Here is a 144,179-nt window from a genome sequence, read left to right on the forward strand (position 1 = left end):
TCGTTAGCTTGAAGGTCAAGTTTCACCAAGGACCCATCCCTGTCTACCCAGAAATTTGTCTGTCTCCTGCCACTATCAATTCCACCCCAAAACAACAAAACATACACACTTCTCATCAACACCTGGCACATACTCCAAAACTGACTACAAAATTGAACATAAGATAATGCTCAACAAATTCAAAAAGAATCATACTAACCACATTCTTGGACCACAGCACAATAAAAATAGAAATCAATACTAAGAACATCACTCAAAACCATACAATTTCGTGGAACTTAAACAATCTGCTCCTGAATTGCTTTTGAGTAAATACTGAAATTAGGCAGTAATCAAGAAATGCTTTCAAATTAATGAGAACAATGATACAATATGCCAGAATCTCTGGGACACAACTAAGGCAGTGTTAACAGGGAAGTTCACTGCAAACTTTTACCAAACCTTCTTTGCCAAAATTGAGCTTCCTGTTTTGATTCTTCATCTATGCCAAAACTTACTAATTGTTAGCAGCTGGTTTATTCTTCTCTCAAATTGTGTCTCATAATTGCTCTATGAGTCAATAAGTGATGCCAATGAGGATGTCAGTTATCTCAATAGATCCTTATACTCTACAGATGGTATTTACATAGCATAGATGAAGCCAACTAATGGGGGCTATGTTAAGAAGGTGGTGAGAAATCAATGGTGGTATAAATTAATAGAACTTCTTTGGTTTCAAGAGTGAGTAAGCTTCATTTGCCACAAAATTGGACATTTGCATAATTACATATGCTAGAATAATACTTTAATGATTTTTCACATGAAGGAGTTTTTAGCTTTTCATCTGTTTTAACCAAGAGGATACTTTAATGATTTTTCACATGAAGGAGTTTTTACCTTTTCATCTGTTTTAACCATGAGAATAAAAGTACCAAATACTTTTTTAAAAACTCCCTCAATTTTCTGTAGTCTCTTAGAATGTTTCAGCCATTTTTATCTAGCTTTTATTTTGATGAAAAGGGCTCTACTGTTACAAAAATAACCTTGCATTTATGCTTAATTTTGTATTTTCCAATACTTTGAATATTTACTTATCCTTGCTTCTTTTTTTCATCTCCAAACTCTCTTCATTCCTTCCTCCTTTGTATCTGCTAATTAAATACATCACTGCATCACCTCCAAAAACAAACAAATACCCCTCTCATTATGTTTCTTAATCCTGAAATATATAGTTTTCAATATCTTCTTTCTTCTATCAACAGATATATCAAAAGCCTAAGTTATATATGTTTATTTGAATATTAGAAGTAATATTCATCCATGGGATTCTGAATTCTTCTTTTATCACAGTTGTTGGAATTGCTGCCTCAGAAGTAATGGAGAACTTCCTAAATACAAATTCAAAAGCCTATTCTCAGTACTCAACAAAATTTAAAACTGGAATATCTTATCCTGATGATCACCCACTTTTTGAAAATGTTTTCTTCCTTTTCTTTATTGTCAGTGCACTGTTCTGCGTTTTGTTCTACCTCAATCTTACTCATGCATTGACTCATCTCATTGACGGATATATCACAAGCCTAAGTTATAGATGTTTATTTAAATATTAGAAGTAATATTCATCCGTGGGATTCTGAATTCTTCTTTTATCACAGTTGTTGAAATTGCTGCCTCAGAAGTAATGGAGAATATCCTAAATACAAATTCAAAAGCCTATTCTCAGTACTCAACAAAATTTAAAACTGGAACATCTTATCCTGATGATCACCCACGTTTTGAAATTTTTTTCTTCCTTTTCTTTAGTGTCAGTACACTGTTCTGCATTTTGTTCTACCTCAATCTTATTCACGCATTGACTCATCTGTATTCATTCTCACCTTAAATAAAGATGGTTCTTAAAATTCAGCCCCTATATTTTATTTTGGCTTTTACTACAAACCAGAGCAATTTAAACTACTATTGACATTTCAACTGTCACAATTCTTTGTATGTGAAACCACATTTCTAATTCTGACCCCTTTGCTGAGATCCCATCATGCATTTTCAATTGCATGTGGATACTTTCATATTGTTGTCTAAATTCCAACATGTCCAAATCCAAATATATACTACTTCTCCCAAATTCACAATTTTTACATGTGTGTGTCTATAAAACTGAAATTCTCAGAGAAGATGTATTTCATGGTTTTCACACTGTGGATAAATACATACCCAAGACTGGGCAATTTATAAAGAAAAAGAGGTTTAATGGACTCAGAGTTCCATGTGGCTTGGGAGGCCTCACAGTCATGGTAGAAGGTGAAAGGCACATCTTAAATGGTGGCAGGCATGAGAGAATGAGAAACAAGTGAAAGGGGGAACACCTTATAAAAACATCAGCTCTCATGAGACTTATTCAATACCATGAGAATAGTATGGGGGAACCGCCCCCATGATTCAATTATTCCTACCAGGTTACTTCCACAATTCGTGCAAATTATGGGAACTACAATTCAAGATGATATTTAGGTGGGGACGCAGTAAAACCACATCATTCCACCTCTGGCTCCTCCAAAATTGTATGTCCTTACATTTCAAAATCAATTATGCCTTCCTAACAATCCTCCAAAGTCTTAACTCATTTCAGTATTAACTCAAAAGTCCACAGTCCAAAGTCTGTTCTGAGACAAGGCAAGTCCCTTCCACCTATGAGCCTGTAAAATCAAAAGCAAGTTAGTTACTTCCCAAATACAGTGGGAGTACAGGCATTGGACAAATACACCCATTCCAAATGGGAGAAATTGGCCAAAACGAAGGGACTAAAAGCCCCATGCAAGTTTGAAATCCAGTGGCTCATTCAAATTTGAAAGCTCCAAAATCATCCTTTTGACTCCATGTCTCACATCCAAGTCACACTGATGCAAGAGGGGGGTTCCTATGGTCTTAGACAGCTCCATTCCTGTAGCTTTGTAGGGCGCATCCCCCCTCCTGGCTGCCTTCAAAGGCTGGGGTTGAGTGTCTCTGGCTTTTTCAGGTGCACAGTGCAAGCTGTCGGTGGATCCACTATTCTGGGATTCGGGGATAGTGGCCCTCTTCTTACAGTTCCACGAGGCAGTGTCCTAGTAGAGACTCTGTGTCGGGGCTTCAACCCCACATTTTCCTTACCTACTACCCTAGCAGAGGTTTTCCATAAGGGCCCTGCCCCTGTGACAAACATCTGCCTGGACATCTAAGCATTTTCCTAAATTCTCTGAAATTTAGGTGGAGGTTCCCAAACCTCAATTCTTGACTCCTGTGTACCCACAGGGTCAACACCATGTGGTAGCTACCAAGGGATGCAGTTTGCACTCTCTGAAGCCATGGCCCAAGCTGTATCATTGCCCCTTTTAGCCATGGCTAGAGTGGCTGGTACTCAAGGCACCAAGTTCCTAGGCTGCACAAAGCAGGGGAACTTTGGATCTGGTCCACAAAGCCATTTTTCCCCTAAGCCTCTGGGCCTGTGACAGGTGGAGGTGCCACAATGTTTTCTGACATGCCCTGGAGACATTTTCCCAATTGTCTTGGTGATTAACATTTGGCTCCTCGTTACTTGTGGAAATTCCTGCAGCCAGCTTGAATTTCTCCACAAAAAAAAAAAAAAAAATTGTTTTTTCTTTTCTAGCACATCATCTGGCTGCAAATTTTCCAAATTGTATGCTTTGTTTCAATTTTGAAACTGAATACTTTTAACAGCACCCAAGTCACCTCTTGATTGCTTTGCTGGTTGGAAATTTCCTCTGCCTACCTTTACTACAATTCCCAGCAAGGTCCTGATGTCCATCTGAGAACACCTTAGTCTGGATTTTATTGTCCATATTATCATCAGTATTTTGGCCAAAGCCATTCAACAAGTCTCTAAGAAGTACTAAACTTATCCACTTTTTCCTGTCTTCCTCTGAGCCCTCCAAACTGTTTCAACCTCTGCATGTTACCTAGTTTCAAATTTGCTTCCACATTTTTGGGTATCTTCACAGCAGCACCTCACTCCTGGTACCATTTACTGTATTAGTCTGCTATCATGTTGCTGATAAAGACCTACCCAAGACTAGGTAAATTATAAAGAAAAATAGATTCAATGGACTCACAGTTCCACGTGGCTGGGATGGCCTCACAATCATGGTGGAGGGTAAAAAACTCATCTTACATGGTGGCAGGCAAGAGAGAATGAGGACCAAATAAAAGGGGGGAAATCACTTATAAAAACATCAGCTCTCATGAGACTTATTCACTACCGCAAGAATGGTATGGGGGAAACTGCCCCAGTGATTCAATTATCTCCCACCGGTTCCTCCCCACAACACATGGGACTTATGGGAGCTACAATTGAAGATGAGATTTGGGGGGAGACACAGCCAAACTATATCAGAAGGTTACAATAAGGTATTAAGGGTCTAACTGATATCACACTTATGGTATTTCAATTTTCCCTAGGGAAAAAAATTATGCAATAGATAATATTAGTCTCATTTTACAAATAAGGGATTTGAGGCTTAGAGAGATTTTGTAACCTGCTTTATTTCATAAGACATTAGGCAGCAGATTCAGAGTTTGAAGTCAATTGTGCCCAACTCCAATCACACTCAAAATCCTAGATTTTTTTTTTGAGGTTTTTCTTTTTTAGATTCATCTCATAAATTGACATTCAACAAATCTTAGGAAATCTAGCTCAAAATAGCTTCTATATTTATACCTCTGTCCCTATTTTCATTATGAGCTACTGCCAATTGCATATTCTAGGCCCTCATTATTTCTTACCTTCATTACAACAATGCCCTGCCAACTCCTTTTTCTTTTGTAGTCTCTTTACATTTCCAATCACACTTTTTATGATAACTAACATATTATAGAACACTCCACTATATATGTAAATGCACTGCTACAAGTTGCTAGAAAAGGAAAAGCAGAAGATAGCATCCCATTTAGGGTTATTCATGAGCTTTTTATCAAACTAACTGTCTAAATTATATATTTTTATTTGTGCTTTTGTTCAACCCATATCAGGCTACTTGTATGACTCCAAATGTGATTTTCCCCTTTTCACTAATATACATTTGCTCACATATTTTTATATTTTTAATGCCATTCTCTGTGTTAAAAACTGATACAATTCTAAAAATAGACTCACATATATATTGCCAGTTAATTTTATACAAAGTTACAGAGCAATTTCATGAAGAATGGACAGTCTTTTCACTAAGTTATGCTTGAAAAATTGGACAATCATATTCAATAAAAATAAAACAATACAAAACGCAGCATGTACAAAAGCTGACTCATAATGTTTTATAGAGCTGTATATAACACTGCAAACTATACAACTTCAAGAACAAAATATAAGAGAAAGTCTGTGCCACATTGGGTTACACATATTTATAAATATACACACACACACACATATATATATATATATATGTGTGTGTGTGTATATATACAGTATTAAACCAAAAGCACACTCACGGAAGAATGAAACTAGATAAATTGGACATTACGTAAATTAAGAATTTCTGCTCTTCAAAATACACTGTTAAGGTAATGGAAAGAAAAATCACACTTTTTCTGGGAGAAAATATTTTTAGATCATATATCTGATGAGACATATAACCAGAATGTATAACAGACATTCAAATCTCAATAATGTATAAATAGCAATCCTTCAAAAAAGGACAAAACATATTTTATTAGTCTGTTCTCACACCACGAATAAAGACATACCAGTGACAGGGTAATTTATAAAGGACAGAGGTTTAATGGACTCAGTTCCAAATGGCTGGGGAGGCCTCATAATCATGGCGGAAGGCAAATAAGAAGCAAAGGCACATCATTCATGGTGGCAGACAAGAGAATGTGTGCAGGAGAACTGCCCTTTATCAAACCATCAGAGCTCATGAAAATTATTCACTATCATGAAAACAGCATGGGAAAAATCTGCCCCCATGATTACCTCCCAACCAGTTCTTCCCACAATATATGGGGATTATGGGAGCTACAATTCAAAATGAGATTTGGATAAGGACATAGCAAAACCATATCATCCCACCCTTGGCTTCCCCCAAATCTCATGTTCTCACATTTCAAAACCAATCAAGCCTTCCCACAGTCTCCCAAAGTCTTAACTCATTTCAACATTAACTCAAAAGTCCACAGTCCAAAGTCTCATCTGAGAAAAGGCAAGTCCCTTCCACTTATAAGCCTGTAAAATCAAAAGCAAGATAGTTACTTCCTGGACACAATGGGGGTACAGGCATTTGGTAAATGCACCTATTCCAAATGGAAGAAAGTGGCCAAAACAAAGGATCCACAGTCCCCATGCGAGTCCAAAATCCAATAGGGCAGACATTAAACTGTAAAGGTCCAAAATGATCCCTTTGACTGCATGTCTCACATCCAGGGCAAGCTGATGCAAGAGATAGGCTCCATGGCTTTCGGCAGTTACACCCCTGTAACTTTGCAGGCTACAGTGCTCCTCCCAGCTTCTTTCATGTGCTGGCACTGAGTTTCTGCAGTGTTTCCAGGCACACAGTGCAAATCGTTGATAGATCTATCATTCTGGGGTCTGGAGGATGGTAGCCCTCTTCTCATAGCTCCACTAGGCAGTGCCCCAGTGGAGACTCTGTGTGGGGCCTTCAAACTCACAGTTTTCATCTGCACTGCCCTAGCAGATGTTCTCCACGAGGGACCCATTTCTGCACCAAACTTCTGCCTGGAGAGCCAAGTGTTTCCATACATCCTCTCAAATCTAGGTAGAGGTTCCCAAAGCTCAAATTTTTATGTACCTGAATGCTCAACACCATGTGGAACTGCCAAATTTTGGGGCTTGCATCCTCTGAAGCCACAGCCCAAGTGATACCTTGACCCCTTTTAGCCACAGTTGGAGCAACTGGGATGTAACACAACAGGCCCCTATGATGCACACAGCAGGGTGGCCCTGGGCCTGGCCTTCAAAACAATTTTTCCCTCTTAGGCCTCCAGGCCTGTGATGGGTGGGATTGTCCTGAAGGTCTCTGACATGCCCTTGAGACATTTTCTCCATTGTCTTGGTGATCAAATTTTTATGCTCCGCTTTCTCTTCAATGCTTTGCTGCTTAGAAATTTCTTGCGCCAGATGCCCTAAGTCATCTCTCTCAAGTTCAAAGGTCCACAGATCTGTAGGGTGGGGGCCAAATACCACCAGTCTCTTTGCATAGCAAAAGTGATCTTTACTCCAGTTTTGAACAAGTTCCTCATCTCCATCTGAGACCACCTCAGTCTGGACCTTATTGTGCATATCACTATCAGCATTTTGGTCAAAGCCATTCAGCAAGTCTCTAGGAAGTTTCAAACTTTCCCACATCTTCCTGTCTTCTGAACTCTCCAAGTTTCTGGAAGTTCCAAACTTTCCTAAATCTTCCTATCTTCTTCTGAGACCTCCAAATGGTTTCAAACTCTGCCTGTTACCCAGTTCCAAAGTCACTTTCACATTTTAGGGTATCTTTATAGCAGTGTCCCACTCTCTGCTGTACCAATTTACTGTATTAGTCTGTTCTCATGCTGTTAATAAAGACATACCCAAGACTGGGTAATTTATTAAGGAAAGAGGTTTAATGTACTCACAGTTCCACATGGCTGGGGAGGCCTCACAATCATGGCAGAACACAAAAGGAGAAGCAAAGGTATGTCTTACATGGTGGCAGGCAAGAGAGCATGTGCAGGGGAACTTCCCTTTATAAAAACATCAGATCTCATGAGACTTAGTCACTATCATAAGAACAGCACAGGAAAAATCCACCCCCGTGATTCAATTACCTTTCACTGGATCCCTCCCATGACAGGTGGGGATTATGTGGACTACAATTCAAGATGAGATTTGGGTAGGGACAGAGCCAAACTGTATCACATATGAATGGACACATAACTAAATTAAATATACACTTGGCTAATAAGAATGTGAAAATATTAACCCCATTATTCATTAGGGAATGAAATGGGGAAAAATATGAAATTTCTCCATACATGTACTATAATGGCAAAAACATTTTTTTTTTTTTTTTTTTTTTTTTGAGACAGAGTCTCGCTGTCGCCCAGGCTGGAGTGCAGTGGCCGGATCTCAGCTCACTGCAAGCTCCGCCTCCCGGGTTTACGCCATTCTCCTGCCTCAGCCTCCCGAGTAGCTGGGACTACAGGCGCCCGCCACCTCGCATTTTTTTAAATGACATACTAAGTATTGATGAAGAGATAGAACAACTGGTGCTATCACATATTGTTGGTAGGAAAGCAAGATTATATATCTACTTGAAAAACTGTTAAGTACTTAGAATGTTAATCATACAATTAAAATGTTACATAGTAATCTTACTGCTAGGTCTTTTCCTATGTGAAATAAGATTTTAAATACACACATGCACACACACACACAAACTGTAAAATAATTTTTACAGCTGCTATATTTACAATTGCCAGAAAACAGAAAGAACAAATTTCCTTGTAATGGGTTAATAAATAAGCAGGCTACAGTACAACTATCTATATAACAGAATGCTACTTGGCAATTACAAAGGAATGAACTACGAATATACTCAAAAACATGGATGAATCTCAAATGTATTCTGTTAAGAAAAAATACATATAAGGGGTATATTAGAAATAATTCCATTAATATGACTCTTAAATAGACAAAACAATAGGGAGAAAAACCTGATGGGTGGTTGTCAGGGACTGGGAATAAGAATTGATGACAAATCGCATAATGAAATGTTTTAGAGTAATGGAACAAATGTATAGCTTGATTTTCCTGATGGTTATGTAATTGACTATATTTGTCAATCACAGAACTCCATACTGAAATTTTCATGTTTGTAAATTGCAATGCCTCTTCAACACCCACAGCCTCCAAAAAATACAAAATGAAAGAAAACTCAAAACTTTACCTAATAATCAGGCCAAGTTAAAGAAAAAACAGATCCTTCATACATCATTTTCCAATACCAGTAATTAAGTTTTTTTTTTTTTTTAATTTTTTAATGTTTGTGGGTAAATAGTATATGTTTATAGGGTTCATGAGATATTTTGATACAGACATGCAATGTGAAATAAGCACATTATGGAGAATGGGGGAGATATCCCCTCAAGCATTTATGAGTTACATACAATCCAATTACGTTCTTTAAGTTATTCTAAAATATACAATTAGCATTGACTATAGTCATGCAAATGTACTATCAAATAGTGGGTCTTATTTATTCTACATTTTTGTACTCATTAACCATCCTCATCTCCCTCTCAAACCACTGCTACTCTTGCCAGCCTATGGTAACTATCCTTTTACTTTCTATAACCATGACCTCAATCCTTTTGATTTTTAGATCCCATAAATAAGTGAAAACATGCAATGTTTGCCTCTCTGTACCTGGCTTATTTCAATTAATGTAATGATCTGCATTTCCATTCATGTCATTGCAAATGACTGGATTTTATCCTTTTTTATGGCTGAAGAGTACTCCATTATGTATATGTACCACATTTTTTTTACTCATTCATCTGTTGATGGACACTTAGGTTGCTTCCAAGTCTTAGCTATTGTAAACATTGCTGCAACAAATTTGGAGTGTGGATATCTCTGATATATTGATTTCCAATTTTGGGGCATATACTAAGCAGTTCAACTACTGGATCATAAGGTAGCTCAATTTTCTCTTTTCTGAGAAACCTCCAAACTGTTCTCCATAATGGGTGTAATAATTTAAATTTCCACCAACATTGTAGATGCCCTTTTCTCCACATCATTGACAGCATTTGTTATTAACGGTCTTTTGCATATAAGCCATTTTAAATGGGGTGAGATGATAACTCATTGTAGTTTTGATTAGCATTCATTTGATGTTCAGTAATGTTGAACACCTTTTCATATGCCTGTTTGCCACTTGTATGTCTTTCTCTCAGAAAAGACTATTAAAATCTGTTGCCTATTTTTAAATCAGTTTATTAGATTTTTTTCCTGTAGAGTTGTTTGAGTTCCTTATATATTCTGGTTATTAATCCCTTGTCAGGTGTGTAGTTAGCAAATATTTTCTCCTATTCTGTGGATTGTCTCTTCACTTTGTTAATTGTTTTCTTTGATGTGCAGAAGCTTTTCAATTTGATGTGATCCCATTTGACCATGTTTGATTTGCTTAACTGTGCTTGTAGAATATTACTCAAGAAATCTTTGCTCAGAACAATGTCCTGGAGATTTTCCACAATATTTCCTTATAGGAGTTTCATAGTTTGAGATCTTATATTATAGTATTTAATCTATTTTGATTTAATTTTTATATAGTGAAAAATGAAGGTCCAGTTTTATTCTTTTATCTATGAATATCCAGTTTTCCCAGCACCATTTATTGATGAGATTATCTTTTCCCCTATGTATATTCTTGGCATCTTTGTCAAAAATGAGTTCGCTGTAGGTGTATAAATTTGTTTCTGTGTCTCTATTCTGTTCCATTGGTCTATGTGTCTGTTTTTATATCAGTACCATGCTGTTTTGGTTACTATAGCTCTGCAGTACAATTTGAAGTCAGGTAATGTAATTACTCCAGCTTTGTCCTTTTTGCTTAGGATAGCTTTGGCTATCTTTCGTGATTCCATATAAATTTTAACATTTTTTTTCTATTTCTGTGAAGAATGTCATTGGTATTTTGATAGGCATTGCATTGAATCTGCAGATTGCTTTGGTAATATGCACATTTTAATGAAATTGGTTTTTTCAGTTCATTAGTATAGATTTTTTTTCTTTTTTTTTTTACTTTTTTGTTTCCTCTTCAAAGTCTTTCATCACTATTTTACATTTTTTTTTTTTTTGTTAAAAAGACCTTTCATTCCTTTTGTTAATTTCTAGGTATGTAATTTTATCTGTGGCTACTGCAAATGAAATTACCTTTTTATTCCTTTTTCACATTGTTCACTGTTGACATATAGGAATGGTACTGATTTTTGTATGTTGATTCTGTGTCCTGCAACTTGGCTGAATTTGTTTATCAGTTCTAACAGTTTTCTTGTGGAGCTGTTCAGTTTTTTTCAAATATAAGATCCTGTCATTATCAAGCAGGGATAATGTGACTTCTTCTTTTCCAGTGTTGATGCCCTTTATTTCTTTCTCTTTTCTGATTGCTCTAGTTAGGAATTTCAGCACTATGTTGAATAACAGTGTTGACAATGGGTATCTTTGTCATGTTCCACATCTTACAGGAAAGGATTTCATTTTTTCCTTATTCAGTATGATACTAGCTGTGGGTCTGTCATATATCGCATTTATTATGTTGAGATATGTCCCTTCTACACAGTTTTCTAGGGTTTTTAATCATGAAGAAATATGAAATTTTATAAAATGTTTTTTAACATCAGTTGAAATAATAATATGTTTTTTGTCCTTCATTCCATTTCTGTGATGTATTATACTGATTGATTTGCCTGTGTTGGAGCATCCTTGCATCCCAGGATTAAATCCCACTTGGTCATAATGAATGATATTTCTAATGTATTGTTGAATTTGGTTTGCTGTGCTTTGTTGAGGATATTTACATCAATATTCATCAGAGCTACTGGCCTGTAGTTTATTTTTCTAATGTGTCTTTGTATGGTTTTGGTATCAGGTAAATACTGGTCTCATAGAATATGTTAGGAAATATTCCCTTCTTCTCTATTTTTCAGAACAGTTTGAATAGGATTGATTTTAGTTCTTTAAATGTTTGGTAAAATTCAGCAGTGAGGCCATTCTGTTCGAAGTTTTTTATTACGAGAAGTCTTTTTATTATGGCTTTGATATCATTGCTAGTGATTTATTGGTCTGTTCAGGTTTTGGATTCTTCCTGGTTTAGGCTTGGTAGGTGGTATGCATCTAGGAATTTGTCCATTTCTTCTAGATTTTTCAACTGGAATATAGTTGCTCATAATTGCCTCAAATAATCTTTGAATTTCTGCAGTATCAGTTGTAATGTCTCCTTTTTAATTTCTGATTTTATTTATTTGGATTGCCTCTTTTTTTCCTTAGTTAGTCTGGCTATAAGTTTGTCAATTGTGTTTAACTTTTCAAAAAAATCAACTTTTTGTTTCATTGATCTTTTGTATTTTTTATTTTAATTTCCCTTATTTCTGCTCTGATCTTTATTATTTCTTTTCTCCCACTAATTTGGGGTTTGGTTTGCTCTGGCTTTTCTATTTATTTAAAGTGTGCCATTAGAATATTTACTTGAAAAGTTTCCTCCTTTTGATGTAGACACTTTACTGATAAACTCCCCTCTTTGGTATTGCTTTTACTGTATCCCATAGGTTTTGGTATGTTGTGTTTTCATTATTATTTGTTTCAAGAAACTTTTCAATTTCCTTCTTAATTTCTTCATTGAACCACTGGTCATTCAGGAGCATATTGTTTAATTTTCATTACTTGTATAGCTTCAAAAATTCCTCTTGTTATTAATATCTAGTTTTATTGTAGTCAAAGAAGATACTTGATATTATTTCAATATTTGTGAATGTATTAAGACTTGTTTTGTGGCTTAACATATGGTCTATCTTAGAATTGTACATGTGCTGAGGAGAAGAATATGTGTTCTTCAGCTGTTCAATAAAATATTATGTAAATATTAGGTCCGTTTGTTCAGCAGTGCAGATTTGTTACAAATTTCTTTGTTGACTTTTTGTCTAAAAGGTTTGTCAAATGATGAAAGTGGGGTATTGTAGTCTCCAGCTATTATTGTCCTGAGGTCTATCTCTTTCTTTAGCTTTAATAATATTTTCTTTATATATCTGGATACTCCACTGTTGGGTCCATGTATATTTAAAATTGTTATATTCTCTTGCTGAATTGCCTTTATCATTACATAGTGATCTTCTTTGTATATTCTCACAGTGTTTGTCTTAAAATCTATTTTGTCTGATGTAAGTATAGTAACTCCTATTTTTTTTTTTTTTTTTAGGTTTCCTTTGGCATGGAATATCTTTTTCCATCCCTTTAATTTTAGTCTACTTTTGTCTCTCCATTTAAAGTGTGTTTCTTGTCGAACTGATCAATGGGTCTTTTTAAAATTTATTCAGCCACTCTATGTCTTTTGATAGGAGAGTTTAGTCCATTTACATTTAACGTTATAATTAATAAGAAAGAACTTACTCCTGTCATTTTGTTATTTGTTTCTAGTTGTTTTGTGGTCTTCTCTTTCTTTCTTCTTTTATTCATGCCTTCCTGTAGTGAAGATATTAATGATATTCTCTGGTGATATGATTGCCTTTCTAACTTTTTATTTTTTGGGTATCTATTGTAGGTTTTTTGGTTTGAGGTTACAAGGAGGCTTACAAACACTATCTTATAACCCATTATTTTCACCTGATAACAACTTATCATTATTTGCATAAACAGAAATCTAATAAAACTTTACCTTAACTTTGTTTCCCTGCTTTTAATCTTTTTGTTGTTTTTATTTACACCTTATTGTAATGAATATGTCTTGAAGAGTTGCTATAGTTATTATTTTTGATTGGTTTATCGTTCAGTCTTTCTAGTTAGCCTAAGAGTAGTTTACACACCACAGTTACAAACTTGTAATATGCTGTACTTGTTTGTGTACCTACTATTACCAGGAAGGTTTTCACATTCAGGAGATTATTTATTGCTAATCAGTGTTTTTTTTTTTTTTTTTTTTTTTTCTTTTTTTCTTTCTGATCGAAGTACTCCCCTTAGCATTTCTTGTAGGATGTGTGTGGTGTTGATGAAATCTTTCAGCTTTTGTCTATCTGTGAATATCTTTATTTATTTTTCATGTTTCAAGAATATTTTCACCAGATATACTATTCTAAGATAGAATATTACTTTTTCTTTAACACTTTAAATATGTTATGTCACTCTCTCCTGGCCTGTGAGGTTTCCACTAAAAAAGTCAGCTGTCCTGCTGCCAGATTTATTGGAGCTCCATTACATGTCATTTGTTTCTTTTGTCTTGCTGCTTTTAGGATCCTTTCTGTATCCTTGACTTTCGGGAGTCTATTAAATTTCTTGAGGTAGTCTTGTTTATGTTAAATCTGCTTGGGTGTTTTATATGACCTTCTTGTACTTGGATATTGATATATTTCTCTAGTTTTGGCACATTATCTGTTAGTATCTCTTTGAATAAAATGTCTACCCTACCTTTTTCTCTAGCTCCACTGTAAGGCCAATAACTCTTACATTTGCCTGTTTGAGGCACTTTTCTAGATTATGTAGCTGTGCTTCATTGTTTTTTTGGGGTTTTTTTTCTTCATTTTTGTTTTGCCTCATCTGACTGTGTGTTTTCAAATAGCTTTTCTTCAAGCTCAAAAATTCTGTCTTCTGCTTTTTCCATTCTGTTATTAAAGGACTCTGGTGCATTCTTCAGTATGCCAATTACATTTTTCCAGCTGCAGAATTTCTGCTTTTTTAAAAATATATATTTGAATCTATTTGTTAAATGTATCTGATAGAAATCTGAATTCCTTCTCTGTGTTATGTTGAATCTCTTTGAGTTTCCTTAACAGAGTTATTTTGAATTCTCTGTCTGAAAACTCACATATCTCTGTTTCTCCAGGATTGTTCCCCAGTGTCTTATTTAGTTCAACTGTTGTAGTCTTGTTTTCCTGGAAGGTACTGATGCTAGTAGATTTTCTTTGGTATTTGGACAATGAGGAATTACTTATTTAGGCCACATCTTGAATGCTTTGCTGCTTAGAAATTTCTTCTGCCTCATACCCTAGGTAATCACTCTCAAGTTCAAACTTCCACTGATCCCTAGGGCATGAACAGAATGTTGCCAAGCTCTTTGTTAAAGCAGACCTTTGCTCTGGTTTCCTACAAGTTCCTCATTTCCATCTGAGACCCTGCCAGCCGAGAATTCACTGTTCATATCACTATCAACAGTTTGTTTCCAATCACGTAACCAGTCCTTAAGAAGTTCTAAACTTTATTTCATTTTCTTGTTTTCTCCTGAGGCCTCAGAACTCTTCCAACTTCTGCCTGTTATCCAGTTCTAAGGCTCCTTCCACAATTTCAGGTATCTTTTGGTACCAGATTTCTTTAGTAAGCCATGTTTACATTGCTATAAACGAATACTTGAGACTGGGTAATTTAAAAGAAAAGAGATTTAATTGAATCACATTTTTTGCAAGCTGTACAGAAAGCACCGTGCAAGCATCTTCTCAGCTTCTGGGAAAGCCTGGAGAGCTTTTACTCATAGTGGAAAGTAAAGCAGGAGCAGGCACGTCATATGGTGAAAACAGGAGAAGAGGGAGTTGGAGAGGAGGTGCCATACACTGTCAAACAACCAGATCTCAAGAGAACTTGCTATTGTGAGGACAACAATAAGCCAGGAAGGATTCCCGCTCGTGACCCAAACACTTCTTGCCAGGCCCCACCTTTACATTGAGTATTATAATTTAACGTGATTGGGCAGGCACATATATTCAAACTACATTATCCACCAAGTATTCCTAAGCCTCCAAATTAGAATCAGACGTTTTGAGTTTTAATTCATCTCACAGATCACTTTGTCTCTGTTAATTCTACAGATCTAATTAAAGACATAGAATTTCATATTTCAGATAATACGTATCTTGCAGTCAAGATGGTTTTTCTTAAAGGAGCAAACATTCCTGACCTTTGAAAAACAGCAAGACTCCTTTTATCTTCCTGTGACATTGTTTCCTATGGCTTGAAAATCCCTGTGGCATACAAGTGGAAATGTGTTATAGATAATGATTCATGAAAAGTGGATTTACTCATTCTTAATATGCTGCCACATTTTAAAATGTCACATATTTCAAAGTAGTTATTAAAATTTGTCATTATCTTTGTAAAAACATACTTAGCCCATTAACACTTGTTTCTCTATTACTTTAGGAAAAATTTGTGCATTCATAGAAATATAAAATAGTAATCTTAAATAATGAGATTGATCTCATTCTGACTTGGCCATTGGGGAGCTTTGTACTATTTCAAGTTTTCCTTTCTTATGTAATGAGTCATCAACATTCCTGAAATACTTTCATTGTTATTGCTCTGGGTAGGAGGAGAAAGTGTTCTAGGAGTGTTCTCATGATTAAAAGAAGTATTCTACATTTCATTGAAATTATTTAACATTTTAATTTTATGAAATTTTTATATATTTCTTTGCAAGACTTGATACATTAGCAATGTGAATGATCATATAAAATTAAGAGGGGTTGGAGGGCCCAACTGTTTAAAATTGTTTATGCATCTCTCCATCACCACCACCACACACAGAAATAACTTCATTAGGTAGTGAAGGTCTTTTGCCTTTGCTCATTTCCAATATATATGTAAATATCATTCAGAATGATCTCAAATACTACCTATTATTATCTAATAACCTACTTAATCATGAAGTAAGCACTTGAGGAAGTGTTGCATAACCAGTATGATAAATAATATGATGCATACATAATAGGAACTAATATTTGAGGACTATTTAGTTTGCTGTACAAATGACTTCAGTTTTGAACAGAAATCCAATGGAATATTTTGGCTTTCAATAGACCCATAAAAGGATTTATGATTCTGTACTCATGATAATTTTAAATTTGATTTAAACATTACATATTTTTTTACTAATACAAGTAACACAGATTTACAGCACACAATTTGTTAAATGTGACACTATGCAGAAATATCTATGTTTTGCATTATTTCTTCTCTGGTCTGAATATGTCCCCCATAATTCATATGTTGAAACTTAATCACCAACGTGGTAGTATTAATAGGTGGGTGCTTTTACAAGGTGATTAAGTCATGTGGGTGGAGGCTTCATGCATGGGATTGGGGCCCTTATAAAAGGTTTTGAGAGAGTAGATTCCTTTTCCTTTTGCTCTTCCACCTTCTTCCCTTTGGGGACACAGCAAGAAGGTTCTCACAAGACATCAGATGACAGCTACTTAATACTGGACTTCCCAGTCTCCAGAACTGAAAGAAATGAAGTTCTGTTATTTATAAATTCCCAAGTCTAAAGGTATTTTGTTATAGAACACAAATGTTCTAAGATAGTTCCCTTTTACATGTAACATACATCTGTATCTATACCTATACAGGTATCTGTCACAATCTCAATTCACATTATGTGAATTTAAGAACTGAAAAGTTTTGGAGCATTAGTATATTCATGTTTATCTTTGAAAATCAACGTCAATGTACTAATTGAGGTCTGAAAGACATATACTTTTTGTTTATTTTATTTAAATGAACTTAATTATACACTAGATTTCCTATTTTTGTAGACCAATAGAAAATTAAACCTCAGGGCTGGGCATGATGGCTCACACCTGTTATCTCAGCACTTTGGGAGGCCAAGGTGAGAAGATCTTTTGAGGTCAGGAGTTTGAGACCAGACTAAAATATATAACAAAACCCTGTCTCTAAAAATAAAAATGTCAAAAGTTAGCCAGGTGTGGTGGCACACACCTGTAGTCGGAATTATTCAGGTGCCTGAGGCAAGAGAATTGCTTTAGTTTAGAAGTTTGAGGTTGCAGTGATCTATGATTGTGCCACTTCAATCCAGCCTGGATGACAGAGCAAGACCATGACTTTAAAAACAAAAAAAAAAAAAAAAAAGAGAGGGAAAACTAAAAATAAAATTAAATCTCATTCTTTCCTGAGGATCTCTTACCAAAGTAGTATGTATGTGTCTGCAAAATCCACACATAGAGTTTTATGTTTTTGTAGTCATATCAAACAATCTTATATTTTACTAGTTTTATTTTCAGTGTTTTGCATAAAAACCATCACTCCCAAAAAGATAATATGCATTTGTATTTGGTGCAGGTCATATATAAAATATACCATATATTAAATAATTATACTTTGTTTTATAATAGTTCTGGACACTCTGTTTTGTTTAATCTTTCTATATATCCTTGACCATCTTATTTAATTGTACATTTTCAGAACTCTTGACACAATCATCATTAAATAGGTTTCTGTATAAACATTTTTTTTGTTGCTATTCTATTTATGGTTTCCAGAAAACTTGAGATTTATATTTGCAAGTTTTAAAATATAATTAAATATTACTTAATTTGAAGTACATTCTAATAATTATATTTAGGCATGAATTGACATCATGATATGCACAGTTTTCATTCAGGAACTTAGAAGGACTCCCAATTTTAATTTATTTTTATAGTACTTACATATTTATAGTTAATTATATTATAAAACATTCACATTTGCAATAAAATGTCAATGGTATTTTTATAATTGCAATTTTTAAAGGATTTATTTTATATACAGAATTGTATTTTTTTATTTATGCATAACTTTCTAATTAGACTCATACTTCAAATAGATTTTGTCATCTCTCATATTATAAATATAACAATTAATAATCTCATGTTATTTTTGTCCACTTGGTTGATGTTGTTTGTAGGTTTCTGCTAGTGGTGTGGGGGATATTTCCCATAGTCCAGAATGATATTTCTTTGACCCAGCTTCAAACGTGCAGGAAAATGAATGACAAAGTAGAAAGAATCAGGGTCTATAAATTAATGCATAAACAAAGTGCATAATCAATATGAACATTACACTTCCACATGTGTAATGTAACATTTTTCAAGTGGTTGTGTTAGGGGACAAATTTTTATCCCTATGCAAATATAATTCTCTAGATCCACTTGATTATCCCCAGTGGCATAAATTACATTCTATGAGCAATTATATATTTAATAAATATTAAACTTAATTATCAATATAGTGATCTGCTTCCAACAGGTATGCTAATTCCTAGAATGTTCAAGTTTGCCAATTTTCCTGAATCTACTTTAGAAAAGTAAATTTTCTGAGAAAATCATACACAGATTTCCCAGTTTTCATAACTATTTTATACTACTACTATTATTAATAATCCTCTTGTTTACCTATAGTTTACTGTTTTCATCCCTGATACTGTAAATTTTTTCTCCATATAAAATTAGCAAGATATTTAGCTGTTGCATTAGTCCACTCTCATGCTGCTATAAAGAACTGCCCGAGACTGGATAATTTATAAAGAAAAGATGTTTAATTGACTCACAGTTCCACAGGCTGGGGAAGCCTCAGGTGACTTACAATCATGGCAGAAGGGGAAGCAAACACATCCTTCTTCACGTGGCATCAGGAAAAAGAAGTGCTGAGCAGAAGAAGAAAAGCCCTTTATAAAACCATTAGATCTTGTGAGAATTCACTCAGTATCACAAGAACAGCATGGAGGTAAGTGCCCTCACGATTCAACTACCTCCCACTGGGTCCCTCCCTTGGTCCTTTGTAGCCATGGCTGAGATGCAGGGCATCAAGTCCCACAGTTTCACAAAGCAGCAAGGCCTTGGACCCAGCCCATAAAACCAATTTTTTCCTTCTACGCCTCCAGGCCTGTAGTTGGAGGGGCTGCCATGAAGGTCTCTTACATGCCTCAGAAACATTTTCCCCATTGTCTTGGCAATTAACATTCGGCTCCTCATTACATACACAAATTTTTGCAGCCAGAATGAATTTCTCCTCAGAAATGGGGTTTTCTTTTCTATTGCATTGTCAGGCTGCAAATTGTCCAAACTTTTATGCTCTACTTTCTCTTGAATGCTTTGCTGCTTATACATTTCTTCCACAAGATACCCTAAGTCATCTTTCTCAAGGTCAAAATTCCATAGAACTGTAAGGCAGAGGCCAAATGCCACTAGTCTCTTTGCATAGCAAGAATGACCTTTACTCCAGTTCCCAACAAGTTTCTCATCTCCATCTGAGACCACCTCAGCCTGAACTTTATTGTCCATATCAATATCATCATTTCGGTCAAAGCCACTCAACAAGTCTACAGGAATTTCCAAACTTTCCCACATCTTTCTGTCTTCTACGCCCCCCAAGTCTCTAGGAACTTCCAAACTTTCCCACATTTTTCTTTCATCTTCTAAGGTATCAAAACCATTCCAACCTCTGCCTGTTACCCAGTTTCAAAATTGCTTCCAAATTTTCAAGTATTTTTATAGCAGCACTCCACTCTCTGTGGTACCAATTTACTGTATTAGGCTGTTCTCACACTGCCATAAAGAATGCCTGAGACTGGATAATTTATAAAGGAAAGAGGTTTAATTGACTCACAGTTTCAGGGCTGGAGAGGCCTCAGGAAACTTACAATCATGGCAGGAGGGGAAGCAAATGCATCCTTCTTCACATGGAGGCAAGAAGGAGAAATGCTGAGCAAAAGTGGAAAAGCCCCTTATAAAACCATCAGATCTCATGTGAACTCACTCACTATACAAGAACAGTATGAAGGTAACCACCCTCATGATTCAATTACCTTCACCTAGGTCGCTCCTATGACAGTTGGGGATTATGGGAACTACAATTCAAGATGAGATTTGGGTGGGGACAGAGCCAAACCATATCGGCTGTGTATTTGATTTTTTTGATAGCATACTTTGGATTATTATAATCTGCATTTTGGCTTCTACTGTTATCTATTTTCTTATTCTGTTAGATATACTAGTCATTTCTCCCTTTACCTTTTACTGCATTATACTGTTATAATCTGAGCTCTTGAATTTCATATTTTGTTATGTAGTTTCATACTTTGTTGACATACTGAAAATATGTAAATCTGTGAATTTCCTTATGGGCAAAATTTTGATTTTATCTTATATATTTTGATATTCAAAGTTATGATTATTGTTTAAAGTAATACATTTAAACCAGTAATTTTGGAGATTGTTTTGAAATTTGTTGGTTATTTATTTAGTTTTGTTATTAGTTTTGAGATGTATTGTGTTTAGTAAGTGTGCTTCATAAACTTTTTGTATTACTGTATTATACGATAAGCTTGGTAAACGGTAACTATTAGTATATAGCCTTTAAGTATGTGTGTGTGTATATATACATATATATAAAATTTATGGTTTGTGGGTAGGCTGTTTGATTTTAATCTATATCACATACTATTCTAAGATTACCTCTGAAATACTATTTTTATAATTTTTCTGTAAAAAAAGTAATCTGAAATTTACATTTGTATATAATTATAATTAGGCATTCAAATTTGTAATTGTAACCTAGATTATATATAGGTTATATCTATCAACATTCTTCAAATAAATCAACCTTCATCTAATAAATTTAAATTATAATATTTTAATGTATTTATTATATATGGAAATTTTTTGTAAGCTATCCAATGATCCACACATGTATTTATCTATACATTTCCGCAAAAAAAAATAAAGAAGACATAATTAGTGTTGGCATCTTTTGCTGATCAAAGTCAATACTTCATAAAATCAATGTGTACCATTCATTAGTGTGTCTGTGCATATCTGCAATTATGTCTTTGCGTAGATATTTGTTGCCTTATTTTATATTTTACTTGCTCAAAATATATAAGTGAATCCTTTTTGCACCTAGAAAACATCTTAAAAACATAGTTGAGCATTTGTTGTGAAACCTAGAAGAATTACAAGTTGGGGCATTGCAAAGTAGAAATGTACAAAAGAAAAAAAGAACAAACAAACTGTCTCAAATGTGAAATTTTACAAAGGGTAGAGAAAGTGTTGCTTTGGCATTTCGTGATTGTATGGCTCTCATATATGAACTTCTTGATGCTTAGTGTGCACTTCACAATTTAGAATTTGGTTACATTTGAACCAAGCTTGCATGTATTTTTATGAATTCTCCGGACATTGCATCTTGTGGAGTGGTATTTTTGCCAACATCTTAACTTCCAACTTCCAGTGCTGTTGTAATTATTTGTAATTTAGGGTTGGTATATGGAACATTTACCATAAAGTTAACTATATATTAAACTAATTATTAAATAATGCATACTTCAAATATAAAACACATAAGTATAACACCTTAATGTGGAAGCTGAAATTTCTTCTTTTGTAACTTCCTATCTAAATGAACTTCACCCCATGTATGATTTTAATGGAATGAGTTACCCTCTGGATTCTCCTTTTCATTCCTACATTTTTTGGTGTTAATCATTCTATAAAAGTTAACATTATTTTCATATCCATATTTGGACCCCTGGGTTATCATAAAATATGATATTCACATTTTATTAATTTTTGCAAATCAAACACATACATTTGTTCCTTTCATACAAGATTATTTGCATTTTCTTTCTTCTTTTTTTTTTTTTTTGAGAGGGCTTCACTCTGTTGCCTAGGCTGGACTACAGTGGCATGGTCTTGGCTCACTGCTACCTCCACCTCCCAGGCTCAGGCAATCCTCCCATCTCAGCCTCCCAGGTAGCTGGGGCTACAGGCATGCACAACCAACCACACCTGGATAATTTTTGTAGTTTTTTTGTAGAGACAAGGTTTTACTATGTTGTCAAAGCTGGCTGTGAACTCCTGGACTCAAGCAATTCACCTGCCTTGGCCTCTCAAAACACTGGGATTACAGGCATGAGCCACTGTGCCCAGAAGTTTATTTCTATTTTCTTTTTTTTTTTAATGAAGTTTTGCTCTTGTTGCCCAGGATGGAGTGCAATGGCGTGATCTTGGCTCACTACAACCTCTGCCTCCCAGGTTCAAGCTATCCTCCTGCCTCAGCCTCCCGAATAGCTGGGATTACAGGCATGCGCCACCACGCCCGGCTAATTTTGTATTTTTTTAGTAGAGATGAGATTTCTCCATGTTCATCGGACCGGTCTCAACCTCCCGACCTCAGGTGATCCACCCAACTTGGCCTCCCAAAGTGATGGGATTACCGGTGTGAGCCACTGTGCCCAGCCTTATGTGCATTTTTCTTGTGTATTCTGTCATACTTGTAAATCTCTTCAAGTTCCTAAAGGTTTTCCTCCCTGTTGCAGAGCAGTAATTTTTGGTCTTCATTGATATATATATATTTTTTCTAAAATACTTCCTTGAGTATTGTTGTCTTGCATCTCTGCTGGTGATCCTTTTTGACTAATTTGTCCTTTAATTTATTAGAGTAAGCTAAAATATAGTCACATTTAACTCAATAGTGCAAAGTCCAAAGTCTCACCTGAGATAAGGAAAGTCTCTTCCACCTGTGAGCACATAAAATAAAAAATAATGTAGTCACTTCCAACATACAATGTTAGTACAGACATTGGGTAAATATTCCCATTCCAAAAGGGAGCAATCAGACAAAAAAGAGGAACTACAGGCCCCATGCATGTCCAAAGCCCAGCAGGACAGTCATCAAATCTTCAAGCTCCAAAAGAATCTTCTTTGACTCCATGTCCCACATCCAGGGCACCTCGGTGCAAGGGGTGGGCTCCCAAAGGCTTGAGGAGCTCTGCCCCTGTGGCTTTACAGGGCTCAGCCCACACAGCTGCTCTCATGGGCTGGTGTTGAGTGCCTGTGGCTTTTCCAGGAACTCAGTGAAAGCTGCTGGTAGATCCATCATTCTGCGGTTTGGAGGATGGAGGCCTTCCTCTCGCACTTCCACTAGGTGGTGCCCCACAGACTTCACTGTGGTGCCCCACAGTGAAGACTCCATGTGGGGGCTCCAACCTCACATTTTTCCTCTGCACTGACCTAGTAAAGGTTCTCCATTAGGACTCTGCCCCTATAGCAGGCTTCCTCCTAGACATCCAGGCTTTTCTATATATCCTCTGAAATATAGGCAGAGGCTCCTAAGTCTCACCTCCTGCATTTGGTGCACCCACAGACTTAACACCACCTGAAAGCTGCCAAGTCTTATGGCTTGCACCCTCTGAAGCAGAAGCCTGAGCTCTACTTGGGCCCCTTTTACCTATAGCTGGAGCTGGAGAAGCTGCAATGTAGTGAGCAGTGGCCCGAGGATGTGCATTGCAGTGGGCCTGGTTCATGAAACCATTCTTCCCTTTTAGACTTCTGGGCCTGTGCTGGGAGGGGCTGCTGGGAAGGTCTCTGAAATGCCTTTAAGGCCTTCTCCCCATTGTCTTGGATATTAGCATTTGTCTTTTTTTGTTGTTGTTGTTTAGTTATGCATATTTCTGTGTGAATTTCTCCCCTGAAAATGGGCTTTTCTTTTCTACCACATGGTTAGATTACAAATCTTCCAAATTTTTACACTCTGCTTCCCTTTTAAATATAAGTTCCAGTTTCAGAACATTTCTTTGTTCACACATATGTGCATAGGGTGTTAGAAGCAGCCAGGTCACATCTTGCTTTGATGCTTAGAAATTTCTTCTGCCATATACCCTAAATCATCTCTCTAAAGTTCCATAAATCCCTAGGGCCAGTGCACAATTTAACCAAGCTCTTTTTTAAAGCATAACAAAAGTGAACTCTGCATTAGTTTCCAATAGGTTCCTCATCTCCATCTGTGACCTCCTCTGCCAGGCCTTTGCCATTTATATGACTACCAGCATTTTGGTCTTGATCATTCAACCAGTCTCTAGGAAGTTCCACAGTTTCCCCTATTTTCCTGTCTTCATCTGAGCCCTCCAAACTCTTCCAACCTCTTCCCATTACCCAGTTTCAAAACTGCTTCTATATGTTCAGGTATCTTTTTAGAAATGCCTCAATCCTTGGTATCAGTTTTCTGTAAGTCCATTCTTGCACTGTTATAAAAAAAAAAAAAAAAAAAAAAAATTCTGAACCCTGGTAATTTCTAAAGAGAAGAGGTTTAGTTGGCTTAAGTTTCTGCAGGCTGTATCAGAAGCATGATGCTGGCATTTGTTTGGCTTCTGGAGAGGCCTTTTTAGTCATCGCAGAAGACGAAGGGCAAGCAAGCATGTCTTATGTGGCTGGAGCAGTAGCAAGGGAGAAGAGAGTGGGGAGGAACTACACACTTTCAAATGACCAGATCTCATGAGAACAGAATCAAGGGAGAAATCTGCCTCCATGATTTAATTACCTTCCCCTAGGCACCACCTCCAACGTTTGGAAATACAATTGGACATGACATTTGGGTAGGAACACAGATCCAAACCATATCAATGTCACTTAGTGATTTTGGCAATTATTTGTTTTTTAATTAACCAGTTGAGTACATTGGGACATAAATACAATGGCATTGTTCTGAACTTGTAGGCATATGTTATCTATTAAGAATCAGTACAAAATGACAAACACAGATTTTTGCAACATATTGGGTATAGAGAGCAATGCATTCAAAGATTTATTTATTTCTCTTATCTAGGTAAGTTCTTGTTTCAAACTGTTTTTGTCAAGCATATAGCAATGGAGTTTAGAGCTTAACCAATAAAAATTAATGGCAGTATCTTATATCTACATTTTCTATAAAATACATCATAGGAAAATATGCATTTATAGGACAGTTTATAACTTAAGAAAATAAATATTTTGACTTAGCTGTTGAATAGATCCATAACTGTGGAGTAGCTTCTCACACATTAAATTTTGTTTTTTAATCCCAGAACATGTCGATGGTGATAAACTTAAATGTATTACTAAATAAAATGTGAAAATACTATGTCTCTTTTAAATTTTATGATGGTAAACTTAGAAGACTATGATGAGATTTCTATCAACTTATTATTGCCTTTTCTTAAGAAAGCTGACTGTTACACCTCAAGACAACAACAACTTCTTGGTTTATGGCAAAATATCTTAGCTTAGTATGAACTCTGCTAATTTGTACCCTGCTGTGAAGTTATCAAAAGTATTAGAACTAAGATTAGCATAAACTTCATATTCAATTTGGGTATTGATACATAAAATATTCATTATTACTGGATATCTTTTATATAATGATCAATTAGGCATTTGCAAGAACATAAGAGAAGTAATACTTTTACAAATAAATTTAAGTGGCAAAAGCTAACATAATAAAGCATTAACAAAAAGATCTTTCAAAGGATATTGGCTTTATTATACTACATCTTAATCTTATTCGAATAAAGGCATATAGCTGTGTAATATTTTGTATTGCTTTTTTTGCTTTTCTCTTAGATTATGTGGGTTAATACAATCAAATTAAAGGTGAAAAAAACCAAACATTTTTAACCTATCTGGTTTGGGCAAAGTGATGATAATATTGTTGATTTTTAAATCTCCAAAGTTCTCACAAACAATTTGAGCAAGTAATATAACAAATAAACCAAAACCCAAAAACAAATCAATAAAAGCAACTTTGCATATCACCTTTAATAATACTGGTAAAATACCAGGAATTCTGGAATATGAGTTAATCAACTACTAATGATCTCAATAAAAGTACAAGGATCAGTAGATATGCAGAAGCCAGTGGAGAAAGGGAAAAAATAATTCTGGTGATCTTAAGGGTCTTGAATATCATTACTGACTACAAGTCCTCGACTTCAAAAGAAAAGAACTACAATGATGGTGTAACATTCAGCCACCAGATCTGAGAACAAATGTTAAATCTGTCATACATGATTTAAAATATGTAAAAATTTAAATACTGACTACAGTGTTACAAAAAGAGAGAGGAGATTAGATATATTTAAGGAATTCTGAGGTCCTTTTGCTGTTTGGAAATTGGTAAATACATTAATATATTTTTGTGGTATTAATAACAATAATAATTATTGTAATTACTAAGATAACTACCAGAAGAATAGTAAAAAGAATATAAGATTAGTAAGTTAATACAAAGAAAAAGTGGAAAATAAAACAGTTGAAATTAATAAAACAAAGGAGGGGGGAAAGAGAATATAATACATGGAGGACAAATAGGAAATGAGTAGTAAGACGGTAGATGTAACTCCAAGTATATCAGTCGTTATGGTACATAATAAATGGTCTAACAAATTCAATTAAAGGCAAATAATAGAATGTTATATATTTTTAAATATCCAACTACATGCTGCACACAACAGACTCCCTTTAAATATGGAGAAACAAATTTTGAAAGCAAAAGAACAAAAAATCATACTATGAAATTATTACTATAGTAATTTTAGTAAAAGTACACTTTATAGAAGCAACATTACTAGAGAAAGAGAAAGATTTTGTCATGGAAGAAGGGGTAGGCCCCAAAAAGGTATTTATATATACCACATAATATAGCCACAAAATGTACGAAACAAAATTGGACAGATGTACACTCATTGCATGAGGTTTAATTTCATTTTAAGTTTTATTGAGTTTCATTTTAGAAATTATAAAATTCATTAATTTTAAATATGCATTTCAGAGATTTTTAGCCGCTTTGGTGAGTCATAAAACCACCGTCATGAATCTGTTTAGAACATTTTTATCCACCGAATAAGATTTGTCTTGTTCATTTTCAATTAATCCCTATTCCTATCCCCACACACAGGCAAACACTAAACTGTTTTTGTAAATATTTTTCCTAGGTATTTCATATAAATGGAATCTTACAACATGTGAGCTCGAATCTGGCTTCTCTTGCTCGGTGTAATGTTTTTAAAATTCTTGCATGATGTAGCATGCATCAATATTTGTTCTGTTTTTACTGCTGAACAACATTCGACTGTGTGACTATAAGTCATTTGGCTGTTTGCTCAATGGTTGATGAGCATTTGAGTTGTTTCTAGTTTTGAAAAATTATGAATTAATGCTCCTATGGACATGCATATGCAAGTATGTGTGTAAATATATGTCTTTAATTTTCTAGATAGGAAAATAATTGCTGAGTATTACGGTAGTTTTATGTTTAATTTCTTAAGAAGCAAAATAGTTTGCAGGGTGGCTGTAACATTTACAGTCCTGTCAATAATATATGAATAACTTCTTCTCCACACTCTCACCAGCATGCATTATGCCCTGCTACTGATTAAAGCAATTGCAATGAATGTGAAATAATATCTCATTTTGGCTTTAATCTGTATTGCCAAATGTCTTGTGATATAGACGTTTGAAATGTGTTTATTAGCCATTTGCACATCAACTTTGGTAAACTGTGTATTTGAATCTTTGGCCCATTTTTTTGATTAGGTTGTTTGTTTCTTAATATTCAGTTGTAAACATTTCTTGTAAATTATGAATAAAAGTCTTTAAGTAGTGTTTCATAAAAATTATTCCCAGGTCTTTTTTGTGCCTTTTTTTCTTTTTTTGTGGGGGGGAGATTACTATTTTTTAAACTTAATTATTAAAATCTATAGATATTTATGGCATAAAACATGATACTTCGAAATATGTTCACATTGCAGAATGACTAAATAAAGCTAGTTAGCATATCTATTATATCACATACTTACCATATTTGGAGGATGCGACCATTTAAAATCTACTCTCAACTATAGCCACCATTTTTGTGGAATAGATCTGAACTTATTTCTCCTTCTAACTAAAATTTTGTGTCATTTGATAAACAACTCCCACTTTCACCCCCTCCCAACACCTAACTCATGGTAACCACCATTTGACTCTCTGCTTCTATTAGTCTATTTTAGATTTCACATATAAATGAGATCATGCACTACTTGTCTTTCTGTGCTTGACTTATTTCACTTAACATCATGTCCTCCAGGTATATCCATGTTGTCACAAATAAGAGGATTTCCTTTTTTTAAAGTCTGAAGAGTATTATTTTTTTATATATGACACATTACTCTTTATTTATCATCCCTTGATGGACATTTACGTTGATTCCATAACCTGGCTATTGTTAGTAATGCTGCAATGAACGTGGGAGTGCAAATATGTTTTTGAAAATTTCATCTTATTTCTTTGGGATTTATATGCAGAAGTAGAATTGGTGCATTATATGGTAGCTCTAGTGTTAACATTTTGAGGAAACTCCATGCTGTTTTTCATAATGGTTTTATGCTTTTCTCCATTTGAAACTGGCCCAATTTCCCCATGAAATTAATGTTTACTTTTTTAATAAACATAGAAATTGACTATCTGTGGAAAAAAAATTAAATATTAACTTTGAACTCAATTGAACTTCAACACAAAGAATGGTTACCTGCCAGTAAACAACCCCTGAGCATCTGCCCAGGAGCTAGTAACTTATACTGATTGTTTTCGTAAGGTACATTTTCTGCCTTAAGGCAAACAAACAACAGAATCTAGAGAATAGGCTAACCTTCCTGTGTTCCCTGAGTCCAGTCACCAAGGGCCCTCGTTCTTGGGCCTCAGGCCAAGAAAGGGATACTACAAAAGGGCTAGGGTCCCAAAACGCACAGAAGTTCCGTGAGACCTCTCCTCATCTGTGCACAGACAGTGGCCAACTCTGGATCTCAGGCTATTGCTTCCCGGTCTGGTGATGAATCCTCCATAGTCTAATGAGTGTGACTATATATATATTTCCTTCTCCCCTTCCCATTGCAATTCACTTATTATATCATTTGCTTATTATACCATTTTCTTATTATATCTGCATTACCATTTACGGAGGATAAAGGTTGTTTACCTTTAAAGGTATTGTGTATGTGTGTCTTTTCTTTTCCCTTCACGCATTTCCCACACAGAACACCATCACCATCCTAGTCTTTTTTTTTTTTTTTTTTTTTTTGAGACTGAGTTTAGCTCAAGTTGCCCAGGCTAGAGTGCAATGATGCAATCTCGGCTCACCGCAATCTCTGCCTCCTGGGTTCACGCGATTCTCCTGCCTCAGCCTCCCAAGTAGCTAGGATTACAGTCATGCACCACCAGGTCTGGCTAATTTTGCATTTTTAGTAGAGATGGCGTTTCTCCATGTTGGTCAGGCTGGACTCGAACTCCCGACCTCAGGTGAACTTCCCGCCTTGGCCTCCCAAAGTTCTGGGATTACAGGCATGAGCCACAGAGCCTGGCCCATCCTAGTCTTAAAGCTTGAAACTTACATTTGTCTTATGAGTTCCTTTCACAGAAAATTGATCCTGAGGCCTTCCCCAGTAGTGTCAAGATACTGAAACTCCTTAATTTCTGTTTTCCTAACTGACCACCTGCTTCCTGCTGACCAACTCCTCTTCCTTACCCCTCCCTAATTTTTGTTTTCCTTCACATAGCTACATTTCTTCCTCACTATTTAAACCCCCAAGTTTAGTTGGTTAGGGAATGGAATTGAGGCTTCTCTCCCATCTCCTCTGCTGCAGCACCTGAATAAGCCTTCTTCCCAGGCAATGCTAACCTCAGTGATTGGCTTTCTGTGTGGTGAGCAGTGGGACCTATATTGACCACCTGGCATTTCAGTAAACCATTGAGTATAATGATAGCTGTGAGCTTGTCGTATACAGCCTTTGTCATATTGAAATACATTTCTTCCATACATAAATCGCAAAGGATATTTATTATGACAGGAGGTGGAATTTTGTCAAATGCTTTTACTGCATCTATTAAGATGATCACGTTTTTTATCCTGCCTAGTTTTAATGTAGTGTATGACATTTATTATTATTATTATTATTATTACTATTATTTAGAGTCAGGATCTCACTTAGTCACCCACGCTGGTGTGCAGTGATGCAATCATAGCTCACTGCAGGCTCAAACTCCTGGGCTCAAGTGATTCTCCTATCTTGGCCCCTCGAGTAGCTAGGACGTAAAGGTGCATGCCACTACACCCAGCTACTTTTCTTTATTTCTTCTAGAAATGAGGTCTCATTTTGTTTCCCAGGCTGGTCTCAAACTACTGGCCTCAAACAATTCTCCCATTTTGGTCTCCCACAGTGTTGGGATTATTGATGTGAGCCACTGCACCTGGCCTCACATTTATTATTATGAATTATATTTCAGACAATTCATAGATCTCCATTAATTTGAGGTCAGTTAATGGAAATTTATTTTCTTTTGGTGGTATCCTGTTTCCCTGATTCTTTGTTATTGATGGAGCACGTAGTGCGTGTGGATTCTGTTTAGTATGTGGATATCTAATTGTCCCAGCACTACTGATTGAACAGATTATGGTTTCCTAAATAAACTATCTAGAAAAAAAGTAAAAAAAAAAATCAGTCTAACAAAAATAGAAGAATTTATTTATAGATTTTTAACTGGCTGAATTGATCTATATGCCTATTTTTATGCCAGTTCCATAGTGTCTTGACTTACTGCTGCTTTGTAGTATGTTTTGAAATCAGAAAGTGTGCGTCCTCACAATTGGCTTTCCTTTCAAATTGTTATGGCTATTCTGGACCAATTACATCTTTATATAAAATGTATACTTATGTCAATTTCAGAAAAATCTGTAGAGATTTTTATAGGACTTGCACTCATTTTTGAGATTTATTTTAAAACTACAGCCATCTTAGCAATATTTTGTGTTCCACTCCATAAACAAGAAAGATCTTTTCATTTATTTAGAGCTTAACTACTTTTAATAATATTTTGCTCTTTTCAACGTACAAGTCCTGCATGTGTTTTGTTAAATTAATTTCTAATTGTTCTATTTTTTGATGTTGTTTTAATGAAATTTTTTTCTTTATTTTAATTTTGAATTATTTATAGAAAACAATTTTTGTATATTATTCATGCATCTTGCAATTTTGTAGAACACTTTTATTTATTAGTTCTAATAGTTTTTAAATTTTATTTCTTAGAATTTTTACTGTATAAAATCATTTTATCTGCATATAGAGATAGGTTGATCTGTTTATTTCCAATCTAGATACTTAACTTTTTTTTTCCTTGCCTCATTGTCATAGCTATAACCTGCTCAATAGTGTTGAACCATGAGAAAAAATGTTTTAATCTTGTTCCTAATATTAGGAAAAATCTCTAATTCTTTTAAAATTCATTATTATGCTAGTTATGGGTGTATTACAGATGTTCTTCATCAGGTTGAGGAAGTTCACTTCTATTAAGAATTAGAAGGTTTTTAATCATGAATGGGTGAATAACTTTGTCATAATTTTTCTTCTTGATATGGTCAAGTATTTATTTGTTCTTTATTATATTAAATATTATAATACACAAAATTGAAGTAGATCTCACTTCATAGTGTGCAAACTATTTGCATTTTTCAATTGTTCTATAATTTATTTTTTAGCTTTCATTTTAGATTCAGAGGTGCATGTTTAGGTATATTATATAGGTAAATTGTTTGGGGAGTTTAGTATACACATTATTTTCTTACCTAGGTAAGAAGCACAGTACCCATTACGTGTTTTGTTTTCAATCCTCAGCCTCCTCTCATTCTTCTATTTTCAAGTAGCCCTGGTATCTGTTATTCCCTTCTTTATGTTCATATGTACTGAGGGTTTAGCTTCCACTTACGAGTAAAGACATACAGTATTTGGTTTTCTATTCCTGTGTTAGTATGCTGAGGAAAATTTTCTCCAGCTCCGTCCTTGTTGTTGCAACAGACATGATCTCATTCTTTTCATTCTTCTTCTTCTTCTTCTTTTTATTATACTTTAGGTTCTGTGGTACATGTGCAGAACATGCAGGTTTGTTACATAGGTATACACTTGCCATGGTGGTTTGCTGCACCCATCAACCCATCACCTACATTAGGTATTTCTCCTAATGTAATACCTCCCCTAGCCCCCCATCCCCTGATGCTCCTCTCCCTGTGTCCATGTGTTCTCATTGTTCAACTCCCACTTATGAGTGAGAACAGGCAGTATTTGGTTTTCTGTTCTTGTGTTAGTTTGCTGAGAATGATGTTTTCCAGCTTCATCCATGTCTCTGCAAAGGACATGAACTCATTCTTTTTTATGGCTGCATAGTATTCCATGGTGTATATGTGCCACATTTTCTTTATCCAGTCCATCATTGATGGAGATTTGGGTTGATTCCAAGTGTTTACTATTGTGAATAGCACTGCAGTAAACATATGTGTGCATGTGTGTTTATAGTAGAATGATTTATAATCCTTTGGGTATACACCCAGTAATAGGAATGCTGGGTCAAATGGTATTTCTGGTTCTAGATCCCCGAGGAATCACCACACTGTCTTCCACAATGGTTGAACTAGTTTACACTTCCACCAACAGTGTACAAGCATTCTTATTTCTCCACATCCTCTCCAGCATCTGTTGTTTCCTGACTTTTTAATGATCACCATTCTAACTGATGTGAGATGGTATCTCATTGTGGTTTTGATTTGCATTTCTCAAATGACCAGTGATAATGAGCATTTTTTCATGTGTCTGTTGGCTGCATAAATGTCTTCTTTTGAAAAGTGACTATTCATATCCTTCATCCACTTTTTGATTTTTTTTTTTTCTGGTAAATTTATTTAAGTTCTTTGTAGTTTCTGGATATTAGCCCTTTGTCAGATGGATAGATTGCAAAAATTTTCTCCCATTCTGTGCATTGTCTGTTCACTCTGATGATAGTTTCTTTGGCTGTGCAGAAGCTCTTTAGTTTAATCAGATCCGATTTGTCAATTTTGGCTTTTGTTGTCATTGCTTTCAGTGTTTTAGACTCGAAGTCTTAGCTCATGCCTATGTCCTGAATGGTATTGCCTCGGTTTTCTTCTAGATTTTTATGGTTTTAGGTCTTATGTTTAAGTCTTTAATCTCATTCTTTTTTATGGCTGCATAGTATTCCTTTCTGTTTATTTTCCACATTTTTGATAATTCCAGTTTACCACTGTTGAACATTTAGTTTAATTCCACGTCTCTGTTATTGTCAATAATGTCACGATGAATATATGTATGCATGTGCCTTTATAGTAGAATGATTTATATTTCATTGAGTATATAACCAATAATGGGATTACTGGGTCAAATGGTAGTTCTGTTTTAATTTTTTCAAGAAATTGACAACTGTTTGCTACAGTGACTGAACTGCTTTACATTCCCACGAGCTATATATAAGTGTTTCCTTTTCTCTACAACTTCACCAGCATCTGTTATTTTTTGACTTTTTAATAATGCCCATACTGACTTGTGTGAGATGGTATCTCATTATGGTTGTGACTTGCATTTCTCTAACAAATAGTGATGTTGAGCATTTTTTATGTGCTTGTTGGCTGCGTGTAAGTTTTCTTGAAAAGTGTCTGTTAATGTTCTTTGTTCATTTTTAATGGGGTTATTTCTTTTTTGTTTGTTAATTTGTTAGTTTCTTACAGATTCTGGCTATTAGACCATCAGCAGACACATAGTTTGCAAATATTTTCTCCCATTTGGTAGGTTATCTGTTTACCGTATTGATAGTTTATTTTGTAGTATAGAGGCTCTTAATTTGATTAGGTCCCACTTGTTAATTTATGTTTGTGTTGCAATTGCTTTTGCCGTCTTTATTACGAAATCTTTGCCAGATCCTATGAACAAGATATTTCCTAAGTTATATTCCAAGGATTTTATAGTTTTAGGTTTTACATTTAAGTCTTTGATTCACCTTGAGTTGATTTTTGTATATGACACAAAGAATGAATCCCATTTCAATCTTCTGCATATGGCTAGCCAGTTATTACATCACCACTTATTAAATATGGAGTGTTTTCACTGTTGCTTTTTTTTTTTTTTTTTTTTTTGCCAAATTTGTTGAAGATCAGATGGTTGTAGGTATGCAGCTTTATTTCTAGGCTCTCTATTCTGTTCAATTTGTCTGTGTGTCTATTTTTCGACAAGTACCATTCTGTTCTGGTTACTGTAGCCTTGTATTATAGTTTGAAGCTGGGTAATGTGATTTCTCCAACTTTGTTCATTTTTCTTTGGCTATTCTGGCTCTTTTTGGTTCCATATACATTTTACAAAAGTTTTTCTAATTCTGTAAGGAATATCATTGGCAGTTTGATAAGGAATAGCATTGAATCCATAAATTGCTTTGGGCAGTAGGATCATTTCAACAATATTGAGTCTTCCTGTCCACGAGCATACTATGTTTTCCATTTGTTTGTGTCATCTCTGACTTCAAGCAGTGTTTTATAATTCTTAGTGCAGATTTTCACCTCCCTAGTTAGCTGTATTCCATGGTATTTTTTTTTTTCTGGCTATTGTGAATGATATTATGTTCTTGATTAGCCTCTCACCTTAGTTGTTGTTGGTGCACAGAAATGCTACTAATTTCTGCACATTGATTTTGTATCCAGGTAATTTTCTAAGGTTGTTTATCAGACTTAGGAGCTCTTGGGAAGAGACTATGGAATTTTCTAGGTATAGAATCATATTAGGTGCAAAAAGATGGTTTGACTTCCTCTCTTGCTAAAAGGATATCATTTATTACTTTTTCTTGCCTTGCATAGAATATCTAGTCCAGTCTTATGTTGAGTAGAAGTGGTGAGAGTGGGCATCTTTGTCTTGTTCCAGTTCTCAAGGTGAATGTTCCCAGCATTTGCCCATTCAGTATGATGTTGATTGTGTGTTTGTCATAGAAAGCTTTTTTGTCATATGTTTCCTCAATACCTTGCTAGTTGAGGATTTTAAGATGAACGGATGTTAAATTTTATCAAAAGCCTTTTCTGCATCTATTGAGAAAATTGTATTGGTTTTGTTTTTAGTTCCATTTATGTAATGAATTATATTTATTGATTTTCATATGCAGAAACAATCTTTCACCATAGGGATAAAGCTTACTTGATAATGATGGATTAGCTCTTTGATGCACTACCAAATTTGGTTTGTAAGTACTTTGTTGAGGATTTTTCCATCTCTGTTTATCAAATATATTAGTCTAAAGCTTTATTTTTGTGTCTTTATCAGGTTTTGTTATCAGAGTGATGCTGGCCTCTTAGAATGTGTTAGGTAGCAGTCCCTCCTCCTCAATATTTTAGATTAGTGTTAGTAGGAATGGTATCAGCCTTTCTTTATAATTGTAGAAATCAAGCTGTGAATCAATCTGGCCCTCAGCTTCTTTTGGTTGGTATGCTTTCTATTATTGATTCAATTTTGGAACTTATGATTGGTCTGTTCAGAGATTCAATACTTTTGTAGTTCAGTATAGACATGTTCTATGTTTCTAGGAATTTAATTTTTTCCAAGTGTTTTAGCTTGGTGCGTAGAGGTGTTCAGAACAATCTCTGAGGAATTTTGTATTTCTGGAGGTTGTGGTAACATCCCGTTTGTCATTTCTGATTTTATTTATTTAGATCATATCTTTTTATACTAGTGTATTCAGTGGTCTATCAATCTATTGTTTTCAAATAATCAACACCTAGATTTGTTGATCCTTTGTATGGTTTCCTGTGTCTCAATTTCCTTCAATTCAGTCCTTACTTTGGTTATGTCTTGTCTTCTGCTACCTTTGGAGTTGGTTTGCTCTGTTTTTTTTTTTTTTCTAGTTCTTCCAGTTGTGGTGTTAAGTTGTTAACTGGAGATCTTTCTAACTTTTTGATATGTGCATTTAGCAATGTAAAATTCCCTCTTAACATTACTTTATCTACGTACCAGAGATTCTGACATGTTGTACCTTTGTTCTCATTAGTTTCAAAGAATTTCTTGATTCCTGCCTTAATTTCAATATTTATCAAAAAGTTACCAAAAAGTAATTCAGGAGCACGTTAATTTCCATGTAATTGTAAGATTTTGAGGAATTTTCTTAGTATTGATTTATATATTTATTGTGCTGTGGTCTGAGTGTGGTTGGTATAATTTTGTTTTAAAATTTGTTGAGAATTTTTTTTATGATGGATTTTGTGCTCCATTTTAGAGTATGTGCTATGTGCAGATGAGAAGAGTGTATATGCTGTTGTTTTGGGGTGGAGAGTTCTGTAGATGTGTAATAGGTCTATTTGGTCAAGTGTTGAGTTCAGGTCACAAACATCTTTGTTATTTTTCTGTCCCGATGATCTGTCTAATACTGTCTCTGGAGTACGGAAGCTTCCACTATTATTGTGTGGTAATCTAAGTCTCCTTATAGGTTTCTAAGTACTAAGTATGTAAATCTGTGTGCTCCTGTTTTGGGTGCCTATATTCTTAAGATAGTAATATCTTCTTGTTGAATTAAATACTTTACAAATATGTAATTCCTTTCTTTGTCATTTTTGATCTTTGTTGGTTTAAAGTCTGTTTTGTCTGAAATTAGAATAGCAATCCTAGCTTTTTTTCCGTTTTCTGTTTACTTACCAGCTTTTTCTGCATCCATTCTCTTTGAACCTATGGGTGTAATTGCATGTGAGAGAGATCTTTTGAAGACAGGATACCATTGGGTCTTCCTTTTTTATGCAACTTGCCACTCTGTGCCTTTTATTTGGGGCATTTAGCTCATTTACATTCAAGGTTAATCTTGATATGTACAGATTTGATTCTGTCATCTTGTTCCTAGCTGGCTAATATGCAGAGTTGATTGTGTACTTGCTTTATATGTCAATGATTCATGCACTTAAGTGTCTTTTTCTGGTAGCTGGTAATGGTCTTTCCATATTTAGCACTCCCTTAAGGACTTCTTGTAAAGCAGAACTGTTCGTAATGAATTTCATTAGCATTTGTTTTTCTGAAAATGATCTTATTTCTCCTTCATGCATTAAGCTTATTTTGGCAGGAATAAAGTTTGTGGTTGAAATTTATTTCCTTTATGAATAATGTATATAGGCCACCAATGTCTTCTGGATTGTAGTGTTTCTGCTGAAAGATCCACTATTAGTCTGATGGGATACAATTTGTAGGTGACCTGCTCCTACTCTTTTGCTGCCTTTATCATTTTTTTCTTTATTTCAACCTTGAAGAATCTGATAACAATGTGTGTTAGGGATCGTTTTCTTGTATAGTATCTTCCGGGGTCCCTGCACTTCTTGAATTTTAATACTGGCTTCTCTAGCAAAATTGGGGAAATTTTTATTGATTATATTTTCAAATATCTTTTCCAAGATACTTGTTTTTGCTTCTTGTTTCAGGGATGTAAATGAGTCACTAATTTGCACTCTTTACATAATCCTGTATGTCTCAGAATTTTTTTTCAATCTTCTTTATTCTTTTCTCTTTATTTTTACCCGAGTGTTTTCAAAGACCTGGTCTTAATGCTCTGAGATTTGTCCCTCACCTTGGTTGATTCTACTGTTAATACTTGAGATTGTATTATGAAATATTTGAAATGAGTTTTTCAGCTCTATTGGATCCGTTTAGTTTTCTTCTTAAAGAGGTCATTTTGTCTTTGAGCTCATTGTTTTATCGTATCCTTAGATTCCTTGGATTGGGTTTCAAATTTTTCCAAAGCTCAATGATCTTCATTCCTATATATTTTCTGAATTCTATTTCTGTCATTTCAGCCATTTCAACCTGGTTAGGAAACATTGCTGAGGAACTAGCGGGTTTGTTTGGAGAAAATAGTACACTGTGTCTTTTGGGGTTACTAGAGTTCTTGTGCTGGTTATTTCTTATCATTGTAGGCTGATGTTCCTTCAGTCTTTGAAGTTGTCTTCCTTTGGATGTGGTTTTTGCTTTTATCTTCTTTGATGCCTTTGGGGGTTTGATTGTGGAATAAAGTAGGTTAAATCAACGAGCTTCATTTCTGGAAGATTTTAAGGGGATAAGTCTCAACTCTTAGACTCTGTGTGCTAACTCTGAGGGGGCCCCTTGCTTTGTTGGCCCCTTGCTTTGTTCTGTGGCCCTCGAGTTTAAAAACCTGCTGTGCTGGAGGTTCCAATATGTTCCCAGTCCACTAGCTACAACACTTTGATTGGCAGTGATGGCTAAAGCATCTTGTTGGCATAGTGGCAGTGGGATCCATGTTTGCTCGCGTGTGCCAGCAGCTGCAGCAGTGTGGTGGGGTGCACATGCATGGGCTGGCATGGCACACTGGCAGGAGTGGGGCTGTAGCATTCCTGCTTGTGCCTATGCCAGTGGTCTCTAATCTTTTTTATATGTTGTTGGATTTGGTTTGCTTATATTTACTTGAAGATAACTGCACATATATTGGTAAGAAATATTGGTATGTAGTAGTTTTTCTTTTCTTGAGATGACATTGTCTATATTTTTTAATCAGGCCATATATAATGGGTTATTTTTTTCTCTTTTATTTTCTTGTAAATGTGTTTTTAAGATTGGTGTTGATTACTTAATCTTTTGGTAAAATTAAACAATAAGGGCACTTAGTCCTTGACTCTTATTTATGGGAAGTTTTAAAATTACCACTATAAAAGCTTTATTGTTACAGATTGGAATATATTCAATATATTTTCTGTTTCCTCTTAAGTGGGTTTTAGAGGTTTTGCATTTGTGGTAATCTATGTCATCTAAGGTATCTAAATTGCTTTCATACAGTTGTTCATGTTATTTCTTATAATCATCTTTATTTCCATAACATCTGTAAAAATACCCCTCTTTTATTCTAAATTTAACTCATTTGAGTCATCTCTATTTTTATTTTTGGTAAGTCTTGCCATAGTTGCCAATTTGTTAATGTTTTCATATAAGCAAAATTTGGTTGTATTGTTTTCTGTCTATTATTTTCTAGTCTTTATTGTATTGATTTCCATTTTCATATTTATTATTCACTACATTTTGCTTGTTTTTAATAAATTATATTGTCTAAAAATAAAAAAATAGGTGAAATAACCAGTTGGAAAAGTTATAATATTTGTATCATAAACAATATGTAATATTCCTGATATAGAAAGCGCTTATACAAATTAAGAAAATAACATTTAAAAAGTCAAGACATATACATTGTGCAAAGAAAGAATTATAAATGCATACATAATACACAGAAATAAACACTAATATTCTTTAATGACCTGAAAAAATAATATTTTTCAAAAGAAGAAAACTATCTTAAGACATTACTTTTATTCTATTATATTTACAACAATTCCATGTTTTGATGACATAAAACAATAATATGATTAATAAATTAGCAAGGCTTGGTATCATGACTCATGTCTGTAATCCCAACACTTTGGGGGGCAGAGGCAGGATAATCACTTAAGCCCAGTAGTTCGAGACTAGCCTGGGCAATGTAGGGAGACCCTGTCTCTACAAAATACATACTTATATATATTTTTAACAACCAGGAAATGTGGTGCACATCTGTGGTCCCAGCTACTCTGGAGGCTGAGATGGGAGGATCACTTGAGCCTGGAAGGTCTGGACTGCAGTGAGCCATGTTCATCCCAGTGCACTAAGTATCACTAAAAGAGTAATAACCCCAGTGCACTAAGTATCACTAAAAGAGTGATTTCAGTATCACTAAAAGACTAAATGTTTAACATTTTCATCACAAAAGAATATTAAATATCTGTGGTTCCATATATGCTAATTAGTTTAATTTAATTATTTCACATTGTATTACAAATAATAATACCACTTTGTACTTTATAAATATATACAACTGTAATTTGTCAACATATAACATATTTTTCAAATAGACAAAAAAAATTTTTTTAAGCTGGTATTGGAACTACAGATTCTCTAAGTGGGAAAATAACTGAGCCTTTAATTGTAGCATACAAACAAACAGAAAATAAAACAAATAACAAATCAGTGATTAACAAAAAGATCACAGACCTAAATGTGAAAGGCAAAGCTTAAAGTATTTTAAGAACATTTTAGTAAGTCTTCTGTTGAATTAGTTTAAGTCAAAATTTCCTGATATTAAGAATGTACGAGCATAAAGGAAAAGACTGAAAATTGTACTGATAAATTTGAGTTGTAAAAAAGTTTGTATAATGATACTATTTCCACAATTTAACAATAAACCAATGACAGTTAGGCAATGTAGTTTCAGTGCTTATAAACATGAAGTGATTAGATTCTGGAACATATAAACAACTTCTACAAATCAATGTATTTAAGAAAATGAAAAATAAGCAAAGGATATAGGCAGTCAATTCACACAAGTCACTTACATGACTGAGAAACATGGATGAATCCTCAATCTCATTTATAATCAGGAAAACTCAAAATCACACTGTTTCCGTGTCTTGTTTATTATGAACATAGCAAAACAAAGTTTGACACTACAAAGTGTTAGCAGCAGTGTAGAGTCCTGGGTACTCTCAGACACATATGGTACAGATATAAAGAAGTATAACTATTTTAGGGGGGAAATTTGGCAAAATTTCATAAAGTTGAATTTGATTATACCCACTGGGCCTCCTGTCAAGTCTGTCTACACTTAACCTCCAGCAATATGTCAATTAAAGTTAAAGTGTTCTAACCAATACTAAATTCAATTGTGGACTTCTGCTCCTAAACTTTTGTCCAGTAAGCTGTCTGTCTCTCCTGTGTTCAGGGCAGCAGTTTGTTCTATGACCTCAGTTCTCTGACATAGCAAAGAGTTGTTGATTTTGAATTTTTTTTTTTTTTTTTGAGACGGAGTCTTGCTCTGTCGCCCAGGCTGGAGTGCAGTGGCCGGATCTCAGCTCACTGCAAGCTCCGCCTCCCGGGTTTACGCCATTCTCCTGCCTCAGCCTCCGGAGTAGCTGGGACTACAGGCGCCCACCTCGCCCGGCTAGTTTTTTGTATTTTTTAGTAGAGACGGGGTTTCACCGGGTTAGCCAGGATGGTCTCGATCTTCTGACCTCGTGATCCGCCCGCCTCGGCCTCCCAAAGTGCTGAGATTACAGGCTTGAGCCACCGCGCCCGGCCCTTTTTTTTTTTTTTTTTTTTTTTCATTGTGAAGAAACTTATTACAGTATTTGTTCAACTCGTCCCTCACTTTCTTGGTGCTATTTTGTAATATATTTTAGTTTTGCATATGCTAATAACACAAAAATAGAAGTTAGTTGTCTTTTAGAGCAATTAAAATTAAAATAACCCATTTAATTTTACTTTTATTTAATCTATTTACTGTATTCTTCATTAATTTTTATAGAATCAAGTCTCTGACCTTCATCATATCTGTTCTTCCTGATTTTTTACCATTTCTAGTAGGCTAGAACTGGTAGTGTAACTGGAAAGGTGTCCCAATCCAGACCTCAAGAGAGGTCTCTTGGATTTCACAGAAGACAGAATTTGAGGCGAGTCCATAAAGCAAAGTGAAAACAAGTCTATTAAGAAAGTAAAGAAATAAAAGAATGGCTAACCAAGAAATAATCATAAAAAGAAACATAAAAATAACCATAAAAACCATTTCTTTGGTTATTGCCCATTTTTATTATTCATGAGTTTTTCAGGAAAGCGGTGGGCAATTCCCAGAGCTGAAGTTCCCCCCATTTTTAGACCATATAGGTCTAAAATTCCTGACATTGCCATGGCATTTATAAATTGTCATGGCACTGATGAGAGTGTAGCTGTGAGGACAACCAGAGGTCATTCTCATTGCCCTCTTGGTTTTGCTGGGGTTTAGCCAGCTTCTTTACTGCAACCTGTTTTACCAGCAAGGTTTTTATGACCTTGTGCCAATCTTCTAACTCATTCTGTGACTTAGAAGGCCTAACCATCTGGGAATGCAACCCAGTATGCCTCAGCCTTATTTTACCCAGCTCCTATTTAAGTTGGAATTTATCTGGTTCAAACACCTCTGGCATTTCCCCCATCTCTTTTATAAGAGATCCCTTAATCCTAAGAATTGTAGAGGGGCAAAGATCCATTTTCTGTAACTTCTGCAGGCTGAATAGGGGTGATGGTATTCCTGCCTAGCTATTACGGTCTCTTGTATTACAAGTAGCGAGGAGCCCAGTCATAAAGTGTCAGTATGGTGAAGGCCACTCATAACTCTGAGTTCCTACAAAAGGTTATATTTTATTAATTGTTCAATTTAAGAAAATATTGAGTAAGCTTATCCTTCATTCCTACACAAAGAGTACAGTAGCAAATATATTCCACATCTGATGAGACCAGAATCTAATAATGAGTGTACCATAGTTATTGAAATATAGTTTATTTCTCCAGTCTCCCAGTTTCAATAAAGAGAAATCATAGTAAGACTGACTTGCTTTGTTATACTTGGCCTGATTATTTGAATAAAGTGGAGCAAGAATAACTATTTTTCACATAGGCTTTTTAAATTGACTTTGATTGAACTCTGTTCCATACAAGACAACAATTGTCTGTGGGTGATAAAATGTCTTATGGCAGCCTCTATTAAAGCCACAGTTGACTAGTAATTTTGGTTACTCTGTGGCATACAACAATTTCACATAACAATTATAATTATTAATAACATACACTAAGCCACATCAGAATTATGGGAATTTCTCATAATTTTGGAACACATACCAATGACACATTTATACAAATACAACCCAAAGAAAGCCAAACACCATTTCATATTTGACAATGTTTTCTGTATGATTTTTATACCAAATAAGTCAAATGTCATTTTTACATTAATGCACTATTAATGTTAAACCCTATCCTTAATAAAACCTTATAGACATTTCTAACCAATTTTAATGTTTGACCGTAAGGTAAAGATTCTCATAAGCCTTTTGTAAGTCTTTACAAGTTTTTATTAAAAAGCAGAGATCAGTGTTAAGAAAAACCTGTTGTGCTTTTATTTTCATTCAATTGTTCAATAAATGTTCAATTTCCAGGAAAACTGTATACTCCTTTTAATTTAGTCAATATGTTCACACATAGAATTTATTTTACAAAATTCTAACTTAAAACAATATTTTAACCCTCTAAACTTAAGTAAGAAATCCACATTCCCATGCCTTCTTATAATCTTTTACAAAAAGTATATTCTACATTCCTTACATGCCTTGCATGTAGAACTGTTTCTTTAGTAGCCTCAAATACATGTTACACTGCTAACTCTTAGGAACTTTTGCTTTTGGTGAAAAACCTGGTTAGTAGGCGATTGTAATAATGTATCAGATGTGGAGCTTAGGACATCAGACAGAAGTACAGATAAGGGCTTAATCGGTCCAGCATAGCTAGGGTGCATGGCTCTCCACATGTCTCTATGCCTTATCAAGAATCTAATGCTTCAAAGTTGGTAAAGTGAACAATTTTCAAAAGTCAAAGAAGCAGTTTATGACCTTAAAGCATTAATAAACTTAATATCTGGCCTACCTAATTTAGACCAAATATCTTTATTTTACCAATAATCTTTAAAGCTGTTTCTATTTCTCAAAGATTATTTAAGTCTCATGAACTAAAAGACATTGCACTTTTTAATTTTCTGATAAAATATGTGATTTAAACACTTACTATTTTTAAATGAATTAAAGTTTTTTTTTTTTTTTTTATACCACACACAGCACATATAAATATTGATACAGAATAAGATCCAGTACTTGTAAGAGTTTTCATTTACCAGCTTCCTAATTGGATTATTGGCTTCAGGGTGGAACCTTTGGAGGAACAGGGCCAGGAAAGCATGCAGTTTCTGCAGCCTAATAGGCAGGCACAACTGGAAGGCAAAATAGATCTCTAGAAATTAAGGGTCCCGTAGTTGTACCAGATTCTGGATCCCAAAAAGAGAGAATCAGACCATCTCCCATGGGAGTCTTATCTCAGAGTGTGGGGTGGAGACATTTCCATACTTTTCAGGTAGTCAAGAACATGCTTCTCTGATCCAAATGTGCACAGAGATGAGTATCACCCCATAACTGCCATTAGCAATCCCCAAAACTGTATTTCCTACCTAGTTATTACACATCAAAGTTCTCTCGTAATTTGAAGTAATTTCTGATACTCCCAAAGGTCAAAAAAGGTCAGATAATGCAATGCAAAACAGAACAAAGCCTTAGATTTTGAGAGGAATCTATCCACTTCCAATTCCTGGGGTTTCATGAGGAAAACTGAAGTGTTTTTTTCGCTTGTTTGTTTTGTTTTTCTCCCAAAATTGGGTCTGTGATGCCTCCTCTGTTTTTCCAAAGGAGATGAAGTCTGTGAGAGTTTGAATATCTGGTTTTAATTAAGCTGACTTTTAGCTATAGCACTCTTTATAAAAGTCCTTTGAAATTTCTTATTATCTGACTTTAGCCAGGCCAAGTAGTATTTATTTCTGTGCTCAGAGAAACAAAAATTCAAGACAGATTGTCGAGGGGTAGAGAATCAACAAATGGTAAAGATCACACAGGTATCAAACCAGAAAGGTCTCATTCCCTAAGACAGGAATTGAACCCTGAACTTGGGCCACCACTGTGGTGGTGGAGACCAAGAAAAAGTACTGTCACGTGGTTATGAGGTCAAGCTCCCAAGGACATGACTGACCAGTTTGCTGGGCCCTCTTTATCGACAAGCTTACAGGTGTCCTAGGCCCACATTCTATCCTAAGGTACCACTCTTTATGACAGAACAATACAGAAAGCCACACAAAGCACACCAGATTCGCTACAGCTTAAGACTAGCCTCACAAATGTTCTTTCCCACTAATCAAAATTCTACAGAGGAGAAAAACAGTGACTTTTACCATTTATTTAACCAGTTTGCACAGAGAGAGGCCAGAAGTCTGACTGGCAAGAAATTCTTACCCTTTTGTTAGCATGCCCGGCTCTGGGTTCCCTTTCCCTGAGTGACCTTAGTGACCTGACTTTTTGCACTGTAGCTTTGGGGGACAAGCCACAACACAAAGGAAAAATTATCTTTTTCCATTCTGGCCAGAGCAAAACACATGTGACAAAACATAGACATTAGCCACTCTGCTTAGCACCCAATATCAAACTGGCAAGGTTCCAAGTTGCCCTAGGTTGGGCCCCATCATCGTTAATTCAACCTCCGATTGGGAATTTCAACACGGGGTCACTGGGCAAGAAGGTTGCCCTGAGTAATAGAAAAGATAATAAAGGGAAAGGAGAGAAAGAGAGAGACAAAGGCATTGTCTGTGGCAGGGTAGGGAAGGTGAGGCACTCAGAGAGGTCAGAGAAATACCCACCCATTGCAGTGATGCTGAGTCAAAAGTTCAGGCAGCTGCTTGTGGGCCATGAAAGGATCTTTTCTGGCAGCCCCATCAGCTCTGAAGTGTCCTCTTTTGGGGAGAGAAAAAATCTCCCTGTGTCCGGTGATCCTGTACCTGCCTAATCCTGTCACCCATAGCTGTCAGCAAAGAGTGCAGGGCAGATTAATCCAGAGAGAAGAGCAGCTAGCATCCCATAGTGCCAAACCCATTCTTAGCTTAGAGGAACTTTATTGAGAGGGTCCTCCAATCCCCTAAATCTTAGGAAGGACTCTAACCTTGAGCCTTGAATCCATGTTTGGACGAGCATCCTTGCCTTTTATGAAGAGAGGCCTTTAAGCTTCTCTGTCTTAGGAGAGACTCAAACTACCCTAAGTTGGGCCTCTAACTCAATCCCATTATCTACCCGGGTACTCCACCACTTACTTAAAGTTGGTTAATAAGTGCTGCAGTCTGTTTCCTTTGGGGTGGGGGGGGTCCCCTCAGTATTGTCCATTCAGCGTTTGCCAGAAAGTTGTTACACAAAAGGGGTACCAATCCAGACCCCAAGAGGGGGTTCTAGGATCCTGCACAAGAAAGAATTTGAGACCAGTCCACAGAGCAAAGTCAAAGCAAGTTTATTAAGAAAGTAAAGAAATAAAAGAATGGCTACTCCATAGGCAGAAAACCCTAAGGGCTACTGGTTGATCATTTTTATAGTTACTTCTTGATTTTGGAGTCTGTCATTAATTTTGAGGAAATCTTGGTTATTGTTACTGAGAGGTGAAGTCAGCTGAGCTTCTGCTTCAGATGGGGACTGGGAGAACTTTTGTGTCTAGCTAAAGGATTGTAAATGCACCGATCAGCACTCTGTAAAATGGACCAATCAGTGCTCTGTAAAACGGGCCAATCAGCAGGATGTGGGTGGGGCCAAATAAAGGAATAAAAGTTGGCCACCCCAGCCAGCAGCAGCAACCTCCTTCAGTCCCCTTCCATGCTGTGGAAGCTTTGCTGTTGCACTCTTCATAATAAGTCTTGCTGGTGCTCACTCTTTGGGTCTGCACTACCTTTAAGGGCTGTAACACTCGCTGCAAAGGTCTGCAGCCTCACCCCTGAAGTCAGTGAGACCACGAACCCACTGGGGGGAACAAATAACTCTGGACGCGCCACCTTTAAGAGCTGTAACACTCACTGCAAAGGTCTGCGGCTTCACTCCTGAAGTCAAGTAAGACCACGAACCCACTGAAAGGAAGAAACTCTGGACACATCTGAACATCTGAAGGAACAAATTCCTGACATACCATCTCCAAGAACTGTAACACTCACCACGAGGGTCCGTGACTTCATTCTTGAAGTCAGCAAGACAAAGAACCCACCTCAAGGAACCAATTCCGGACACATTACTTCAAATATATATATGTATACATATATATTATTCTGTTATCTCTCTTCTTTACATCTGGGTTTCTGTATGCACCTGGCCAACAGACAAACAGACTCCCCATGGCTAACTGAGGTATTCAAAGTTAAAACAGAACCAGACAGCCATCACAACACCTCCCTTTCTACAATCAAGCCAAACCAGTTTCTGTTTTTACTGCCAAGATAAATTACAGCCAGAATTGTCTTCCTCCTCTTTGCTGTTTGAAAGAAACATCTGACAGAGGCTTTTGGTTTGGGGATTGAAAACCACCCAATCGGGGCTCGACTATTTTGGTCATTCATAACTGAACAAGTTTGAATCCTTTATTTGCATAAATGAACCTGATTGAGAACAAGGCAAGAACTTTCCTTATTTAAGCCAGACCTCTCTTTCTTCTTCAGAGAGCACACTTTCATTTGCAATGAAGGTTGTGCCTCCTCAATCTTCAGATTGTTTTTTCTCCTATGTACAACTCCTTTGTTGTTTTTCTCCTGTTTCTTTTTTAATTTAGAAAGTAAAGTTCTCCTTTATTCCTCTGCAAATCTCATGATATTCTCGTTAACACAATATTTCTCTAATGTACTGTCATGATCCCCCAACAAACAGAAACACAAACCCACGCATGCACACACACATACACACACACGTTTTTCTCTCTGTGTTTTGATTTGGGTAATTTTACTTGATCTATCTTCAAGTTCATGAATGCTTTCCTCATTTATATTCAAGTTATCAATGAGCTTGTTGAAAGTACTCTGATATTTCATGTCATCTACTTTTATCATTAGAGACAAACATTTCATTATTATTTTAAATATGTTCTGTGAAATAATGTCAACATCTTTGTCATATCTGAGTCTTGTTTTAATAATTGTCATACCACTTGAAAGTGTGTTTTTCTTCCTTTCTAATATTTCTTATAATTTTTGTGAAAGCCAGGCATGTTAGAAAGGGCAGTAAATAATGAGCTAAATATTTTTTATACTTAATGATGAACACACATTTTCTTCAGCTAGACCTTTGTTGCTAAAGTTTGTGTTGGTATAGTCAGGAGTGAGCTGGTGTTGTTAAGCTTATGGCAACTGCATCTTAGGCTGTAAATTCCTCAGTGATATGTTGTGTTTAAAAAGTGGAATAGTTTAACAGAAGTTATTTTTGCAATGTCTGCTTCTATTTGGGTTTTGGTTCTGTGTCTTTTCTTTTGTTGTTTTTGTTGTACCCCAGAGAAAACCTGTCTCTTGTAGCTCTTCAAGCTGTATTTTACTCTTATTTTCACTCAACGCTTGTTAACTTGATACTGGGTGGTGACATATTGAGGCATTATCTGATGTTCTGATTAAGCCTTGGTTTTAGGCATGCACTCTGTCACTGGATCTTGGGGACATGGCCTTTATAATTGCTGCTGTCTACTCTCTATTTCTAGTCCTAGGTGCAGTAATAGTCTTGCCCCTCCACCAGGGGTGTAGCTAATTCTTCTCTTCTGTTCCTTCACCATTGAGTCAAGGTGTCAGTTTTGTTGTTTCTCCAATATAGTTTAAGGTAACTATCCTCCCCAATACAGATTAAGGAACATAGGGGATGCAAGTTGTACAGAATTTTGCCAGTGACAGTTCTGTCCCTCTTCTAACCCATAGCCAAGAGGGGAAACATTTTAGTATTTGTGACAATCTTTTCTGTGAGCATCTGGTGGAATTTTTGGAAGAAAAGCCTAAAAGAGGGTGTGAAACGTCCTATATTTGGAAACTTCAGGGGCTTCACACTCTCAAGCCTTTAGCCTTTACCAATTAGTCCACATTCACCCTTTAGCAATTCATTGATTTTTTAGCTTGATTTTATTACTGTTGTATATGATACCTGGTAGTATCAGTCCCAGTAAGGAAATACTCTCAAGTTTTGTTTCTCCCTGAAAGCTCATGTTAGTTTACAAGATTTCTTATTAGCTAATTGCCCTGTGGCTGCAGTTCTCCTATGGATTTAATAAAGGAATTAATTTGCGGTTCATCTAAGTTTTCCTAGGTACCGATATTCTTCCCAGATCTGTACGTCTTTGAACTTAAATCGGAAGTCTCAAATCATGCACTTTTGATGATACTAGCATATTTTTATTCTTTTTAAACAATCTCAAAAGTTAGAGTTACCATTTAAATAATTTTCTTACTGAAAAATGTGAGTCTAAGTTGGCAAAATGATTCTCCAGTATCCCAGATGCTTTAATGTTTTTTCCTACAAGAGAAGGAAAAAGTTAGGAAATTACCACTAATAGTTTAGGAAATTACCACTAATAGTTTATTATGCTCTTTTCCAATTAAAATTTCTCAATGTATTCACATAGTGTCCTTTATATCAAAAGAATACAGTTCGTAATCATATATTGCCTTTAGTTTTCAGGTCTTTTGGTCTTCACTCTAAAATAGTTCTCTAGCCTTTCTTTGAATTTCATGACTTCAACACTTTTGAAGATTAAAAACAAGTTATCTTGGAGAATTCCTTCAATGTGAAATTGTTTGGTTATTTCTTCTGGTTAGATATTTAGTTTCAGGTCATGAGTCTTTGATATGATATCACAGAGTGAGGCTATATTCTTCCCATTGCATTCTATCAGCTGGTGTGTGATTTAGACTTTTCCCATTATTGATGGTAGTTGATCGGTTGATTAAGGGGCTGTCTGCCAGTATTCACCAATGTAAAATTAATCTTTTCAGCTTTGCAATTAATAATAAATGTTTTCCCTGTCTCTACTAAAAAATACAAAAAACTAGCCGGGCGAGGTGGCGGGCGCCTGTAGTCCCAGCTACTTGGGAGGCTGAGGCAGGAGAATGGCGTAAACCCGGGAGGCGGAGCTTGCAGTGAGCTGAGATCCGGCCACTGCACTCCAGCCTGGGTGACAGAGCGAGACTCCATCTCAAAAAAAATAATAATAATGATAATAATAATAAATGTTTTATGAGGGAATACTTTGCAACTACATAAATATCCTATTTCTCATCAAATTTCCCATTTATTAATTTATTTAACTATATCTCTAAGGACTCTTGGTTCTCAATTTCATGCAATGGGTTATAATTTATCATTGCCATTATTTATTTTGATGCTCAAATTTCCCCAGTTTGGACAATGAAGATCCATTTTATATGTCATTTTAATATTTCCCAATATTCTTTGAGTTCTCCCTTGCTTCCTGGCACAAGATATTTTAGATGCATCTTGTATTTTTCCTCCTTATCCACAAAAAGAGCAATTTCCCCCACAGAACCCTGGTCCCATTGGTGGAGAATAGTATTTAAAAGCATAGATTCATGTAGTCAGTACACACACTGTTATGGGAGCATCATCCATCTACACATATGCGCATCCAAATATATATCAATCAATGTTTATCAACCTTTATATGTTAAAGACAATGAGTTTATATTAATATCTCTAATTCCACACTAATGGTACTTGTTGCATTGTAGTTTTTTTTCTATATTTGTAATTTTCTTATCTGACAATGAACATTCAGTCTCCCATTCTTAATATATTTACCTGCTATGTGCTATACAAAGCAGTAGAAGGCATTATCTTTTCATTCAATAAACTAAAATATAGTTGTGACAATAGGACATACGAAAAGTCTCCCATTCTCTGTCCACTTTTATTCTCTGCAACCCACATGGATGCACTTCTCACTATACGTGGGATCTGACTCCTCATGGTAGCTCACACATCTGTGCCGAATCTTTGTCAACCTATTTAGGCTAATCTTCATGCCCTACTGTCCCTTTCTGAGCATGGTCACTATCCTCACTACTGTCAGGCTCTGACACTTCAAGCAAGGCTCCCTGTGTGCAGGAATCCCTTCCTCATGTTGCTGAGCTCTCAGATCTCATCTCTGTCCCTGAAGCACTTATGCCTGGTGCAGTGTCCTACCTTTCTCTGTTATGCATGCTGACTAGGACCAAAATGGTCAGGAAATGAAGGGAAAACTGAAGGTCTTAGTGATATATGTAAATGTGTTGTTAACTCCTGTGTTCAATTTTTCATAAGTCTTGTCGCAATTATATTGACATTCTTTAATGGAAAATAATGTGTCTCGTACTTCTTTGTGTAAAAAATAAACAATTATGCATAGTAGGGCTCAGTTAACATGTATTGGTTTTGTTTTTTTAGTCTGTGCTGCTCTTATTCGTTATTTTTCTCCTTTATTAAATACATTATATGCTATAGGTGTGTATCTATATTATACACGTGTGTGTGTGAGTGTGTGTGTGTATGAGTGTATGAAGTAATGAAATCTAAGAAAAGGAAAAAGATTGTTATAAAAAAGGATGGCAGTCGGGCGCGGTGGCTCATGCCTGAAATCCCACTACTTTCGGAGGCCTAGGCGGATGGATCACCTGAGGTCAGGAGTTTAAGACCAGCCTGGTCAACATGGCGAAAGACCAGGCAGGAGAATCACTTGAACCCAGGAGACAGAGATTGTAGTGAGTTGAGATCGTGCCACTGCACGTCAGCCTGGGTGACAGAGCAAGACTCCATCTCAAAAAAAAAAAAAAAAAAAAAATTATGACACCATACTAGCCACTATTTGGGTACTCATTTACTTTAATGACCTGTTTATAATAGACCACTAAAAACAAAATTTGTAGCTTATACAGGAGTATTTCACATGTACTTAAAGTAACTCTATGTAACATGAAATATTTTAGGAATAAAAAATAAATATGAAGTCTTCAGAGACTTTTGATTTCAGCTCCAACATATAAAATTTAGCATCCTCACTTCAGTCTTTATGGGAGACAGTTTAATCAGCTGGAATTCAATAACTTTTTTTAGACCTATCACAGAACTAAGGTCCCAGGACAAACTGCCAACTTGAAATCTAGAGAGTTAGATTGCCGCAAAGAGACAAACTGTGTCTGTGTGTCTGAGTAATTGGGAGGAAAGCTGCTGCAGTCATGAACTCTCAGGGGCAGTTATGTGGTAATTTTATTGAATTGTTGAAAACTAAGTATGGATTAGAAGAAAAATTAGAATCTTTTGAGGGGCCACATTTTAGGGCCCCCTGCACTTTCACAGGCCTTACCTACGAGAACTAGAACAGGTTAACAAGGAGAAGATCTGAGATATATCCCTAATGGCTTTGGCAACAGGAGAGAAAAATAATCATCTTGGAATAAACCCAAAGCCTTCTCCATGACAAAGGCATGCTCTCCAGAGAGAAATACATTGCCAGAACCTTATACCAAGTGGGGCAAGGGTTTTGATTTCACTCCAATCCTCTCCAGACTTACTATCTCACACCATAAAGGATAACATAATACTAAACAGTGCTTCTAGGAAATAAATTCATAATACTGCAGCCAAATAAGGGAGTAGGGACCAAGCAGGGAAAAAGGCTAGACCACAGAAGAAACACTTGTGAAGCTACAGACCTGAGACACAGGCCCACTTAAAGACTAAAGTTTACCCAGATGATTATAGAACAATATACTTCCTCATAACTTACCACCTACGGTACTATAACAGTGGATTAAATTTTAAACAGCTGGGCCGGGCGCGGTGGCTCAAGCCTGTAATCCCAGCACTTTGGGAGGCCGAGACGGGCGGATCACGAGATCAGGAGATCAAGACCATCCTGGCTAACACGGCGAAACCCCGTCTCTACTAAAAAATACAAAAAACTAGCTGGGCGAGGTGGCGGGCGCCTGTAGTCCCAGCTACACGGGAGGCAGAGGCAGGAGAATGGCGTGAACCCGGGAGGCGGAGCTTGCAGTGAGCTGAGATCCGGCCACTGCACTCCAGCCCGGGCGACAGAGCGAGACTCCGTCTCACAAAAAAAAAAAAAAAAAAAAAATTTTTAAAGAGTTGAACAGCACAGGCTTTCTCTGAGCAAAAGACAACAGTGGAAATAACAACAAGGATAGTGAGGAAATTTGAAGCAAAGGCCAATTTCTAAAGTTGTACTTACCTCAGTTCTTATTGAGAGAGCTAGGTAGGAAAGGGTCCCCAGAAAAACTCCAGCCGGCCTGCACACTGAGAGCAGTGCACTGGAATGGAGTCACAGAGACTCATGCGGTTTGCAGCAGGGAAGAGCCTGGCCCCTCCTCTTCCTGGGTGGAACCTGGAGTTCAATCTGCCAGGCAGGAAGCACTCTAGCCGGGACTCTGGCCTTGGGGAGAGTCCCTATTTCCTTCTTTTTCTTTCACCCGATAAACCCTGCCCTCCTCACTCTTCAGATTGTCTGTGAGCCTAATTTTTTGTGGCCTTGTGATAAGGACTCAAGTCTTTAGCTCAACTAAGGAAAAAGTCCCACGACATTATTACCTGGTACAATGTCTGCCTTTCAAGAAAAATAAAAATAAAGCAGGCAAAAAGGCAACTGAAACACAGTGTTAAGAATCAAAGGAAGAATCAGAACCAGACTCAGGTACAACACAGATATTGGAGTTGTAAGATAGACAATATAAAATAACTGTGACTAAAATGTTAAAATACTAAAGGAAAAAAGGTAACACAAAAGAACAGTGATGGAAGCACTAAAAAAAAAAAAAAAAAAAAGAAAAGAAAAAGAAAAAGAAAAAGAAAAAAATTGCCAGAAATAAAAACCACTCTAAAAATCAAAATGAAGGCCCTTGACAGGCTTATCAGTATATGAACAAAGAAAGACTAGACAAGCTTAATGATAAGGCAATAAAAGCTTTACATACTAGAGTGCAAAGATTACAAAAAACTGATGAAACAGAAATGGAAGAGAATTGTGGAACAGCTTCAAAAGGTGAGACATATTCTTAATTGTAATAACAAAAGGAAAAAAAGGAGAACAGAGTACTTGAATTGATAATGCTTGGAAAAATTCAAAATTAGTAACAGATAGCAAACCACAGTTTCAAGAAACACAGGAAACACCAAGTTGGATAACTTAACAAGAAGCTCCTAGGCATATATGTTTTAACTGTAGAAAAGTAAAATGAGAAAATCTTGAAATAAATAAATAACGGAGTAAAAACTGGTACCTTACCACGGAAAAAAAGAATTAAAAACGGCAGTCATTTCTCATCAAAAACTATGTAAGCAAGAAGAGAGTGTAATGAAATATTTAAAGTAATTTTTTTTTAAAACCCCACAAACCCAAAAATCTATATTCAGTAAAATTTTCTAAAATGTACTCTAGGTATGCAAATCTGTTTCAGCATTCTAATAATAATGTAGTCTACCATAACAACAGAATAAGAAAAATAATCACGTCATATGATTATATCACTAGACCCAAAGAAAAACCCTCCCAGCAAACAAAAAATAGAAAGGAATACTTGTGAAAGAACACTTACAAAACACTGTTCATCACACAAATAACTATCATCATACTTACAGATGAGAAACTGTATGAACACCATCAATAATAAGTCAAGAATGTCCTCTCTTGTCACTTATTCCATATTACACTATTGGAATGTCTTAGCTTGTACAACAAGACAAGAAAAGTGTAGAAAATATGTATAGACTGGGAATAAATAAAATGACAGTATTTACTCATAGATGACATGTTCTCTATGTGCAAAATCCCAAAGAGTTGACAAAATAACTACTGGAACTAATACATAAATATAGCACGGTTGCAGAATAAAAGGAAAATAAATAAAAATAAATTGATGTCTTATATATCAACAATGAGTTATAAAAATTAGAACTGTAATAAAAAACACACCACTAATATAGCACCCAAAAGTGGAATACTTAGATATAAATTTATTAAAACATATACAGGGTCTATGTGGGGAAACTTCAAAAATCTTATGCAAGAAATCAAACCTTTAAATAAATGGAGAATAATAAATAAATCAGGAAATAAATGGATGGAGTGTTACTCTGTGTCTGTGAACTAGAAGACTCAATGCTAATATGTCCATTTGTTGTCAGTTGCCTGATTCAATCTCTTGACTTCACCGTGAGTCCAAAGTCAGAGTAAAGAAGTTTATTGCAAAGCAAAAGTACTCTCTGAGAGGCAGAGCAGGCTGCTCAAGAAGCAAGACAGCCCCTAGGGTCTTAAGGGAAACTCCCTTTATGCCACCTGTACGTACATATTCATAAAATACTGGTGAATGCAAGTATATAAAGGCGGGCCTGCGGTCGGTAAATGTGCTTAGTATCTACATGTTCTAAAATGCATCACATGTATCACCAGTGTATAAAATCTCCACCTAGGGAGCGTGTTTTTTTACTGTTAAAATGAGGGAAAGGTTAATAAATTAAACTTTGAGCCTAGCTGCACATATGGGACTCCAGAGAAGCCCCTGTTGCCCCTGACTCAGGCAGGAATTTGTAGCTAATATCTCTTGGGCTTTTGGTGTTGATTGATGGGAGACTGGGGAAGTTATATCAGGAATAAGGGACGTTTTTTCTCTTTCCCAGACTGTACTAGATATCAGGAACATGTAACCTCTGCCAGTCTGTTGGTATCCTGTAGGACTACTTACCTTGCAAAAGAATTAGGTGCTGATGCACGGGTGTGCAAGGGATGCAGAGCGCACTGGGCTTCATACAAGGGAACAAGACAGTATAGGCTCCTAATCTTACTTATCGTCCCTCAAATTCTTGTTAACTTAATCTGCATATCCAATGCACTCCATATTAGAACTCAGAAAACTGTTTGTATATATTAAAACACTAAAGTTTATATGAAAAGCGAAAGACAGAATAGACAACGCAATACTAAAGAAGTAGTTTGAGGATACCCACTACATGATGACAAGACTTACTGTAAAGTTACAGTAATTAAGACAACATAGTATTAGCAAATAATAGAAAGATAGATTCAGGTAACAATATAGAAATTCCGTAAACCAACCATGCTAATATATTCAACTGACCTGTGGCAAAGCAGCAAAGTCAATTAAATGGAGAAAGAACAGTATTTTCAACAAATGGTGCTGGAATATTTGGTCTTCCATATGCAAAAAATATATTAACCTAAACACATATTTTACACGTTTTTCTCTCACCACACACAAAACTCAAAATGGATCATAGATCTAAATATGAAATACAAAACTATAGAACTCAGAGATCATAACAGCACAAAATCTAGGTGATTGGTTTTGACAGTGAATGTTTAGATACATCTTCCATGTGCATTGCTACTTGAAAGGAACTGATCTGGAAGAGCCACATATAATTTCACTTTTTTCATATCCTGGAAAAAGTAAAATTAGATAATAAACAGATCAGTGTTTGCCAGGGTTTTAGAGGGGAGGAGGGAGGGATGAATAAGCATATCATGGTAGATTTTTACAGCATTAAAACTGTCTTTATGAAACTATAGATACACATCACTGTATATGAGAATTTGTTAAAATCCACAGTGTGTACAACACCAAGAGTGAACTCTAATGGGAATTACAGACTTTAGTTAATAAAAACATATTAATATTAACTCATCAATTATAATAAATGCACCACACTAATGCAAGATACCAATAATAATGGGAACTGGAGGAAGGGGAGAAACCCCAGAGCAAGCTCCGTGTACATTTTTCTCAATTTTTCTGTAAGCCAAAAACAACTAAAAAAAAAAAAAAAAAAAAACTATTGATTTTTAAAATTGAACTATCGAGTCCCAGAAAACATTGATGAATTTAAACTGCACATTGTGAAGTGAAAGAAACCAGTCAGAAAAGGCTTCATATCACATAATTGTAATTATACCATACTCCAGCAAAGGCAAATCTACAGCAAAGTTGAAAAGATCCACGGTTGAAAAGGATTTAGGGGCAGACGAAGAGTTTAATAGGTCTAATAATATTAGTTATCCACATAATGTCAATCTTTTCTCCTATTGATGGATGCCTGTATTTACAGTTCTTGACTATTAAGAATAAGTATTATTTAGATTTTTAAGAATCTGCTAAACTTATCAAATTCAGTGTGGTTTTTTACACTCCTACTAACAATTAGAGTTCATTTGCTTCACACTCAAAAGGCATTTAGTGTTGGTAGCCTTTATTTGTAATTTTAGCCACTGTGATGAATGCACTACACTCTATATTTAATGTGAAAAAATCTTTCTGATGACTTTTTCACGTTAATGGTGAAGTATCTGTTAGAATACTTCCCTATTTCTTAAACAAAAACGTTTGTTTAAGTGGAGTGTGTTATAATATTTCCCTAGTTTAAAAACTGTTGTTTTTAAATAGATTTGTGCTTTTAAAATATATGATCAATACCAGTATTTTGTCAGATCTGTATTTTTTGAATATTTTCTGCTAGTTTTTGACTAACCTACTAATTTTCTTTTCTTTTCTTTTCTTTTCTTTTCTTTTTGTGATGGGGTCTCACTTTATCCTGGAGTGCAATGGTGCAATCTTGGCTCACTGCAACCTCCGCCTCCCAGGTTCAAGCAATTCTCCTGCCTCAGCCTCCTGAGTAGCTGGGACTACAGGGACATGCTGACACGCCCAGCTAATTTTTTTGTATTTTTAATAGAGACGGAGTTTCACCATGTTCGCCAGGCTGGTCTCGAACTCCTGAGCTCAGGCAATCCACCTGTCTCTGCCTCCCAAAGTGCTAGGATTACAGGTGTGAGCCACCGCGCCCAGTCTATTAATTTTCTTAACAGGGTATTTTGCTAAGAAGTTTTACATTTTGGTGAAGTCTAGTTTTTCAATATTTTTTATTATGCTTATTATTTCTTATGACTTAAGATTTCCTTCCCTTCACTTAATTAATGGAGGTATTGTAGTATGTTTTCTTTTACCTGGTATTTTGAAATTTAACCTTTAACTCTCTACTCCATCTTGAATTATCTTTTATGTATGATATGAGGATGTGAGATTACTTTTCTTCATATAAATGTGCAACTTTTCCACTTTCCATTCTTGAAGAAATTAACTTTCCCCATTTGACTGTTTTGGTGTATTGAATAGTAAGTTTAAAAATATGTTTTAAAAAGTATTTACCATGTTTAAAAAATGTTTAGAAAGACAGACCACATTCTTGTCTTTTTCCTTATCTTAGAGGAAAAGCCTTCAACTTTTCACATTGAGTATGATGTTAGCTGTTGGATTGTCACACATGGATTTTCTTCTTGGGGAACTTTTCTTCTATACCTAATTTGTAATTGATAATAATAATATATTGTTTATATCAAAACAGTGAAAAAAAGGATTTTAAATGCTCTCACCACAAAGAAATGGCAGTATTTGGGTGTGATAAAAATGTTTATTGACCATATTTGAATATTCCACAATGTAGACATGTAACAAAACACCACCTTGTACCCCATAAATATATAAAATTATTATTTGCAAATAGAAATAAAATATAACTTTAAAAAGAAAATCCACAACTCCTTTCTATAATTTATGAATGTATGTCAAAAATCTTAAATTTGATTTTCAATATCTTGCTGTAACTGATCTTTACTATCAATTTACAGGTCACTAGACATCCTGCTCCAGGTGTAATTATGCTATTAACACAAACAACAGCTGGCTCACATGTACTAAGCTCACATGTACTAAGCAGCTCATTGAGCCCACATGTACTAAGCAGCGTGATAAGTACTTGTATATGCAATATATCATATCCAGGCAACAATTTTAAGAGTTACATATTATGCCCACAAGAATGGGGACCATGACTGTCTTGTTCAACAGTGTACATCAGTACCTAGAGAAGTGATTCGTATATGGTAGACATTCAATAAATCGTTATTGAATGAAGGAACTTTATTTCATGGAAAGAAGACTCCGAAAGTTTCAGTGTCTTACATCAGGGATCCCTGACCCTGGGGCCACAGACTGTTACTGCTCTGTGACCTGTTAGGAACTGGGCTGCACAGCAGGAGGTAAGCAGCAGGCTAGTGAGAATTACTGCCCGTCAGATTAGTAGTGGCATTATATTCTCATAGGAGTGTGAACCCTATTGTGAACTGCACATGTAGGGGGTCTAAGTTGTGTGCTCCTTATGAGAATCTAATATCTGATTATCTGATCTGAGGTGGAATGGTGTCATCCCACCCCGTACCCATCCATGGAAAAATTGTCTTCCACAAAACTGGTCCCCGGTACTGAAAAAGCTGGGGACTACTGTCTTACAGAATGTCACACAGCACATGATATCAGAAAATTAGTCCCAGATCTGTGTATAAAGCATGCAATTAAAATCATTATGTGATTACTACCTCTTGAATTTTTTGTGCATGCTGTGCTTTCACTTATATTGCTTGATTACGTATTCACTGAAAATTCTGTCTTTATCACGATCAATGAAATCATTACATTTCCTTCATGACTCATTAAAGATGTACGCTCTCTAAACATGTTCACAGATTCTTCCTACTTCATGTTAATCTTTTTCTTCTTTTCCATCTCCTTCATGCCTGTATCCATCAGAACCATGCTGATAATTAATCAAATAGACAGGTAGTATTCAACCCTGGTTGCATACCAGAAATACTTGTGGAAATTTTTAAAGTACAGATATCCCATGTTCAACTATAGATTTTCCTAATCAGAATATACTGATTTAGAGTCTCAGTCTGAAAGTTTTGCAAGTTTTCTAGGTGTAGTGGGTGCTGACATCTATTTGGCAGATCTAGGAATTCATTCCCTAAACTGTCAGGAGTGTTGATTGTCAATGGCTCACAACAAAAAGTAAACGACCTCTCCCAAGATTGTACTTCTGTCCTGGAGGTAGTGTACTTCCAGTGATTATTGCAAAAGTTACAAATATTCCACCCTTTGCTTCACCTGGAAACTCTGAAAGATCATTTCAGCTCCAGAACTCCCCGTATACACAACAGGGAGTTGTAGTGGTTGCATTGCTATTGAACTTCTGCCACTGCCAATCCTGCTTCCTTCACTATTACAGGTGTTAATCACAAGAACACTTTTCAATAAACCTCCTGCATGCAAATCTTAAATACATATTTTATATATGAATGTAGAGCTCTGGTTCTGAGACAAGATGGCCTAGACTTTCCTTTTCCTTTTCTTTTCTGCTTAATAAAACCAAATGCCCTAGAAATAATTCAAAATGAAATAAGGATTCTGAAGGGTGGAAAGAAAGGTGAAATACCTAGAGACATCAGGACCTGAAGAACATAATCGTGGTGAATTTTGTGTGTTGTTTTTTATTTTATTTTATTTTATTTTATTTTATTTTTAATCTTCCATATATCCTGGATGGAACATTACAGAGATATGAAACCCAGAACTGCCAAGAGGTTAGCTCTGGGGAATAAGTTCGGGGGAAGGGGGGTGTAGTGGAGGGGAATGAGAATCCCAGCCTGGACTTAATGAGAAAACCCATACCTGATGGAGCAAGCTGCCTGAACTGTCTATTGCTGAGTCACCCCCAGAGATCCAAGGGCCAGCCCATCCCCTGCATCACACCAGTATGCAGCTGTGGGTGTGATGCAGAGGATGGGTCTACAGCCACAGTGGCAGCAGTAGAACTTTAGTGCAATGAAAATTAGTAGTGACAAAGAGGAACATTACATAATGATAAATAGATTAACCAACCAAAAAGGCATGACGATCCTAAATGTGTAAGCACAAAACAAGATAGCCTAAAATTAAATGCAATTAAAATGCATGGATCTGAATGGAGAAACAGACAAATCCACAAATATATAATAGAATGTGGTTTCTTGCGGGCTGATTGAAAAGTCTAAATTGACAGTGATGATGGTTGCATATATAATTGAATACACTAAAAACCATTAAACTATAAAATTTAAATGCGTAAATTGTATGGCATGTAAATTACATCTTTTATTTTTAATTTTTGTGGGTACATAGTAGGTGTATATATTTATGGAGGACATGAGATATTTTGATAAAGACACCCCATCTTGTAAAATGGGGTATCCATCCCCTCAATCTGTTATCCTTTGTGTTACAAACAGTCCAATTATACTCTTTCAGTTATTGTAAAATGTACAATTAAGTTATTATTGCTGATGGTCACTGTTGTGGCATCAAGTACTAAATACTATTCACATTTTCTAACTATTTTTTGTACCCATTATCCATGTGATTTGTGTTTTAATAAAACCATTTAAAATACTTTAACAACCAGATGGAGAGAGATATATTGACTTGGCACATTAGAAATTAACACAATGAATCTACACAATACTTGAATGTAATCTCTGGGGGTTATTTTTTTCTTCTTGTTTTATCAACGGCTAAGTCCTCAGAACCTGTAAGCAAAAGGTGCTCAATAAAGATCTGTTACTGTTTGTTTTTTAACTGTTGGTTCAAATATGTCAGTACACATTATTTAACGGGACAAATTCCCATAGAATTGGAGGTTTTCTTTCTCTATAGTCTTTCCCTCTGTGTATCCCCACAATTGGGTTAGGAGAAAAGAAAGAAGGAAAGAAGTCTGGTCATTTGTGTTTCCTCACTGAAGGATGTATTCTTTTTTGATACAAATTTGTGCTTCGTAAAAATATTCAGTTTCACAGTCAAGATTAGAGACATCCAAAATATGATTGTAGCAGACGCTATTTGTTTCCACTGAATATACATTCCCCATATTTTTCTTTGTCACACATCCCCAGTTCTGCTCAGGTATTAGATGACATTGGGTTCCTTCTCATTTCAGGAATAAATTGTGATTAGTGCAATCTGATTATGGTATTTTATTCCTATAGTAGACAGTGTTTTCCAGAAAAAAAAAAAAAATAGAACCAATAGAATGTGTGTGTGGGTTCAGGGGAGGAGAGAGCGTTTACTTTAAGAAAGTGGCTACAAAACTGTGGAGGCTGACAAGTCCCAGCTCTGCTGGTGGACCAGCAAGCAGGCTAGACTCATGGAATAGTCTATGTTGCAGCCCAAGTACTAAGGAGGTCAGTGGGCAGATTCCCTTTTTCTCAGAGATCAGTCTTTTTCTTAAATCTTGGAAATGATTGCATGAGGCCCACCCACATTATAGAGGGCGATCTGCTTTATTCAAAGTTTGCTAACTTAAATATTAATCTCACCAAAAAAAACCCTCACAGCAACATCCTAATATGTTTCACCAAATACACTGGTACATAGCCTATCCAAATTGACACGTACAATTAACCACCACAAGTCTACCCTTTGTCAATTTGGCACTCATATGCATATTAAACTGTAATCTCAAAATACACTAAATTACAAAGTTATAGTTCTGCCTAACATGATACATTTTACTACCTACAACCAAAAATGCACTAACATTTTCTCCAGAAAACGTTGCAAAATCTTTGTTTAATATTCACTTTTCTTCTTGATATTCTAGAATTTAATTACTATAATATAAAGGTAAAAATGCTTAAATATTATGCTATTAAGTAAAAATACTTTATATTATATAAAAAGAGGATTAGAGATAGAAGAAAAATGATATTTACTCAACATTATATAGATAGTTGAATGTATATATGTATATATATTTCTACTAACATATATACATATAAATATGTTTGCAGAAAAATAAGAAAAAATATTCATGACAATTACATCCTCATTTCTGTAACTCATCATACAGTCATGGAATGTACAGACAATCTCCAACTTACAATTGTTTTGCTGGCGATTTTTCAACTTGATGATGATGTGAGAGTGATACACATTCAGTAAAAATCATACTTTAAATCTTGAAATTTTATCTTTTTCCAAGCCAGCAATATGTTGTATGATACTGTCTCATAATACTGTTCCGAGTATTTTTAAGGTAGGCTAAGCTGAGCTATGATGTATGGTAGGTTATGTGTATTAAATGCATTTTTCACTTGCAATGTTTTCAACTTTTAATGGATGTATCAGGATGTAACCCCATTAAAAGTCGAGGAGCATTTCTATTTACAACTACATTCTTCCACTACCTGTTTAACATTTCCTTTGCCTTCAGCAAACACCTCAATTGGTCATGGCTATTTACCTGGTGGGGTAAACAAAACTTCATTTCAGAAATGTCTGGTTTATTAGCAGTTCTGTCTGAATTGGGTTGTCGTAGTTTTCCATGCACTTTAAACATAGCAAATGGTGACACTAAGAGATACTCCTGTATTTCGGACTCCTGTATTCTTATGGTATTGTTAAGTAGCAGTTTAATTTCTCCTTGGTAATCAGGATCAATCACCTCAACCAGCACAATAACTCACTTCTTTGTCTATTGATTCAATGGGATAAGTATCTCAAAGTGGCCAGGTAGTATTCTTAACTTCAAGTACAATGTAATCATTACTGTGTCTCCTGGCAGAAGCAATTTCCCTTTGGAAATAAGACTTTTAGGCCAGCAGAGCATAAGGTCATGGCAACAGGAAGCAAAGTGGATTATTAGGGGTAATAGCTAATCGTGCCACTACCAATTCCACTCCTTGAATGCTGGACACAGAAATCCTAGCTATGGGAGAAACAACACCAAATGAGATGCTGATTCAGAGCATAAAGAGTGTCCTGAAGAATCTTACTCCAGTCTTTCAAGATAGTAACCCTAGTTGGCATAGTAACTGAGCCATCAAAAGGCCATTCCACTGTTCTACTAAGCCTGCCGCTTTATAATGGTGAGAAACATAGTAAGACCAATGAATTCCATAAGCATAGGCCCATTGTCACACCTTATTTGCTGTGAAGTAGGTTTCTTGATACAAAACAATATGTGTGGAATACACGGTAAGGCATTCTGTGAGTCCACAGATGGTAGTTTTAGCAGAAGCATTGCACGTATAGGAAAGGAAAATCCATTTCCAGAATGAGTTTATCTTCCAGCAAGAAAAAAACAAAAAACAAACAAACAAACAAACAAACAAAAAACAAAACACTACCCTTCCCATAATGGAAGTATTCCAAGGTAATCGACTTGCTGATCACCCCAAGGAAGGGTGCTATATCAGAGGCTCGGTGTTGGTATCTGATGCTGGCAGATTGGTCACTCAGGTATGGCCATAGCCAGGTCAGCCTTGGTGAATGGAGGGCTATGTTGCTGAGCCCAGACATAAACTCTATCTCTGTCAGCATCGCCACTTTATTCATGAGCCCACTGAGGGATTATAGGGGTGGCTGGGAAAGAGGCTGTCTGGTATCCTCCACAGAATGGGTGTTCTTATCTACTTGATTATTAAAAAATTTCTCTACTTGCTCTTCAGCCTGGGCGACAGAGTGAGACTCCTTCTCAAAAAAAAAAAAAAAAAAAAAAAAAAAAATTATCTACTAAGGTCACCCATTGTTGAGCATTTATGTGGAATACAAATATCTTCACATTCTTCACCCATTCCGAGAGAGACCTCCACATACCTTTTCCCCAGACTTCCTTGACAACTATTTTCCAATGATGTTCTATAAATTTTATAACCTTTAAGCCAAACCATTGCCATGAGCTGACACAGAACTGCAAACCTGGCCATTTCTTCTTCCAGACAAAGTAAACAGCCAGGTGCACTTCTTGAGGTTCTGCCCACAAGGAGGATTTTTCTTCAATACTGTTTTTCAGGTATGTCCAGAAAGGGGCTGCAGTTCTCTAACTATCGACTTTTAGGTAATGCCCACATATCACTCAGAACCATTTGCAAAACAGGCCAGGTCTTCCCTTCTCCTATCAAATTATCACAGGAAACTTCCAAATAGGCCATAGGGGCAGGCCGGGAGAGAGAAGGCAATGCAGCAGGAGTAGGGACCACAGGCATTTAGGTCACTGATTCATATAACACATCTTTGCATTTAGAGCCTGCTGAAGCTCAATCTGGAGTTACTGCTTTCATTTCATAATGAAGTGCTGCTATACTTCCTTAACCTTATGGCTTGGTATGTCAGAGAATATCTGGTTAGTTATGGGCAGCTTCAGTTACATGGTAAATTTGTGGCCTGTGGTTAAGCATTCAGTCTTTGCCATGGCCCAGTAGTGGGTCAAGCGCTGTCTCTCAAAAGAAAAGTAGTTATCTGCAGAGAATAGCAGAGTTTCCTACAAATTCCTGAGGCCCTGCACTGTGATTTGTCTATAGGGTCCTACCAAAGGCTCCAAACAGCATCCCTATCTGACAGGAACATTTCAAGCTCCATTTTATTTGCTGCATCATATAGCTCAAGTGACAGAGCAGCTTGCACAGCATCCTGCACCTGCTGCAGAGTCTTGTCTTGTTCTAAGCCCCACTCAAAACTGACAGCTTTTTGGATTACTCAATAAATAGGCCAAGATAGCATACACGAATGAGGAATATGTTGCCTTTAAAATCCAGAAAAGGATCAATAAGCATTGTGCAACTTTTTTGGTTGCGGGAGGGGTCCCATGCAAAAACTTATTCTTCAGCTTATAAGGGATATGTTTACCTGACACAACCACAGTACTATAGCGATTTCGCTCTGATAAAGGCCTCTGATGTTTATTGAGATTTATTTTCTCCTCTCTCACAGACCAATATCTTACCAATTACTATAGAAGTATCACTACTTCTTGTCCTATAGATCCAATCGGCATAATGATACCAGTGTATTTGACCAGTGTGACTTCTTATAGAAGAAAAAGGTGATCAAAATCTCTGAAAAATCATGACATAAGACAGAATAGTTAATATACCCCTGAGTTAGGACAGTGAAGTTTTATTGTTGGTCATACAAGCTGAAATTAAACTGCTTCTCGTGGCTCTTACTAACAGGTATGGAGATAAAAACATTTTCCAGATCAACAGCTGCATACCAGGTACCAGAGGATATGTGGATTTTCTCACGCAGTAAAATCACATTTGGTACAGCAGCTGCAGTTGGAGTCACCACCAGGTTAAGAGTACTATAATCTATTGCAAGCATCCAAAATTTGTTTTCTATACATATCAAGTAGGTGACTTGAATAGAGATATGGTGATTATCACTGCTCCTGCATCCTTAATGCCCACTGTGGTGATGCTAGTCACTACAGTCTATCCAGGAATATGGCATTTCTTTTTGTTTTCTATTCTTCCAGGTAGTGGCAGTTCTACTGTGATATGGATTGGCTCTGTGTCCCCACCCAAATATCATCTGGAATTGTAATCTCCACATGTCAACGGAGGGAGGTGATTGGATCATGGGGGCAGTTTCCCTCATACTGTTCTCATGATAGTGAGTGAGTTCTCAGGAGATCTTATGGTTTTATAAGCATCTGGCATTTCCCTTGCTCACTCCTCTCTCCTGCTGCCATGTGAAGAAGGTCCTTGCTTCCCCTTCACCTTCTGCCATGATTGTGAATTTCCTGAGGCCTCCCCAGCCATGGAGAACTGTGAGTCAATTAAGCCCCTTTCCTCTATAAATTACCCAATCTTGGGCAATATCTTTATAGCAGTGTGAGAATATACTAATATGTACTGGCTCCCACCTGATCTTTCCTACCATAATAACCTTCTTTCCACAAGTCAGGGAACCCACGTGGGGACTGTGCCAGTTCCTGAGATTATCTATACCAATTATAGATTACGAAACTAGGGAATTAAGCACAAAATGATTTGGGGCACCTTCTAGACCCTGAAGGTGGACCAGAGCTAAAACATCATTGATCATCTGATCTCCATAAGTTCTTACTTTGGTGCAACAGAGTGATGTTATTAGTGTCAGCTCAGAGTCAGTATGCAGTAATTCCCGAAAGTTTCTGATTACGTCTTTTTCTCACTGCACAGATATCATGGTGAAAGGACATAAATCTCTTATGCTTGTAGTAAGATTAACTGTGTAAATTTTTGACAATATATACGATTCCTTTCTCAAGTGGACCCAGTCTTTCTTTCATTAAAAGGGGTTCTGGGTAAACTGGCTTCATGTCTGGGAATTGATTAAGAGGTCACAACTACTATCTCTTTTTCTGATTCAAGCTAGATGTTTTTTCACTTTACCTAAACATTTTCTATTTATAGAGATAAACTAAAAATTTAGTAAGTTTCCTATGAATTTCACTTTTAGAAACACCGTCATTAAATACCCAAGACCATAGGTCTCCGCAAGTCAGATTATTCTGATTACTTATTTGACTCTGCTGTCCATTACGATAACCATGCCCATCTTTTGGGGGGGAATTGAGTGCTGCCACTTGGCCCCTGCCACCTTAAGATCCAATTTCCCTTATTGCATTTAGATTTCCCAATTCAGTGGCAGTACTTTCCACTGTAAGTTCTGACTCACAGAGAAGGATGAGCATAGAGCTCTTCAAGGATGTTAAAGCTCCCCTAACATTTGCTTTTTCTCATGGTAAAAGGTTTATTATCTGGACTCTACTGACATGGATGATCAGGTCTTAAAAGACAAATGCACTCTTACATTCCAATCTCTCTAAGTGCTTTAATTCCTTTACTCATACCATACCAAAAAAAAAAAAAAAAGTTTTGACATCTTTCCTTCATTTGCTGAGGGCCCCTTTTGGTCCATGTTTCAGGCAACCAACCAAATAAACTACTGGAGCCCTTTATAAATTCCTGGGCTACAACCTTAAATTAAGAATCTCTGCTTAGTGGGCTCATATCAATAAATTTTGCCTAATCCAACTTTTAGTTTCTTCCACCATGATCTCACATGTGTAAATTGGAAAAAAAAAATGTTGTTCTTTTTAAATGTAACACATGTCATCAATCACACTTTGTACTTCACCTTTCAATCCCTTCTGGGACTTGAGTCTAGTTATAGGTATAGAAGTAACGAGTAGTGTTGAGGGTGGATCATGAGAAGAATCAGTATCTTGCAAGGCAATTACCTTACGCCATGATTGTAAATTTCCTGAAGCCTCCACAGCCATGGAGAACTGTGAGTCAATTAATCATCTTTCCTTTATAAATTACCCAATCTTGTGTAGTATCTTTATAGCAGTGTGAGAATCTACTAATACATACTGGCTCCCACCTGACCTTACCTTGGGGGAGTCATTACAGTTTCCTTAGGCAATGTAGGACTAATCTCCTTAGATGGGGTTGCAGAGGCTTCTCTACTTACAGAGAAGACTCATGAAAATTTAAGGACTCAGCATCCTTAGGTTCATCACAGTCTGCCCAGATATCCCATTTCAAGTTTTGGGATTCCATTTCTTTCCAATCAATGATCTCACTTTAACAGCAGACACTTTCTGAAGTTGGAAATTCAATCTGGGTTGTGATTCAGCCAGTCACCAAATGAAAGTCTGGGTTTGTTTTTCGGCAATCTCGTCTCTGAGGGTGCAAACAACAAGGGTTTATTTCAGGGCAGACATGGAAACTTTCTGGTCATTTATGTGGCACATGGGCTGACAGTTGGAATACCTGAGCTTATGCTCTGTTTACTCCGCTTTGTTCAGCAAGATTAGGAGCAACCAGTCTGTTTCCTTATATTAATTAGTTTGTTAGAAATGTTCTAGATTACCAAATACATAGTCATTCAAAATCTTGCCTCTTATAAGTATTTGATTAGGAGTATCCAATTGTGATATTTTGTGTGTCTTTATTGCCACAATACGCCATGGACTCTCTGCACTCTCCCCAACTTTGGAAATATAGTCATTACTATTTGAGAGCACAGTAGTGTCTATAAATTTGAATCAATTCGAGAACTAATTCAAGAAACTCCAGAAGCTATTCAGTGTCATGTAAACTATGATCATATGATTTTGTTATGCTTTCCTCTTGTTAACCTGACTTTGTTATAGGGATGCTGGCCATGACCCTTATGACAAAAAGGAAAGGAATCATCCCCTTTCCACTTCTACAGCTCTGATGATGATGATGAGATGGTTAGGCACCTGATTGTTCAGAAACCTGAAAATGAGGTTCTGAGACAACTGACAAAAAGATAGTAAAGAAAGGTAAGAAGCTCTACCAGGGTCGGTTCTGGATCTCTGCCTGTAGTGCCCAGTTAAGAAGACAAAGTATAATTCTCTCTTTATTCCTTCCTTTCCAAGTTTAGATTAGCAGGAGAAAATAATTTGTTTCTATTGTGACTCTTCTGTGCATTTAGTTTTGGGGTACCCATTTGTTATTGATCCATTCTCTTCCTTGAACAGCTATTGCATTCCTGTTCGTCTCATTTTGTGTCCTAAGAACTTGGTTTGGCTTGTTGTTCCTCAGGAGCATGCAGATTGTTGGGTCTGTTGTGTCCAAGCAGCCAATCAACAGGTTGGTGACCCTCATTAAAAGAATATGGCCCTACAGAATATGAGTTGTATTTCATTTTGAGCTAGTATATTGTCTACTGCCAGCTCTCAAGGAGTTAATTAAACCCTTTCTTTTGTTTTAGTTGTCTTTGGAAGTGGCTCTGGATCTTGTAAGGCCTGCTTGTTGCTCCTCTTTGGAGACACCTTGTGCATGCTTGGTTAAGACATAAACGTGTTACTGGTTTTGTATCTGACTCACTTTGTAGAAACCTTCAATTTAAAAAAGGGGCCAGGTGTGGTGGCTAACACCTGTAATCCCAGCACTTTGGGAGGCTTAGGTGGGCAGATCACCTGAGGTCAGGAGTTTGAGACCAGCCTGGCCAACACGGTGAAACCCCATCTCTATAAAAATACAAAAAAATTAGCCTGAGGTGGTATTATATGCCTGTAGTCCCAGCTACTCGGGAGGCTGAGGTGGGATAATTCCTTGAACCAGAGAGGTAGAGGTTTCAATGAACTGAGATTGTGCCACTGCACTCCAGCCTGGGTGATAGACCGAGATTCTATCTCAAATAAAAAAATAAAAATAAAAAAGAAGAAAGGAAAACTAGTTTGAAAACCAGAAATATTAGATGCTTCTCCTAACTGAAATCTGTTAGGAGATTAAAAAAATATTTTTTCAAAAAGATCTCTATGGTCAAAGGTCAGCTTAATTAAAAGCTAATGTTCAGGTTATACTTTAAAAAAAAAAAAAAAAAAAAAAAAAAAAAAGCCTTTCTCTTTTTCTCTATTTCTGAACTACATTTCTTCCATGGGAACTTCTAAGTCAACTGAACCCCTTATTCTTGAAACCTTGCTAACTCGAACTTTATTGGCTTTTATAGAAAACTTAAAATTTCCCTAACCTGGCTCCTCTAAGACTAATTCAATTTGTTTCTCTCCCTTTTCTCCTTTTGCTGGCTTTTTTCAGCTCATGTTTTCTCCATTTGGTGGTCAATGAATAAGAATTACTAAGGTGAAAACTTAGAGTTCTGGCTACCATATGGAGAGAACTAAAGTAAGACTTGTAGCATTTTTGAGATCGTTTGAGGAAAACAAAATGGACACCACTAAACCCTTTTTAGAGATCACCTCTTTCTCATGGAGTCCCACGAGTCTTGGATAGGTTCCTCTGAAGCGTCAAGCTCCTTTATCTTTTGCTTTGAGTTCCGTGATCTCTGGCTTTTGGGAATATGAAGGGTTATTTTATAGTGTGAGAGAACACTAGAACTTTGAGTTTATAGTCATTAAAAAGTCACTGTCAAGAGCTGCAATTTTCAAGGTAACTGACAGTGGTTGCAAAAAAATGGTTGTTACAGGGGAAATATCCGGCTTCCTGTCCTCTTAGTTTCTTCACATGCTTAGATAAAAAAGTCTCAGTTGTCTGATCCAGTCAGATAGAAATTGGCAGTAAATGGCAATGATATCTGACTTTTCTCCTATGCTAATTTGTGTAATTATTTGTAAAATCCTGTATTAAATTCCCATGATTTTTGCTACCATTTTTTAAATGATCCTGTTTCTCATCTGTCTCATCTAGCTGAAACACTTGAACTTAATTCTCCCACTAACCTGGCCCTTTATCAGGGCTTTCCTAGAGAGTGGTTAGCTTTTTTTCTAAAAATTTTGTGGGTATATAGTAGGTGTATATACTTATGGGGTACATGATATATTTTGATACAAGCATGCAATGTGAAACAAGCACATCCTGGAGAAGGGGGTATCCATTCCCACAGCATTTATCCATTGAGTTGCAAATAATCCAATTACACTCTTGATGAATCTGCCAGGCCAGGCCTGGAGTTTGTAACCACCTTCCAGAGAAACACCCTAAGACCAAATTAGAAAAAAATGCAACAAATTCACCCAAATGAATTTTAGAAACATTCAAACCTAAAATCTAGTCCAGAGTCTACATACATTTATTTTTAATAGTAGACAATATATCTTACAGTCTTTTTTGAAGATAAAATAAAATAAAAACTAATGCAAATGCATTTTAGTTTAAGTGATCTGAGATAAACTTTGGTAAATGAAGCTAGATTTAAAACTCTTTCTGAAATAAAAGTAAAAATGTCTTCAGAAGTGTCATAATTTATTATTATACAAGCATACTTTTTTAAACCTAGAGTTCCTATTCAAGCAAGCTTGTTACCTCCTAGATATTTAAAGGAGAGGAAAAAAAAAAAAACATGTTTGACTTTTAGCTTTTCGTTATCTCTGTTTTTATAATATTGTTGATGCATTCTTGATTTGTCTGAGGAGGAGGAACCTGAGCAGGCTTGATACTGGGCTCCCAGAAAACATTATACATCTTCCTGTGAGCTTATGTACATAATTTTGAGCCTCTGTATTCTGGGATCCAGACAGATCGCCATTGTAAATGCTGGGGACGTGTATGTATTTAAAGTACCTGGGCCACCAGCTGCAGAAGAGAATCAAGCCCGGTAGGACCACATCCTGCCTCCAGTCATTCACATGCATGAGTTAGGATGAGACTGGCTGATTTAGGGTTAACTTTGTTTTGCTTTTTCAAAAGAAAATAACTTTTAAAAAGCTACCTCTGTTTTCTATGAGCAATTAAAATATAATTGTTAAAATAAAGAATTTATTTTATTTTTTATTTTTTTCAAGATTGCACATTAGAAACATTGCTAGCATACCTCTCTCAATTGAAAGGACAAAGAATTGCGTAAAGAATCACATTGTGAACTTTTTCAAGAAGCAATGTAGGTACTGAACAGGAACACTTAAGTACATTTTGAAAGATCTGTAGATACCGCCTTACTCCTGCAAGAATGGTCATTATTAAATAGTAAAAAAATAAAAAAAAATCTGTATTGGCGTGGATGTGGGGGAAAGGGAATGCTTATACATTGCTGGTAGGAATGTAAATTAGTACAAGCTCTATGGAAAGCAGTATGAAGATTCCCTAAAGAGCTAAAACTAGACCTACTATACAACCCAGCAATCTCACAACTGGGTATCTACCCAAAGGAAAAAAAGTCATTATATGAAAAAGAAACTTGCACACGTATTTTTATAGCTACATGGGTTACAATTGCAAAGATGTGGAACCAACGTAAGTGTCCATGGACTAATGAGCAGATGAAGAAAATGTGATATATATATATATATATATATATATATATATATATATATATATGTATATACACTTAGATTCCTACTTAGCCATTAAAAGGAAGAGAATAATGTCCTTTGCAGCAACTTTGATGGAGCTGGAGGTCATTATTCTAAGTGAAGTAACAGGGGTGGTAACCCAAAAACTATATGTTCTCACTCATAATTGGGAGCTAAGCTATCAATATGCAAAGGCATACAGAGTGTTATAATGGATTTTAGAGACTCAGAAGGGGGAGGGTAGGAGGGGAGCTAGGGATAAAAACACCATGCGTTAGTTACAATGTGCACTATTTATGTTATGGGTGCACCAAAATCTTAGAATTCACCGCTGTAGGGAACTGAACAATGAGAACACTTGCACACAGGGTGGGGAACATCATATACCAGGGCCTGTCGTGGGGTGGAGGGAGGGGAGAGGTATAGCATTAGGAGATATACCTAATGTAAATGATGAGTTAATGGGTACATGTACATATATGTAAGATGGCACACGTATATATATGTAACAAACCTGGCACATGTATACATGGCACATGTATGCATATGTAACAAACCTGCACATTGTGCACAAGTACCATAGAACTTAAAGTGTAATTAAAAAAAAGAATTCACCACTGTATAATTCATCCATGTAACAGACAACAACTCCTACCCCAAAAAGTATTAAAATAAAATAAAAATTAACAAAACAAATAGGACCAGGCAAACAATTAAAAAAGGCAAATATGAACAAACATTTATATATTTATAAATGTAATTCATCATAGTTTCAAGAATCTTTTCAGTTATTTAAAATCTTAAAGTCATGTTATGTTACATTAAGTTGTAGATAATCATAAAATATCTGAGGAACTGTTTTGTTTGTTTTTGGTTTCCATAGAAATCATCTTAATAAATATTTAATTACTGAAATCATATAGAGGTCTGACTTGTCTGGAAGCTCATCTACAACAATACTTCCTGAAATGAGACATAACTGTTAACTGTTTAAGTGGACTGACCTATTTGGGGATTAAGAGACAGAGACGATGGCTTTTGAGACAATCCACCAACCCAATTTCTAGACTTCAAATCTTTTTGTGGAAGTTTCAAATTGGAGAACATTGAGGCTCATAAAACAGTACCCCAAAATTAAGATCTCAGAAGCATAGGTTTTCTCTGTCCTTCTCCTGCACTCCTGTCTGTTACCCCCTCATTCTTCCTCAAGGGAAGCCACAGAAACTAAAATCCCTTTTCTCCAAGATAGGTCATAGAAACTAGAACTCCTTTTCCACATGAGACAGGTAACACTGTGTCTCCTTTCTGGAAGAGATGTTGTAGTTGGGCTCCCACAAAAGTAAGTCCTCTGTATGATTTCAGCATTCAGATATTTAATGAAGCATTTATATGGAAATATAATAAACAAAGATAAATTAGGTAACAGTCATAAAACCTAAAAGTGAGTCCCCTAACTTTCCTCTTCTTTCTGTGAAAGTGTTTAGGGGTGGCAAATATCCAAGTCTCCCAGCATCAGATATGTTACTGGTAGCAAGTGTCCGAGTCTCACGGCACCAAATATGTTAGGGGTAGAAGGTATGCGAGTTAAGGGTGGTGAATCTGTACCGATCTGCAGCAACCACAATTCTTGCCTCCTCAGAAAAAAGAGTTCAGCTGAGAGGCATAAGGAAGAAAAGGAGACCAAGGCAAGTTTCAGAGCAGTAGTGGAATTTTATTTAAAAGGCTTTTGAACAGGAAAGAAAGGAAAGTACGCTTGGAAGAGACATAAGAGGGCATGTGAAGGTCAAGTGTCATCTTTAACTATGATCCTAGAACTTTATAGACTGGCCACTTTCCCATGATTCTTCCCTTAGAGTGGGCTTCCTGTATGTGCAGTGCCCTTCTTACCCTTGGGAAGTGAGCACAAGCAGTAGTTTTAGGAAGTTGTATGCGTGCTCATCTCAGACTTTCTTCCCTTTTCTGGTGGAGTGTCCTCGGAAGGTCATACTCTACCATTTTTGTCTCTTAATGCACATACCCAGGAAGTTGCATCTCCCTGGCCATCTGCAATTAACACTTTAGTGCAACAGGTGTGGACCATAAAAAAAAAATGACCTCTCCCTGACACCGGCCGTCAATTTATCACTTTTACAATGTGACGATTGCTGAACCATTACCCAATATTCCTAATGGATGGAGAAAGAGTCCTCTCCTGGACCACTCCTCCTAACTGCCATAAATAACTTATCTGACCTACTCTGTTTGATAGTAGGTCATAAGACCCCCTTTTAAAAAAGGGTCCTTACCTATACCCAGAAAGACGAAATGCGCACAGAGAAGCTAGGACAAATATGAATAGACAGGCTTTGCTGTTTCCCCACTCAGTTTATTAGCATTAGCTATTATACTCTTTTCAGTCATGGCTCTGCACAGTTGACCATTTTTTATTAAACCTACGCATAATCATGGACACCTTCACCCATATCTTTGGGTCTTTATTCTGAAGGTTCTCATGTAACATAAAACTGTGATTAAATGTAATTATTTTGCTTCTGTCTTGTTAAACTTTGTTATAAGGGTGTGAGCTGTGAACCTTATGGAGAGGAAAGAAATCACCCATTTTGCACCCCCACAGGAAATTAGTTAACATATTATTTATTAATTTTTTGCTAAAATATATCTTATCAAATAACAGCTAGAGTGCAACTTAGCAGAAATGATGTTGGCATTACATAAATATGGAACATTTTTTACATACCTCTATATTTTGTGGGCTCAGAAACTGATATCCCAAAATATGGTGCTTTAATGTACTGAACTTAAGAAGTCTCAAGTCTCGCTGACCTCTCCTCCACCATGGCTTCTCCCAAAGCATGGGACTGAGCTGTTATCTGAAGCTCCTCTATGGGCCCAGAGTCCAGACCCACCAGGGAGAACAATTGTTGTTTTTCTCTTCCCTGTAATATACTTATTTATTGCCGAAAAGAAGACCAAGAATGTAACCACAACAGAACAGACTCTTGTCTGTCTCTCAAATGCATTCAGATTCCAAAAAGAACTATTTACCAGTTAATCTCTGTTCTCCATCCATTCATTCTTCATGTTATTCATTTATTGCCCCTCACCATAATTCTTCTTCCTCCCTCTCATAATCTGTTTTGCCAGGATCTGAGTCCCATTCTTTCTGTAACAACAAGCTGGTGTACAAGCTTCTTTGCCTTACTAGGGGGTTGAATCTTTGTTATGAAGGCTTTCCTGTATAAACATTAAATACTTTTGTATGCCTTTTCTCTTATTAATCAACCTGTCTCATGTCAGTGATTTTCAGCAAACCTTAAGAGGGCAAAGAGGAATTGTCCCCTTGGCTACCCTACAATATCTATTACCTATTTCTTTCTTAAAATTCTATGTTAGCCATTTTTACTGGTGTTGAAAATGTTTTTTAAAAGAGAAAATAATATTTTGCAAAAGTTAGCAGACAATTTTATTGAAGTCCCTAATGTCTAATTTTTTAAGTGATTATTTGCATAACATACATTTTGTCAAATGTGTTGCATTATGTTAATAGCATTTTGATTGTTAGTATTAATTTATGTGGTAAGTATTTCCTGCATTAAAAATTTTAATACAAATGAATAAATAGCTTTCTTTCATTCACAGCACATATGGCTCTTTCAATGGGGTAAACAGGTATCCAACTGCTACTGACTTTAAGCAGATCAAAAATTATTTTCAGGTTGAGCGGGACACAAATTAGTCACAGCCAATCACATTACCTGTTCTCTTACACCTTCCAATTCTACTTTGAATAGTATCCACAGGAAATAATTAGTAGGGAATGAAATTATAATCATTTATTCTGGAGAATGCCTAGAAGGTATTAAAGGACTGTGTAGAAGAAATTTGAATAGAACATCAAGGCATTAAATTCACATGAAAAGAACACAGCAGCATATGTGCCTTGTGATATAATGTCAGACAAATTTCTTTCATATAATTAGCAAACCCTGCTGTTGCAGAACTTTGCTTCTTAGTTCAGCTAAAACCAAGTTCCTGTTACACGACCAGGAAAAGTTAGGCATGCAGACACATTGAAGGGTGAGGGGAATGGAATTTACTGGGTGAAAAGGAAAAAAAAAAAAAAAAAAAGAAACTCAGCAAAGTGAGAGGAGTTCCTGCTAACAGGCTGCCATCTCACAGGTTGATTTTAGGCCACACACAAGAACTGAAGATGCCAGGCTCCTCCCCTGTGCAAACACCACAAACTTCCCATGGCTCCACCCCATTCTCCCAGTGCACAGACTTTTTTTTTTTTTTTTTTTTTTTTTGTAAATTGCCCAGTCAGAGATTGTCTGGGGACCCTCTCCCTTATCTGCTTCCTGCATCTGTCACTGGCTTACTATGTACTTGAATATAAGACAGAAATTTTAATGTTAACAACTATGGAGCAAAACAAAAAGATAAATTATACAGCTTTACAGCCTGTTAATGAAATTCTGTTTCCATTTTTATGGGTGGTGTGCATTTTTAGAATTATAATATTTAATAGCATAGGTGTATCAGTCCACTTTCATGCTGATCGTAAAGATATACCCAAGACTGGACAATTTACAAAGGAAAGAGATGTAATGCACTTACAGTTCCACTTGGCTGGGGAGACCTCACAATCATGACAGAAGGTGAAAAGCATGTCTGACATGGAGGCAGACAAGAAAAGAGAGCTTGTGCAGGGAAACCCCCCTTTTTAAAATCATCAAATCTCATGAGACTTATTCACCATCAAGAGAACAGCATGGGAAAGAACCGCCCCCATGATTCAATCACATGCCACCAGATCCATATCACAATATGTGGAAATTCAAGATGAGATTTGAATGGGGACACAGCCAAATCATATCATTCCACCCCAGCCTCTCCCAAATCTCATTTCCTAACATTTCAAAACCAATCATGCCTTCCCAACAGTCCCCCAAGTCTTAACTCCTTTCAGCATTAACTCAAAGGTCCACAGTCCAACATGTCATCTAAGACAAGGCAAGTCCCTTCTGCCCATGAACCTGTAATATCAAAAGCAAGTTAGTTACTTTCTAGATACAATGCAGATATAGGCATTGGGTTAATACAGCCATTCCAAATGGCAGAAATTGGCCAAAACAAAGGGGCTACAGACCCCATGAAAGTCTGAAATCCAGTAGGGCAGTCAAACCTTAAAGCTCCAAAATTATCTCCTTTAACTCTATGTCTCACATCCAGGTCACGCTGATGCAAGGGGTGGGTTCCCAAGGTCTTGGGTAGCTCCACCCCTGTGGCTTTCCAGCGTACAGCCTCCTTTCTGGCTGCTTTCACAGGTTGACATTGAGTGTCTGTGGCTTTTACAGGCTCACAGTGCAAACTGTGAGTGAATCTATCATTCTGAGTTTGGAGGACGGTGGCCCTCTTCTCACAGCTCCACTAGGTGGTGTCTCAGTAGAAACTCTGTGTGGGGGCTCTGACCCCACATTTTCCTTCTGCACCGACCTAGCAGAGGTTCTCTATGAGAGTCCCACCCCTGCAGAAAATTTCTGCCTGGGCGTCCAGGCATTTCCACACATCTTCTGAAATCTAGGCAGAGGTTCCTAAATCTCAATTCTTGACTTCTGTGCATTCACACACTCAACACCATGTGGAAACTGCTAAGGCTTTGGACTTGCACTCTCTGAAGCCACAGCCTGAGCTATATGTTGGCCCCTTTCAGCCACAGCTGGAGTGGCTAGGATGCAGTGCACTAAGTCCCTAGGCTGCACACAGCACAGGGACCCTGGGCCCAGCTCACAAAACTACTTTTTCCTCCTAGACTTCTAGGCTTGTTATGGGAGGGGCTGCCATGAAAACCTCTGACATACCCTGGAGACATTTTCCCAATAGTCTTGGGGAATAACCTTAGGCTCCTTGTTACCGATGCAAAATTCTGCAGTCAGCTTGGATTTCTCCTCAGAAAATGGGATTTTATTTTCTGTAGCATTGTCAGGCTGCAAATTTTCTGAACTTTTATGCTCTGCTTCCTTTTTAAAACTGAATGCTTTTAACAGTGCCCAAGTCACCTCTTAAATGCTTTGCTGCTTAGAAATTTCTTCCGCCAGATACCCTAAATAATCTCTCGGAGAGTCAATGTTCCAAAAATCTCCAGGGCAGTGACAAAATACTGCCAGTCTCTTTGCTAAACCATAACAAGAGTCACCTTTGCACCAGTTCCCAACAAATTTCTCATCTCCATCTGAGACCACTTCAGACTGGATTTCATTGTCCATATTATCAGGATTTTGGTCAAAGCTATTCAACAAGCCTCTAGGGAGTTCCAAACTTTTCCACAATTTCCTGTCTTCTTCTGAGCCCTCCAAACTGTTCCAACCTCTGCCTCTTACCCAGTTCCAAAGTCGTTTCCATATTTTCTGGTATCTTTTCAGCAGCGCTCCACTCTACTGGTACCAATTTACTGTATTAGTCCATTTTCACACTGCTGATAAAGACATACCTGAGACTGGGCAATTTACAAAAAAAAAAAAAAAAAAAAAAAAAAAAGAGAGCGATTTAAGGGACTTACCGTTCCACATGGCTTGGGAGGCCTCATGATCATGATGGAAGGTAAAAGGCACGTCTCACATGGTGGCAGACAAGAGAAGAGAACCTGCGAAGGGGAACTCTGCTTTTTAAAATCATCAGGTCTTTTGAGACTTGTTCACCATCATGAGAACAGCATGGGAAAGACCCACCCTTATGATTCAATCACCCCCCACTGGGTCCCTCCCCCAACACATAGGAATTCAAGATGAGATTTGGATGGAGACACAGCCAAACCTTATCAATAGAAAAGTTTAATTTTTTCTCCTGAAGATTCAATTATATGAGTCTATAAAACCAATTAATAAACAATATTGGGATACAGAAAATGAATACACAAAATGTGGTGCTTGGACAAGTTTTGTGGTTTTGAAAATGAAAAGACCTCAGAAATAAGCCTCAGAATCAAGGTCCCTCTAACCTTGTTGCATTCCTCCCACTCCTCAAGAAACATTTTCTATTTCTGAGACAGGGTCTCACTTTGGAACCCAGGCTGCCCTGCAGTAGCACTATCATAGCTCACTATTGTCTCAACTTCCCAGGGTCAAGACGTCCTCTCACCTCAGCCTCCTGAGTAGCTGAGACAACAGGTGCATGCCTGTATTAGTCCGTTTTCACACTGCTGATAAAGACACACCTGAGACTGGGCAATTTCCAAAATAAAGAAGTTTAATGAGCTTACAGTTCCACATGGCTGGGGAAGCCTCACAATCATGGCAGAAGGCAAGAAAGAGCAAATCACATCTTACATGGATGAGAGCAAGCAAAGAGACAGGTTGTGCAGAAAAACTCCCCCTTATAAAACCATCAGATCTCATGAGACTTATTGACTATCACAAGAACAGCAGGGGAAAGACCTGCCTCCATGATTCAATTACCTCTCATCGGGTCCCTCCCACAACACGTGGGAATTCAAGAAGAGATTTTGTTGGGGACACAGCCATGTCATATCAATGCCACTGTCAATGAAAAGAGCCAAACTCTGTAAAATATTTGAAGAGATTTATTCAGAGCCAAGTATGAGTGACCACGGCTGGTGACACAGCCCTTAGGAGGTCCTGAGAACAAGTGCCCAAGGGGGTTGGATGTAACTTGATTTTATACCTTATAGGGAGGCATGAGACATCAATCAAATACATTTAATAAATACATTGGCTTGGTTCAGAAAGGTGGGACAACTCAAAGTGGGGGCTTCCAGTCTATAGGTAAATTTAAATACGTTCTGGTTGACAATTGGTCGAGTTTGTCTAGAGACCTGGGATTGACAGAAAGGAAATGTTCAGGTTAAGATAAAAGATTGTGGAGACCAAGGTTCTTCTGAAACCTTATAGTGGCTGCCCTTAGAGACAACAGATGACAAATGTTTTCCATTCAGGTCTTTAAAAGGTGCTAGATTTTTAGTTAATCTGTTTAGGATTAGGAGGGTCTGGAAGAAAAAGATCTGGTTATGTTAATAGAGATTCTTTACAGATGCAAATTTTCTTCCACTAAGGACAGCTTTGCAGGGCCATTTCAAGGTATGGCAAAGAAACATGTTTTCACATAAAATATTTTGATTTACTTCCGTGTCTCATATTATGCCAGAGTCAGGTTGGAAAGTAAGTCATGATATATAGGGTTAAATAAAACCCATCTAATGAAAATTTATGGTTTGTAGGGCATGATTTTCCATATTCTCCAAGCTAGTCTCAAACTCATGGCCTCAAGCAATCCTTCTGCCTTGAACTCCCAAAGTGCTGACATTACAAGCATAAGCCAGGATGCTAGGTGCAGAGAAGGAAAGCTTCATACCAACAGATACATAATTCCTTTCAATTTCTTCACTGAAATGTCAGCAATTTCAGAATAGAAGACTAAAGAATGCAACCACACAAAATAGACTTTTTTTGCAAGATAATATCTGACTCTTGAACTGATTCAAATTCCAAAGAGAATCACTTATGAGTTAATTTCTGTGTCCCTGGTCCATTCATTCTCTCTAATAATCACTGCTCCCCAAAAGAATTTTCTACATTCCTTATCACCTCCCTCCCCTATGAAAAAGAGTACACTTCTGTATCCCATTGAGGGTTTGGAGTAATCATTCTTCCCCCAAACCCTGCCACTCATGCATGTTAATAACATTTGTATGCCTTTTATCCCATTAATGAAACTGCCTTTGTGCAATTCTGACAATAAGAGAAATCTGACATAGTTGACTTCATCTCAGTATAATTTTCAAGCTCTCCTTAGTAATTCATGGGCATAGGCCAAGCAAACTTTTGGAGAGATTTAGTTTGTAGCTTAATCTTAAAGCAAGGGTGATAATAGCTCTTCTCCAAATTAAACCACCCTTGTAAAACTAATGAAAGGCCCTACAAGTAAGATTATGAGAGGGACTTGAATTCTGCTAAGATGTAGGCATTGTTTCTATAATCCCGTACTGTTCAAGAGTCAGGTGGCTGGAGATGACAAGATTCGTGACTTCCACAATTGCTGCTATAGATAATATCACTACTGTAGAAGCTAAGATTCATCTTTTGAGATTTTTTTTTTGCACACTTTTGTGTTCTGGCAACCAAGTTAATCCATCTAGACTTCTGACTCATGACTTAACCAGTCCTATGGCCCCACATCGAGAGGTGGACTCAATGCATGAGGACCATTTTTCACACCCCATATTATGGCAACTCCAACTGTTAGCAGTGGCAAATATCCAGGTTACCAGTACTGAATCTGTATGGGTCTGTAGCAACTTCAATTCTTGCCTCCTCAGAAGAAAGAATTCTACTGAGGTGCATAAGGCAGAAAAAGAGACTAGGGCAAGTTTCAGAGTGGGAGTGGAAGTTTATTTAAAAACTTTATAGCAGGAAAGAAAGGAAAGTATGCTTGGAAGTGGGCATCTCTGAAGTCAAGCACCTTGTTTAACATTGAACCTCAGATTTTATATGCTGGTCTACTTTTAGCATCTTGCATCCCTTTCCTTTCATTCTTCCCCAAAGGTGAGTCACCCGCATGCATGGTGCCCTCCTTGCATTTGGGAGGTGAGCATGCACAGTGTGTTTAAGTAGTTGTAGCATGTTCACCTGAGGCTTTCTTCCTTTTCTGGTGGATTGCCCTGGGAAGGTCATACTTTACCATTTTATCTCTTAATGTACTTTCTCGAGCCAACTCACCCTATTCCTGAGATATTATTGGAAGCTGTCAATTACCAATTTCAAGTATTTTTATCTATTGGGAAATTGCCTCTTCCTGGCATTGGCCCTGATGAATTATTATTTTAGAGAGCCCAACCATCTGAAACTGCCTCTCCCTGGTATGGACTGCAACCTATTCTCATTCTATAGAGGCAGTGTGATAACTCCTAGACCATCACCTGATGGTTACCTGACATTCCCGGTGGGTGGAGGGTGAGCCCTCTCGTGCCCCTGTCATGCCTGACTAGCTACATACTGAAACTCAACAAATTGGTAACTCCCATTACCTAGTCTTCTCCCTGCATACCAAATTGTCCTTGAAAGACCATAACTCTAAGCCTTCAAGGAGACTGATTTGGGTAAAAAGCATGTCTCCTATGTGGCCAGCTTCCTGTCAAATAAACTCTTTCCTTACTGCAATGCTGTGATCTCAGTGTTTGTGCAGCACACAGGAAAAACCCATCAAGTCATTACATTGATGTGCTTCTTTTTAATTTGATTTTTGTAGAATCTTCAGAGCACAGAGGAAAAGTTTTCCCTTGTCCCCTACAGAAATTAGCAGAAAAAAAGACATACAAATGTACTGGCATGCACATGTGTGCATGAGAGTCATACAAATACAAAAACTGAAAGAAAAAGAAGATGACTGATGCTTAAATATTCACTTCACTGAAGGGAGGGGAGATGTAGGCTTGTAGGAGTAAATGATATTCAGAAGAAATGAATGAACCTAAAGAACAGCAGCCTGGAAACAAGTTTCTCTGAACTCTGAAGAATGTCACATTAAGGGTTACAGAAAAGTGAAGGGAGGAATTTATGTCAAGCAAAGGTAATATTGTTATGCAGATAAAAATATCCCAGGTAATCTCTGAGCTGCCTTTAGAAAAAGTAGATGATAGCTTGTGGTTGGTTAATCTTTCCTAGACCCAGATAAGAGAGGGGCCTCAGAAAGTCTGTTTATTTTACCAGTGCAGTTTTTTGTCTTTTCTTTTTTTTTTCTATTTTATTTTTTTACAAATGCACATCTCTCCCACAAAAGTGAGCTTTGCCAAGGTATTCCTGTGTGCAGGTTCTCTGAATAGCTTTATGGAAATATGTCTAAAAAGTAGACTTTGGGGTAAATAATTTTGGTTTCCCATAATGGCATGTTATCCTTTGTGTTCTGCCTAACTACATTTCTCCTTTCTCTGATAACCCATCTCTTGTTAATAGAAATAATACTGATGATGATCCTTCAGAAATATAAAATCTGAGGCTGCAAATCTTTGGCAAAGGAGAAAGTGCTAGTTATAACTGCTACATGAGGTTATGTTAATAAAATTCTAGTTGCTAATAATCAGAAATAAGACAAAAAGAGTCTGTCTTGTCTGTATCTCTTTCTCTCTCTCTCTATACGAATATATGTGTATGTGTATATCTAGATATATGTGTATGTATGTGTGTGTGCATACACACCCACCACACAGACACCCTAGAATAGCAATAGGAGAATTTCAGGGTGTTAGATGGACTACATTGTGAGACCAAAACAAATATCTTGATGGTAAATATGCCAATTATGAAGGAGATAAAGAGCGCAAGAAAGAATGAGAGCAAATAATTTCAATTTAATGGCATTGGAAAAATGACCCCAAAATCTTTCATATATTTTTAATATCATCAGTTTATATTGTGTATGACAGAATACTTTTTCCTTCTTACTTTTTAGAAAGATGTACATATTTCAGAGATAAGATTTAGGTTTCAGGTGTTCTCCAATCTTGCTGCGTATCAGCACAAACACCTAATGAATGTGTTACAAATGTTAGCTTCTTAGCTCTACTAAATCTGAATCATTTGAAGTGTCTATTTTAACAGGCTCTCTGGAGTGATGATCCTGATATAACTGGCTCCTGGAGATACATTTGGGATAATGGGATAATGTCAGTTTGGTAACTATATATGTATGTGTGTGTGTGTGTGGGTGTGCGTGTATATGTATGTGGTAATGAAATGTCATTGAGCTTTTCTTTTATCTTTCTTGTTATAAGGTGTTAAATATACTTTGATGCCCAAAATAACCAGAATTCTTGATATTCTGCGTTCCTAATGTTTAGTTTCAATTTTGACAAAAGACCATGAGATCTGCAGATAAAAAAAAGAAGAGCCATATTTTCTATAAGCAGTCTGCAGATTGGGGAGATACAACCTTCAATGCAAACTGAAAATGTGCTCTGAGGAGAGGTTGTAGAGTTAAAGCTTGTAAAGGCACAAACAGTAGGGCAGGAGAAGGGGGTCAGGAGAGTGAGAAATATAATATTTTGATTTGATGAGCTTTAAGCCCAAACTCGTCAGTCTTTCTTAATTGACTGGTTTCAGGTGATTAGTTTGTTGACAGGAGATAATCTGTTGGTGATCAGTTGGGAAATATCCAGCTGCAGTCTATCTCAAGATTGACAACGAGAATTAGTTTGGCTTCATTGTGAAAAGGCAGATTCATTGACACTTTTACATCTTTCGGAGAACACAGAGTGGGTGACCATTCCTTCACCCAGCCATGACCACCTGATTCTGTTTAACTTGGAGCACCTCAGTGAGCCATGGGGAGTCCATATTATCTGTCAACTGGGCGCATACTACAACACTGCACAAAAGTGACAAAGCTTGGGTTTATAAGTATTTTATTTACGTGTAACATGATGAGACAGGCACTAGATATATTGTTTTTTAATCTCCAAATTCAAGGTGAAAGATTAAACTTGATTATTGTTGATTTATTGAAGTTTGGGGTCATCTTAAGTTCTTCAAATTTTTGTTTTAGAAAATTTAACTTATATTTTAATAAATTACTAAAAAATTATGCATCTATCTAGTTTAGGTGGTTTCTAACATTTTAGTAAAAAATGTACTAATGAGTTTTAAGATTCTTTGGATAAAGAACATTGTTAATTAGTGAATTTATTTCAATTATGCAAAAATGAGCAGAAATAAAATGGATTGTATACAGACTACGTTGCAAGTTAGTATCTGGAAGCCTGAATTTATACCTATCTAATCTATGCAAACGATTTTCATCAAGCTGCCAGTTTCTCATGTTTGAAAGAAAAATGTGAAGCTTATTTTTCATTTCTGTCTAGTTGAAGTTGTCCATTAACTCTTCCCTCCCAAAAATTTCTTTCAAATAAGAAGAGTTTAACTGATTATTAGAAAACTTCAGTATAGAAACAGATAAAATAGTATTGATTAATCAGAAGCAATCCAAATAGTTGAATGTCTGGTGACTTCAATTTTTTTTGTTTATTCATTTTAGATTTTTACTTCCTAGTGCCACAGTTATTTAAAAGTGGATTAAGATGCAACTAAAAAGTAGAGCTATATAATCTGTATAATAGCAGATGTAATTGACACAAATCCGGAGAATTTACTTTAAGAATTAACAATTTAACATGCTATAAAAATAATGTGTCATAAACTAAGTGAACAAAATGTCAAGAAAAGTATAAGTTTTTAAATATATCTAAATAATTATAAATGCATTTCTTTCTCTCTTTTTTAGTAGCATTAGGGGAAAATTGTAACTCACGTAATTGGAAATGCAAAGCTTGAATGTAAAATACATTACTTCCCCCTGAGATCTTTTTTCTAATTTTATTTTTATTGACACATAATAATTTATATTTATAGAGTACACTGTGATGTTTCCATACATATATACATTGTGTAAAATCAAATCCTAATATTTAGCATATTCATCATCTCATACAGTTACCATTTCTTTCTGGTAATAACATTCAAAATTCTATCTTCTAGCTATTTTGAAATACTCCACACAATATAGTTAACAATAGGCACCCTGCTGTGCAAATAGAGCACCAGAACTTATTTCTCCTAAGTATAACTGTAAACATTGGCCAGTCTCTCCCTATTACTCTTCTACCACCCCGCTTTGAAATTTTGGCAACATTTTCTTTTGGGCAAGCAGAAACAACAGTTAAGAGGAGTAAGAAGTTCCAGACTAGTGGTTCTCAATTCTGCACACATATCAAAATAAGTCTGGTGAAGAGGTTAAATTTAAAAGTATTTGATTTCAGGTCCTCACGCCCAGATTAATTACCACAAAATATCTGAAGGTAAAGCCTATGAATTTTGAAAAATAATAAACCTCGGTGATTTCATTTTGCAGCTAGAAATAGAACCACTGCTTTAGACAGGTATTTTTTAAATTAGATATAATAAATTATTTGTTTTAGCATAAGATTAAATTTCTATAAAAAGCATATATTCTAGTGCGAGGAATATAATAGCACACTATGTGCCATAGTAGAATATAACTTGACTACTTATAGAATACATTTCAAAATACATATTTATTATATATTGCGGCAGAAGTTGTGAGTTTCTTTGTTTTGTGGCTGGGGTCTAATATGAACTCTTTTATTGTGCTTTTCTAAGCATGCATTCAGAGTTTATACGTAAAATCTGAAAAAATACCCATAGTATAATCACAATTTTAAAAAGTATGTGAATTATAACCCTATCTTAAAATGTAAATTATTCACAGTATTTTACATGAATTGTATATTTTAAAGTATTTTGATTAAAAATATAATACATTTTGATTATTTTAGAAAATACAGACACAAAAACCTGTAATGATTCATAAAGCAAAATCTATAATTGGGGTTATATTATTTCTATTTTTATTTTATTTTATTTCAATAACTTTTGGGGTACAAGTGATTTTCTGTTACATGGATGAATTATATAGTGGTGAATTCTAAGATTTTGGTGCACCCATCACACAAGTAGTGCACATTGTATCTAATGCATAGTGTTTTATCCCTAGTTCCCCTCTCACTGTCCCCCTTCTGAGTCTTTAAAGTCTATTATATCACTCTGTATGCCTTTGAATATTGGAATATTGAATGCTTAGCTCCCAATTAGGATTGAGAACATACAGCTTTTGCTTTACAGGCCCTGTGTTGCTTCACTTGGAATAATGGCCTCCAGTTCTATCCAAGTTGCTGGCAAAAGACATTATCCTCTTCCTTTTAATGGCTAAGTAGTAATCCATGGGGTATATATACCACATTTTCTTCATCCACTCATTAGTCAATGGGTATTTAGGTTAGTTCTACATCTTTGCAATTGTAAATTATGCTGCTCTAACCATACGTGTGCAAGTCACTTTTTCATATAATGACTTTTCTTTTTTCCTTTGAGTAGATATCCAGTAGAGGGATTGCTCGATCTAATGGTATATCTACTTTTAGTTCTTCAGGGAATCTTCTCACTGTTTTCCATGGAGGTTATACTAATTTACATTCCCATCAATAGTATATAAGCATTCCCTTTTCCCCACATCCATGCCGAGGTCGGTTGTATTTTGATTTTTTAGTAATGGCCGTTCTTGCAGGAGTAAGGTGGTATCTCATTGTGGTTTTAATTTGCATTTCCCTGATGACTAGTGATGTTGAACATTTTTTTCAGATGTTTCTTGGCCATTTGTATATCTTTTGAGAAATGTCTATTTATCCATGTCCTTTGTCTGCTTTTTAATAGAATTATCTTGTTTCTTGGTGATCTTTTTTAGTTCCTTGTAGATTCTGGATACTAGTTCTTTGTCGGATGTGTAGTTCATTAAGATTTTCTCCCATTTTGTGGATTGTCTGTTTACTCTGATGATTATTTACTTTGATGTGCAGCAACTTTTTAGTTTAATTAGGTCTGATTTCTTTATTTTTGTTTTTGTTGCATTTTGTGGGGGGATCTAGTCATAAATTCTTTGCCTAGGCTGGTGTCTAGAAGAGCTTTTCCAATGTTGTCTTCTAGAATTGTTGTAGTTTCAGGTGTTATATTTAAGTATTTTATCCATCTTGACTGATTTTTGTATAAGGCAAGAGAGGGAGATCAAGTTTCATTCTTCTACATGTGGCTTGCCTGTTTTTCCAGCACCATTTATCAAATAGGGTGTTCATTCCCCAATTTATGTGTTTGTATGCTTTGCCAATGATCAATTGGCTATATGTGCTTCATTTATGGATCCTCTATTCCATTTCATTGGTCTATATGCCTACTTTCATACCAGTATCATGCCACTTTGGTAACTAGAGGTTTGTAGTATAACTTGCAATTCGGCAATGTGATGCCTCCAGATTTATTTATTCTTTTTACATAGGCTCGCTTTGGCTATTCAGGCTTTTTCTTGGAATTTTAGCTATTGTTTTTCCTAATTCTGTGAAAAATGATGTTTGTTTTCTGATGGGAATTGCATTGAAGTTATGGATTGCTTTGGGCAGTATGGTCATTTTCACAATATTGATTCTTCCTCTCCATGATCATGGGTTTTGTTTCCATTTGCTTGTGTCATCTGTGATTTATTTCAGTAGTGTTTTATAATTCTCCTTCTAGAGATCTTTCACCTACTTGGTTAAGTGTATTCTTAGGTGGTTTATTTTATTTTATTTATTTTATTTTTTCCAGTTGTTGTAAAAAGGATTGAGTTCTTGATTTCATTCTCAGCTTGGTCATTGTTGGTGTATAGAAGTCTATTGATTTGGGTACATTGATTTTTGTAACCTAAGAGTTTACTAAATTTGGTTATCAAATCCATAATTGGAAGGTGTCTTTAGTATTTTCCAGGTATACAGAAATATCATCTGCAAACAAGGATAGTTTGTTTTCCTCTTTTCCAATTTGGATACCCTTTATTTCTTTCTCTTTTCTAGGTGCTTTGGCTAGGACTTCCAAAAACATGTTGAATAGGAGTGTTAAAAGGAGGCATCCTTTTCTTGTTTCTGTTCTCAGAGGGAATGCTTTCTACTTTTCCCTATTCAGTATAATGTTGGTTATGAGTTTATCACACATGACTTTTATTATTTTGGGGTAAATCTCTTCTATTCCTAGTTTGTTGAGAGTTTTTATCATAAAGTGATGCTGGATATTGTCAAAAGATTTTTCTGCATCTATTGAGATTATCATGTGATTTTTGTTTTTAATTATGTTTCGGTGATATATCACATTTATTAGCTTGTCTATGTTCAACTATTACATCCATGGGATAAAACCCACTTGATCACAAAGAATGATTTTTTAATGTGCTGTTGGATTTGGTTAACTAATATTTTGTTGAGGATTTCTGCATCTATGTTCATCAGGGAATTTTTTTGTAGTTTTCATTTTTTGTTGTGTCCTTTCCTGGTTTTGGTATCAGGGTGATATCGGCTTCATATAATGATTTAGGAAGTATTCCTCCTTTCTCAACATTTTGGAATATTTCAGAAGGATTGATACTAATTTTTCTTTGAATTTCTGGTAGACTTCAGCTTCAAATCTATCTTATCCTGGTTGTTTTTTTTTTTTAAATGACTATTTTTTAAATTACTTATTCTATCTTGTTGCTTGTTATTTGTCTGCTCAAGGTTTCTATTTCTTTCAGATTTGATCTAGGAGGCTTGTATGTTTCCAATAATTTGTCCATTTCCTTTAGGTTTTCTAGTATATATTCATAGAGGTGTTCATAGTATTGTCAAGTGATCTTTTGTATTTCTGTGTTGTTAATTGTAATGTCTCCAGTTTCATTTCTAAATGAGCTTATTTGCATCTTCTCTCTTCTTTTCTTGGTTAATCTTACTAATGATCTATTGATTTTGTTTATTTTTTTAAAAAAAACAGCCTTTATTTTCATTGATCTTTTGTATTTATTTTGTTTGCATTTCATTTAGTTCTGCTGCAATCTTTGTTATTTTTTTCCTAGCTTTAGGTTTAGTTTGTTCTTGTTTCTCCAGTTCCTCGAGGTGTGACATTAGGTTGTTAATTTTTGCTCTCTCAGACTTTTTGCTGTAGGCATTTAGTACTATAAACTTTCCTCTTAGCACTGCTTTTGCTGTATCACAGAGGTTTTGATAACTTGTGGCATTATTATCCTTCAATTAAAATAAAAATTTCCATCTTGATTTCATTATTAACTCAGATGTCATTCAGGAGCAGATTATTTAATTGTCATGTGCTTGTATACTTTTGAAGGTTTTTTTAAGAGTTGTTGTCTTGTTTTATTCCACTGTGATCTGTGGTCTGAGAATATACTCGATAGGATTTAGATTTTTAAAAATTTATTGAGACTTGTTTTGTCACTGTAATATGGTCTATTTTGGAGAAGGTTCTATGTGCTGGTGAGAAGAATGTATATTCTGCAGATTTGGGTAGAATATTCTGTAAATATCTGTTAAGTGCATTTGTTCTGGTGTGTCATTGAAGAAGTCCATTGTTTCTCTATTGACTTTCTGTTTCAAAGATCTCTCTAGTGGTATATTAAAGTCTCCATTTATTATTATTTTGCTGTCTATTCTATTTCTTAGGTGTAGTAGTAATTGTTTTATGAATCTAGGACCTCTAGTATTTGGTGCATATAAATTTAGGTTTATAATATCTTCCTGTTGTATTGATCCTTTCATCATTACATAGTATTTGTCTGTTTTTACTGTCATTGTTTTGAAGTTTGTTTTGTCTGATATAAGAATAGGTAGCATTGTTTGCTTTTGGTTTCTATTTGCATGAAATACCTTTTCCACCCTTCCACCTTGAGTCTATATGAATCTTTTTGTGTTAGATGAGTCTCTTGAAGACAGAAGGTATTTTTTTGTCCAGTCTGCCATTCTATATCTTTTAAGTGGAACTTTTAAGACATTTACATTCAATGTTAATATTGAGATGTGTGTGAGGTACTGTTATCTTCATCATGTTGTTACCTAAATAGTTTTTTATTGTGTTCTTGTTTTATAGGCCCTGTGAATTTTAAGATTTCAAGAGATTCTATTTTGGTGCATATTGGGCTTTTGTTTCAAAGTTTAAAACTTCTTTTAGCATTTCTTTTGGTGTTGATTTGGTAACAACAAATTCACTCAGCATTCATTTGTCTGAAAACGAATTTACTTCTCCTTCATTTATAAAACTTTGTTTTGTGGTATACAAAATTATTGACTGACAGTTGTTCTGTTTAGGGAGGTCGAAGACAGAACCCCAATCCCTTCTGGTTTGTAAGGTTTCTGCTGAGAAGTCTGCTGTTAGTCTGATAAGCATTCCTTTGTAGGTTATCAGAAGCTTTTGTTTTGCTGATCTTAGAAGTCTTTCTTTCATGTTCGCTTTACATAGCATGACACCTATGTGCGTTGGTGAAGATCTTTTTGCAGTGAACTTCTCAGGAGTTCTTTGAGCTACTTGGATTTGGATATCTGGATCTCTAACCAGAACAAGAAAGTTTTTCTCAATTATTTCCCCAAATAAGTTTTTCAGATTTGTTATTTTCTCTTTTGCTTCAAGAACAGTAATTGTTCTTAGATCTGGCCATTTTACATAATTCTATATTTCTTGAAGACCTTGTGAATTTCTTCTGATTCTTTTTTCTTTAATTTTTGTCTGATTGGGTTAATTCAAAAGGCTTTTCTTTGAGCGCTTACATTCTTTCTTCTATTTGTCCTACTCCATTTAAAAAACTTTCTACTGCATTTGTAATTCCCTCAGTGTGTCTTTCATTTTCAGAAGTTCTGATTTTTTTTCGAGATTATGATATTACTCTCTCTACAAGTTTTTTCATTCATATGCCAAACTGCTTTTTAAATATCTTTATGGTGGTTTTTACCTTTCTCTGATATCTTCTTGAGTAGCTTAATAATTGACCTTCTGAATTCATTATGTGGTATTTCAAAGATTTCATCTTGGTTTGAGTCCATTCCTGGAGAGCTAGTGTGATCTTTTAGGGGTGTTATAGCATCTTATTTTGTCATATTACCAGAATTATTTTTCTTTTTCCTTCTCATTCGGGTAGACTATTTCCTTCTAATTATTCTTGAACTTATGTTTGATTTTACTGTGGATTTTTGTTTCGTTTTATTTTTAAATCTTTTTTTCTTCTTAATGATGATACTTTAATGCTTATGGTAAATGATAGCCTAATTCAGTTCTTGGTGCTTTCAGGGGTGAAGACTCTGTAAAAGTTCTTTGGTTATAGAGAGTCTTTATTTGATGGCTTTCTCATATTCTGGTTGTAGTAGCAATGTGCTTGGTATATGAGCAAGTTTACTATCTCCTATGGGGCTGGAAGGATAAAGTTCCTTTAAAACTTATCTCATTACCCCATGGCATGCACTTTTTATTTATTTATTTTACCTCAATATTTTATGTACTTTTTTGATGGTTCAGACTTCAGGCCAGTAGGGGACATATCCCTGAGTAGAAATTGGTTGTAGCTAAAGCATGTGGCTAAGTGAAATACCAGCCTTGACAGAGGTGGCTGGAAGAGCTTTCAATGAATTGCACTGAGGTCTTATCAGCAGGAAGGGTTGGAGCCACCTTAGCTCCCCTGCCAGGTCAGCAAGAAGGTCCGCCTCTCAGACACACTCTTGTTCCAGTGCTATGACTATTCAGATCAGACAGGCACCTCTTTTTATCTGTAGGAATGTTCATGTTCCAAGTAGAGTGAAATTGTGATTCTCTCTCATGCAAGGCTGAATCTGGAGGGCCCTCTTCCTGTGGGGATGCAGTCACCCCTTACGTGTTCCAGAAAGGTGGTCTGTAGTCGCACCAACACAGAACACACCTGGGGGAAGCTCCAACTGTGACTACAGTGGTGAGCAAAAGAAGAAAAACTTCCTTTTCCTCAAGACCCTTCATGCACCCCAGGGCTGTCTGTATTGGGATAGAGCTGAAGACTTTCCCTTCTGAGTTAAACACTGCAACTGTGCCTCAGCTAAAAGAAGCTTTCTACCAGGAGATAGATCTGTTTCTCAAGGCCTGCCATCCAGATTCTTTTGTCCCACAGGGTTTTCCCTTAAGATACACTCCCCCCTTCACCTAGGAGCAGGAGTCCTTAGGAGTCAGACTACTGTGAGTGTTATTGCTCCTCTGGTCTAGCTGCCCAGTGAAGTTGCAGCACTTCAGGCTGGTACTGGGGAATGTCTGCAAGGATCCAGTGATGTGACCTGTCCTCAAGTTTCCCAACAGTGGATAGCATCACAAGCTCTAATGGGGCTGACGGGGGAGTGATGTAGACCGTGAAATTTCTTGGTTATTGATAGCCTTAGCGTTTTGACTTTCTTGAACTTCAGTTATAGTATAATGAACTGGTCACATGGACAGACTCAGGGCCTCCTGGTTGGCCAAAGTGGAGCAGACAGTGGTGATGGCTGAGATCACATAGGCATTTTGTTTTTCCTGGGCACAGTGTTATTATGCCAGGAGAAACTGTAATGGACTGTGTTCATTGGCCTCCAGCCAGGAGGTGGTGCCTAGAAAAGAGCATTAACTACCGTAATAATACTTGGATTTTTGCTTCCTTAATTGCCCAAGGGGGTATACTGGTTTCTCAGGCAATTGGCACGGCCATGAAGCTCTCAAAATATTCTGTATTTTGTGTTAACCTACTAGGGCGGGTGGTGGGGCAAAGCTCGGTGGAGGTTGGTTCAACACCATTTGCACTTTGGATCCTCATGTGCAGGGCAAGCAGCAACACTTGTGGGTTTTGGGGGATGAGAGTGAAGCAGGAAAATAGGGTCTGGAGGCAGGAAACATAGGCTAACTCACACTTCAGCTACAATAGGAAATACTCTCTACATAGGGCGTATGCCTTAAATTACTTTGTAACTTTATTTTATCCTCTCCATTTACATAGGGGGAGCCCAAAGTAATCAATGGAATACTCTAGCGGGTATTTAAACTCCGCAAAATTCTGTAACAGGACTTTTGAGCCCCTATGCTCAGGCCCGCTCCCACACTGTGGACTGTACCTTCGTTTTCAATAAAACCCTTCATTCCTTCCTTTCTTTGCTTGTGCATTTTGTCCAATTTCTTGTTCAAGACGCCAAGAACCTGAACATCCTCCACGGTTAACAGGAGCGGGTCTCAGGCCAGTGGGTTGATGTTTCAGAGAGGAATATCGATGCCTCTACTGCACAGAAGTTTCTGTGCGGGGAGTGGGGAGTAGCAGGCTGCAGTAAGCCCCACACTGTTGCCACACACCTGGTGAGGCAGATCCACGCTTGCAGTGTTCCACCGGCAGCAGTGAGCCGAGTTCCAGTCAGCCTTTAATCAGACCTCACCACTGCTAGTAGTCCTAAGTTTTCCGTGGGGAGATAGAAACCACAGCTTTCAGGCCAGGCTGTCAGCTGAAAAGCTGAGCTCCTGCCTCCTGCACTCGGTGCTCCTGCACTCACAGTCTGCTTTACTCTCTCTGTCACCTTGGCCCTGGCCAAGGGAATTTATCCCCACCCAAGGTTATATCAAGAAACACTCCTGGGAGTTTCTTTCAACCTGTGACAACTACCTGAAATTTTTTGCTGTTCTCCGCAGGGTCCTCTCTGAGAAACAGTAAGGAATGACTGCCCTCAGCCCACAATGGAATCTGGGAGTGCATGCAAGGGTCTTCCCGTAACTGCTCCTAATTTTATATTCCACAACCTTCCCCAAGTCAGTTCCTGCACTGGGTGGAACTAGGGCCTTCCCCAGTGGCCTGGACTTTCAGGGACCCTGGTGGGAGTGTGTATCCTGGAGGCAAACTCTCCCCGTCTCACACTCTGGGGACTGACAGCCCTTCATCTGACTCACATTGTGGACTGCGGCCTCCTGCTTGCTTCAAAGTGTCCATAAATTTCTGCGGTTTTCCTGTTCAGTTCCTACATTGCTTCTTGTAGAAAAATTTACACCGTGAATTTCTGCAAATTATTTTGTCCTCGCAAGTGGGAGAGGTATGCTAGCAACGCCTCTTATCTACCATCTTGAAAATAATGGGATTATATTTTTGAAAGTAGATTTGTATCCTGTTTTTTGGCGTAGTAAATATTTTAGTCTGAATTCTGTCATGTTATTGACTATTATTTAAAAAACGTTTTTTAGAAGCTACATTATATTATAAAGTGTTAATGTAGCATAATTTTTTAAATTTTTCTGTTGTAAATATTATTGTAAAATGCTACAATTAGAGGTTGGTGAAATGTTCCTGTAATTTCAGCTACTGAGGAGGCTGAGGGTGGAGGATCTCTTACACCAGGGGTTTTGGACCATCCTGGGCAACATAGCAAAACCCATCTTAAAACGCACAATCAAACAAACAGAAAAAAAGGTTACAATTAAAAATACTTGCCCACCTTTCGAATATTCCCAATTAAATATTTCCAAAAGAGTAACTCCTTCAAATATTATTAGATATCATTAGAATATTTCAAATATTCCCAATTAAATATTTCCAAAAGAATAACTGGTTCAAAGATTATTAATATGTTTCTCAAATTGCTTTTCTGGCTTTATCAATTTATATTATCAGCAGATGTACCAGCAAATATCTTTGATATTTTGAGCTTGATGGCTTCTAGGAAAGAAAAATTAACTTCTGCCCTAAGACTGAAAACTTTGTAGGATAAAAGAAATTTCTTCCGATATACTGAAAAACTCTCATAAATTACTGGCTCCTGTCCTTGTTAACAAGCGTGGGCTATGGGAATAAGTTCTAGTAGTAGAAAATAGCAGGGGATTCCTGAAACAAATGTCTCAAAGAGCAGAAATGGCTACACAGTTGGGTAGAACCTATTTCAAACTGAGTCATAATGAGAAAAAGTAATTACAAATTAATATCATAAGCACTGAAACTTTCCCTCCAAGAAGCAAGTTTATCTCCTGCGGTAACAGATATATGAGTAAACCTAAAGAGCCCATATTTTGTAGCCTCCAAGCAAATTTTGACATGAAAATCACCTGGATAAGAAAAGTGTTAATGGAAATGAATTTAGACTATTCCTTAGCAATCTTTAGTGACCTCACTGTGAAGCAAGGGTTTTTAGAATAATATTATTTCCAACACAATCAGAATGATGAGTATTACAGAAATACAATGAGAATAATCAGAAATCTCACTCAAATATTTTTTTTCTTGTATAGTGATTACGGATTATGAACTCAATGGGTACAATTTTATAGATGAACGTACTTTAAAACCTTTAAAAAATATGCTTTCTTCTATGATTTTTTTTTTCCAGATGACAGGGAGATGCAGATCTGACTCCAATTTAAATAAAAACCCTCATATTGCATGGCTTTAGACATGAAAGATCATATTAATTTAGGCCCCCAACTCAATTGAGGCTTGATTTATGGCCATGGATTGTCAGAAGAGATTATTCCAAACTTCATCCAAAGCAGTTCATAGCTGAGATAAGTAAAGTCCCTTTTTTATGTTTTTGAGACAGGGTTTCACTCTGTCAACCCAGCTGGAGTGCAGTGGCACAATCATGGCTCACTGCAGCCTCAGCCTCATGGGGCCCAAGTGATCCTCCCACCTCAGCTTCCGTAGTAGCTGGCATTACAGGTGCGTGCCTCCATACCCAGCTAATTTTTATAATTTTTGTAGAGATGGGATTTTCCCATGGTGCCCAAGCTGGTCTCATATTCCTGGGTTCAAGTGATCCTCTCACCTCAGCCTCCCAAAGTGCTAGGATTACAGGTGTGAGCCACCACACCCGGCCAAGGTCCCTTTTATGTGCATCTGAGAGGCCAATCTTTTTGATTCTCTATTTCCCTGAGAGAGAGAGACTCTGTGTAGGTCATTGCTCAGCAGTCTCTTATCTTCTTCTTTGCTGTATGTGGACCCGATGCTTTGTCTTTGATGCTACTCACAGAGCAGGTAAAACAATTACTAGACAAATTGAAACCGGTTGATGCCTAGAGATGGCAGAAAACTTTGGTGTTCTTCTAACTTGTTGGATTCAAGCTCTTGTTGATTTCTGTTCTTAGTTCTCAAAGATTTTTCCCTTATTTTCTTGCATGTTTCTTGCATGATTTTATATATATATATATATATGTGTGTGTGTGTGTGTGTGTGTGTGTGTATATATGTGTGTGTGTATATATATGAAAACATATATACACACATACATAAAGAAATACACATATATCATGTGATATTAAAAATTTCCCTTGATATGATATATTACATTAATTGATTTTTAGATGTTAAACCAAGCTTTTAGTCCTGAGATAAATACTACTCTGTCATAGTGAATAATTATTTTTTATATGTTGCTGGATTTAGTTTGGAAGGCTTCCCTATTTATCTAAGTTTGGATGAATTTACTAGACCAGAAGCAAAGATTACAAGGAGAAACCTGATCTGGAATCACCTGAACAAAAAATTCTGGGACCTGATATGGAAGCTCTATGGACTTCAGTAACAAAGTCCATTGGTAAGGTTCCAGCAGGTTCTGCAATTAAATTCAGATAATATGGGAATGCACAGATTTATAGAATTGAGGTAAAAGTTTGCATGAAAATTGGAATATTTAAACAGACTTTATGTCAAGTGGTGTGACTCCTTTACCTGAATGTTGAATGTAATTAATATTATGCCTTACTGGAGAACACATTCTCTAGGGATAGATAGTCTATCTGATTGAAAACTGTTTTCCTTCCCTAGTATTATAAAAGAGAAGACATGTAAATCTACCCTTGAGGCAATGTTAATTTGGACATGCTAAATAGGGACCTATAAGATTCTAAGCACACATAGGTTGGTAATATTAAACAATATAAAACAGAAGCTGGAGTGCTTGAATGTACAAATTCTCTGTACAATTCCTTTTGGAAATGTAGAGTGGAGCTTATGACAAATTCTTGTATGTGCTTCCCAGGGGCAACTTCTTGGACTTTGCTCTAGAGAATCTCCATTTGGTGGGTGGGTAGGGGGGGAATTACTAGCTAGCAATGGGGCATTAATTGAAACTGTCCCATAGATTGCAAAACATAGAATAACATTGATACCTGAAATACCCATGATGTCTTAGGTGATATCAGATCCTTTTCTAATGAGAAGAGGGCAAAAGCCCAAATAATTCCATAATAAAATGGAAACGGTTTATGTAGAAACATGTTACATGTTACAGGGGGAGTTCAAAGACATACTCAGAATATTCACAACCAGGCAGACTCTTTTCCTCTAGGACTGACCTTAAAACAATCTAAGGATTCCATTGCCACTTAGTACCCTATAAATAGCTCTCAACTGACCAACAAAAAGCTGCTTGGTTTATGGACGGCAGTTCAAAGATGAATGGACAGTATCTTATTAGGAAGACCACCATTCTGATGTAAGAGGAGAAAAAAAAAAATCAGCTTTTTGGCCAAATAGCATGCTGTTTGTCACTTTGTGTTTTCACTAACACATAGGTGGTGGGCAATGGCCTGGCACAAGGTGAAGCCAAAAAACACTGGAAAACTGGCATATTAAAGGGATTCCCTTATGTGACAGAGCCTATGAAAATCACCATGTGAATTGAGGGATGCATTAAAGTAAGACACGTTGATATTTATCAGAAGAACCCTTTATAAGCATCAGAATTTAGTTGGGCAGGCATCCTAGTGTGCTTGCTTGAGGTGGCCACCTGAATCCACAAAATGAGTGGGCAGTGTGGGCAATGCAGACATGAGCTGAATCTAGACATATTCCTCTTGTACTCTTGAAGATGAAGAATAACAGTAATAATTGTTCTGTATACCAGTAAGAAAGATTGATTCCCAGTGGGTAGGCCTTCATATAGCTATCAAATTAAACTGATGCTGTTAGCCTCAAGAGGCTGGCTACAATGGATCCTGAAAGGAACATATGCTCAACTGAACTGGGTTTTGCTTATGCATGGTAGATTAAAATGTTCCGAGTAGTACTATAAAAAAAATGGGAACAGATACACTGCACCAATTTGAACTTCCAAGTTCCATTTCTTCGTACCAAAGAACACTCTTTTTAGCCCATAATGACTGACAATGGGCAGAGTGATATTCTCCTCAGAGTAATAGTCTGATAGAGAATTGAAATGGGGAATTAAGATATTGGTTTTCCAAAACAGAGATAAACAGATATAGATATAGGTGCACAGGTCTGGTTTTCACACACTTCATGAGTGTGTGCTCAAAGTTAACATAAGTGGAGGCAAGTGTATGTACCCATTAGGCAGATGCCTCTGCTTTTTCTGGTGAATCTAGGAAAGATGGTGTAGGAGATGATGCTGATATGACTATGCATTTTTTTTCCCCATGGGGAGGGAATGCTAGTATAATGACTGTGTTTTTATTCTCTCTTCCACACATCACCTCAACTTTCTTCTTCCCATGCAATTAAATGGTCCCAGGTCCAGAACTGCAACTACAAGTTTTAGGAGCAGAGATGATTCCTAAGAAATAAACTGTAACTATGTTTTTAAACTTTTATGTCAGAATTTCTAAGGACTTGATGGGGCAGGCTGTGCCTTCACATCATCTGACAAAATTAAGGTTAACTGTGAATGCAGCTATATTGCCTAGTGGTAGAAATAGCCCACTAATTATGTAGCTGGGTAACCTTATCCTGCATGAATGGTAGTGGATTGTACTTGCTAGACTAGTATGGCTGCCTGAAATCTAGACCATCACAGTGGCCAAATCCATCCAAAGGTGAAGAAGTTTGGGTGTAAATGGAGAGAAATAGGAATAGCTGAGGGTAAAGAAATGACTACATAGGTTATGTAATGAAAGAAACCCAACATTTCAAAAACTGTTCCAAAAGGAGATAATATTGTTTCTTTGCTCGCTTATATCAGATACTGTAAATGCCCAATGAGTTCACCTTGCCTGCTGCCTAGACAGAGCCAATTTATCAAGACAGGGGAATGGCAATGGAGAAACAGTAATTTACACATAGCCAGCTGTGCAGGAGACCGGAGTTTTATTGTTACTCAAATCAGTCTCCCGGAGCATTCGGGTATCAGAGTTTTTAAGGGTAGTTTGACAGGTATGGGCTCTGAAAGTAGGGAGTGCTGATTGGTTGGGTTGAAGATGAAATCATAGGGGGTCCAAGTGAGTTCTTCTTGCTGATTTCTGTTCCTCGGTGAGATCCCAGAACTGGTTGAGTCAGATTATCAGTCTGGGTGGTGTCATCTGCTGCATCGGAATGCAGGATCTGAAAAATATCTCAAGCACTAATCTTAAGTTTTACAATAATGATGTGACTCTCAGAAATTTGGGGAGGTCCAGACACGTGCAGTCAGAGGCTGCATGGCTCCCAAACCATGATATCCAATCTTGTAGCTATCTCGTTGGTCCTACCTACCATGGCAGACTGGTCCCAAGGCAAGAAAGGGTTTTTCGGGAAAGGGGTATTATCCATTTTGCTTCAGAGTTTAAACTATAAACAATTCCTTCCCATGGCTAGTTTGGCCTACATCCAGGAATGAACAAAGACAGTTTAGAGGTTAGAAGCAAGATGGGTTAGTTAGGTCTGATCTCTTTCACTGCCATGATTTCCTCAGTTATAATTTTGCAAAGACGATTTTGATACCCGAAAGAGTAAAGCCATGTATTGCTGAGATCACACCTGCTTTTAGAAATTGACAAGTTCAAATTGAAGCCTGTAAAATTGAGTGGCCCCTCTCTGGGAGGTATTTTAATCACATTATGATAAGGGACTAGGCTAGTTATTAAGGACTGTATGGAACTACAGTGATGTGCCAGTATCTTTCAATTGTTTGTTTGATGTTAAATCTACCATAGTGCAATACGGTCTAATTCTGACATTATTAGTAAAATTATAATATGGATATTGATAGTCAAATGTATTAGAAAATTAGGTTAAAAGCCTCCTACCCCTATCCTATGCCATCTCCTCCATATACTGCCATATCTGTTGTGCTCAGGTAGATAGAATCCTTTGCTATAAGAGATCTGTGAGTGACCAGGGGATAGCCTGTGATGTAGTGAGGAATATATCTGAACTTTGGTTTTTGGCACAAAGTTTTAGAAACTCTTGGATTCACCTGAATGATAGTAGTGTCTTTGTTATTTATATTGAGCTCCTTTCTATCATACCTAAGTTTATGCTAATGAAGTGACTTATAATGGACCTTTAGAGAGTTTCAAGTAAAGGGCTGGCCATGTCCAAAAACTAAGCACGCAAATTGAGTGTTAAAAATGTTTGGCTCACTTCCAACCTCCAGAGAAGAAAGAGGGACTAAAAATTGAGTTCAGTCATCTGGCCAATGATTTGGCCAATCATGCCCATGTAACAGAACTCCAGATAAAAACATTGGGCACTGAAGGTCAAGAGAGCTTGCTGATTGGTGAACATATTAATGTGCCAGGAGCATGGCACATCCTGACTCCGCAGGCACAGAAACTCGTGTGCTCTGGACTCTCCTAGACCTTTCCCTATGTATCTCTTCATCTGGATCTTTAGTTAAATAATTCATAATAAAGTGGTAATTATAAATATAATGCTTCCTGAGTTTTCGTAATGAATTATCAAATCTGAGGAGGTTGTGTGAACCCCCAAGTTTACAGCCAGCTGGACAAAAGTATGGGTAGCTTGTGGACACCTGAAATATTCAGTTGGCGTCAGAATGGGAGGCAGTCTTGGGAAGAACTTTACCCTGTACTTGCAGAATCTGTGTGTAGTTGAAAAGAGTCAAACTCTGTAAAATATTTTAAGAGATTTATTCTTAACCAAATATAAGTGACCGTGGCCCGTGACACAGCCCTCAGGAGGTCCTGAGAACATGTGCCCAAGGTGGTTGGGGTATAGCTTGGTTTTATATATTTTGGGAAGGCATGAGACATCAATTAAATACATTTAAGAAATACATAGGTTTGGTTCAGAAAGGCGGGACAAATCAAAGTGGGGGCTTCCAAGCTATAGGTACATTTAAACATTTTCTGGTTTACAATTGGTTGAGTTTGTCTAAAGACCCAGGATTGATAGAAAGGGATGCTCAGATTAAAGACAAAGGATTGTGGAGACCAAGTTTTGTTGCTCAGAGGAAGCTCTCAGATAGCAGACTTCAGAGAGAGTAGGTTATAAATCATTTCTTATGGGACTTAAAAGGGTTCCTGGCTATTAGTTGATTATCTCCTGGATCTGGAAAGAAAAGAAAGAAAATGAAGGGGGAAGGGGATTCTCTACAGAATGTGGATTTTTCCCACAAAAGACTTTGCAGGGCAATTTCAAGGTATGGCAAGGAAATATATTTTGGGGTTAAATATACATTCCTTGTCTCATGTTATGTCAGGGTCAGATTGAAAAGTGAGTCATAATATACAGGGTCAAATGAAACCCATCTGATGAGAATTTATGGTTTGTAGGGCAGGACTCCCTAGACCCCTTAGGTAGGAATTTAGGCAAGACAGAAAATCAGAGCTTAGTCCTCATGTGCTAACTTTGGGTAGTGTCCAAATCGGATTGAATTGCAGTTGGTGCCTGAAGATTGGCACTGGTACAACGTGACATGTTTTTTTTTTCCCCGTCATTTTTACTTTTGACCTATTTGTGTTTTTGAATCCAAAGTGAGTTTCCTGTACATAGTATATAGTCAGAGCTTTTTATTTTATCCACTCTTTGGATTAGATTATTTAATCCATTCACAATATTATTGATATGGTTGCACTTGTATCTGCCATTTTACTTTCTGTTTTCTATGTATTTCATGTCTTTTCTGCTCTTTTATTCATCCTTACCGCTTCATTTAACAGTAATTTCTAGGGTATCATTTTAATTTCTTTAATTGTTTTTAGACTTGTGTTTAGTTAATTTCTTAATGGTTACTCTAAGGATCACCATATACATCTTAACTTATAATCCATTTCAGATTTATAGTAAATTGATTCTAGTAAGGTATATAAATGTTACTCCTGTATATCTCTCTTTCCCCCTTTGGTGCTATTATTATTTCACATATGACCTGAATATAAATTGCAGATAGCACTACATTATAATATACTTCAGATAATTTTACATCTTTTAAAGAAACTGACAAAACAAAAGCAGCTGCTATGTTTCTGTCTTAGTCTGTGCTGCTATAATAAAATAACTGAAATTGGGTAATTTATAAATAAGAGACTTTATTTCTCACAGTTCTGAAGGGTGGGATGTGCAAAATCAAGGCAAAGGCAGTAGATTCGGTGTCAGGTAAGAGCTGGCTCTCTCTTTTTCTGTCATGGCACCTTGTTTCTCTGTCTTCTAGACAGAGAAAATGCTATGTCCTCACATGGCAGGAGGAAGAAGAGCAAAAAGGACCAAACAGTCTGGAAATTTTTTTGTAAAGGCCTTGCTTCCATTCATTAGGGAGTAGCCCTCATAATACGATGACCCCCTGAAGGTTCTACCTATTAATACTATTGCATTGGAGATTAAGTTTCAAAATGAACCTTGGGGAATACATTAAGACCAAAGCAATATTTATAGAATTTACTATATTAAACTTATTATTTACCATCTGATTGTCTTCATTTGTTCCTGTGGATTTGAGTTACTATCTGGCATCATTTTCTCAGTCCAATGCTGCTTTACTCCTGCTACCAGAAAGGGGCCCCAATCCAAACCCCAAGAGAGGGTTCTTGGATCTTGCACAAGAAAGAATTCAGCGCAAGTCCATAGAGTAAAGTGAAAGCAAGTTTATTACCAAAGTAGAGGAATAAAAGAATAGCTACTCCATAGACAGAGCAGTTCCCAGTACCAAAGTAGAGGAATAAAAGAATAGCTACTCCATAGACAGAGCAGTTCCCAGGGCTGCTGGTTGCCCATTTTTGTGGCTATTTCTTGCTTATATGCGAAACAAAGGGCGGATTATTCATGCCTCCCCTTTTTAGACCACATAGGGTAACTTCCTGACATAGCCATGGCATTTGTAAACTGTCGTGGTGTAGCAGTGAGGACAACCAGAGGTCACACTTGTCTCCACCTTGGTTTCGGTGGGTTTTGGCTGGCTTCTTTACTGCAACCCGTTTTTTCAGCAAGGTCTTTATGACCTGCATCTTGTGCCGACATCCTGTCTCATCCTGTAACTTAGAATGCCTTAACCCGCTGGGAACGCTGCCCAGTAGGTCTGACCCTCATTTTACCCAGCCCCTATTCAAGATGGAGTTGCTCCGGTTCAAACGCCTCTGACATTCCTACCTACGTCATTTGTGCTGTTATTGTCAACTACATTTCACCCCTATGTGTTATAGTTCTAACAGCATAATTTCAAACATGTTTTATACTATTGCTCTTTATATTAACTAAGAGAAGAAAGGAGAAGAAATAGGCATTTATGCTTTCTTTTATAATTATCTTTACTGGTGTTCATTTCTCTATAAAAATTCAAATAACTTACTTGGATCACTTCCTTTAACCTGAATAACTTCCTCTAGCTATTCTTTTGAAGTGAGTCTGCTAGCAACAAATTCTCTCTTTCCTTCTCTCTGTGTGTGTGTATGTATGTGTCTGTTTTGTATTGTTTTTGTTGAGACTCAGAAAATACACAAAGTAAAGTGCTTTGGTAGGCTAAGCGCTGTGCATTAAAGATAATTGGAAAGCCTTAGACGTTTATTCAGAGTCAGGGTCTCTCTGACCTTTGCCCGTATTGTTCCTCACTGCTCCCCCCACTAAACTTAGAGAAGGGCTCTCTCTCTGAAGTCACCTTATCTGACAGAGAGGAGTTTTTTTCCAAAAGAAACATAATTTCCTTGCCTTCAGTCTTCTTTCTGAAACCTCGTTAACCAGGGAAGGTTTATCACTGAAGAAGCAGCTAAAAGTCATCATCACGTATGCCTGAACAGACTTCTCATGTATTCTTCTGATGGCTATTACATGACATACTTTACTTGCATAATAACACAATCTTTGTTTGCAGTACAGTTCCACGACTCACCTCCCCATTACTTGTGGCTCTATCCCTCAGATCCATCAAGTACTTTGTCCCAGGCTATTATCTGTTCCTCCAGAACATTCATCTCTCCCTAAGAATTATTTACTATTTGTATAATGTTGTCTGCATCCCTCACTTCCCTCTCACCTATGAAGAAGATATTTAAATATTAACCATCTGGACCTTCATTGAGTTTAATATTTTGTATGACTCCTGTGCACTTGCAGATTTATAAATTTGTATACCTCTTTTTCCTATTAATCCGGCTATTGTTAATTTACTTCAGCAGACTCAATTTGGGAACTTCAGAAGTAATCTTTGAACTTCCCTGCAATTTCAATTTGCTAATGTCTTTATTTTATCATCATTTTTGAAAGACAGTTGTGATGGATGTGATTCTTTGACATTTTTTTCTTTTCAGCACTTTTTTTTTCTTTCTTTCTTTCTTTCTTTCTTTTTTTTTTTTTTTTTTTTTTTGAGACGGAGTCTTGCTCTGTCGCTCAGGCTGGAGTGCAGTGGGCGTGATCTCGGCTCACTGCAAGCTCCGCCTCCCGGGTTCACGCCATTCTCCTGCCTCAGTCTCCAGAGTAGCTGGGACTACAGGCGCCCGCTACCTCGCCCGGCTAATTTTTTGTATTTTTAGTAAAGACGGGGTTTCAACGTGTTAGCCAGATGGTATCAATCTCCTGACCTCGTGATCCGCCTGCCTCAGCCTCCCAAAGTGCTGGGATTACAGGCATGAGCCTGTAATTTACCTCGCCCAGCCGGCACTTTGAATATGACATTTCAATGCATTATTTTATATATACATTCTATAATGTATATTTTATATTATATATTTATACATAATATATGTTATATATACACAAATATATGTTTGTATATATAATATTATATACAAATCACATGGTGAAATATAATTCCCAATGTTGGAGATTTTAAAGGTGGGGCCTAGTGAGACATAATTAGATCATTGGGGCAGATTTCTCATGAATGGTTTATCACCATTCCCTTAATGCTGCCCTCATTATAGTGAATGATTTCTGGTGAGATCTGGCAGTTTTAAGATGTGTGGCACCCTCTCCCTCTCTCTTTCTTACTCCAGCTCTTGCCACGTAATGTGTCTGTTCCCACTTCACATTCCACCGGGAGAAAAAGCTCCCTGAGGCCTCCCCAGAAGCTGTGCACATGCCAGTGCCATGTTTCTTGTACAGCCTGCAGAACCATAGTCAATTCCATTTAATCAACTTTTCTTTATAAACTACCCAGTTTCAGTTTTAGGCATTTCTTTATAGAAACACAAGAGCAGCTTAATGATAGGTAGATAGATAGATAGATAGATAGATAGATAGATAGATAGATAGACAGACAGACAGATACATACATACATATATACATACATAGACAGATAGATATAGCTATAAATATCTTCTTATGGAAAGCCAAGTTTTAATTTTATCAAAGTCCCCTTATACATGATGATATATTTTAAAATTTTGGCTTTGACATTGGCTTTGAAAATATCTTCTATGATGTTTCTCTGTGTGGATCTCTTTGCTTTTATGTTACATAAAGTATGTTTAAATTTTTGAACACGTATATTAATATTTTTCATCAAATTAGAAGATTTTTGAACGTGTACATTAATATTTTTTATCAAATTTGAAAAGGTTTTGGCCATTAATTTTTGAAATATTTTTCTTTTTTCTCTTTTCTTTTCTTTTGATATTCCATGATGCATACATTGGTGTGCTTAACGATGCTTCACATTTATCTAAGGTTCTCTTCATTGCTATCCATTCCTTTCTTTTAATGTTCTTTGGATTACATAATCTTTATCAATCTATCTTCATGTACATTTTCCTCTTCTGTTATTATACTTTTAATTTTATAATTTTTATTATTTAAAAAAATTTATTGATAGTCTCTTTGATTAGCATGGTATTCTTTAGTTCTTTAAATATGTTGATATTGGTTTTCTTGAAGTCTCAGTCAAATCTGCTATCTTGGCTCTCTTACAGGACGTTACTATTGCCTGCTTTTCTTTCCCTGTTTATGGGACAACTTTCTGTTTCTTTGCAGACATTTAAAATTTTATTTTTCAATGAGATATTTCAGTTAATATATTGTAGCACCTCTGGATATTGATCCCATCCATTCCCAGGCTTCATTTTGTTATTGATTGCTTATTTGTTTAGTGAGTTGGCTACATTATTTCAGTGAAGTAGGCTTTCACTTCTGTGAAGCTCCTAATATCGCTCTCCAAAGGGTTAAGTCATAGGTATGTGTACAATTATGGTAGAATGACAGTGGTTTCTGAGAACCCTCTTTCACTCTCTCATTACTTTGTCTCTCTGTTAAGCTGTTCACCTTGTTTGGTATTAGATACAACTATTAGGTGCTACTAATTTCCAGCCGATTGTTCTGTAATTTTTGATAATACCCTCAGATACAATTTGCTCCACAGTGTGATTCAATCAAATTTGGGCCTCTTTGCGATTGTAGTTTTTGATGCCCATTTTTTATATTTGTTTAGACCTGAGGAGGACCAGTCCAAGCTGTGTCTTTCCCTGGGTCTCTTTTAAACTTGCTGGCCTGTGGGTTGCAAATTTTCTTCCACAGCAAAATCAGGCTCCTCTTGGAGAAATTTTTGCCTGTGGCTGTCGTTATTTTTAATTGGAAGATTTTGCAGTACTCTGTCCAGGATAATTGGGAGGCAATAAAGAAAACCAGAAAACACACCATTGCACCATTCCTCAAGACACAAAAATAAAACTACTACTCTATTTTGCCTGGGGCCAAACTCTTTGTATCATTAAAAAATATATATTTTTGATAGGTATAATACCTTAGATGGATAGTTTTGTTTTCTATACACAAATGTCTTTATTTCAGTTTATTCTGGCATCTACTAAATAGAAGATCTTATAGTCTTCTGTAGATTTTATTTCTGCTCATTTTTGTGTGCTTTTCTTTTAGTAATTTAAAGATGTTCTCTTTTTTTCCCCCAAAAGTTTTACTATTATGTGCATAAGAGTAGTTTATTTGTGTTTATGTTCTTGGAATCTATTGTGATTTCTTGAATTTCTGTGCCAATGTTTTTATGAGGCTTACACACCACTATTTAACTATTTCATCTGTTAATTATGAACATCTTTTGGATTGCCAATTCATGATTTAAGTCTTTTAACTTAAAATTTTTCCTATGTACTCTTCTCTTTTTTCTCTCGTTTTTTCTCTCCGATATGTAGTTTGTATTTTCTAATGGCTTATTTACCTTTTCATTAATCCTCTCTTCTTTTTAATGTTTTACTCATTCATTAAATTCTTAAGTTCATATATATACATATATATGTAGATGGATGGAGATATATATATATATATATATATATGTATTTAGTTTGAAAATATCCATATAACACTTTTTATGGATTTCAATTATCTGGTAAAATTTAACTATTTTGTCTATCTTTCCTTTATTTAAATATAATTTAAAAAGCTATTTTACAAACCTCTCTGTATTACTGATAATGTGTCTTTATGTATGTTGTCCTCTTTATGTCTATTTTTTAATGATTTCCTTGAGTATTGCCTCAACATATTTATTAAGCAACTTGAATTAAAAATTTAAGTGAAGGCAGAGAATGTGAGGATTCTGTAGCAAGTCCAGGGTGTGATTCAAGATGCTTTGCTGCTTCGCTATATCACTTGAAAAATCCAATGGTCTTAAAAGTAAATTATGACCCTTTATCGTTAAATAAATATGTGAGCAGGACTCTCCCATCATGATCTAAGAATTTTCAGATGCACCTCAAGAAATTGTATCATCATCCTTTTATACCTTAAGGCCTTCCCTGGTGTACAGATGTTTGCTCTGCCATAAGCAGAAGCAATCCAGAAGTGTGAGTGAGTTCACTTTCCTGGCGGCAACCATCAATCAAGGGTGGTTGTCAATGGATAAATGCCACAGGCTCCCCATTCTTTTCTGGGAAAATTCTGAGGCACATCACATAAATGTACCCCTTATTGGTATTTTTCCCTTCCCTGTTTTATTTTTCCCATTTCCTCGTATGTGTTTTCTCACACTACCTTCCAAATAAATTAATTGCTTCCAAGTCTCTGGCTCATCACCCACTTTTGGAGTAACACAAGCAGAATACAAATAACAAAATAAACAATATAAAAAAATATTCCCTGACCAATAGTAAGTTGAGGAAACTCCTTGCTGCAGATGAGTTTAGCTGTAGATCCTTCAATTTTGCTGTTGGAGATCGTTGAAACAGAAAATGTGGATGCAAACTATGAAAGTGACCTTGACTGATGAGAGGTGTAACAAAAATTTTAGACTGTCATTATGTCTCTTACTCTCCAGCCACAATTTAAGGTTTTAGCCCTATGCATTTCTTAGAGGTCCACTACACTGAGGCTCTATACTTATCTCCTCCAAATTGCATTTCTACACTCTGTATTAATTTTATCTTAGAGGCTGGGCATGGTGGCTCATGCCTGTAACCAGGAGTGATGGCATATGTCTGTAGTCCCAGCTACAGGAGGATCATTTGAACTTGGGAGGCGGAAGTTGCAGTAAACCGAGATTGTGCCACTGCACTCCAGCTTGGGTGACAGAGGGAGACTCTGTCTCAAATAAATAAATAAATAATTTATCTTAGAACTAGAGATTTTTATATCATTTGATATTTTACCTACTCTCTGATTCTTGATGTTAAATTTATGTCCTCAAGGGTCAGAATTAACTATTGGTTTTACTTCTAGTTGTGGTTGTATTTTATTTTATATCACCATCTTTTTTCTTCTTATTCCTCCTCCTTCACTCTCTCCTCAGCCTCTTTAAACAATGCAATTCTTTTACCCATGGGTAACCAAGAGTAATAATGTAAATTTTTTTATTTTTATTTTTATTATCATAAATATGATAGGTACACACAAATAAATGCATATATGCATGTGTTTCTCCACATATAATTTTTCCAATATTTTGTTAAAATTGTATCATATTCTATGTACTATTTTTCATCTTGTCTTCCCTCTCAGCAATGTCATATGGAGATCTAGTATAAGTAAATTCACTTCCCTAATTATTTTTTCTATGATTGCATAGTATGTCATGATGTAGATATAACATAAATTATGCAATAAAATGCCAATTGATTAACGTATGTTTTCTTTCATATGCATCTTAACAGAATTGAGTTAGCCCACACCATGTATTTTTTGTGAAAATTAAAAGATCTCCCTTCTGTGATGAATTGAAATATATACACACACATACGTGTGTGTGTGTGTGTTGTATTCTGACATTTTGGTGCTTTTACTTCTATAGGATAGATCCCCAGATATAGTATTAATATTACTGAGTTGAGAGGTTTTCATATTTCAAATTTTAATAGAGATTGCCAGATTATTTTTTATAAAAGGCTGTAACAATTCTTATTTACAGCCACAATATAAGAATGTCTTCACTTTCCAAGCATTGCTGTCAAAAGCAAAATAACAAAGAATTTAACACAACATCAAATCTATCATTACTGACACCACAAGGTAGAAAGGATGAAGCAAAAAGTAGACAAATAATGTGAAATGAGTATTCCTTCATATATAATTATTTCCATACAATCAATGATGGACAACTTAGCATATGTAATATAAATACTAATGAGCATTTAAATAAAAGGAAATGTGAAAAGAAACAATGTAATAATACTTTAAAAGTAAAACTATTAATATAGTAAAACATAAAATGGATAGGAAAGTGCAAGTGAGAAGTTAAATACATTCCATTATGTTGAGGTGAAGGATTAAAGGAGTAAATATAAACCATTTTAGACATTCCATTTTAATAGGGAAATGCAAATGCCTCAGGTAGGAAAAGATTTTGTATTTACATTTTTAAATGATAGAGAAATATGTGTATGTTTTTGAGTGATAAGAAAGATAACCATTAAGAACAAGAAAAAGCACAATTTTACAATGAAATACACAAGGAAAAAAACATAAAATTAAAAGCTATATTGATCAAAATGTAAAATAAGAATGAAAAAATGAGGAAATAATAAAGTAAAATGAATAATGCATGTATAGTAAGATAAAATAATTTCAAGTTTATTAGTAATAATTCTAAATGTGAAACATGGGACTTCTCTATTACATATAAATCTTTAGAGATTGAGTTAAATGGCAAAATCTCAAAAAAGTTTCTAAAAATAAAGTGATAAATAAAAGGTTGAGAGGGGAACAAAGATGGCCAACAAGATGCAGCTTAGAGGAACACCTGTCACTGAGATACCAGAATATTGGAAAGACTGGCATACTCCGAGCCGATCTTCAGAGGGAAGACATTGAGAGTGGATAGACGGAAGATGCAGACACTGGGTTGAAGGGGAAGGAAGCTGGAAACCATGTATAGGGCTGCCAAGCATCGATACTCATTCCTGCTCCCCAGTGCCTCCTGGGGAAGGAGTGGCTTGAACAGGTGAGGGGTGGCCTGCTCTTTCCATGGACTTCTGGAATCCTAGGTGCAGGTGATCTCATGACCCACATGAACACTTGAGCTGGCAGGAAGAGTTGCTTACAGAGGTGGTAGAGGCAGGAATCCAGCCTCAGTGGAGTTGAAGGTCAGGGAAGTCCATCTCCCAAGATTCACCATGCCCTTGTATGTGGGTTTTGCTTTAAGGTAACTGTTGGACCTGGACTCAGCAAGGTGGCCTTGCCCATGGAATGGAGCCAGTCTGATCTGAGTGCTCTCTTTTATGCTGAGTTCTCCTGGAGCCCCAGCCTGGCTATGCCCACACATGTTGCAGCCTTGGCTGCCCAATCAGGATGGTTCCCAGGGGCCCGCATCATATCTCCTTCAACAGCAGACCATACTTAACCATCGAAGATCTCCAGCAGACTGGCCATCACTGATGTTCACCCACCTACCTGGATCCACCCCATAATGCAGCCTCCTCTTGGCACTTTAATAGTATACACTTGCTCAAGGCCACCCCAACCACATTGCTGGTACAAGCTGTGGACAGACCTTGCCTCCCTTCTTGCACCAATGTGTGTCTCTGAGTGCACCCCACACCACCACATCACTACTGGCACAAGCATATCTTGCCACCACACCCATGCCAGTGGCCCACCTTGATAACTCACAGGCACATGGCTTCAACACCACCACTGGCAAGGGTGTGTGCACAAATACTGGCATGCTGCCCCCATTGGCATCCCTCCCTTGCCAGTGTTCAGGCACCTTGCCATGCTGTCACAGCCAGTGCAAATGCATGCACAGATGCTGCTGCCCCACTTCTACTGGTGTGCTGACCCAGCTGACACCTGTGCCCCATCAAACCACCACTGTTGCTGGCATGCATGAGCAAGCATAGATCTTAATGCCACTGCCAGAACTAAGAGCTTTGGCTGGCACACTCCATCAGAGTGTTATTGACAGAGAACCAGGAACACATCAGTCCGTCCAGCACAGCAGGTTCCTATCCTTAAGGGACCAGATAACAAAGCCAAGGACCTGGTATTCAAGCATGCAGCCCAGGAATTCTGAGCTGAGCCTTGACCCTCTGAAGTCTTCCAGAAATGAAGCTAGTTGACTGATTCCACCTTATACAATAGTCAAACCCTCAAGGGCATAAGAGAACATGAAAGCAAAAATAAAACCCATCCATAGGATAGCAACTTCAAAAACTAAAAGAACATTAGTCCACACAGATGAAAAAGACCCAGTGCAAGAACTCTGGCAACTCAAAAAGGCAGTGTCTTACTTATTCCAAATGACTGAACTTGTTCCACAGCAATGGTTCTTAACCAGGATAAAGTGGCTGACATGGCAATCATATAATTAAGAATATGGAGAGAAGTTAACATCATTGAGATTCAGGAGGAAGTTGAAACCATTCTACTTCACAGAGAGTTCTCAACCTCTGGGGGTTAACTTGATCCTATAGTCCCCTTATAACCTTTCTTAAAGTTCTCTGACATACATTCTAATGGGGTGGGTTTTGACGACTTCCCTCCCATTTCCTCCCAGTTATGGTGCAATTCACTCACTCTCACTTTCGCTTCGGACAGATTCGACTGTCCCTCTTGCGGGAGTATTTCAGATGCTGCTTAGCATTGGAGGCTCCGTTTTAACCCCCACAATTACTAAATTGTGGGCAACCTCCCTAAGCCATATGTGAATTGCTACTAGTCCCGGTCAGTCCCACAATTCACTGGGAGCGTACAGTCTATGCTAAGAGACCTGCGGCCCCACACATGTCACTCCCCACATTGGTTCCTTTTGGAACCACCTCTTTCACACGCATTCACATACTTCCCCGCTCCCAGGTCCTCTTCGCTAGTTGGGGTGTAGGTTTCATCCAACTCTGTGGACCACTCTGGTGTCCTGGGTCAGACTACTCAGTACACCCTGGGTGTAAGTTTCATCCGAATTTGCGAGTCACTCTCGCACCCTAGGTCAGAATACTCGACACACCCCCAGGAGGTGATCAGGTTCCCCTTCTGTCCTCATGGAACAGGTCCTGCCTTGGGCCCCAAACCTTACCGTGGTCCTGTAGTGCACTGTCCCTGGAAACATCCTGAAGCCCCTTACGTTCCATTGTGCTGACTGGGAGGGGCACCAGGTCACAGGAGAACCAATCCCTTCTCCAGGTTAAGTTCCCACGATGGCACCTAAGGTCATGGGTCTCCCCCGGCTTAGGACCTCAGACCACAGGCAAAGCAGACAGCAAACTTGTCGTCTCCAACTCCTGGTTGACTTGCCAAAATGTTGCAAGAATCAGGAGACCAGAAAGACCAATAGGATGGAAGAAGAGGATTTTATTTAGGTGCACTGGCTCAGTGGGTTTTTACCCAAAAGGCTGAGCCCTGGACAAATACAGGGCTTGACTTTTATACATGCATCTGTGGTGTGAAATGCAGTGGCACGAAAGCAGGTAGAACAAAAACAGTTTAACAAACAGTGACAAGCTCATATGTCAGGCTTTCATGTGACTCTTGCTATGCAGGCCATGTGGCTATTATCTAGGCTTGCTCAAGATGCCTGCACTATCATATCTCATGTCCTTCTCAGTGGTGCCCAGATGGCTGCAATCTAAGCTTGCTCAAGCATATCTCATGACCTCCGTGGGGCTGCAGACAGTAGTTACAGAAAACAGGAATCTATAAGTTCATAAAAAACTTGCAGAGCAGAGTGCAATGGCATGGAGAGGGAAGGGATTAAAAGGGTAAGCTGCTCATACCAACGGAAAGGAAGAAAATTTGTTCTTTCCCCTTTTAACTTCTGCTTCAGTACTAACAATAGCAAAGACATGGAATCAACCTAAATGCCCAACAGTGGTAGACTGGATAAAGAAAATATGGTATATGTACACTATGGAATACTGCATAGCCATAAAAAGACTGAGATCATGTCCTTTGAAACAACATGGATGGAGCTGAGGCCATTATCCTAGGTGAACTAATGCAAGATTGAAAACCAAATATTGCATGCTCTTATTTGTAAGTGGGAGCTAAACTGAGTACACGTGGACAAAAAGAAGGAAACTATAGAAATCAGGGGCTACTTGAGGATGGAGGGTGGCTGGAGGGTGAGGATTGAAAAACTACCTATCAGGTACCATATATATTATCTGGGTGATGGAATAATCTGTTCAGCAGATCTCCACAATATACAATTTATTTGTGTAAAAAACCTGCACATGTATTCTGAACCTAAAAGAATAATGAAAAGAGTAAAATACATTTTAGAAGAAGTTTGAAAATAAATGTCATAAATTACTACCTACAAATGCAGGGAAAAAGAAAGCATGAGTGAAAATATTTATCTTAGACATGAGATATTACATTATGATAAAAGGAGCCATTTTTGTTAAATCATAAGTTGAAAATTGTAAGTCAGGTAGGGCTATCATTTCTGGTTGTACATAGTGTTCACTACATAAGTTACTGGCTGCAAACATATATGGGGATTGAGATCCAACTCATGCTGGAGTGCAGAGTGCTTTGTCCTATATTATCATGAATCTTAATCAATCCATAAAGATATGTGACTGCAACGCTATGTAAACTAGTGGGGACATAATTTTCTAACTTCTTCACTTGTCTGGTGTACCCCAAACATCACAGAAAATAAATGTAGAACAAAACTAAATTACAACCTTAATTTAGATATATTTATTTTTTTTTCTATCCATGCAATATTTGGTGGAAATATCAATCATATACTTGGCAATAAATAATGTATATGTGAAAATATACATATACGTATATTTGAAATTTATATATATATAATATATAACTGAAAATTATAAAATCCTTACAATGTATGATAATAATCCAATACAATTTGAAAACAATAATAAAAAAATAAAAAGTATAAACAAAAAGCATTAACTATGTGGATATTTGAAATATCCTTATAAAATTTCAATAAAGGAGAATGCCAAAAGTCAAATATAAAAATATATATAGTATGAATTGATAAAAACATCTTATACCCAAACTTATGAAATATAATTCTCAAAGAAAAAATTAAAACTTTGAATGTTTTAATTACAAGAAAAACCAAAAAAAAAGAGTTTGCTACTCTAGAGAAATTAGAAAAAAATGACAAAATTAACCAAAAGAAAGTAAGAAAAAGGAATTAGTTAACATAACAGATAACATGAAGTTAATAAAGCAGTAAATAAATAAATACAATGAATTGGATGTATATGTAGGAGTAATTTTCTCTTTTTTATAGTTTAGTAAAATAGAAAAAATATTTATGAGGAAAAAAGAGCTAAAATAGCTAATTATATAAATGAGAAAAGATGAGAATCATAACTAGTAATTTAACATTTTCAAGAATTTGATATATGCAGATCTATGAAAATAAATTTGGACACCTTTAACAAAAGAACGATTTCCTAGAAAAATATCAATAGTTAAAGTTAACATTACCACAGCACAGATTAGAAAGTTGTTTTATAATTTTCTATTGAAAAGGGAACCACTAAAAGATGTATTTGTAGGTCAGTTCTATCTAATCTTTAAAACGATAGGTTATTGAAATGGTTATTATATTATGAGATGGTAGAAAATGACAAGTAATTCTCTACTATAGTGTATGTGGTCACAATAACTTTAGCACTAAAAATTCAATATAGTACAGAAATAAAACTGTAGACCAATTTCACTCATCAATATAGATGTAAACTTTTTAAACTACATAGTAGATGTAATCCAGCAATATAATGCTGGGTCTCAGAAGCTGATACCCCAAAGTAATATGATGCTTTGACATGCTGAATCAGAAGTTTCAAGGTCTCTCTGACCTTCCACACCTCTCCGAACCACCCATCTTCCATCAGTCCCAACGCACAGGATAAAGTTGGTCTCTGAAATTCTGTTTTCTGCCTGTAGTCCAGATTTCCAAAGAAGAAAACAATTACCTCTGGTCCATTCTCTGAGTTTCATTAACTGAACTCATATCACAGGAAGAAAAACTGAAGGCTATCAAAACACCTGCACAGACTTTTGTCATAAACCATTGTTTGTTGTATGGGCCCAACAGCGTTTCTGCCAGGTTATTGTACTTTCTTCAAGTCCATTGGATTTTCCTTAAAAAAAAAAAATTGCTGCCCTCTTAAAAATCATCCATACTTCCCCATCTTCCTGTTCCCTAAGAAGAATGGCATATAAGCATCTGTGTGCCACTCGGTGATAAGGTAATCACTCCACGATTCCCCTCTTCTGCCATGTACACTAATACACTTTAAGTCTTCTCTCCTAGTAGACTACCTTTTCTCAGTCGATTCTTAGTGAACCTTTAGAGAGTGAAGGGGGAGTTTTCCACTGGATCCTACAAGTAGAATGTATTTGAGGAATACAAGGGTGATTAAATATTAGATGATAGCTACTAATCAGCAAAACACATTTTAAAATTTCAGAATAGATTTTGTCCCAAGAATTTGGCTCTGAAAATCAAAAGAGCACTGACCTTTAGACTATTTTATCTATCATTGACTTTAGAATCTCTATCTTAAAATCATTGCTGAGCAATGACTTTTTATTCTTGGCTCTACCTGAACTGTCCCTAAGGGCAATGAATGTTGCTCATTTCATATGTGAAAAAAAGAAAAAAAATAATATGAAAGAAGAGTCTCATCTTAAAATGTCCAGATTCTTTTTTGTTTGTTTGTTTGTTTTTGAGAAAGGGTCTCACTCTGTTGCCCAGGCTGGAGTGCAGGGGCATGATCTCAGCTCACTGCAACCTCTGCCACGTTCAAGTGATTCTCCTGCCTCAGCCTCCTGAGCAGCTGGGACTACAGGTGCACACCACCACACTTGGCTAATTTTTCTATTTTTACAAAATGCAAAGAGATTGGGTTTCACCATGTTGCCCAGGCTGGACTCCTCGAACTCCTGACCTCAAATGATCCACCCACCTCAGCCTCCCAAATTGCTGGGATTACAGGCATGAGCTACCATGCCTGGTCCACAAACTTGCAGACTCTATTCTGCTACACAGCCTTATTTTTGGAGAAAATATTACAAGTTACTTAGTACATCCACCTCTCAATTATCTAGTCACATGGTAGAAACTGATACCTTGGTCAATAAGCATTTATATAACTCTGGATACAATTTTCACAGGGATTGTTGGTTTTTTTTGTTTTTTTTTTTGAGATGGAATCTCGCTCTGTCACCCAGGCTGGAGTGCAATGGCACAGTCTCAGCTCATTGCAACCTCCGCCTCCCAGGCTCAAGCGATTCTCCTACCTCAGTCCTCCGAGTAGCTGGGATTACAGGTGCCTGCCACCACTCCTGCCTAATTTTTGTATTTTTTGTAGAGACGGGGTTTCACCATGTTGGCCAGGCTGTTCTCAAACTCCTGACCTCATGATCTGCCTGCCTTGGCCTCCCAAAGTGCTGGGATTATAGGCGTGAGCCAACGTGCCCAGCCTCACAGGGAAATTGTAACTGAAATTTGATCTAATAAAAGTTTAACATCACATTAAATTTTTGTTATGTGATGCATAAATTTGAATGAAATCAATGGCTTCTGGCAAACACAAATCTTTCTTTCATTACAGTTTTGTTTTATATCTTCTAGAACTCCATATTGGCCCGGGCTCGGTGGCTCATGACTGTAATCCCAGTACTTTGGGTGGCGGATGCAGGTGGATCACGGGGTCAGGAGATCAAGATCATCCTGGCTAACATGGTGAAACCCCATCTCTACTAAACATACAAAAAATTAGCCAGGCGTGGTGGCATGTACCTGTAGTCCCAGCTACTCGGGAGGCTGAGGCAGTAGAATCGCTTGAACCCGGGAGGCAGAGGTTGCAGTGAGTGGAGATTGTGTCACTGCACTCCAGCGTGGGCGACAGTGAGACTCCATCTCAAAAAAAAAAGGAACTACATATTAATGAAATAAAACATATAGATTTTCTTTTGTCTGGTTCTAATGTTCAACATAATCATTTGAAAGCTTATCTAGGTTGTTTGTGTATATCAGTATTTTGTTATATTGTTGAAAATTACTTTATTGTGTGACTATACCCAGATTCACTGATGTATTCACCTATTCATGTATATTGCAGTTATTTATATTTTTAGCTACTATGAAATGTTTATTGAGAGCAGTTATTTTAGTCTTTTGATGATATATATTTTCATTTATTTTAATTAAAAGTGTAATTGCTGGGCAATATAGTAGGTGTATACTTAACTTTATACAAAGTTGATACACAATTCTACAAATAAGTTGTGACATTGTGCATTTCTAGAAGTAATATGTGAAATTAGTAGCTCCACATTCTTGTTATTACTTCAGATTATAAATCTTATTAAATTTAGCCTTTTTGGTTTGTGTGTAGTAGTATATAATTATGGTTGTTAGTTGCATTTTTGTGATGAACAATCAAGCTAAACAACTTTCATGTCTCAACAATCTTCTCCATTTTTTTATTGCCTAGCTTCTTAGAAAGTTATAACGTTTTGTTTTACATTTTAGATACCAAGTTTCTTTATCTAATATACAATTTTGAAATATTTTCTTTGCGTCAAGGTTTTTTTTTTTTTTTTTTTTTTGTCCACACAGAAAGTCTATTTATTCTTCATCATTTGGTAAAACTTTTAGGCTTTTCTCATTTGATGTGTGTGGATCTTTTGTCAAAAATTAGGTGACCACATATTCTGCATTCAGATATGATGGACTAGAACCTTACCATGTCACACTGCATAGAACTATCAAACTGTAAATTAATAATAAAATTTAAGCCCCTCAATTGATCTCAATGGACCCCTCTTCTTGGTCAATTGCATTCCAAAGTAAACCTGAAAAACCAGTTTATGCCATGATGAATAGGGGGTGCGGAACATGCCTCAGTGTGCCCTCCTCCCTTTTGGAATTCAGTCGCATCTGACCAGAATTAACATAAACACAGAGACTGATAGAGCAGACTCTTTAAGTCTGGTAACAAACATTTACAATTCATTCTTACTGATGTCTACTATCTGGAGGCTTCATCTGCATCATAAAACCTTGGTCCCCATAGTGGCTTATCATAACCCAGACACTCTTTTCTATTGATTCTAGGTCTTTAGATAATAATCTCCTTCAACCAATTGCCAATCAGAAAATATTGGAATCCACCTATGACCTGAAATCCCCTGTTTTCAGTTGTCCCACCTTTCCAGACCAAACCAATGTATGTCTTAACATGCATTGATTGATGTCTTATGTCTCTCCAAATTGTATAAAACCAAGATGTAGCCTGGCCACCTAGGACACATGCTCTCAAGGTCTCCTGAAGGCTGTGTCTTAAGCCATTGGTCACTCACATTTGGCTCAAAATAAATATCTTCAAATATTTTATAGAGTTTGACTCTTTTTGCCAACAAAATCCTAGAAATAATATAAAAAAGCAACTATCTGAGTTATGGAGAGTGAAAAGAGACAGAAAGACTCACATAGCGGGTGTACCATGGATGAGGGCAGATAGAGAACTCAGTTCATGCCCCCAGGGCCTAGGGCTAATTACAGTCTATTGTGTTCCACTGTGAAGGGAACATGTGAATCTGAGGAAGCCTAAAAGAGTGGAGGAATTTTGGTAGAAAAAAAGCCATAAAGGGGATCCCTAAGCATGGTTTACTCACATCTCTGTTAAGGCAATTGAAACATTAACGTGCAGACCAGACTCTGATAAACCTAAATAAAAACATAAAGACAGAAATTTGAAGGGAGTTGGAAGTACTGGATAAGAATCAGCATGCGAACCTCATGAAGCAAATAAAAAAAGAGCCAACCTACTAAAACAAGAAACAGAGTATTCATTAGAGAAACATAATTAAAAAAATAAAAATAGCCAGGCGCGATGGCTCACGCCTGTAATCCCAGCACTCTGGGAGGCGGAGGTGGGTGGATCACGAGGTCAGGAAATCGAGACCATCCTGGCTAATACGGTGAAACCCTGTCTCTACTAAAAAATACAAAAAAATTAGCCGGGCGTGGTGGCGGGTGCCTGTAGTCCCAGCTACTTGGGAGGCTGAGGCAGGAGAATGGCATGAGCCTGGGAGGCAGAAGCTGCAGTGATCTGAGATCGTGCCACTGCACTCCAGCCTGGGCAACAGACCAAGACTCCTTCTCAAATAATAACAATAATAATAGTAAATAAAAATAATGATGATGATAAATAAATCCAGAAACTAGACAACTTAGCATCTGTGATATCATATTACCCAATATATGAAAAACCAAGAAAACAGCACACTGTCTTAAAGAAAATAAAATCACAGCTTGGGCAACATAGTGAGATCCTGTCTCTACAAAATAAAATAATAAATTAGCTAGGCACGGTGGCACACACATATATTCCCAGCTACTCAGGAGGCTGAGGTAGGAGGATTGCTTCAGCCCAGGAGGTCGAGGCTACAGTGGCTGCAGTAAGCTATGTTTGAGCCACTATACTCCAGCCTACTTGACAGAGCGAGACCTTGTCTCAAAACAAAATAAACAGAAAAAAATCACAGTGAATTCTGACCTTAAGATGAACAACGTATTAAAAGTAACAGACAAGGATTTAAAAATGTCTATTAAGCTATTAAGACTATCCTTAGTGAAGAAAAACAAAATGTTTTTTGACATATAAAAACCTTAGCAAAAACTAGTCTAAGCAGAGCAACCATTTGAAATAAAAGACAGTTATAAGTTGGTATACTAATAGAGAAGAGAAAAGAAAATTCCATAAAATGCTCAGTTAAAACAAGAGAAGGCAGAAAATAAATGAAAAATTAAATACATACATAAATGGACAACAAATAGAAAACATAGATAATTCAACTATATCAATAATTATTTTAAATGTTAAAGGTCTAAATGTACCAATTAAAGAACAGAAAATGTCAGATTTAATAAAGACAAAATGACCTGCATATATATTGTCTACATGAAATCTCTATGAAAGCAGATAAATTGAAAGTTAAAAAACTGAGAATGATATACAATGCTAAAATATTCACAGGAAATATCGAGTAGTTATAATAACAAAGCAGGCTTCAGTGCACAGAAAATTATCAGCGATAATGTGGGGCATTACATAAAGAGAGCAATCTTCCAAGAAGACATGATAATCCTCAATGTGTATGCACCTAAGAAAAATATGTCAAAACACCTAAGATCAAACTGGTAGAACTGCAAGACGAAATAGAAAAATTCATTATTGTATGTGGAGACACAAACACAAAATCAATGGAACATAGAAATAGACACTTTTATGATCAGATCAACACTATAGTTACTTTTATTTAGTTGATATTTAAATAGCATACATCTGGTAAGTACGGTATATATTATTTTTAAGTACACATGTTTTGTTTTATTAGTATAGATCATATACTGGCAATGAAACAAGGCTCAATAAATGTAAAAAGATTAAAATCTGAAAGAGTCTATTATTTTGCCAAAATGAAATAAATTAGAAATTAATTATAATATAAAAAGAAAAATTCCAATTATTTGAAAATTAAAGAACATAACTTTGAATAATCTCTGGATGGAAGAATAATAAATCAAAAACATAAATTAAGAAGTATTTTGAAATGACAAAATCAAAATAAAATGTATTTAAAATTTGTGGAATGCAGCTAAAACAGCACTTATTAGGAATTTTCTAACTTTAAATACCTATATTAGAAAAGAATAATAATAAAAGTATTAAAAACCAGTGATCTAAACTTCTACCTTGAAAAATTAGAAAAGAATCTCAAATTAAACTGAAAAAAAAGAATATTAAAAAAGGGCATAGATCGATGAACTAGAAAACAAGCAAAAGCAATACAGAAAACCAATGAAACCAAATGATGGTTCCTTTAAAAATGAATTAAATTTATAACTCCTCAATATCAGAAAATATTGATTTTTCTGTTATTTTCTGTCTAGGTGAAACTTTATGTCCTATTTTCCTTTCACTTCACTATAATCCCTTGGGTAAGTAAGTAAGGGTGCAAGAAAGATACTGGCTTTAAAAAACTTAAAATATAAAATATTTCAGAAATATTATGCTTGTTGAACTAACATTTGCTGGTATAAGTACAGAAAATGATAGATAGCAAAAAGTTAATTTTAGTAACCTTGGCAGGAGAGCATTGGAAGTTAGAGGAGCTATTGACACTGCTAGTGTATGACCTTTATACATCTCTTTATGTTTTGAATGACTACAACAAACATACAGTACTTTTGTAATTTAAAACTATAAAATTAAATACATATATGCATATATTCCAATTTTACAGTTTAATGAGTTAACATTAAACATAATAATAAGTAGACATTATGGAAGCTTCAGTTATGAAGATTAAAATGTTAAAGATTAATGATCATGTGAAAAAATATCTGAGTGAAAACTATTATGTGAAAGTCATCAAAACAAATAGACAATCAATTATTATGCTATTTTCTTAAATACTTTTTATCTGTGACTCTCAGATAAAAAAATGAAATAGTCATTTGAATTTTCACATAGTTAATGTAAAATTTCTCTTTATAAATTGTAAATGAACTGTGGCTATAAATAAAGCAATGGACATTTATAAATCTAAGATTTTTTCTAATTAAATGATAATAGAATATATAGTAAAAAAGATAAAATATAAAGTAATTGTACTATACTAGTTGGACAAGCCAGGTTTTGTTAAAATAGATGTAAATATTTATCAAATATCATAAGCTAAAAAAGGAATGATTATATTAAAATTGGAGAAAACTAGTATATATAAAATGTTGTTTAATATTGTTAAGAAAAAATGGTTGCCTAATTTCGCTGACTTTTCCCTTTTTAGACTCCAACTTGTATCAGCTAGAATACATAGGTGACCCTCATCCAGTTGAAATTGTTTGCTAAGCATGAGAGCATATTCCATCTTTGAAGGTTGAATTTTTGTTTCTGCAAGGAAACACAACCCTTAATTTGACATTCTTATTCTAAAAACACAATTTATACAGTAATAATATCAAGGTGGATAATTTAACCACCATGCGTTTTTTACTACATAGTTTTGTTTTGCTTTACAAACATTTAAGTATTTTACAAACATTAAGTATGTTAAAAACAAACACTCAGTATATAACCTACTTTTTATATTGTCTTTTGGAGAACTTTTATGCATGGCTGGAAAGGTTGCAATTCTTCATGTATATATTTAGTGAAGTTTGGCATGCATTTGTACTTTTACTCAATAGCAAATATAGGGATATTTCATTGTTCCAAGGATCTTCAAATGGCATTCAAGTTCAGAACCATATAATTAAAAAATATTGTTATTCAGTGTGCAGGAATGACTGAATACTATATAATATTAATGCTATCGAAAGTTAAATATCTATGGAACCATTGATGTCTATATTTTCCTCACTTACCAATTTATTCAGCATGGTCTCAGGGAAGTTTCAGTTAGACAACAGGGTTCTAGTTTTAGGGCATTGAGGTTAAGTTTTCTTAATGAAAAGAAACGTAATAAAAATGGAAACATACACACAGAACTATCTAAGTTAGGAAACATCTGTACTATTTTGCGTTTCTGCTATATTTTATGTATAATTGCTTAAAATTCACCTATGAGAAAGGTATATGTTAGAACAATAAAGTGCATCTCAGGTAACTATTTCAAACTTACAAAATATGAAGACATTTTTCTAGAAGGAAAGTGTTTAAAGTCTTGTCAATCCAATTCTTACAAAACTAGGAAAATTATAGCAAGTATCTTATTTATTTTTATTTTTATTTTTATTTTTGAAACAGAATCTCACTTTGTTGCCCAGGCTGGAGCGCAGTGGCGAGATCTCAGCTCACTGCAACTTCCTCCGCCTGGGTTTAAGTGACTCTCGTGCCTCAGCCACCCCAAGTAGCTGGGACTACAGGCACACACCACCATGCCTGGCCAATGTTTGTATTTTTAGTAGACACGGGGTTTTGCCATGTTGACCAGGCTGGTCTCAAACTCCTGACCTCAGGTGATCTGCCCACCTCAGCCTCCCAAAGTGCTGGGTTTACAGGCATTAGCCACCATGCCCAGCCAAGCTTCTTCTATAAATTTTTTTTTGCAGTATTATATTTGCCTTATCAATGTAAGGAACCCTACTATTTAAATAAACATAAAAATAAATGAAGTCAAGAAAAATATAAATGTCTTAATGGCCTTATTATTTTTAGTTCAAATAACTTTATCTAAGTGCTTTCTTATGCTAATATACATACACATTTATACTCATACACTGTATTAGTCCATTCTCGCACTATTATAAAGTAATACCTGAGACTGGGTAATTTATTTTAAGAAAGAGGTTTAATTGGCTCATGATTCTGCAGGCTGTACAGGAAGTGTAGTGGTTTCTGCTTCTAGGGAGGCCTCAGGAAGCCTCCAATTATGGCAGAAGGCAAAGGGGCAGCAAGGCATCCCATGGCCACAGCAACAAGAGAGAGCAGGAAGCGGAGAGGTATACACACTTTTAAACAACCAGATCTCGTGAGAACTCACCATCATAAGAACAGCACCAAGGGGTGGTGCTAAACCTTTCATGAGGAACAGCTCTATGATCCAATCACTTCTCACCAAGCCCCACCTCCAACATTGAGGATTACAATTCAACCTGAGATTTGGGAGGGGACACAGATCCAAACTATGTCATATACACTGGTATAGTTTACATAGACACATTAACCCTACTCTTCAAATGACTGGAAAATAATGACATCAGTGAATCTTTACATCTATACACTCTATTTCTGTATACATTATAGGGAAGTATTCTGCCCTACAAAACAGTGATCAGTTTACTGATAAACGACTCCTATAACTATTAAAGTGATTATTAATTAAAAATTTTTAAACACTTCGTATTTTCCAAATAAATCTCTAGGATTTCCCTTTCATAGTCTTCTATGCCGTGTTGGAAGTAGTCTTTCATTCATGTTTAATCTCTCGAGGAACAATTAAAAAAAAACCTCCAAAAACTAATACTTTAAGGTTATTTCAAATTGTATATGCATAGAAACAGTCTTATCTCTTTGTGTAATGTTTTTCTTCCATTTAGAAATGTTGTCATTTTTTTTAAAGTGGAATTACATTCTGGATATTTTATATTATATATAGTTTAATAAGGGTCTGGTGATGTTATATACCAAATTCATCAAAAAAGAAATCTAAAAGCCTAACTTCTTAATATATTTTCCTCTCAATGTTTCATTTTTCTTTTTTTTATAATCTCTATTTTTACATATCCAATATCACCCTTTTTCACATGGCTTTGTATGTCTTTATGTTAGTAGAGTTATTGAATTATGTAAATTGTGAATATATCCCAACTAATATTAAATGTGTGGTTGAAACTCTCTTTGAATAGAGTAAGTTTTCATCAACAAAATATATCATAACTATTTTATCCACTGAGATCCAATAGTACATTGTTAAAATATATAGCCATTTATTATTGTCTATTTACTCAACTTTATTATCAGTATATTTTGAATAAAGACTATTCTCCATGGTGAAAAAAATTTTATTTGCCTTGCCCTCTATCAAATTCTCAGAACAGAGAACACTCATGTAATCTGTTGACATGAAAGGACAGAAGAGTAGAGAAAATAAATTGAAAAGTTCAATAAGTAGCAAAAAATATGCTTACCACTCTAAAGTAGCCCATTCTTACGCTGCTATGAAGCATCTGAGACTGGGTAATTTATAAAGAAAAGAAGTTTGACTCACAGTTTTGCTGACTGGGAAGGCCTCAGGAAACTTACAATCATGGTGGAAGACACATCTTCACAGGGTGGCAGGAGAGAGAATGAGTGTTGAGTGAAGGGGAAGCCCCTTATAAAATCATAAGATCTCACGAGAACTCAATCACCATTATGAAAACAGCATGGAGGTAACCACCCCCATGACTGAATTATCTCCACCTGGTCCCATCCTTGACATATGGGGATTATGACACTTCAAGGTGAGATTTGAGTGGGGAAACAGAGCCAAACCATATCACTCTGCCCCTGGCCCCTCCAAAATCTTATGTCCTCACATTTGAAGACACAATCATGCCCTTCCAACAGTCCCCAAAAATCTTAATTCATTCCAGCATTAACCCAAAAGTCCAAGTCCAAAGTCTCATCTGAGACAAGGCAAGTCCCTACTACCTATGAGCCTGTAAAATCAAAAGCAAATTAGTCACTTCCTAGATAATATGGGGACACAGGAATTGGGTAAATACACCCATTCCAAATGGGAGAAATTGGCCAAAACAGAGGGGTACAGGCCCCCATGGAAGTCTGAAATCCAACAAAGCAATCAATAAAGTTCCAAAGTGATCTCCTTTGACTCCATGTCTCACATCCAGGTCAAGCTGATGTAAGAGGTGGGCTCCCATGGCCTTGGGCAGCTCCTCCCTTGTGGCTTTGCAGGGTACAGCTCCACTCATGGCTACTTTCACAGGCTGGCATTGAGTGTCTGCAGCTTTTCCAGGTGCATGGTATAAGCTGTCGGTGGATCTAACATTCTGGAGTCTGAAGAATAGTGGCCATCTTCTCACAGTAACCCAGGGGGACTTTGTGTGGGGACTCCAACCCCACATTTCCCTTTTGCACTGCCCTAGTAGAGGTTCCCCCTGAGGGATCTGCCCCTACAACAATCTTCTGCCTGGACATTCAGGCATTTACACATATCCTCTGAAATGTAAGCGGAAGTTTCCAAACCTCAATTCTTGACATCTGTGCACACGCAGGCTCAACACCAAAAGAAGTTGCCAATGCTTGAGGCTTGCATCCCCTGAAGCAATGACCTGAGTTGTACTGTGGCACCTTTTAGCCACGCTGCAGCAGATGGAGCACAGCACCAAAACCTGACGCTGCATACCACAGGGGGGATCTGGACCTGGTCCAGGAAATCTCTTTTCTCTCCTAGGCCTCCAGGCCTGTGATGGTAGGGGCTTCCCTGAAGGTCTCTGGCATGCCCTGGAGACATTTTCCCCATTGTCTTGGCAATTAGCATTTGGCTCCTCATTACTTATGCAAATTTCTGCAGCTGCCTTAAATTTCTCCCCAGTAAATAGTTATTCTTTTCTATCACATTGTCAAACTGCAAATTTTCCAAACTTTTATGCTCTGCTTCCTCTTGAATGTTTTGCCACTTAGAAATGTATTCTGCCAGATACCCTAAATCATCTCTCTCAAGTTCAAAGTTCTACAGATATCTAGGGTAGGGGCAAGATGCCACCAGACTCTTTGCATATCAGGGATAACCTTTGCTCCAGTTTCCAACAAGTTCCTCATCTCCATCTGAGACCACCTCAGCATGGACTTCATTGTGCATATCACGATCAGCATTTTAGTCAAAGCCATTCAACAAATCTCTAGGAAGTTTCAACCTTTCCCACATCATCCTGTCTTCTGAGCCCTCCAAGTCTCTAGGAAGTTCCAAACTTTCCCATGTTTTCCTTTCTTCTTCTGAGCCCTCCAAACTGTTTCAACCTCTGCCTGTTACCCAATTCCAAAGTTGCTTCCACATTTTCAGGTATCCTTTTAGCAGCACCCCACTCCTTTGGTACCAATTTACTGTATTAGTCCATTCTCATGCTGCTATGAATACACAAGACTGAGTAATTTATAAAGAAAAGAGTTTTAGCCAGGCACTGTGGCTCACGCCTGTAATCCCAGAACTTTGGGAGGCAGAGGCGGGAGGATCACAAGGTCAGGAGATAGAGACCATCCTGGCTAACACGATGAAAACCCGTCTCTACTAAAAATACAAAAAAAAAAAAAAAAAAATTAGCCAGGTGTGTGGTGGGCTCCTATAGTCCCAGCTACTCGGGAGGCTGAGGCAGGAGAATGTCCTGAACCCGGGAGGCAGACCTTGCGGTGAGCAGAGATTGCACCACTGCACTCCAGTCTGGGCGACAGAGTGAGACTCTGTCTCAAAAAAAAAAAAAAAAAAAAAAAAGAAAGAAAAAGAAGAAAAGAAAGGAGTTTTAATTTACTCACAATTCCACATGTCTGGGGAAGCCTCAGGAAACTTACAATCATGGCAGAAGGCACCAGGAGATAGAATGAGTGCTGAGTAAATTGGGGAGCCCTTTATAAAACCATTAGATCTCATGAGAACTCACTCACTATCATGGGAGCAGCATGGGGGAAACCACCCCCATGATTCAATTATTTCCACTTGGTCCCGCCCTTGATACATGGGGATTATTACAATTCAAGGTGAGATTTGGGTGGAGACACAGAGCCAAACCATATCACACCCCTTCAATCCCTTCCATGCCTTCCAGTCTTCAGTAATATGAAGACTCAGAGAAATACAAAGCAAACAAAACAAAACACACATTATTTTTGAAGGTTCTATGGCATACAGTGTCCTTAGGAAATATTCTGTTTTCTGTTAGAGTAAGAAGAAGGAATATAACAAAGGAGTTTAGGAATATAGGAGATTTTAAGGATGATAAACTGTTAGTATCAAAAAGCACAAAGATGAGGCTTCCAGAGTTAGGGAAGGGTATTACAAAGAAACACAGTAAGGACCATGCATAATCTTACTGGATTAGGGTATGGGAGGTGTCCAGAGACTGGAAAACTAGGGCCTCTTACAGTGACCAGTATTAACAGAAATAAAAGATATTGTAAAGAACCAGTTATTATGGGATTCCAAGAAGTCAATGGTGGAGAATCTGTGGATTTTTCAAATATGAAATTGTTTATTTCTTCATTTTCCTCTGTATTCATGATGACTTGGGTTAGAAGGCCAAGAGGAGACCTTAATAAGGAAGGAATATTAAAATTTATTCAGGAAATATTTCTAACTCTCTTATCCCTTGATCATATTGTTTTCTGTTAGAAACCAAGTGATTCAATTACTGTTTACATATTCACTATTAACTGGTTAGCTCTTTTCAGTTTGCTAATAAAATGCTAATAATAAGGGCATGATATAAAAATGTTTTTTCACTTATTCTCTTTGGGTTTACTCTTTTAAGGTATGTGACAACTATTTATTTAGATTATCAACTAGCATGTTAGCCTTTTCTTTTATTGAATATTGTATTTCAATATACTTTGGATGTTTGTCTCCTCCAAATCTCATGTTGTAATGTAATCCCCAATGTGGGAGGTGTGGCTTGGTGGGAGGTAATTGGCTCCTGGGGGCAGATCCCTGACAAGTGGCTTAGTACCAGCCTCTTGACAATGAATGAGTACACATGAGAGCTGATTGTTTAAAAGACTCTGGCCCCATCTTCTAACTCCCTCTCTCTTGCCATTCTTGCTATGTGACATGCCTGCTCCCACTTTGCCTTCCACCATGATTGTAAGGTTCCTGAGACCCTCAATGGAAACAGATGCTGGAGCCATTTTGGTGCAGACTGCTGAACCATGAGCTAATTAAACCTCTTCTCTTTATAAATTATGCAGTGTCAGGTATTTTTTTATAGCAATGCAAAAATGGTCAAACCCAGAAATATGGTACTAAGAAGTGAGGCATTGCTATAAAGATACATTAAAATGGGGAAGCAGCTTTTGAACTGGGTAACAGACAGAGGTGGGAAGAGTCCAGAGGGCTCAGAAGAAGGCATAAAGGTGAGAAAATGTTTGGACCTTCTTAGAGACTAAATAGTTGTGACCAAAATGTTGACAGTGGGTTGGGCCTGGTGTCTCACACTTGTAATCCCAGCATTTTGGGGGACCACAGAGGGTGGATCACTTGAGGTCAGGAGTTAAAAAAAAATACAAAAAAATTAGCTGAGCATGGTGGTGGGTGCCTATAATCCCAGCTACTTGGGAGGCTGAGGTGGTGGGGGAGGAATCACTTGAATCTGGGAAGTGGAGGTTGCAGTTAGCTGAAATTGTGCCACTGCACGCCAGCCTGGGTGACAGAGGAAAACTCTGTCTCCAAAAAAAAAAAAAAAAAAAAAAAACAGCAACAACAACAACAAAAAACATTTATAGTGATATGGGCAGTGAAGTCCAGGCTAACAAGGTGTCAGATTGAAATAAGAAATATATTGGAAACTGAAGCAAAGGTCACCCTTGTTATGTCTTAGCAAAAAACTTAGCTGCATTGTGTTCATGACTTAGGAATCTGTGGAAGGTTGAACTTAAGAGTGATAACTTAGAGTATCTGGCAGAAGTAATTTCTAAGCCCCTAAGCATTCAAGATGTGGCCTGGCTGCTTCTAACCACTTACCATAGATGTGGGAGCAAAGAAAATACTTAAAATTGGAATGTATATTTGAGAGTGATGCAGAGCACAATAGTTCATAATAAGCATGATATTCATGGTAGGGATATTTGCAGCTTAGCCATGTGATAGAAAAGAAAAGTCCATTTTCAGGAGAACAATCCAAGTTGGCAGAACAATCATTTGCTAGAGGGATTTGCATGACTAAAAGACAGCCAGGTGCTGAGAGCCAAGACAATGGAAGAAAAGGTCTCAAATGTATTCCAGAAATTTATGAGGTAGCCACTTCCGTCACAGGCCCAGAGGCCTAGAGGGAGAAAATGGCTTAACTGGCCAGACCCAGGGCCCTGCTACCCTGTACCACCCCAGGAGGCTTCACCAGCTTCAGCCTTGACTCAAAGGGGCCCACATACAGGTCAGGCTACAGCTCTGAAGAGTGCAAGTTTCTGTAAGCCTTGGTGGTACTTTCTTGTGGTGTTAAGTCTGTGGGCACAAGGAATGCAAGAGCTAAGGGGGCTTGGCACCTTCCCCTTAGATTTCAGATAATATATCAGAAAGTCTGGGTTTTCAGGCAGAAGAGTAATGCAGAGGTGGATAGCCCCCAGATAAACTACCCAGAGCAGTGCAGAGGGGAAATATGGGATTAGAGGCTTCACACAGAGTCTCCACTGGGGTACTGCCTAGTGCAGCGGTGGGAAGGAGGCTGCCATCTTCTAGACCACAAAATGGTAGAGCTACAGGCAGCTTGTATCCTGAGCCTACAAAAGCCACAGATGCTCAACTCTAACCCATGAAAGCAGCCACAGGTCTGTATCCTGAAAAGTCACAGGGACAAGGCTCTCCAGGGCTTTGTGAGTCCACCCCTCAAACCAGGATGTGGGACATGGAGTCAAAAATTATTTTGGAGCTTTAAGATATAATGCCTGACCGGGCATGGTGGCTCACGCCTGTAAACCCAGCACCTTGGGAGGTCAAGATGGGTGGATCACGAGGTCAGCAGTTTGAGAGCAGCCTGACCAACATGGTGAAACACTCTCTCTACTAAAAATAGAAAGATTAGCCAGGCCTGGTGGCGTGTGCCTGTAATCCCAGCTACTCAGGAGGCTGATGCAGGAGAATCACTTGAACCTGGGAGGCAGAGATTGCAGTGAGTCAAGATTGTGCCACTGCACTCCAGCCTGGGCAACAAACGAGACTCCATCTCAAAAAAAAAAAAAAAAAAAAAGAAGATATAATGCCTACCCTGTTAGGTTTCAGACTTGCATGGGGCCTATTGCCTCTTTCTTTTGGCCAATTTCTTTATTTTAAGACAGAAATGTTTACCCAATGCATGTACCACCATTGTTTCTTGGAAGTAAAATACTTGGTTTTGATTTCATAGACTCATAGGTAAAAGAAACTCATCTCCACATGAGATCTTGGACTTTGGACTTGGTACTTGGGACATTTGATTGAGTTGATGCTGGAACAAGTTAGACTTTTGGGAAATATTGAGAAGGGATGATTGTATTTTGCAATGTCTAAACAACATGAGATAGGAGGGGGCAGGGATGCGATGACCTAGTTTGGATATTGTCCCCTCTAAATCAGATGTTGGAGGTAGGACTTGGTGGAAGGTGATTTGATCATGCAGCCAGATGCCTCATGAATGGCTTAGCGCTATACCATTGGCGGTGAGTGAGTTCCCATGAGAAGTAACTGTTTGAAAGAGCCTGGCTTGCTCCTCTCAGTCTCTGGTTCTCTTGCTCCTGCTCTCACCACGTAATGTGCCTGCTCCTGCTTTACCTTCCACCATAATTGTAAGGTTCCTAAGGCCCTTACCAGAAGCAGATGGTAGAGCCATGCTAAGACAGACTAGAAAATCATGGGCCAAGTAAACGTCTTTTCTTTACAAATCATCCAGTCTCTGGAATTTCTTTATAGCAGCCCCAACATGGCTTTAGTACATGTTTCTAAAATTTTAAACTGCTAACTGATCTATTATACTATATCATGCCTTAAATAAACATTTATCATGACATGGGAATTTGCCAACCACGTTTTTAATGTATTATTTTTTTCCTTTACATCATTTCAATGCTTTCTTGAGGAAATAAAATGTATTTCTTGTGGTAAACTTAAATGAATTACAGAAAGCTTCAAACTTGTCAGAAATTTATTTTCTTCCTATAACTTTAAAAATAGTTTGTGTATTTTCCCTTCGGACTTAAAATAAGACACAAGGTTGAAACAAAATAAAGCAACGTAATAAAACAGAAACAAATACATCATTTAATCTCCTTAAATACATTTGAATTTCTGGAAGTTCAGGAAGCCTGAGTTTTTACTAAGTTGCTGAACCACAATGTAATATTGCAAATAAAATCATACACAAGCTATTTCTTTCTTGTGGAAGGATTGAATCAGTGAAACTGGATTACAAATTTATGTTTCTTAATATTTCATTGCTGTTGAACAGCATATCCTATTACTACAGAATAAACCAGACATTTTGTTTATTTTTTGTTAGAACACATTTAGAATTGGGAAATCAAGAATACATTAACATGCAAGTCAAAAGAAGGAAAGTTTAAGTTCCAGATTTTAGACAGTCTTGTTGATTTTGTGAATTCAAGTAAATACATTTTATTTATTTTTCTAGACATCCAGAAGAGGAAATACATTACATACACATTTCCATTGCAATTTAAAGTTGAAAAGTTGCTTCCAGCTTTCTGTGCACTACACACATTGCCACAGATTGTAGACAAACCTGTCGCCAGGTAGTAGTGCAGAAAAAAATGCTGTTATTATTTTTTAGATTGAAATGATCATGTCTTGTAGTTAACATCATTATTGGATCTAAAATGCAGAGGTAATTATGACATTAAGTAAAGTGGTTGCTTTCTAATTACATAGTATTGATTCTAAGGGTCCTAATATATCAATACTTTGGTTTAAGGACGTATTGAACTTGGAAACTTTACTATATACTATTTAGCCATTAAACTATTAAAAATAATTTTAACCTTTCTCAACAAAATTTTTCAAGTATGGTGTATATTTTACATGCCATGAAAATAGTGACATTGTATTTTATGATAGCTATAGAGTAAGTAATCTTGATGACCTTTTTCTGTGTTTAAGTACCTACATTCCAAGCATATGAGACATATTTTCAGTAAAGACAAGAAAGCATAAACCTATTTTGGATCACATTTTGAGTCCTATGTGTTTCTCTGACAAAAACCTCACTTTTTTCATATTTGGAAATTTATTATTATAAATGTATATATTGATGTGGTTTGGCTGTGTCCCTACCCTAATCTCATTTTGAATTGTAGTTCTCATAATTCCCATGTGCCATGGGAGGGACCTGGTGGGAGGTAATAGAATCATGGGGGTGGAATTTTCTCATACTGTTCCCATGATAGTAAATAAATCTCAGGAGATCTGATGGTTTTATGAAGGGGAGTTCCCCTACACAAGCTCTCTTGCTTGCCACCATGTTAGACATGACTCTGCTCCTCATTCACTTTCAGCCATGATTTTGAGGCCTCCCCAACCATGTGGCTGTGAGTCAATTAAATCTTTTTCCTTTATAAATTACCCACTCTCAATATGTCTTTATTAGCAGCATGAGAACAGACTAATACATACGTATAATTATTTTATAACTTTTAAATACACAAATTTGTAGTTATGTGTTATTTGTCTTTCCTAACGTGGTCTTCTACTTGTGCCAGGATGGATGGATGGATGGATAGATAGATAGATAGATAGATAGATAGATAGATAGATAGATAGATAGATAGATAGATATGTATGTCTTTTCTATGAGACATACCTCACTTTTTTGACTTGAGTTTTATTTTTTTAAATTATGCAGCTGATATGACTTTATTTAGTTAGTTAGATTATAGGCCATTCTTTTTGTAACATTTCAGTTTAATTGATTTTGCTTTTACTCTCCCTTAATTCTATCCCTCACTTCCACACACATTATCTGGCTTGTTTTTATTTTTTTTTCCTAACTTCCTGAGTTTAGAATTTAGCTCAATTATTTTCAGTCTTGTCTTCTCTCCTCACCTCTTTTCTCCTCTCCTCTCCTCTCCTCTCCTCTCCTTTCCTCTCCTCTTCTTTTCTTTTCTTTTATTTTCTTTTGACAGAGTCTCACTCTGTCGCCCAGGCTGGAGTGCAGTGGCATGAGCTCAGCTCACTGCAACCTCCATCTCCCAGGTTCAAGTGATTCTCCTGCCTCAGTCTCCTGAGTAGCTGGAATTACCAGCATGAACCATCATGCCCAGCTAATGTTTTTGTATTTTTGTAGAGATGGGGTTTTGCTATCTATGTTGGCCATATATTTATTTAAAGTCAAATAGAACTGTTTAAACCTATTTACCTATAGCTTATTGGTTTAATTTTTTTGAATTATGCTGATGAGGAAAAAAGCATTTTGGGGATATCAGGATGACTTTAGTCTTGATTGCATGGCTATGGATGGTTGTAATCATAGCCTTAGGGTATCTAAACTGTGGCCTCTGTTTTTGTTTTTATTTTATTTTTAATATTATGTTTATATTGTACCTTTCTGAAACCTATAGTAGTGTAAGAAGTGAGATACAGGTAAACAGTATAGTTTTCCAAATAATATTCTTTTTCCCAAACATGATTTATCAAATAAGCTATCTTTCTCATGCCTATTGAAAATGCCACTTTTATGTTATTCAAAATCTCCTAATGGATTTTAGTTCTATGATGATGACTTCTCTAGTCTACTCCATTGACCTAATTTATATTTATAACTGAGTACCAATATTTTTGTTATTAGAGATTAACGATTGTTTTTAATATGCACTAGAGCTATTCCTTCTTATTACACATAATTTTCAGAGATTTTTTTGGCCAAATCTGAATATGTTTCACAGATTAGATTTATTTTTTTAATATTCAACTGATTAAAGTCACTAAAGGTACAAAGGAAATTTTTAGAGCAAGGCTGGTATTTTCTTGTTTATTTCTATAGGAGTTCAATGAGTTTTTTTGGCTTTTTAAATTGTATCATTATAATTATGAATATACAATTTTATACATTTAAAGTATTTTAGTCTACTACATATTTTATTCTATTTGTGACTAATAGAAGCCCTCTTATGTAGACAGCTGTTTGTGCTGTCTACATAATGTTAATCTTATACTTTTCTTGCCAAAGTACTGAAAAAAAACATTGCTTTATGCTTTTTATAGGGATATATTAATTAGCTCGAGTTTCTTTCATATGGATATATAATTAAAAGTATATTATTAAATTATTATTAATTTTATACATATATCCACACCAATAATGAACTAGCTTATAAAAGAAAGAAATCCCATTTGTAATAGCTACAAAAATACCAAGGAATGAATTTAACCAAGGAGATTTAAAAATCTCTACAACAAATACTATAAAACACTAATGACATAAATTTAACAGGACACACATAAAATAAAAAGACATTCTATGTTCATGAATTGGAAGAACTGATACTGTCAATACGACCAAACTACTGAAAGGAATCTACAGGCAGAACACAATTTCTATCAGAATACCCATTAAAATTCTTCAAAGATAAAAAAAAAAAAATCCAAAAATGTGTATGGAACGACAAAATGACCACAAATATTCCAGGCAATCCTGAGCAAAAAGAACATCCTGATGTCACACTACCTGACATCAAAATATGCTACAAACCTATAGTAACTAAAACTACATGATACTGGTATAAAAACAGACACTTCAACCAATGGAACAGAATAGAGAGCACAGAAATAAATCTATGTATTTACAGTTAATTGCTTTTCAACAAAGGAACCAGCAACATACATTGGTAAAGGAATAACCTGTTCAATAAATGATGCTCAGAAAACTAGATATCCATATGCAGAAGAATAAAAGTAAACCCTTACCCCTCACTATATGCAATAACTAGATTAAAATGATTTAAAAATTCAAAAGTAAGACCCAAAACTATAAAACTACTAGAAGAAAACATAGGGTAAATGCTTCAGGACATTTGTGTGAGCAAAGAGTTTATAGATAAGACTTCAAAAGCACAAACAATGAAAGCAAAAATAGACAAATAATATGATATCAAACTAAAAACTTCTTCACAGGAAACAAAAATCACCAGAGTGAAGAGATGTTCTGCAGAATGGGAGAAAATATGTGCAAACTATCATCTGATAAGGGATTAATATCCAGAATATACAAAGAACTCAACTGCCAATGCCAAAACACAATAATCAATCAATAAACAATGGGAAAATAATCTGAATAGATATTCCACAAAAGAAGACATACAAATGGCTTTAAATAAATTGTCATATTTTCAAATGAGACCAGACTACTTTGAGGAACTTATCTATACTTCATAAAGCCAACAGACTTGGAAAATGACTAATCTGGTACCTCATCTACATGATAGCCTTACAGGATTCTTACCCTCCTACTTACTAAATAATGCCAGTTTCTGAAAGGGTTAGGAATCCCATGATATTTTGGGATCTTAAGAAGAGAAGAAATTACCGAATTCATAGAGATATTACAGGAACAGTCTTCTGAAGGTGAATCCTTGGTTGGGCTTTGCATCCTCAAGAGACTTTTAGATACCTGACCTAAAATTCCTTATTAAAAAGTTTTAGCAAAGCCAACTTTTAAAAAGTCTATATAATAAATAACTATTATTACTGTACTTTACAAAAATAATCAGGCCAAATACTAAACTTACTTTGCAAATGAATTAGTCTTACCAGGAGTATCTTTTTTTAAAAATGGGAATGACTGTAGAGAGAAAAAAAAAAAACAGGTTTTAGGGGAAAATACTCTAGAATATCTATTAATAGTCTTTACCTAATTGCTTTTGAGGGTTTATTATCAACCTACAATCTGGAATTGAATCCTGAATTTTTTTTTAGTTTTCTCCAATATATGACTATGACTTTCTGAACTAATATTTGCCATTTTTCTCCCACAGCTTTTATTTGAAATCACTGAAATTAAAACTACTCTTTCCTGAAGTCCTGCAAACTAAAATTGGACAATTTGATATCAACTTCATAGAAATCACTGCAAGAGCTTATATACAGGCAACTTCTATGCCTATAATTGAGTGTACTACTCAGAATTTTCCTGGTTTGTAGTTTGCATCTGGTGTTCACTGCAAACTGCAAACCAGGAAAACTCTGTCAGATTACCACTATCTGTTCTCATGCCATCCAAATATGCCTCAAGCTGAACATCTAACATTCTTCCCAACTGGCTGCTTTTTGGACTAAAAATTGAGTTTATAGTTTGCTCCAGCCATTAACCTTTACTTTTCTTTTGTTTACATAGAAATACTCTTTATTAAATATCTGGTTGCTCAAATCATATAGAGGCCTGACATTGGTAGAAGACCATCTTCAACACCACTGCCTGAACTGAGACACAGCTTTAACTGTTTAACTGGACTGACCTATTCTAAGACTGAGAGACTGAGTCAATGGCTTATAAGATAATCCACTGACCTAATTTCTGGACTGTGAAAATTCTTAAGGAAGTTTCAGAACAGAGAATGTTGGTGCTAAGAATGAAAGTCTCAGAAGCAGCCTCAGAAGCAGGAGTTTCTCTCTGAAACTCTCATTCCCTTCTGTTTCTGGCTCTCATTCTGCCCCTAAGCTAGCCATAGACAGTAGAAGGTGGATCTTGGAAGCTCAACTACTTCAAATTGGGTCATAGAAACCAGAAACCCTTTTCCCTAAAGCCAGACACCAAACCTAAAATGATTATGTATTCCTTCCACCACTTTTCTGTGTAAAACTTGCAATAAAAAAATCACTTGATCGACTATGTTTGATTATAGGTCATCAGACTTCCATTCCAGAGAAGGTTCTGTCTTATCCCAGGAGGAAGGATTGCTGCACAGAGAGGCCATCAAGAATCTAAACAGACCGGCCTTGTCAGGTTTTTCTATTCAGTGTATTGGAAATACATCATAAAGTTTTTGTCCAAACATATGTCTACACGGCATCTATACTTTCCTGTTTATAAGTATAAAAATGGACAATTTCCCTTGTATCTTTGGATCTTCATTCAGAAGATTCCTGTGTCATGCAAAACTGATCAAATAAATTTGTATGCCACTCCTCCTATTAATCTGTCTTTTTTTGGTTGCTTTTTAGTGAACCTTCAGAGGGCAAAAGGGCAGTATTCCCTTAGTCCTTACAGTACAAATTAATGTTTTTTTAAATATATTCACATTTATATTTAACCATCACCACAGTCAAATTCAAAGCATTTTCCTCACAGCAAAATGAAAACAAGTACCACTTATCAATTTCCCTCACCTTCCCTCACCTCCTTCCCTTGCCTTAGAGAAACACTAATCTGCTTTCTGTTTTTACAGATTTCCCAGCACTTGACATTTTCTATAAATGGAATCATATAATGGGCAGGCTTCTGTGAATGGCTTCTTTCACTTAGAAAAATGTTCATCCATGTTGTAGCATATATCAGTGTTTTATTCCCAAGACAAAAAATATCCTATTTTATAAATATACCACATTTTTTATACATTTGTTAATTGAACTTTTCTCTTGTTGCTATCATTGGTTGTTTCTACCATTATGAATAACACAGTTATAAACAATTTTCTAAATGTTTTGGCATGGTCATATGTTTTCATTTTATCTGCCTCAGAATGTAATCAATGGGTCATCTGTTAATTCTGTGTTGAGTCATTTGAGGAACTGCCAGACTCTTATGCAAAGTATTTGCAGCATTTTTTACATTTCCATATGGAGTGTATGAGGGTTCCAAATTCTCCACATCCAAGGAAAAACATTTTCTTATCTGATTTTTGATTATAGCCACCTTAGTGGGTGTGAAGGAATATTTCATTGTGGTTTTGATTGCATTTTGCTGATGGATAATGATGTAATAATGGCTCATGGGCCGTTTGTATATCTTATTTGAAGAGATGTCTATTTAATTTATTTGTTTATTACTGAGATGTGTCATTCACATATTCTCTATATATTTATTTTATTTTACTTATTCTGAGTCGCTTTTGTTTCCATACGTGTCTTAAGTCACCTTAACAATTTCTCTAACTTGCCTGTTGGAATTTTGATTAGGAATACATGGAATCTGTAGCTCCATTTTATTAATGACATTGATAACTATGAGTAGCATTGACATCTTAACAATGCTGAGTTTTTCTTTTCATGCAATGTTGAATCTTTCTATGTATTTGTGTGTAATTTCATTTCTATCATTAGTTTCTAGAACCAACACTGTAAAATTGAAGTTATGAAAACACAATTTTGCATTTTTGTGATTTGAGGGAATGGTTGGAAGTCTTAAGATCATTTGGCCAATATATTTGATTGGCAAATAATAATTGTATATATTTATGGAGCACAATGTGATGTTTTGATATATCCATATATGTATACATTGTAAAAATATTAAATCAAGCTAATTAACATAAACTTTATCTCACCTATTTTTTTTTTTGTAGTGAGAGTTTTTAAAATCTACTCTTTCAGTAGTGTCAAAATACACAATACATTTTCATTAACTTGATCTTCTTCCCAGAAATTCAATTACATCACCTTCAAAAATAGATAATTATTATGCTCTTTTATACATTTATTTATGCTTGACTTACTTTTTACTATGTATTTATGCTTGACTTGACTTTTATATATTTATTTATGCTTGACTTATTTTTTCTCTATAACTGTAATCTTTAGGACGTCCATAATTAAAGTGCAGTAATCATGAGTAGCATTGTATCATTCTTGACTTTAAGGAAGATGTTCTTGGTTTTTTGTGCTCATAACTTTCTAGTTAATATATTACTCCATTTTTCAGGGTTGACTTTTTATAAAGAGAAGATATCAGCAAAGAAAAAAGTTTGCAGAAAAAGAAAACAAAACAAACAAAAGAAAAATGAAAACAAAACAAAAGAAAAACAAATGTATAATAAATAATTGATATAAATAATTGAGGTAAATGTAGAAGATGAATAACATCAGAGTTTGAACAGTCGTGAAAAATAGTCCTAAGATAAATCTATAATCTCTCCATGACTTTTTTCAATAAAGAGTTTAATAATGTTTCCACTACAGTTTACGTCTATCTTCTATCTTAACAGATAGATAGGCTGGAATGAAATCTAGTCATCCCGTTGTAGTATGACCATCCCTGGAATTAAAATACTCTCTAATATTTAATGCACATCTATGGACTTCTTCATCCAAGCACAGCAAAATACATGTTTTTTAAGCTTACACGGAACATTTACCAAGATAAGCCATATCCTTGGCCATAAAATATAACTTAACCAATTTTTAAAAAGATAAATCATTCAAAGTCTGCTGTCAGATCACAATGGAATTAAACTAGAAATCAATAATGAGAGATGGATATCCCAAAATAGTTGGAGATTAAATAATAAACTTATAAATATCACATAGGTCAAAAATATCAAAAGACATTAAAATATTTTGAGCTATATGGTAGAATATATTCATCTGGGTATATACTCAGTAATGGGATTGCTGGATTGAATGATAGTTCTACTTTTAGCTCATTGAGGAATTGTCCTACTGCTTTCCAAAATGGTTGAACTAATTTACACTCCCACCAACAATGTATAAATGTTCCCTTTTCTCCACAACCTCAACAGTATCTGTTACTTTTTGACTGCTTAGTTATAGCCATCCTGACTGGCGTGAGACAATATCTATTGTGGTTTGGTTTGCATTTACCTAATGATCAGTGATGTTGAGCTTTTTTTCATATACTTGTTGGCCACATGTATGTCTTCTTTTGAGAGGTGTCTGTTTGCGTCCTTTGCTCATGTTTCAGTGGGGTTGTTTTTCTCTTGTAAATTTAAATTTCTTACAGATACTAGATATTAGACCTCTCTCAGATGCATAGTTTGCAAATATTTTCTCCCATTCTATAGGTTGTCTGCTTACGCTGTTAATAGTTTATTTTGCTGTGCAGAAACTCTTAAATTTAATTAAATACCATAAAGGTACGTGTGCAAATGTTCATGGAGGCACTATTTATAATAGCAAAGACATGAAATCAACCTGAATGTCCATCTAGGACAGATTGGATAAATAAAATGTGGTACATATACACCATGGAATACTATGCAGCCATAAAAACCATGAGATCATGTCTTTTATGGGAGCATGGATGGAGTTGGAGGCTATTATCCTTAGCAAATTAACTCAGGACCAGACAATCAAACACCACATGTTCTCATTTATAAGTGGGAACTAAATGATAAGAACTTATGAACATGAAGGAAGCAACAGACACAGGGCCCTACTTAAGAGAGGAGAGTGGGACGAGGTAGAGGGGGAGAAAAAAATAACTATTGGGTACTGGGCTTGACACCAGGATGATGAAATAATCTGCACAACAAACCCCCATGAAACATGTTTACCTACGTAACAAACCTTCACATGTACCCCCAAACCTAAAATAAAAGTTAAACAAATTTTGTAGCTAAATATAAATTAAAATGCAATTTATCAATATGTGTAGGTTGAAATAAAAACAGTGCTTAGAGAAAAATTTATAGCATTAAACTCATATACAGTTTGAATATCACTTATCAAAAATTCTTAACACCATAACAGTTTCAGATATGGGATTTTTTTGGATTTTGGAGTGTTTGCATTATATTTACTGGCTAAGCACATCTGATCCAAAATCTGAAATCCAAAATCATCAAGTGATCATTACATTTAAGCACCATGTTGGCACCCAAAAAGCTTCAGATATTGGATTTTTGAATTAAGGATACTCAAGCTGTATTAGAAATGAAGAAAGATGAAAAATTAATCATTTAAGCTTCCATTCTCAGAAAGTAGGAAAAAAGAGCACATCAAATTTGTAGTTAGAAAAAAAAATAATAGTATAAATTAGAACAAACATCAAAGAAGTGGAAAGCAGCAAATTAGTAGAGAAAAATCAAAGAACCCAAAATCTGGTGCTTTGAGAAGATCAATAAAATCATTTATCCTCTAGTTAGCTGACTGGCAATAAGAGAAAAAGAGAGACAGAAAATGTAAATTACTAGACATCACTGCAATTCATATGAACATTAAAACATAATAAAGAAATGCTATGAACAATTCTCTGCCTAAAATTTGACAACCTAAAGTGGACAAATTTCTCGAAAGATACACTCATACAAGAAAACTCACACAAAAACATGCAAAACTCACACAAGAAAACAGAAGCAATCTAAATCTTCCTATGTCTGTTGTATTAGTCCACTCTCCACACTGCTACAAGGACATACTCAAGACTGGGTAATTTATAAAGAAAAGGTTTAATTGACTCACAGTTCTGCATGGTTGGGGAGGCCTCAAGGAAACTTACAATCATGGTGGAAGGCACCTCTTCACGGGGGGAAGCCCTGTATAAAACCGTTAGATCTCATGAAGACTCACTCACTATCATGAGAAAAGCTGTGGTAACTGCCTCCCATGATTCAGTTATCTCTACCTGGTCCTGCCCTTGACATGTGGTGATTATGACAATTTAAGGTGAGATTTGGGTGGGAACACAGAGCCAAACCATAGCATCTATTAAAGAAACTGAATCAGTAACAAATAATGTTCCAAAAAAAGAAAGCATAAGGAGGATCAGAAGAATTCAATGGTGAATTCTATCCAACATTTAAAGAAGAAATTACACCCATTATCTACAATCTCTTTCTGGAGATAGAAGCAAAGGGAATACTTTCTAACTCATTCTATAAAGCCAGCATCACCCTTATGTCAAAATCAGGCAAACACATTACACACACACACATACAAAAAAAAAAAAAAAAAAAAAACCTAGACCAATATGCCTTGAGAATGTAGATACATTCTCAAGATAAATTCCTAACAAAATGTTAGCAAATAAAATCCAACAATGTATAAAAATAATTATATCCCATGACCAGGTAGAATTTATCCCAGGCATGCAAGATTGGTTCAACATTAAAAAATCAACTGCTATTAATCATATCAACAGGCTAAAACAGAAAAATCACATGATTATATAAATAGATGCATAAAAAGCTCTTGACAAAATCCAAAACCTATTAATGATAAAAAGTTTTAGTAAACTAGGAATAGAGGGGACTTTTCTCAACTCAATAAAGAATAGATACAAAAAACCTACACATAACATCATTCTTAATAGTGAGAAACCTGAAGTTTTCCCACTAAGATAAGAAATAAGGCAAGATTGGCTGCTCTGATTACTCATTTTTAATATTTTACTGGAAGTCATCCATAATGCAATAGTACAATTAATGGAAATAAAATGTACATAGAGTGGAAGGAACGAAATAAAGCTGTCTTTCGTTGAAGATGACATGATATTCAATATAGAAAATCTGAAAGACTGGGTGAAAAATTAACACTTCCCAAACTAATAAGTTATCATGGAAAGGTTGTAGGATATAAGGTTAATATACAAATATCAATTATCATCCTACCTACCAGCAATGAACAAGTGGAATTTGAAACTGAATACACAAATCCTACATACCAGCAATGAACAAGTGGAATTTGAAACTGAATTCACAATATGACTTGCATTAACATCCGCCAACATTGAAACACTCAGCTGTAAGTCTAATAAAATACATACAAAATCTGTATGAGGAAAATAAAATTCTGACAAAGAAATCAGAGAAAAACTAAATAAATGGAGAGATATTTCATTTCACGGATAGGAAGACTTGATGTTGTCAAGATGTTCAGTTCTTCTCAAATTGATTTATAAACTTATTGTAATCAAAATTAATGCCCCAGCAAGTTATTTGGTGGATATTGACAAAGTGATTCTATGCTTTATATGGATAGGAAAAAGACCCAGAATACCTGTCTTAGCCTCGTAGGGCAGAGAAAAAACTAGTTTAGGAATTTAACAACTCTATTTGAATCTCTAACTTTAGTCATAAAAATAAGTTTTAA

General features: G+C 36.3%; 1 long non-coding RNA gene across 1 annotated transcript; it reads right to left on the reverse strand.

The window, feature by feature from the left end:
• Window positions 1-15,077: 15,077 nt before the first annotated feature.
• Window positions 15,078-52,909, reverse strand: LOC144338702 (uncharacterized). Its single transcript, XR_013412998.1, has 3 exons — window positions 52,782-52,909; window positions 19,032-19,127; window positions 15,078-16,930 (listed from the first exon to the last, which is right to left on the reverse strand). It is a non-coding gene; the product is annotated as an uncharacterized LOC144338702 (long non-coding RNA).
• Between the last annotated feature and the right edge of the window lie 91,270 nt (window positions 52,910-144,179).

The sequence above is a fragment of the Macaca mulatta genome, chromosome X (assembly GCF_049350105.2).
Source record: "Macaca mulatta isolate MMU2019108-1 chromosome X, T2T-MMU8v2.0, whole genome shotgun sequence".
Taxonomy (NCBI): domain Eukaryota; kingdom Metazoa; phylum Chordata; class Mammalia; order Primates; family Cercopithecidae; genus Macaca; species Macaca mulatta.